At 44.7% G+C, this 144,179-nt stretch overlaps 1 protein-coding gene and 1 long non-coding RNA gene across 2 annotated transcripts in view; both read left to right on the top strand.

The window, feature by feature from the left end:
- The window catches only part of LOC127008914 (homeobox protein Hox-A3-like), an 81,547-nt gene extending 46,505 nt beyond the window's left edge, over positions 1 to 35,042 (top strand). The window contains exons 2-3 of the mRNA XM_050881391.1: positions 24,376 to 25,075; positions 33,319 to 35,042. Of these exons, the coding sequence (XP_050737348.1) occupies positions 24,448 to 25,075; positions 33,319 to 34,364 (1,674 nt within the window). The 5' untranslated portion in view covers positions 24,376 to 24,447 and the 3' untranslated portion in view covers positions 34,365 to 35,042. The remainder of the gene's footprint in view (positions 1 to 24,375; positions 25,076 to 33,318) is intronic.
- Positions 35,043 to 40,071: 5,029 nt separating this feature from the next.
- On the top strand, positions 40,072 to 107,668 carry LOC127008913 (uncharacterized). The gene is made up of 3 exons (XR_007761452.1): positions 40,072 to 40,247; positions 41,176 to 41,334; positions 107,614 to 107,668. It is a non-coding gene; the product is annotated as an uncharacterized LOC127008913 (long non-coding RNA).
- The last annotated feature ends 36,511 nt before the right edge of the window (positions 107,669 to 144,179 follow it).

Here is a 144,179-nt window from a genome sequence, read left to right as displayed (position 1 = left end):
TGGTTTCATAACATATATCCACAATTATCAGTCCTATCAACATCTCCGGTCCGCCCATATGCTATTCAACTCTTTAAAATTCATTCTACTCTTCCTGGTGTGAAAAAAAAGACGTTAAAAAAACAAGAAAAATAATCACCTAAGACGAATACAAACCACACACACACACACACCTAAAAAAAATAATAAAAGAATGTTAATGACGAAAAATCTAATGAAAACCAATTAATACATCTTTTCTTGAGGACGGACAAAGACACACCACTCAAGACGAACAAAAGACGGGAAAAAAAGATGCTGAGAAGAAACTGAGCAAGGGTGATGATGGTGATAGAGGAAGAAGGAGAAAAAGGAGGAGGAGGAGAAGGAGCAGGAGAAAAAAAAAGAGGAAAGGAAAAGAAGGGACGGGAGGAGAGGGACAGGGGGTAGGGATAAGAGGGGATAGATGGGAAGGGAGGTAGCAGAGAGGGAGAGAGGGAGAAGGGGAGGGGGGTAAGGATGAGGGGAGATAGTATAAGGGAGATAACAGATGGGTCTTTACTTTTATTCTACGCCTTTGCATAAGTTTCTGAGACGAGGTGAACGAGGCGAGGGCAGGAGGGAGGGAGGGAGAGGAGAGGGAGGGAGGGATGCTGGAGGGAGGCTGCCGAAATCTAAAAATAATTATGTAGATTTGTTGCTTATACATGCATAGTCTTGCCTGGGTATGCTGCGTTATGCTTGCTTGGGTTATTCTGCGAGGTATGCTTTTTTTTTTTTTTTTTGCGTCGTGTCTTCCTTTTCTTTTCTTTTGTTTGTTTTATAATGTTTATTTTTGTCTTTTTGGTCTATGTTTCTGTCTGCATGTCTGATTTTGTTTTTGTTTTTGTTTTTTGTTTGTCTGCCAGTCTGTCTATTTGGTTTCCTGTACTCTAAGTTTCTCTTGGTATGTTTTTTTGTCTGTTGTTCTCTCTCTCTCTCTCTCTCTCTCTCTCTCTCTCTCTCTCTCTCTCTCTCACTACCTCCTGCACCCATACATTCCTCCCCCCTTTCCCCTTTACACCCCCTCCTCCCTCCCTTCCCTACCCTCTCACCCGGCCATCAAAACCTCTCATTCTCTCATCTGCCGGTGTAGCAAATGGAGGGAAGGGAAGGGAAGGGGAAGGAAAAAAGTTCACGAGGCAAATTAATAGTTCTATTAAGATATTGTCCCAGAGCGCGGCGCCCCTGGGAGAGAAGCGGGGGAAGGAGGGGAGGGGGGTTCTGGTGCTCCTCCTCCTCCTCGACTCAATCCTTTCAGAGCGCCCCATAATGAAGGATTATAGGGAAAAATGCAACTCTTGGCGGAGGGGGAGAGAAAAATAGGAAAAAAAGGAATTCCCCGCTTTGTATTTTAATTTTCTTAAAACCTTTCCCGTCGACGACTCTCACTCATTCACTGGTGAGGAAAGAGAGGGTCAGGGAGGCTCCGGGGGGATTTCTGCCTCCTCCTCCTCCTCTTCTTCTTTTTCCTCCTCCTCCTCCTCTTCTCTCCGCTCTCCTCTCTCCCGTGTCTATTTTCCTCCCTTCTTTCTCCTTTACTTGCACTATTCCCTCTTCTTCCTTTCTCCTCTCTCCTCTCTTCCTCTCTTATCCTTTCCTTCCTTCTTCCCCTCTTTCTCCTTTTCTTGTTCCTTCTCTCTTTCCTCCCTTCTCCTCACTCATCTCTCCTCCCTCCATTGTCTCTCCTCCTTTCCTTACTCCTCTCTTCTTTTCTTTCTCCTTCTGTCCTCCCTCCTCTCTCCGTCCTGCAAACACACACACACACACACACACACACACACACACACACACACACACACACACACACACACACACACACACACACACACACACACACACACACACACACACACATTAACAGATCGAGGGGCAAGGAGGCAAATGTCTCGGGTCAGCGGATGTATTGGAAGCACGACCCACTGGAGCGTCTTGCCATTAACAGCGCAAATGCACCTCCGTCCGTTCCCGTCCGTCCGTTCAGCCGTTCCTTCTTTCAGCCGTTCGCTCTTTCAGCTTCTCCTTCTCCTCCTCCTCTCCCATACATGCTCTTCACCGTGCGAGTGTGTCTGTGTCTTTTTTCTTTCTATAATTTAAAGATCACTACGCAGAAGCCCCCCAAAAAACAGAAGAATAAAAAATAACAAGTTTAGTTTTGGGTTTGAAAAAAAGCCATGGAAGTGAAGAAAGTAGATGAGGAAAGGATACTCAAAGCTGAAGTGCAAGGGAGGACGTGCCTAAATTGACCCCTCTTTCTTCCACCTCTTTGGATTCTTTTTAGGAGCAGCGAGTAGCGGGCTTTTTTTTTTATTATTGTTTCCTTTTTTTGTGCCCCTGAGCTGTCTCCTTTGTTGTAAAAAAAAAAAAAAAAAAAAGTGGAGGAATGAACGTAGAAGAGATGAATCGAGGAAGTAGAACAGGGAGGTGAAGAAGAGGAGGGGAAGAGACAAAGAGGAGAAAAAGTGTACCAATGTGTAGGTGAAGATATGAATTGAGGAAGGAAAGAAAAAGATAAAGTGAGTAGAATAGAGGAGAGTAAAGGAGTCAGGAAATGGAGATGAAGAAGAGGAGGGAAAGAAACAAAGAGGAGAAAAAGTGTACCAATGTGTAGGTGAAGATATGAATTGAGGAAGGAAAGAAAAAGATAAAGTGAGTAGAAGAGAGGTGAGTAAAGGAGTCAGGAAATGGGGATGAGGAAAGGAGTTGAAGTGAATGAAGTGCAAGAAAAGTGGTTATGAAAGTGTACACCCTCACCCCCTCACCTCACCCAGACTCCCATAACACACACACACACGCACACACGCAAATGGGGGGAGGGAGGGGGGGGGGTCGTCGCGCCACAAACACGGTACAAACGCAGTCACTCTATAGGCGGCGACGACAACGTAAAGGCGACGTAAAGACGACATTACGACACCTTCACCCTTGCCTTGGCGACACATAAACTCTGCATAAACACACACCCAACAATGACACCTCCACTTCTTCTTGCTCCTCGCCTCCTCTTACTTCTCCTCTTCGTCGTGTTCTTCCTCCTCCTCTTCTTTACTCCTCTTCCTTCTTCTCTTTCTCTTCTTCACTTCTCTTTTTCTTCATTTTTACGTTTTTTTTTATCTATCTTACTCGTCTTCATTTTTTTTTTTTTTACTTCGTCATTATCATCGTCTCCCTGGCTTCTATTTTTTTTTTCTCCTTTTTTTTTGTTCTTCCTTCTCTATCCTCTCTTCTTTCTCCTCTCCCTCATAATCCTTTTCCTCCTCGATCCTCCTTCCTTCTCCTCTTCTTCTGTTCTCTTTCTCTACATTTCCTATAATTTCCACAGCTACCCTCTTCTTCTCTTTTTCTTCTTCCTCCGTATCCTATTCCCCTTTCACTTTCCTCTAAGACCATTATATCTCCATTTCCTCCATCTCTTTTTGCTCTAACTTCTCCTACAACCCAGACGTCTCTATAGTCTCCCTGTCTTTGTCTTTCTCTCTGTCTGTTTGTCTGCCTATATCTTCCCATTTATCTTTATCTACTTTGTTCCGTGTCACACAAACCATCTCTATATACTTTCACATCATTATGAACTTCTTATATTTCTTTTCCTCAACACTGAACTTGGTCGAGATCTTTTTTTTTTTTTTTTACAAGGGCACAAAAAAAAGGAAACAATAATAAAAAAATGCCCGCTACTCGCTGCTCCTAAAAAGAAGATATAAGAAGTAACCTCAACATGCATCAATAAAAAAGTCACAGCAAAAATCTCTCCCACCTCAGCGAAGAAGTACTGCCAAAGTCAATAAAGAGAAGCACATCGGCCTCCAACCTAAGCTGTGAGAAAATAAGCCTTGTTTGCTATTTCGTGATGTCTAGAGCGAGTAGTATAAGTTTTTTTTTTTTTTAGAAAGAGAGAGAGAAAGGGAGGAGATTGGGAGCTTTTCTTCGTCTGTCTCCTCTCTGTTTACGTCTCTGTATAAAGCATCTCTTTCCATTTTATTTTGCAATCATTTTGTTAATTATTTTACTTCATGATTATTTCTTTCTTTGAAGTACACATAATCTTAACCTCTCTTTATTAATTTACTTTTGTCTGTTCACTTTTTTTTCTCCTTTTCCATTCGCTTTACTCTCCAATTCCTCTCTGTATAATAATCTATCTTTCTTTACGTGAAGCTTTATCATGTCAATTAAGGTTCACAACGCTATTTACGTCATTACATATCTCAACAGCTTATATGATTCTCCTTCCACGTGGGCCCAAGAGAAACAAGGCAACAAGGAAACGGAAAAACAATCACAACAAACGTTCAGAGAGGGAAAAAAACGTCCCGAGAAAGAAAACTGATCCCAACTCATCCAGCGCCGGGGGAAAAAAAAGGGAGAGAAAAAAGAAAACAATATGGCAGTCAGAACGTCACTATTTCTTTATTCTCTCTCTCTCTCTCTCTCTCTCTCTCTCTCTCTCTCTCTCTCTCTCTCTCTCTCTCTCTCTCTCTCTCTCTCTCTCTCTCTCTCTGTCTTCCCTTCACTTTTTTCTCTCCTCCTCCGCCTTTCTCTTATCCATTTTCCTTCTATCTCTCTCCTCCATCCATTCCTCCATCAATTCTAAAACCCGACCTCCTCCTCCCTCACTTTTTTTCTCTTCTTCCTCCTTTTCCTCTTCCATTTCCCCCCTTATAACCCCTAATTTTCTTTTCTCTTTTCTTCCTCCCCTATACTTATTTGTCCTTTCTCTTCCTTCCCACTTCTACTTCACCTCCTATACACTTTTTTTAAACACATATGTATCATCACTACGACCACCTTCACCACTACAACCGCTATTTCCACAAAGCAGCGGGGATGGAAGGGAGGAGTTGGGGGTAGAGTGGAGGGTTGAAAGGCATAGGAGTTGGGGGAATGTGGAGGGCAAAGGAGTGCAGGGGAGGTGTGTAGGGGGAGGACAGAGGAGTTGGGGGAGAGGTGGGGGTGAGGGGAGAGGGGGAGGGCAGACAATGAGCGAAACATTTAGTGTGTTATCTTGTTTGTTGTGACGGGTGGTAATGGATGGCGCCGTGAGCAAGATGGTGTGTCGCTGTGGTTGTGGTGATGGTGGTGGTGGTGACAGGCGTGTGTGTGTGTGTGTGTGTGTGTGTGTGTGTGTGTTAACTGTATATAACTGATAATGAACGATAGACTAACGGGGAAGAATATATTAAAAAAAGTAGGAAATATACGTGAAAAAACAGTTATGCTAAAGAACGCAATAGAAAACGGACTGAGAGAGAAAGGAAGGTGGAACGCGCTGACAAAGAGGAAAGAAGATAATAGGAAAAACAAAAACAAATGAAAACAAAAACATGTGAAGGGAAGAAGTAAATAAGGACAAGCAAAAGGAGGAAGAAAAAAAGACTATAAACAAGAATAGGATGGAGAGGATGAGGAACAGACCGAAAAATGGGAATAAAGAGAGATTTTTTTTTTTTTTGTAATATATAGAAGAATGAGAGGAATGAAAAGCGGGGAAAGAGAAAGCAAACACGAAGAAAGGAAGGGAAGATGGAGGATTGTGGGATAACCAGGGAGGGGAAATGGGTCGACGATAGGAAAGAGAGAGAGAGAGGAACAGGAAAGAGGAAAAAAAAGGAGAAAGAGGATTACTGATGAAAGAAGGAGGGAGGAGAAGAAAAGACGAGGGAGGAACAACGACTGAGCAGCAAAAAAAGGAGGAATGGAAAGAGAGAAAAGGAGGTGACGAGGAAGAAGTAGAGATGAAAAGAGAGAATGAGGAGGTGAATGAAGAGGACGAGGAGGACTAGAAGCTAAAAGAAAGGAAGAACGAGAAGAGGGTGAAGAAGGCAAAGAGGAAGAAGTGAAGATGAAAAAAGAGAAGAAGGAAGAGGAAGAAGTAGAGATAGAAAGAGAGAAGGAGGAGGTGGTGGATGAAGAGGAGGAGGAGGACTAGAAGCTAAAATCAAGAAAGGAAGAACGAAAAGAGGGTGAAGAAGAAGGCAAAGAGGAAGAAATAAAGATGGAAAAAAAGAAGAAGGAAGAGGAGGAAGAGACGGACGAGAAGCAGGAGAGGAGGAAAGGAAAGAGGAAGAAGAAAACGGAGTAAAACTGAAGATGAAAAAAAAGAGAAAAAAAGAGATGGAAAAAAAGGTGAAGGCGGAGAAGGAGGAGATAGAAGAAGGACGAGAGGCTGCAGCAGGAGAGGACGGGACGGAAAGGGAAACAGACAGACGCTACCGAATCCACTTACGATCCATTTAGGCAGAACTGGGTTTGTCAACGGCAATGAGACTAATCTAATGAACACCAGCCGGGAAGATGAACGAGGCGGGAGGGAGAGTGGGTGAGCGGCGGAGCGGGAGGAGGAGGAGGAGGAGGAGGAGGAGGAGGGATGAATGAGTGAGTGAGTGAGAGAGGAGAGAGGAGAGAGAGAGAGAGAGAGAGAGAGAGAGAGAGAGAGAGAGAGAGAGAGAGAGAGAGAGAGAGAGAGAGAGAGAGAGAGAGAGAGAGAGAGAGAGAGAGAGAGAGAGACCTACATTCATAACCACGTAGTGAATTCGGCATATAAAGAACGTGATTATCTATGAATATCTACATCAAATTTCGTTATCAATATTATTATGATATATATCTTAATCATTATCATCATTATATCTCTATCGAAGACTAAGGAAGGAGATAATACAAAAGAGATAGTGAGATAGAGATTGTAGGGATGTGAGGGATTGATTAAGGGGAAGGGGGGGAAGAGAGGACTGGAACAGAAGGGGATTATAAGAGAACAAGAAACCACGTAATGAAGGAGAAAAAAAATACAGAGCAACATGAGAAAGATGAGAGAAATAATAAAGTACTAAAAATAACATACATTGACGATAAAAATAGAGGAAAACAAATGAGTAAGCGTGAGAGAAAATGGAAGAATGGAAGAAGTAATCAAGTCAGAGGAAGAGGGGACGAGGAAGGAGGGGAAGAGGAGGAGGGGAGGAGGAAGAGGGAATGAAGGGGAGACTAAAGCCCAGGAAACAGGGTGAGTGAGCAGGGAGGAGAGGAGAGAGGGGAGAGAAGAGGGGGTGAGGGGAGGGGTGAGGGGAGAGATGAGGAGGGAGGAAACTTAGGAGGAAGGGAGGAGGGAGAGAGGAAAGAGGAATAAAGAAAAAAAACAAGAGTGGAAGAGAGATGGGGAGGAAGGTGGGGGTCTCGTAACACACACACACACACACACACACACACACACACACACACACACACACAATAACTAACAACATCAATTATAAACATTCGCTATTATCATTATGTTATCTCTCTCTCTCTCTCTCTCTCTCTCTCTCTCTCTCTCTCTCTCTCTCTCTCTCTCTCTCTCTCACCCCCCTCCCACCCCCCACTTGGTAACAATCAGCAACCAATCTTTACATGGAAGCCTTTTGCCAAAAATAGCGACTGACTAAAAGGGTTGAACGGCTCAATGTAGTGTGAAGAGTGAGGGGAAGAGGGAGGAAGAGGAGATGGGAGAGGAGGAAGAGAGGGAAGGAGTAGACAGGACTGGGAGACAAGAGATGAGGGGGAAGAGAATGATGAGGAGGAAGTAGAGAAGGAGGAAGAGGAGGAGGAAAGGGGAAGGGGATATGCAGGATGGGAAACAGGAGGAGAAGAGCTAAGGAGAGAGAGAGGAGAGAGAGAGGAGAGAGAGTGAGAGAGAGAGAGAGAGAGAGAGAGAGAGAGAGAGAGAGAGAGAGAGAGAGAGAGAGAGAGAGAGAGAGAGAGAGAGAGAGAGAGAGAGAGAGAGAGAGAGAGAGAGAGAGAGAGAGAGAGAGAGAGAGAGAGAGAGAGAGAGAGAGAAACACATTAAAATACTTATACTCTTTTTTTCTGTTACATGCAGAATCACACTTTTCTAAACAGTCTCCTATAGTGATTAATATTCTATCATGTATAAAAAAAAGTCATTTATTTTTATACTCATTTTTTTCTCATTATATTTTTTCGTCACATTAACACCATCGCTTCTTTTTTTTCAATATTTTTCATTTATTTATTTTACGTTTATTTTCTCTTTATAATTCTTCCCTTTATCCATATAGCACGAACAATTTTCCATTAACACACATCAAATGCAATATAGCACCTGTGTAATTCTCATTCCTAACTTCTTGAAATAACCTTGACCATAACTTACAATTCTTCACTTCATCCGCCTATAAAACGCAAACAGATCTTCCCAAAGTAACCAAGCACACAATATTGCACCTTCAAATAATAATTCAATCATGGCTTCCCTTTCATCCCTTCTACTCTATTACATACGTACTGCCGCTGTCCCTTCCCTTCTCTTCCCTCATTCTATTATCACGCAGGGACGGTTGGACGCGGCCGATCCGTCACCTCCCCTCCCGCGTGAGCCAGTCGGTGGTTGATCGTCTTCCCCTCAGCGCCTCACGTGACCGCCAATCAATAAGCCGAGATGTATGAGAGGGCCGAAATAACCATGTGGCCGAGCTGGTTATTCTATCCCTGGGGCGCTGGGAATGGCAGTGGGAATGGGAGTCAAAATGATGATAGTATAGGCGTGGTGGTGATGGTGCTGTGGTAGGAATTTTGGTAATGGTGCAGGTGGATAAATTATAATCTTGCTGGAATTATTTATAATTTTTTGCTATTATTATTATTATTTTCATCATTATTATCAATATTATTTACTTGTGTGAAAGGACTATGAAGCGGCGCAGATATCCAAGTGGTATAAGGAATTTTTCATGATTTGCATAAGCGGTTTGATTATGATGAATTTCCAACCAAATTTTGATTCTGCGAAAGGCTTTCCATCTAAATTCCCTGTGCCCTTGAAATCTTGAAGTCTAATGAGAGAACAATTTATAATATTTGTCGTTTGCCATACTGTATGTCACACGTTGCAACCTCTTTTACAAACTTCAAAAACAAGACGCAAGACCAAACTCAAATAAGATTTTTTTCTTTTTTTTTTTACAACAAAGGAGACGGCTCAAGGGCAACAAAAAGAGTGTGGAAAAAAAAGCCCGCTACTCACCGCTCCCAAGCCATCTTCCTGCACAACTACACTAACTATATGAGCGTCAGTAGATAACATAGGCAACTTATCATCAGTAACAAATACAATGAAAACAACTAAAACGAAGTAATAGGAATCTCTCAAATCAGCTTTATGTGGCAATCAATAGGCGATAGGGAGGTGAGGATAGAACGAGGATGAGGAAGACGAGGAGGAGGATAACGACGACGATGAGAATGAGGAATAAGTAAAGTATAGAAAAAGGATGTCAGGCTTTCCATCCGGTCCAGATTCTTCAAGACCAACCACTCACTGCCTCCCTCGGTGCACGCGATGGCCCCGGCCCCCTACACCACCCCCATACACACACACGTCAACCTTCAGTGGCCGTCACCATGCAAAGCCGCGCCGCCCCACTCACGTTCCTCTCCTCATCCTCATCCTCACTCCCTCATAACACGTCACAGTACTCGTTTCCAATTCCATTCACTTCAGTCTAAAGAAGTGCACGATATTTTTGTTGATATTCAATTCAACTTACCACCGAAGGCTTGGCATCGAATCGCTAAAACAAGGAAGGAAATCAAAGTGTTCAGTCCCCTCAGTACACCTGGGCCGCCCCTCGCTGACAGGTCCCGCCACAGCACAGGTAAGTCGCGATACTGACGCCCACCTGCCTGCCACGGCCGCCTCCATGCTCGCCCATGCAGCTTCTGGCCTTCCCGCGGCTCTCTATTGTGTTTGCTAATGAGTTTCTAATGATAAACATGATGTCTGGAAGATGGCTAATGACTCCCCTTTATGACGGAGTGCCGCCTGGCCGTTACGCGGCCCGGGGCTGTGGGTGAAGGGCGTGAGGCCGTGTGGGGCAGGTGAGGGGGTGAAAGCGTAGGAGATGTGACGCGGATGAGTCAAGGGATCAGTGAGGAACGCTCACGAGGGCTCAAGATATATATTTTTTGGAAGATTTGATTTAAAATTTCATTGGAACAAGAAGAAAACGATCTATGATATATAGATTGTTGTCATTACCCACTCTAGAGTCTCTACATTTCATTCATGGCAACAACACTCTTACCCCATTTGTAAACGTGAAGCAAGTAATAGTGCTTATCGAGACTTGGGCTAATTCGACCTACTCGGAATATACATTTACGCATTTTGAGTATAGTGCAAGTCTCTGATTGTGAAACATAATGTATACACATCCTAATTTCGTAAAACGTAAAACTACGTTACTTTGCAAGTTATTACCTCTGCGTCTGAGGTAAGAGGAGCTGCCGACGCGCGCCAAAAACCGGGAAGGAAAAGGAAGGAGGAAGAGGAGAAAAACACCGGTGCGTATCGAGGCAGACAAAGCGGCCGCGGCGGCGCCGGCAGGTGCAGTAAAGCGTCCCGCTACAGGTGTGCCTCACGCTATTACTATTTTTCTCCCGCCGCTGGCCACGAGATGATTAATAATAATTAGGGCGCTGCTGAGGTAATTGTGCAAAAAAAGAATTTCTGAGCTGCGTCTCATTTGTCTTAATGACCATTAACTCTTCATTCCGCAGCGGCAGCCTCTTTCCCGCCCGTGACTTCCGGCGGGAGTGACGGAGGGGATGAGCGTGGAGGAGGGAGGGAGGGCGATTCTGGAAAAAAAATGAGTCATGGGGTTGGGGTAAAGAGGGAGAGAAATGGGGGTTGTGGGGTGAGTAGGGATGCTATGTTGGGAGGATGGAGGTTGGGGCATGGATGGTTGGGGGAAAAAGGGAAGGAGGGTTGCGAGAAAAAAAAAAGTACGGTCCACGAGAAAAAAAAATGATATAGCCTATTAGGAAAACTTTCATCCTTCTGGGATTTGGTTTCTTTGCTCCTTTGTCCTTCCGTTCACATTCCTTCAGCATCACACATTCATTTCACTATCCTCCACCTGTCCATTCAATTTCTTCAATATCCACCCGACATCCTCTTCCATCCTCTCTCTTCCTTCCTCCCTCAATCCCACTCTTCTGCCCCTCACCTCCTATAATCCTCCCTCCTACCACTCATCCACTCGCCCACTCACTCACTCACTCACTCACCTACTCTCTCTTTAATCTATCTATCTATCTATTAATCAATCTATCTTTCCATATAAACGTATACATTAATCCTAGTCTCTATCTCGGTGTCCCTTCCTTCTGCCTCTCCTTCCCGTCACTCTCTCCCTATCCCTCCCTCTCTACCTGTCCTCACCTGTCTTTACCCTCTTTTCCTATCAATCCCTTTTATAATCCTATCTCCTTGATCCTCCCCGTATTTCCCTCCTTTCTGTCCCTCCCTTCCTCCTTCCCGTTCCTCCTCCTCCTTTCCGGCGCATTCCTCCTCCGCCAAAGCCTCCACGCATACACATGACTCGCCTCCCCACGTGGATGTTTGCCAATGATTAAGAACACCGCACCACACACAGCTGCGGCCCGGCCTACCTGAGGGACGCTGTTGGGTGACCTCTGAGGCCAATTCACAACTAGGTGCTAATGAGCCTCCCTCTGAACCTTTGACCCACGCCGCTCCTGAGGGGATGACCTGACTGGACCCACCTGTGCCCGCGTGTCCATCCGGCTTGGTCCATTGTTTATATATAGGATTAGTGGCTGTGGGAGGGAGGTTAGTGAGGGCTGATGGGCTGGTTACTGGGATCACACCTCTGTTTGGCGGGCACGTGCGTTTGGCCTGGACGTGAAGATGGAATGACGATGTGAAGGCGTGAAGATGATTGTCACCAAGTCGTTTGAAATGATAGCGTGTTATTAGGAGGGTTGTGTGGAAATGAATGAAAGCTTACGGTAAAAAAAGGTATGCCATAAAAAAAGAGCGTGATGGTCAGGTCACACAGGCTGAATGGAGATGTCAAGATGTAGAGATATAAAGATGTCTATGTCTATTATACGGTAATGTTTTAAAGCAGGATGTAATTAAAGGCGATGGGTGATGATGAGATGAAAGGATACTGGTTGATAAAGGTATACAAAATAAAAAGCATATCGGAAACTGTAGGAAAAAATCATTCAAGGAGTGAAAAGCAAGAATAGTTTAAAATGAATGTGATTTGTGGAAAAAGATTACCATATGTATATACATACAAAAAATACTAGTAGCATCAACTTCAGATAATGAGCTTTTAACCCCAAGTTGCTATATATTATCTACGCTAGAACCTAAACGGAACCACACAGAAGCATCATTATCTGAAACTTCATCGACACACACAATAAAATAAAGCAAATGAAGAGTAATAAAGAAGAAAAAAAACAGCTACACTAATAATTCCTTTCCACATCACGACCTTGATGTGTGTGTGTGTGTGTGTGTGTGTGTGTGTGTGTGTGTGTGTGTGTGTGTGTGTGTGTGTGTGTGTGTGTGTGTGTGTGTGTGTGTGTGTGTGTGTGTGTGTGTCTTTGAGTATTGAACATCGGCGAAGATAACATCAGCTCATATTTAAATCCGGCGAGGAGCTGAGCGGAACACGGGGTGAAGGTTGTATATTCAAATCTTATGCAAATGGATGTTTGTTAGACTTGCCCTCCGCCGTCCAGCCAGCCACGCGGGTCCCAAACAGGTGTGCAGGGGAGACTTTAACCCATATTATCAGCACGCTTTAAAATCTTAGTATTTCTATTCAAAAAGCCTCTCGCAAAAATTGTATATAGGTGTTTTCGTGGGTCTAGATAAGGGGAGGGGGGTTAATAGCTGAACAGGTAGAGAAGCTTCGGTATAAATTCATAAAGGTATAAAGGCGTGCACAGACAGAAAGGTGAGGTGTATTTGCGTGAACAAGTAGTGAAAGGTGATCTATAGATGCATTTACAAGTATAAAAAGGCGAGGTAAATATACAAGCACAGGTAAATACAGGTGAGGTATATATGAGTCCACAAGCAAAAAGGTGAGGTATACATCCGTGCACAAGTAAAAAAAAAAGGTGAGGTATAGATCCGTGCACAGGTAAATACAGGTGAGGTATATATGGGTCCACAAGTAAAAAGGTGAGGTATAGATCCGTGCACAGGTAAACAAAGGGGAGGTATATAGGCGTGCACACATATAAATGGGTGAGGTGCACATTTTTAGCAAGGCACATATGTAAGTAATCCTAGGACAAACATTTTCCTGAACATAAAGCGGAACTGCATAGATAGTGTCAAATACTGAATGGGTATCTCTCATTACAAGGGTAAAATCCAGTGATGAAAAAAAAAAAAAGATTCCGTTAGACACCAAAACATGAGGTAAGAAACAAACAAAACAAAAAAAAAAAAAAAAAAAAACGCAAGTTGAAGTGAGGTAGTGGGGAAGGGGGAAAAAAAAAAAAGACTCCGTTAGACACCAAAACATGAGGTAAGAAACAAACACACACACAAAAAAAAAAACCGCAAGTTGAAGTGAGGTAGTGGGGAAGGGGAAAAGGAGATCAAGAAAGCAAATAAAGGTCAAGTCCGCATAAAATCAGACTGTGTTCGTGGCAAGACATGGGTGTGGCGGGGTGGAGGGGCGTGGTGGAGGGGCGTGGTGTGTAAGCAAGGGAGGGCGAGGTAAAGGAAGATTAGGCCGGAATGGGAGGCAGATGCATGGATGGGGCAGGTGCAGGAGGTGGGGGTGAGGGGGGGGGATGGGAGTGGCTGGCTGACCGACTGGCTGTTTGGCGTCAGTTTGAAGTAGATGTGACGGTGTTTGCCTAAGGAATGCGTGACGTGGAGGGTTGATACGCATTCCTTACCAATTCTTTATTTATATATACGCCAGCGGGCTTTTTTTTTATATTATTGTTTCCTTTTTTTGTGTGCCCTTGTGCTGTCTCCTTTGCTGTAAAAAAGAAAAAAAAATGCATCAATTGTTTACTGTCTGTGTGTTTCTTGTTGGCTTATGGATGCTTGTTCTTATCTTCATCATCCTCTTGTGTTGTCCTTTGGTCCGGGTGAGCCTCTTTGACTGATGCTGTGTTGAGGTTATTTGATAATTTCCTCATTTTCTCCCTCATTTCTCCATTCATTTTATCTTTATCGAGTAGAAATTTAGTTATCTCAGGTGTCCCTTCTCACTCTTCTTCCCATTCTCCCAGCACAGGAGGGCACTTTGGCTCCTCCCACCCCGTCAACACCAGTAATTAAGTCAAACCCGCAGAAATAACCCCCTGTCATCTCTCCACGCGCCCTTCCTCCCCACGCCGGGTCGCTAAAACCCCTTAACTTCTCTCCCTATCGCCAGCATCTTCATCGCCGCCACAACTCACCTTCCCCCATCACCATCACCATCAACAGGCGCAGTTTTCCCCTTCCACTGTTGTCTCCCTTCATCTTCTCGCCCCCATCGCTGCCTCCAACCCTTCTCCGCGCCCCCCAATTTCCCGGACGATTTGCCCCTCATACCTCAATTCTAATTGCTCGTGATGGACCATAAAAATCGGGCCAACCACCAGACCAGGTCACTGAGCCACCGGGAGAGAGGTGAACTGTGACCCCAGGTATTGTGTGGTCTCTTTCTTTGCCTCAGTCTCTGTCTGTCTCTATCTATCTCTGTCTATCCATCTACCCCTTTCTCAGCATCCCATCCATCCATCCCCTACCATCCTTTTCTCTTTCCCTTCTTCTTTATCTATCTCTATCTGTCTATCTATCCCTTCCTCTACATCCCTATATCATCCTTTCCGTTCCTTCCTTCCTTCCTCTCCCTTCCTCCTCGGCTCTCCATCCCCCTCCCTCCCTGACCCACCATGACCTTCCCTCCTCTCTCCCTACTCTCCCTCCTTCCCTCCCTCCCTCGTCGGTCCTACACTTGGGAGGTCAAAAGATCATTTATTATCGAGGCGTGAGAGGTCTTTTCTAATACAGGCGACGGGAAGAGGGGGGGGGGAGGAGGAGGGGGAGGAGGACAGGAAAGGGGAAGAAAAGGGTAAAGTAAAAGAAATATTTCCTTTCCTTTGCTTTTCTTTCGTTTCTTTCCTTTCCTGTCTTTTCATTGGTCTAAAAATACGTGGCTGTTTCTTTTTTTCTTTTTTTTGCTTATGTTCTTGTTCTTGTTTTTTGTTGTAATTGTTGATGTTATTGTTGTTATTTCATTTCTTATATATCACTAATGCCTCCTCCTCCTCCTCCTCCTCCTCCTCCTTTTCCTCTTAGTATTTCTTTTCTTCCCTCCTCCTCTTCCTTCTTCATCTCCTCCCCAACTCATATTTTTCTCCTCCTTCTCTCCTCCTCCTCCTCCTCCTCCTGCTATCTATACTATGCTAACTCCTCTTTTTCTTCTCCTCCTCCTCTCCTCCTCCTCCTCCTCCTCTTACTATTAAACTGTTCTACTCCTCTTTTTCTTCTCCTCCTCTCTCCTCCTCCTCCTATTTATACCATTCCACTCCTCCTCCTCTTTTTTTCTTCCCCTCCTCCTCTTCCCCTTCTTTCTTCTTCCTCTTCATCACCTTCCTTCCATGTCCTATCACGATGATGCTACTTCACTTTTTTTTTTTTTCGTCAAATCTGCGGCTTTTCCATCCTCTTCATCCATTAATCACAGCAAGAACTAACTCTCTTAAGCGCTGGAAGGAGGAGGAGGAGGAGGAGGAGGAGGAATAAGAAGTATATGATAAACGAAGGAAAGGAAGACAAATGAGAAAGGAGATAAATAGATAGATAGATAGATAGATAGATAGATAATTAGACAGACAGATGAAGAAAAAGAGAGATGGGAAGTCAGCCAGAGAGAAAGAGAAGGGAGAAAAGGAAGATACGTCTACGAGGGAGGTCTGAGAAGGAGGGAGAAAGAGGAGAGAGGAGGGCAGGGCAGGGAGGGAAAGGGGGGGGTTCAGGGGGCGGAGGCAGGATATATTAAGAGGTCTCTGGGGTGCAACAAAACCTAAAAGCCACTGAAGGACCGCATCACCCTGTTGTAATTGGTCATTTTTGAGTGTGTCTGTCGGTGGCGAGGAGGCAGAGGGAAGGAAGAATAGAGGGAGAAAGCGAAAGAAAAGAAAGGAGGTGGGAGTGGAGAGGAGAGAAAGAAAGAATGGAAAGAAGGGAGTTGGGAATGGGGAGGGTGCGGATATGAAAGAAGGAAGGAAAGAAGAGAGTACTGAAAGAAAAGGGAGATGGGAGGGGAGGGGAGAGCTAGAAGATGAAAGGATAGGAAGGAATTTGATAAAGGAAGGAGTGGAGGAAAAAAGGACTAAATGGAGAGAGAGAAACGAATGAAAGAAAGAAAGGAAGGAGTGGAGGAAAAAAAAAAGACCAAATGGAGAGAGAAAGAAACGAATAAAAGGAAGGAAGGAAGAAAGGAAGGAAGGAAGGGAGGAAAGAAGAAAGAAAGAAGAAAGGTAAGAAGGTAAGGAAGGAAGGAAAAGCAGGTAAGTAAAAACGTAAGGAGTTAAACAGGTGAGAAAGAGAGAAGAATAAATGAAAAAAATATACAGGTAGAAAATTATGATAAAATAATGATTAAAACAATGTAAAAAAACGACAAAAAATAAAATAACTACACCAACATATATTTTTCAACAGTAAGCAATCAACAACAAAAAACAACAACAAAATCCATCTCGTATAAAACTACAGCAAAAAAATAAGGAACAAAAAAAACATAGTCAAGGCGCGCTATTTCCCGCCTAACACACTTATATACTTGATGCCCTTACGTCAGCTCAGAGGGTTTTAATGGAATTATAAAAGCTATTAGGTAACTTTTCTCATTCATGCCTCCTAAAAGTGCCAAGTGGAACTCCCTCCGTCGCCTCCCCTTCCCCTTCTTTTACTACTTTTCTCCTCATCATCCCCTCTTCCTCTTCCTCCTCTTCCCCTCTTCTTCCTCCTCCTCTTACTTCTGCTTCTTTTTTTCCCTTTACTTAGCCTCCTTTATTTTATTTTCCTTCTGTTTTTTTTCTCAATCTCCACTTTTTTTCTCATTCTCTTCCTTCCTCTTCTGTTTCCTGTTTTTATTATATTTTTTCTGTTCTTTTGTTCTAGTTCTTGTTCTTCTCTTCTTCTTCCTCGTAGTCTTAGTTCCTTCCTTTTTAGTCTCTCCTCCTTCTCCATTTTCTCCTTCTTTGACTCTTCTTTCTCATCATCCTCTTCTTTCCACTCTTGTTAATTTTACTCTTCCGTATTAGTATCTTCCTCCCTCTTCACTCCTTCTGGTAAACACGTTCTTTCCTTTATCCTTATCCTTTCCTTACCCTCGTCCTCCTCTTCCCACCTGTATTTCTCTTCCCTTCTAGACTCTTCCTCATTCACCTTCACCTCCTCCTGGAAAACATTCTTCCTACCCCTTTCTTTTACTCCTTCCTTCCTTCTTCTGCTTCCTCTTTCCGCTCCCAACTCCTGCTAACCTCCTGTCCTCAATCCCGGCCCCATCATTGTCTCTGCCCCCCGCCTCGACTCCCGAAGGTGTGCTCAGACAGTCCCCCAACAAGGTCCAGTGTTGTCCTGCCTGTAGCCACCCTCGACAGGCTCATAATTTATGCTTCGCCACCCGCTACTAATGCCCGTCGGGGTGAGGTCCAAGAGGGGTGCCCCGGGTGGTTGTCTTGGGTCCCACACTGTTTAATTTCAGGCTAATTCGTATCACTTGCACGCGCTGTTACTTTGATCTGTGGTGCTTAGAGGGTTGTGCTCTTGCTTAAAGGAGTTGTTTGAGAGGACGCGGAGACATGGAGGGTTTGGGCTTGAGTCAGTAAAGGAAGGAAAGAGGAGAGGGAAGGAGAGTGGGAAAGGAAGGAGAGGGTAAGGAAGGAGGGGTTATAGAAGGCAGGAGGGTAAGGAAGGAGAGAGAAGAACGGACGATGGAGAGGGTGGGTAAGGAAGAAGAGGGAAGGAGAGAGAAGTAGAGTGGGTAAGGAAGGAGATGGGGTATGTTAGTAGGGTGCATGGGGAAGGGAGTGTATGGGAAGTAGGAAGGAAGGTAGGTAAGGAGGGTGAAGGAGACGGAGCTGGGTATGGAAGGAAAGGGGTAAGGAAGAAGGTGGGTAGGGTAGGGCACGAGGAGGCAGGGGAGAGGGAAGGGTACAGAGGACAGGGGGCAGCTTGTCAGGGCGTCACGGTGAATCAGTTCCGATCTGACACGAAGGTTCCTGACAGTTTTATGGTGACGTATGGGCCGCGTCGCACCTGGGAGATTATCAACTAACCACCGCATTGTTTTAGCTCGATATTGTCGGACACTTCCACCCAAAAGTCGAAAAGTAGATCAGTCGGGTTCTAATGAGTGTTTCTTTTAGGTTCACGGTACAGAAAAAGGGTCAAGCTACCAGAAGGGCCATAAAACTACTCCTGGAAATGCCCCAAATTCAGACACTTCTAATCCCTCACATCAACTATTTAATTTCAAAGGCAAAAAAGAGGGTCAGTCGTGTTCTAATGAGTGTTTTATTAGGTTCATGATATAGAAGAAGGGTCAAACTTCCACCAGGATCATTACACTACCCCTGCAAATGCCCCAAAACTCTTACAAAAGCCTAGTTAAATTTGTATGCTTGGGGTTCTAATAAGTGTTATTTTAGGTTCATGATACAGAAGGGTCACACTACCAGAAGGGTCATAACACTACTCCTGGAAATGCCCAAGACTCCTACGAAAGCCAAGTCAAATATGTGTACTACTTGGGCGCCGAAATTTCTAAGAATGTGCCTCAAGTCCCTCGTCCCTACCTTCTCCCCCCCAACTCCTTATCGGGCTGTCCATCTGTGTGCCCTGTGCTGATGTGTATATAAATGTTTCCTGGTCTGGCTATAATTGGGTTGTCCTCGCGGAATCCATTAGTACACGATGGTTACCTGAAACACCTGATCCGTCATATACCTTTCCGATGGACGTCAGGTGTATAGTGTTTTAAAGGTAATTAGTTAAGGGTAAGGGGAGGATAATAACCAAAAATATAATAATAATAAGTAAGAACAGATGACGATGGGAACGTTTTGGAAGTACTTAGTTTTTTGTACTGGTTAAATAGATGTGAGGGAAAAAAGGAAGCAGGCGGGGAAAGAGGAGAAATAAGAGGAAGAGCAGCAAAAAAAAATGTTACCTAATAATGAGAAATATAAACGGAAGGGGACCATGAGAGCGTGTTTATGAGTACTTATTTTTTTATATTGAGACTGTAAAGGAAAAAGTGGAAAAAAAGGATGAGCAAGAGGAAGAACTGTGTGTGTGTGTGTGTGTGTGTGTGTGTGTGTGTGTGTGTGTGTGGCGGGGGGGTTAAGAGGAAGAGGGGGCGGGGGGCGGGGGTAAAAGGGGGGGTAAGGGGGGCGCTGTATACATCCGTCGATTAGTATTGGAGGACTGTGGAAACGTAGACAAAGTTCCCACGTGTCATGTTTCTCCTTAACGACTAGCAATTACGAAAATGGAGACAGAATTTGCATATGAGCCAGGGAACAAGGCCCCTCCCCCTGCCGCCCCCTTCCCTGGTCCCCTTCCACCTTACCGCCCCTACACCGCCCCCTTTCCTTATACCCTTCCCACCCCTTGAAGTAAACCGGATGCAGAAATCGACAGAATGCACGGCAGGTGGTGTCCAGGAGGTTCAGGGGCAGTGGCTAAGAGGGTGTTTGAGGAAAGGAAGATATGTGGGAGAGATGAGTATACTGAGGAGGAGATGAGTGATGCTGCGGTGAGGGAAGTAAAGATGGCTGGGGAACAGATGAGAACTGGGGAGGTAGGAGATGGTTGTTGAAGAGTGGAGGGCTGAATGGAAAAGAAGAGATGGAAATGTTGCTATAGTGATAACTCAAGAAAGGGGAGATGAGAGCTGAAGAGGTAAAGGAGGGCTGTTGGAGAGAGGAGAGTTAGAGAATAATAACTGAGAGCCGAATGAGTACCGAGATAGATGGGAGTGTTGATGATGTGAGAAAAGAAAGGAACGGCTGGGAAAGGGAAGAGAACTGAAGGTATAAAATTAAAGAGTGAGGAAGAGAGAAAGAGAAAGAAGAATTGAAGGAGTATGAAGATATATGAGGAGAAAAGAATCTATGTGTTAAAACTATACGAGTAAATACTAGAGAAGCCATATGGGAACACATGTCGCTGGGGAAACTAGAGAGAGGAGCTGAGAACTTGAGGGGAAGGAGAGAAAGAGAGAGCAGAAAAGAGTAAAGTTGGTGTGACGAAAAGATAAAAAAATAAAGAATACGAGGTGAAAGAGTTAAGGTGAAGGGATATTTAAGTATACCTTTGTTTGTCTCTTTGTTTGTCTTTGTCTTTTTTTTGTCTGTGTGTTTCCTGCCACCTGTTTCCTGTCCGTCTGTCTGTCTTACCCTCTGACATCTGTTGTTTATATTTTCTCTTTGTCTGTTTACCTTAGAGAGAGAAGGGAGGTATAAGAATGAAGTGTATTTGTCTACCTGGGGAGAAAGAAGAATGATATATATGACGTATTGTATAAGTGCATAATACAATACCATGTAAGAACACAAGAGAAACTAAAGGTCTGTGTTAGGTAGATATTAAAGAAGAGCCAAAATTAATTAAACATTCAACTTTTACATAAGAACACTATCGTAAACATCTCCTAGAAAGTAAACATGATTATACCCTCGAATCCTCTACGTTATATCGTCTGTGTGTGTGTGTGTGTGTGTGTGTGTGTGTGTGTGTGTGTGTGTGTGTGTGTGTGTGTGTGTGTCCGTCCTTGAAATAGAGGAAAACAAAACATTCTCTACATTTTTTTTTCTATTTGAAGAGGGAGGAGAAGGGAGAGCATAAGAAGAGGAGGAGGAGGAGGAGGAGGAGGAGGAGGAGGAGGAGGAGGAGGAGGAGGAGGAGGAGACAGAAAAGAAGGAGGGGCAGGAGACAGAAAAGAAGTAGGAGGAGGAGGAGACAGAAAACAAAAGGGAGGAGGAGTCAGAAAAGAAGAAGGAGAACGAGGAGGAGGTAAATAACTAAGATATGAAGAAAGAGAAAGAAGGGCAGGAGAGAGAAGAGATACGTAGAAGAGAGAAGAAAGAGAAGGCAGGGAGGAAGGAGGAGGAGGAGGAACTGACGTCATCATTAGCTTAGGAAGAAGGAGGAGGGAGAGAGAGGAAGTGGGCAAGAAGAACACTTAGAGAATGCTAATGACTCTTGGATTCTGGCGAAGGGTGACGTAGGGGATCCAATGCTCTCCAGGCCCAACCCTCTGATTTTCTTTCCCTTATTTTCTGGGAGGGGAATTCACACCCTTAACCTAAAAAATGGGGCTTCTCGTCAGGGTGGGTGAGGTGGGGGGGGGGGGGGGGGGGCGGAGCAGGAGAACCGATACAAGCTTTAGATGCTTCTCTGCCATGGGATAATTTGCATAATCCAGCGGCGTGTATGTTTAATGGCGCTAAAGGGAAGGGGGGCTTATAAAAAGGTTTGTTTGTGTTGTCTTTTTTGTGTGTGGTTTTGGTGGTGGTGGTGTGATTTGGGGGGTACTGAGGGGGGGGTAATTTATGGGAGTGTGAAGATTGGTGAGGAGTAAGGAATAGTATGTCATGGATTAGATTTTGTGAATTCATTTTTTATTTTTTTAATAACAAAGGAGACAGCTCAAGGGCACACGAAAAGGGAAACAATAATAAAAAAAGCCCGCTACTTGCTGCTCCTAAAAAGAATCCAAAGAGGTGGCCGAAAGAGGGGTCAAAATTACTGCTCATTTACGGTATATAAGGTAATCAAGAAAGTGGAATAAATAGCCAGACTGGGAATGTTCTGATATTCTAACTTTATAAAAAAAATACATGAGGACATTAGTTTATTTGAGTAACTAAACAAGGGAGGATGACAAAAATCAGTTACTATATAGACATGTGGACTTATAACCTGGAAACGGGCATTGTTGGTTCATCTGCAATATAACGTAGTAAATCAGCAAGCTACAAGAGTCCCATGTCTTTTCTAACTTACTTATTGATGATTCATAAGTACGATGATAATATGACTCTTTATTGCCATTCAGTTTCCAGTTATATATTAAAAGGGTTGTTGCATTGAGAGAAGCTTTGGCTAGACGGTATGAAGTGGATCTTTCCTTGTCGCTACTTATTCTACAGGTGAAGAAAAAGAAAACCTAATGTTGATGTATTATTACACAGAAGGTATCAAACTGACCCCTCCTAATAGCTATGTGTTCAACAGGTGACATGACGAGACACACACAATTACAACTTTATCATTTAGAGCACATAGGCTATAAAGGGGCTATTACACTGGGCAAATTTTCCGTGGATCTTCAGTCAAACCACGATTTCCGCTAGCGTGGTTCTCATTTGTTTCTTGTTATTGCTGCTGATGATGATAATGGTGAGTAATACCGTCGTCCTTCAGTGAAATCTATCGTAGCTTTGGAAGATCGTGGACACGTCAGAAAACCACGGGAATATGAGAACCACGCTAGTGGAAATCGTGGTTTGACGGAAATCCACGGAAATTTTGCCCAGTATGATAGCCCCTTAACAAAGAAAAAGAAGCTCACCCACGCACCATCTCGGGCTAACTTTAATGGCTCCTCCTTCCCCTGAGAGCCCACCACTAACTGTCTCTCCTCAATCACACACGAAGACAACTCAACCAGCCCGGCAATAGAGATGTTGTTAAGCCTTATAATGAGCCCGGAGTGAGGTGGCCTTTGTGAGCGATCTTCAGGTGATGATTCCTTTACCTGTGCTACTGATGGCTCGACCCTTATGAGGTGATGTGATGATGATGGAGGCGAGGCTCAGGTGATCAGGTGATGGCTGGGAAAGGGTTGGGGATTGTGACCTGGAGATGGTGCCCTTGTGACCTCGTGATGGCAGGTGATAGGGGGAAAAAGTATCCAGGTAAAAAAAAATCTGACAAAATAAGGATATTAACGTGAAACAAAAGGGAAAGAGGATGTGAAAAAAGGGGGAGTGAATGAATGAATGATTGCGTGCGTGAGTGAGTGAGGAAGTTACGTAGGTTGGTAGGGAGGAAAGGAGGAAGGGAGGGGGGGAGGGAGGGAAGGCAGGAAACATGACGTAAGTAAGGAGAGGAGGGACAGAGAGAGGCAAAGGAGGGCGTGAGGAAGGAAAAGGACGAAGACAGGTAATGATAAAGTGAGAAAAGAAGAGAGGAAGAGGCAGGAATGAGGGAAATTGAGGATGAAGAGAGAGAAACAAAGGAAGAAGTGAGGAAGTAAAAGGACGAAGATAATTAATGATAAAGTGTGGGAAGGAGAGACGAAGAGAAGAGGCAACAGAAGAGAGTAAAATAGAGGGATGAAAGGAGAGGAAAAGAAGGGAATGAAAAAGGAAGTAAAGGAGGGGGAAAACATGGAGATAGCAAGGAAAGGAGAGACGGGGTGAAGCAAAATTGAGGAAATGAAAGAAGGATTGGAAAAAAGGAAAGATAGGGATAAATTAACCGAGTGGGAGAAGGAAAAAAACAGGATGAAGTAAAAAAGAGGGAGTGAAGAAAGGAAACAGAAGAGAGAAGGAAAGAGGAAGAGGGGATAGGAAGAAGTATAGAGGAAGAAGGGAGGGTGGGGGTGGTAGGGTAGCACGACACAGGACTATGATAACTACGCCCCCCAACCCCCCTTCCCTTATTCAGACCCCCCCCCCCCACCCTCAACCCCTCCTCCAGGTACATGTATATTCATTGGGCGCCGTGGCAGGTAATGAGCATCGCCTCGCCTCCTGTTATCATCTTCGCGCCCACCCAATACTTGCAAGACCACCTTCAGGATACCACAGGAGGGGTTGAGTGGGCTGAGAGGGCTTGGGAAGAGGTTATAGGCGAGTGAGTGAGGAGTTGTGAGAGTGTGTGTGAAGGTGTGAGTGGGATGGTGTGGGTGAGTGTGGGCGTGAGTGTGGGTGTGATTATTTGGAACAGTGGGTGAGTGAGGGACTGTGAGGAACGATTTGGAACATGTGTATATAGATTTATTTAACTCTTCGGAAATGTTTATAAAGTTACGTACGCTCTCTCTCTCTCTCTCTCTCTCTCAAGTAGCCCCACCCAGCCGCCCACACTCGTTAGTTTGGGCTGACGGATCGGGGTCTGGCGTGGGTCTGCGTTGGGGCTGCGGGTGTGTGTCGGTGTTTGTCTTGGCCGGGCAGTGTTGTCACTAGGCGGGTGGGTGGGCGGCGCCGCTCGCAGGTGTATCGTGCACCTTGCCGCCCACTCATTGCCCTCGCCTTGCATCACCGAACTCTCTACTCTTGATTATAATGACACAGTTTCTAAAATACTGGCATGCTGTGAGCGTAGAGAAAGAAACAAACAGATAGAGTTGAACTGTTGACGGAAGAGCCTTAAAATGACAGGTGTTTATTTACTAATCAATTAACTCCTTAAACAAACAGGCTTGGCTAAAGGAGTATCCGTCGCCAGGGGCAGGACAGCTAAGATATTAACTGTCTGGCTTTTGCTTACAGGTGAGCGAGCGTCTGGCTGACTGGCTACCGAGACGCGGGGAGGAGCCAACACGTGAGTGACCTGAGGTCGAGATGGGCGAGCCGGGCCCGGGGCAAGGGTCAGTCCACCTGGTGAGTTGTGAGGGTCAGGACGCGAGCACCGCCGCGCCAGCGCACCTCGCCGCCATGCAGAAGACGTGCTACGAGACCTACCCGGCCCAGCCTCCCGCCTTCAGCTCCTACTACGACAACGCCTTCAACAACGGCTACGCGTACGACCCCGCGGCGTGTGGACAGTACTACGACGAGTACGTAGATTATCGTGCGGCGTGTGGCCTGGCCTCCAACATGATGCCCCAGCAGCTGATGATGAGCCAGGGCACCCAGCAGGACTACAACTCGTTCGTGGCCTCGCAGCAGATGGGCTACTACGAGTACGATTCCTCCTTCGCCAGGGAGTACCCGGCCTGGGCGCGGGAGCAGCAGCAGCCCCGCACCAACGGCAAGAAGAGCCCTGACTCGCTGCTCACCACGGCCTGCTCAGCCCAGGTCACGGCGCTGCCCACCTCCCAGCAATCGGTACAGTCCCCATCACTCTCGTCGACACAGCCTTCCGTCAAGCCCGCCAGCCTCCAGCAGCCCCAGCCGCCTCAGGGTCAGCCGCCCACCGTGATCACGCCGCCCAACCAGCTCACGCCCATCAGCCTTCCCTCCGGTGCAGGTGAGTCCAGTGCAGGTGAACGTGACCCCGTGACAGGTGACGCAGTGATGATAAAGGAAACACGATATGGTATTGCAGTGAAGCATTTATCGTGCCATTAGTCAAGACGTGATGAATTAATGTTCGACGTTGTTATTTGTGAAGAAACTACTGACGATCAATCTATTGCGGCTATTATTAATTTTATGTAACTTTTGCGATGTGATAGAAACATTGCGAGGATGAGGAAGAAGAGGGGGGGGGGGGGGATTCGATCTGGAAGACTAATGGATGAGAGTGGGGTGGTAGGGGGGAGAGGGGGGGGGGGCAGTGCCAGGAGGAATATACGTTCATCCTTCTTGCTTATCTTCTATGTTGCCTTGGTTCTACTTTTACCATAACACCAAAACAACATCAACTACTACTACTACTACTACTACTACTACTACTACTACTACTACTATACAATTCCGCTTCTACCCCGTTCTTCTCTTCCACGTCAATGCATAAAACAACTTACGGTATACCTCACCGCGTCTCCTACAGATTCCCCATTTTCTTTAACCCATCACCGTCCTCCCCTCCGTCAGTATCCTTCAGGCCTCGGGGTGGGGAGGGAAGGGGGAGATCCTGCCCCTTCCCTCCTCCAGCCAGCTATCCTTTAGAGGTTCTCAGGGAAGTTTCCGATCCATTTTCCGGGGCGCGTCGTTTGCCCGTCTGAATTAAACTTCTTACCGTCTGGGTTTAATGCGATTTGCTCGGCTCTTGTCTCTCGAGTTGCTTTTGGCGTTGTTTCGGTGTTTGGTTTTCCTTGTCGGGCTTTTCTTTGTCTTTTAGTTCACCTTTTTTTTCTTGTTTTTTCTTGTTTTGGTTTTGCTTTCCTTTATTTTCATGTATTTTGGGTTAATTTTTCTTTTTTCTCGTCGAATTTATATATTTTGGTTTATAGTTTTCCTCTTTTTTTCTTGTATTTCGGCTCAGCTTTCCTTTTTTTCATGTATTTTGGGTTAATTTTCCTTTTTTCTTGTCGAATTTATATATTTTGATTTAGTTTTCCTCTTTTTTTCTTGTATTTTGGTTGTTTCTTTCATCAATCTATATTTCTTGTTTTGTTTTATTAGTGTGAATACTTATGATTTGGTGCACCTGTGTTCTGCTTGTCTATCTGTCTGTCTGTTTATGTCTGTGTATTGTTTCCTGTCTACTTATATGAGTCTTGCTGTTAGTTTTAAATAGATGGTGAATACGCTTCCTTTTCCCCCTCTTTTCTGCGTCTGTGTCATTAGTTCTCCTCATGCCCCCCCCCCCCATCCCCCCACCCACCCACCCATCCCTCCACCTTAAAACTCATCCCTTTTATTACTTCTGCTCCTCCTTTTGTTGGTTTTCTTCCTCGTGTTTATTCCTCAAATCTGCCTCTCCCTTCGTCAATATCTTTCCTCATTCCTCTTGCTCCTTCTCCTCTTCCTTTTCCTCCTGATGCTCCTTTATTTTTCCTCCTTATACTCTTTCATCATTTCGTCCTCCTCTTTTTCTTATCTTTTACTCGTTATTTTGTTCCTCTTTCTCCTGCTTACGTAAGACTGCTCCTCTTACTCCACCTCTTCGTCCTCGATCTCTTCAAATCTGCCGCTCTATCTTCCTCCTTTCTCCTTCCTATTTCCTCTTCTGCAGATCCTTTCTCCGCCTCCCGCTCCTGCTTTCCACCACGTTTCTTGACCTTGCTACTTCCTCCTCCTGCTGTTCTTCCTTCCCTTCTGCTTTCCTTCAACAGTTACTATTCTTCTACCTCCTGCAACTACTACTTCCTCCTCCTACTACTCCTTCTCCTCCTCCTCCTCCTCCTCCTGGCTCCCCCAACACCTGTTCTCGGGGGCGGCGGGTGATCCAGGGGCGGCGAAGGATCATCACTCACCCCCACCGCCGTGCCATTCTTCGGGACACCAAACCCGACTCCTGGCACTCCATCACCCGCTCAGTCATCATCCGACACTCCCGCTACCAGTGCCATATTTTACGCTAGCTTGGAGGGGCGGAGGAAGGGAAGGGGGGTGATGTGAGGAGGAAGGAAGGAGGGATGAGCTAGAGAGGGGACTGAAGGGAAGGGAACGGAAAGGAAAGGGGATGGAAAGGGACACCGTTTGAGGATCTCCCTATAGCATCGATTTTTCTTCTTATGGTAACTGTGACACCTCGAGGAAGCGATTTGATTACGTGGGAGGTTTTATCGGTGGCGTCTTTATGGGTTGGGGTGTGCTGGGGTGGAGTTCCTATGGGTGGGGTTTGATGGTGGTTGCGATGGAGGTTGATTTGATTTATTTTTTATTGATTTTCGTCTATTAACTTTTTTTTATTAGTTTTGTTATATTCTGCGAGTGTTTGTGTCCTAGTGTTGGATAGGCAAAAGGGAAGGATGGGATGGTTGAGAAGGAGATTGTTTCTTTCTTTTTTTTACAGCAGAGGAGACAGTTCAAGGGCGTAAAAAAAATAATAATGAAAAAAAAAAGCCCGCTACTTACTGCTCCTGAATAGAAAAATAATAGAATAGGGAGTAAATGAAAAATTGAGCAAAGAGAAGGGAAAGATTGTGGGTTAAGTGAAAGGAATGAGTGTGAAAGGAGTCAAATATTAGTAGAAAAAAAGATGTGATGTAGATGAGTGATTGAGCGAATGAGAAAGACCAAAGACACAACTGAATTAAAGAAATCTATGAGCAAATAATTTCATCTCAACTAAATTTAACACAGTGAGTGAAATTAAATCCACTTTTTTCCTTGCATTCTATAAAAAAAAGTTTACCTCACCGAATATTCTAAACAACCATCCATTAATCACCATCTACTCAGCATCAGCAACTAAAAACACAATGACAAAACAAGACCAAATATCAAACACCTTACAAACAATCATTTAACTCTAAAGAGACACTAACAAACCCTTTTATCCTCCCTCCATCCTTCTCTCCTTTCATCCCTCTTTCTCTCTCCCTCCCACTTCCTCTACTTTCCCTCCCTTTGACCCGCCCTCCTTCACCACAGAGCAAAACAATAAACAAACCACCCATCCTTGAATCTGGAGATGAAAAGGGAAACAGAGGAGAGGGGAGACAGGGGAAGGGGGCAGTGCTGGGGGGCTGGGGGACTGGGGGACTGGACATCTGACCCCTCACCCCCCCTTGCCCCCTCTCCACCCCCCTCCCCCTTCACAAAGCCGCAGGGGACACGGACAAAATTAATTCCTGCTTCGATTTTGTCAATGGGCTGTGATGGATCGGCTGGGCTCTCTCTCTCTCCCTCTCTCCGTCCACTCCCTTCACTTCCCCCTTCCCCTTTCCTCCCCTTCCTTCCTCTTCTTCCCTCCACCACCCACAGACAGACGGACCGATATATTTCTCTTGCCTCGCCAGTTCTTGTTTACACCGTTGTTGTCCCTCGCTGCTTTTCCTCCTTTTTTTCTCATTCCTTCCCTTTCATCTCTTCTCTTTGATGCCATTTTGGGTTCGTTTTATTGTGATTTTCGTTGTCTTGTCTGTGCTTTTATTTGACTGTATATGTTTTCGTTTGTAGGTTTCTTTAAAATTACTTTGTTTGAGGTTTGGGGATTAATGTTACGTTCCCTTGATTAATAGAAACACTAGGAACATGATGAGGATAAAATCATGCTAAGAAACAATATTACAAGATGTTTTAGATATAAGCTGACTTTTGAAGACGAAAGAACAGATACTTATTTCGTGTCAAGAAGAGGATAAAATAAGAGGAAAGGGACTGAACTAAGAGGGATGAGGGAAAAATGAACTAGGAAAGAGGAAAGATGTTGAACTAAAAGGAAAAAGATTAACTAAGATAAGAGATGATGTGAAAAAAGGGGAGAGAATGAGATAAGAGAAAATAGGGAAGAGAATGAACTGAAAGAAAAGAGGGAAGAGGGTGAACTAAGAGGAAAGAGGAATGTCTGCTGAGGCATAAACTGGAGCAGAGACGCGAGTGAAACATGATTCATTGACAACAGCTGTCTTGCTCCCTCCCTCCCTCCCTCCCTCCCTCCTTCCCCCTCTCCCTCTTACCTTCCCTCCTTCCCTCTCTCTCTTCCTTCCTCTTACCTTCCCTCCTTCCCTTTCTTCTACCTTCCTTCTCTCTCTTTACCTTTATCTTTACCTTCTAAAAACTCGAATTACAACAATTTTCCTATTTTCTTTTTTATATTACAGCTATTTATTGATTTTTCTATGTTAATTAATACAGTTTTAATCTATTCTTCCTCTTCTTCCTCCTCCTCTTCCTTCCCCTCCTCCTCCTCCTTCTCCTCCTCCTCTTCCTTTTGTTATTCAAGATTCTGCGTCTCTCCACTACTTGCTTTCTTCTTTTTATTCCTTTTTATCTTCGTCATTATCCACCTCTGTTGTTTGCTCTTCTCCTCTCACTCTCCACACATTCCCGGTCAATATTTGCTCTCTCTCTCTCTCTCTCTCTCTCTCTCTCTCTCTCTCTCTCTCTCTCTCTCTCTCTCTCTCATGGACACATAATTCTTACAAACTATAAAGTAACTAAAAATACCTTTATCGCTTCCTTTTAATACTAATAAAATTTAATTATCTATGGCTTACACACAAAAAATAGTACGTCAAAGTTAATCTTAATATCAAACTTTAAAACGATACTGCAAAACACTTTTCTTTCCCTTTTGCTAATGTTAATAATTATGTTACAGAAGAAGAGCAAGTGCGTGTGTGTCTTAAATTATCATGAAAATTATATATTGTTTCATAGTTCAGCATAATTATGTCACTGATTTGTTGAGTGACTTTTCCTCTATCACAAAGGTCAGTATCGCGACTATATAGAATCAAACCAAAAAAGAAAAAAAAAACAGGAGAGAAGAAAAGACCTGTGAAAGATTTCCATGTTAATCTAAACCGCGTACTAAAAGCTTCCCCGATCGTTTCCTATCACATAAATCAAAATCGATATCGCAGCTAGAAAAAAGATAATCAGGAGTGAAAAAAAGACCCATAAAAGATTTCCCTGTTAATCCAAACCACGTAAAATCATTCCCTGCGTCGCCTTGTTTTCACGTCCGTCCGTCCTTCCCCGCGTCCCTCCCCTCCCCTCCCTCGCCGCCGCCGGGCCGCAAACACCGATGAGGAGGCACAATGGCGCCGTGTTGACCGCCAGCGCCAGGCCGGCCAGCGGGCGCCCCTACAACTCCCTTAATAAGTAAACCTTCAAAAAACGCTCCTCCATCCCCTGTGTCAATACGGCCCGTGACAAACCCTCGACGCGGCCTATGATGAATGTGCGCCGCCGATGCAGCCGTGAAAACGAGGCAAAAAATATATGGAGCTAAAAAAAAAAAGGACATAGAAAAAATATAAACTAGAGCGGGAAAGCGTAAAAAAGAGGAAGGAAATGCCATGCCGTGTTGCGTACGTGTTTTGGCAGGCCTTTTAGGGGTGGTGGAGGTTGTCAGAGAAGAGAAACTAGTACGGGAATATATATAAAAGAGAAAAGGCGATGCTCCGTATACGTTTTAACAGGTATTTCGGTGATGGGAGACTAGAACAGAAAAAACAAAAAACTATATAAAAGAAAATATTATACTGTACGTTTTAACAAGTATTTCAGTGATGGGAGACTAGAACGAAAAAAAAAAACACTATATAAAAAGAAAATATTATCCTCTACAGCAATCTTCAACAACAAAAAAATTAACACTCAAAGGAAAAAATATAAAGCAAAGTCTGCCCAAATATCAGGCGTTATCATTACTTCACTATTACTGCCTTGAACAATAACGCAGCGCAGGAACAAACTCAGGAAAAAGTGTCATTACGAAGGTGTGTGTGTAGGCGGCGGATGAACAGGTAGAGACGCCGTAACATAAACAAGCATGGAGGAGGAAAGACTAAAAGAAAAAGACATAAGGAAGATGAGAAGGTAGTGGCATATAAAAGAAAAGGGAGAAAAAGGGAAAAAAAAATGTAGAGGGATGTTAAAAGGAGTAGCAGGAAGGAGGGTAGGATGTAGATATAGGTAAGCAGGTAGGCGGAAGGAGGGATTAAGGTAAGTATAGGTCGATAAGTAGAAAAGTAAGGATACATGTAGGTAGGTAGACAGATAGGTAGATTGAGACAGTGAGAGAGGGGAAGATAGGCAGGGAGGTGTAGATAAGCAAGAAGGAAGGTAAGGAAAGAGGGATGCAGATAGGTAGACAAAGATAGATATAAATATTGAGACAGTGAGATTTAGAGAAGGATGTAGGGAGGTATAGGAAAGCAGGATGTAGATAGATAGATAGATAGATAGAACATGGAAGAGAGGAAGGCAGGCAGGTAGGGAAGGGAGGCAGGAAGGGAGGCAGGTAGACAAGGAGGGAGGGAGGGAGGGAGGGAGTGTTGGCCGCCACCAGGTGACGTCGTTTGGTCAGGTTGAGTCAACATCGTGTGTTTAAAGTGGACCGACACACTGCTCACTAGCACAGCCTCCTCATACCCACTGTTTAACGCTAGAATCACGGACGGGGGAGCAAAACATCACCCATTCACCATTCATGCACCTCCAAGGATGGGTGAATGGGTGACACAGCATCCCCACGACACACGACACCCAGCAAACGAAGCTTCTGAGTGTGTTTCGCGTCTCTACTCGCGGGAAACGAAGCCGGAGATGAGGGAATCGAACTGTTCTTTTCAGGTTTTTTTTGCTTATCTTAGTGCCATTATTTACTCCTAATCCACCAGCACGACTTCAAAGGCTTCCCGCTAAGTAAAGACAAAGAAAAAATCCCGGAGCTGTCATGCAACCTTCCACTATTTTGTGTGATGGGCGGATTTTGTACTGAGGAGTGACAGTGTGGCGGCGGTGCGGAGGAGGAGGAGGAGGAGGAGGAGGGGGATAGAGAAGGAGGAGAAGCAGGAGGAGGAGGAGGAGATGAAGGGAGGAAAGGGAAGGAGGGTAGATCAGTAGGGTGGGAGAATGGGAAGAGGATGGAAAGAAAGGTTGAGAAAAAGGAAGGGAAGAAGGTGAATAGATGTGGTAGAGAAAAGGGAAAAAGAAGACGGAAGGAAGGGAAGGAAGGACGGAAGATCAGCATGGGTTGGGAGGAAGAGATGAAGAGAGTGGGAAGAACGGTAGAAGAAGAGAAAGATGAATATAGGAAGCTGACTGCAGGGGGAGGGGATGGAGGAAGAGGCAGATGAGGAAAACTTGCGCTATTTTTAAACGTCACATTAATTGATTCAAAACACACTTTCTGTCAGCTAAATTAGTACTTGGTCTATTAAAGTGTTCCTATTTTCTGCCATTCCTTTTCTTACGTGATATAATTCAGATTTAATTATTATAACTCAAATTCAGGTTCCAGATTTCACGCTAATATTAATGACTATGTTCTCTATATATGTATTTTCCTTCATTTCGTATACCCACAAACAGCATATCAACAACAGCTTCCTTATTGCATTTACATTTTTCACATATAAATAAATGGCATGGAGCAAAACACACACGAAATATCAATGCACAGTCAATGAATACAAAAAAAAAAAAATGATAATGATAAAATTTCTTCATGCACTTTCGCAAAAAAAAAAAATAATAATAATAAATAATAAATAAACACTAGATATTTAATCATTGTACTTACCCAACGTTCAGTCTCAGTGGGTCTTTTTCACACAAATTTACGGAACGGTATAGAATTCGTGGTGGTGGTGGTGGTGGTAGTGGTGGTGGTTGCATTCACAGGATTTGTAGTACGTGTCTAATTCCTGTGGCGGAGTGTTGGTAGCCGCACACGCCTCAGCCCTGCAAACAAACAGTAAATAGTAAACAAACAGGAGCATGGCGTTTGTTGTGGGGTGTGTGATCAGCCCTCGACTCTCTCTCTCTCTCTCTCTCTCTCTCTCTTGACTAAGGAAGAAGAGGAAAGGGGATGTATGTAAAGGAAAAAGGGTGAAAGAATTATCGTATAAGAAAAAAGATGCAAAAAAGTTCTTGATAAAGGAAATATATACTATCGCAGAATTTGGCTCTTGTTCTGCGGTTATTACTATTATTATTATTATCATTCCTATTATTATTTTTATTCCTACTATTCCTCTTATTATTATCATCATTCTATTGACTCACCAGCACGCAGATTTTACGTATAATTATAGAAATATAAACCATATTGTAAAATCGTACTGTTGAAGGCATTACTGTGTTAGTGGCGATCTCTCCGACCAATCGGATAACGAACTAATGAAAATACTGTGTCCTCAGATTACGGTGAGAGTGGCGAGGGGAGCGGCACCGGAGGGGTGGGGGGCCAGGGCCCCGGGGCGCCCGCCAAGCGTGCCCGCACCGCCTACACCTCGGCGCAGCTGGTGGAGCTCGAGAAGGAGTTCCACTACAACCGCTACCTCTGCCGGCCCCGGAGGATCGAGATGGCCGCGCACCTCAACCTCTCGGAGCGCCAGATCAAGATTTGGTTTCAGAACCGCCGCATGAAGTACAAGAAGGAGCAGAAGGCCAAGGGCAGCATGGACAAAGGTCCCAACTCACCCTGCGCCTCTCCCGTGACCTCCGTGCCCCCCATGTCTCCCTCGAGTGACATGGCCTCCATGCCACCAACATCCCAGTGCCATGCAGGCGCCTGTCATGGCCCGGGACTTTCCGGAGGGCAACACGGCCAGTTGCCACACCGCCTCCAGACGCCAAACCTGCAGGAGGCCCGCTTCTACCACCTGGCAAACTCCTATGCGGGGCGTAAACAGCATCTGGGGAACGCCATGGCCGCGATGCCGGGCCACCATGGCCAAATGTCACAGTTCATGGGACCCCAAGGCTACTCACACTCTGCAGGCATGTCTGAAGGGATGTCCCTCGAGCTGTCCAGCCCACCAGGCCACCAGCAGCTGCAGCAGCACCACCAGGAACAACACCAACATCACCATCAGCAGCAGCAACAACAACAACAGCACCAGCAGCAACAACCCCAACAACAACAGCAGCAGCAGCAGCAGCAGCAACACCAAAGGCAACAGCAGCAGTCCGCAGCACCCCAGCAGCAGGACCGTCCCCACGACGTGCATGCAAACCGTCCGTGCCCCCCGCCGCTCCAGGACTACTCTTCGTGTGTCCTCGCGCCGCTGCAGCCCCAAACCTCCCAGACTCGCTCTCCTCACATGGCTCAGGATGTCAAAAAGACGATGGGGTGGGCCTCGCTGCCGCTCTTCACCCCCAGCACCACCGCCGCCATCACCTGCCTGGCCAGCAGCTTTCCGTCGCCGCCCCACGACAACGAAGACAAGCTGGTGTCCCTCTGAGGCTCGGACACACACACACACACACACACACACACACACACACACAACCCTCGCTACACTCAGGTGACAAATGTTCAGGACTTCTGCGTCTTCCAGCGTCTCAGCCGAATCAATGTTGTGAAGGACCTGCAATCCTTATTTAGCGAGTAGAGTAAGCAGTATGAGGCATGAGGTTCTAACATGTGTGTATATAACGTTTGCTGACTTCCTCATTTCATTCTCTTATCAATAAAACATGAAGTTGGTGAACCATAAAGCCTTTCGTTTTACCACCTCCTCTGAGCAACAGCAACAGCAGCAGCGTGAGTAGGAGCAGAGGGAGCAGGGCTGGGAAAACAGAGGTGAACGCAGCAGCTGTCAGGAGAGAAGGGAAGCGTGGAGGCAGACAGGGCCGCCCCGAGGGTCCGTCAGCCAGCTCAGGGCCGCGACACTCCCTCAGTCCCCGATAAATACATCAGTTACCCCCGAGGCCGGTGACGAGTCGCCGGGCCACAGATGACAGCCAGTTGTATTCAAAGGTTTACCGAGAGCTCGGCGTAATGTGCGTAATGCTCGCCCATTCACAGAGCTTTCCCACAGTGCATCGCCGAAGTTCAGATAGTTTAGTAAAGATGACATGTTTGAACGCCCACTCAGCATCCGAGACGAAGGTTTTCCGCGAACACGAACGGATGAGGCGGCGTGTTGAGAGGCGAGCCTTGGAGGGGTGGCTGCGTCGCCTTTACGTGGAGCTGAATCATTATAAATAGTGATGTAGGTGCCGGAGTGAAGGCAGCAGGGTGTGTGGCGATGTCAACGTGTGATTGGCTGTGTCAGGGGGTGTGTCCTCATCCGTCATTGGTCGGCGATCCATCAACGGATAGAGACACTGGCTGACAGGAAGCCGTTCGGTTCGCTTCGTCTGGCCCCGACCTGGACTATTATCAGTTAAATACAGCGATGTGTTTTATTGTAATTTTCCACGCCGGCCTTTGAAGACTTTTTTTGTATATGTCTCTACAATCGTCTCCTCCCCGAGGTGAATGCGAGCCGGACAATTTTCTCACAATTTCCCGTATGGATGATGATTGAGTCGATATTCAGCGTAATCGTCGGAACACAGATCGAAGCCCTTGATACAATCCAAAGCTCAGAGTTATTAAAACTTTCAGCTCTGAATGGAATTTGATTTTCCAATGTTTGAACTGGGCGCGAGATAAGATGGAAAACTCCACCGGCCTCCGATCAGCTGGTTTCATTATCAAGCTCACAATTAAACTTTAAAACGAAGTCACTGTTCCCGAGGAGAGAGAAAAAAAAAAGATGGAGAGAAAAAAAAGAAATGGAAGGGGTAAAAAAATCCTTATAGGCCGAAGCGAAGAGGGGGAAGGGAGAAGGGAGGGAGGATGACGGGGAGAAAAAAAAAGAAGAGAAAGGATGGTAAAACACACACACACACACACACACACACACACACACACACACACACACACACACACACAGTTTTAATCTATTCACTTCGAGCTAAACAGACGCAGCGAATAGAATCATTTTCCCTATACAAAACACCACGCTTCCCCCCCCCAGCCCTCTCTCTCTCTCTCTCTCTCTCTCTCTCTCTCTCTCTCTCTGTCCATCAGGAAAGCAAATGAACTCGCTCAACAGACGACGAACAAAAGCTTGGTGGAACGCTGCATCTCCATCGGATGAAAAGTAGCCATTGTTTAACACGGCCGAATGCCTTCTCAAAATCCACGTTTACGATTCATCATCCTCGCTGATTCCTCCTTCCCCGGGCCGCCCCATAGAGCCAGGAGCCTTAACTTAGCTTGCTGGGGAGGGAAGGTTTCGGGTACAAGGGTGGGGGAAGGGGGAAAGGGAAAGGGGTAAGGGTGGGAAGACTCACCCGCTATCAACCTCATAGACTCAGCCCACGGTTCGAAGAGAAGGAAAGATGGAGGAAAAAAAAAAAAGAAATGACAATAAAATCTCCTTCCCGTGCCGACATAAAGCAAAATCTCATAGGTTGAAAGGGGAACGAGGCGATAAAAGTGGAAAGACGAGAGAGAGAGAAAAAAAAAGAGCAGAAAACAGAAGGTAAAGAAGAGCAAAAGAGACAGGGACGAGTAAGCAAGTAGAGAGAACGGAGAGATAAAAATAGCAGGAGCGGCAGAGTCAGAGAGAGAGTCAGGAGAGAAGAGGAGAGGAGGAGAAAACTCGAAAAGACAACAACGACGTAAACGATGCCTTTTCTTGGAGCTCTTTAATCTGGACGTGAAGTGTGTTGCCAAGGAGCCGAATAGGCCAATAAGTTGCTCTGATTCCGACAAATATCTGGAGAGTGCCCATCCCAAATCAGTTTTTATGCAAATCCGCCGCATAAATACTGGCGGGCGCGCTCGTACCAAGACCACGCTAAGTCGGCGGCTCGTTCCCCCCCCGACAGTGCATGGGAATGACTAAAAATCACAACGTATTGGACTACTGTGCTCCGGGGGGATATAGACGACGATAGTCAATACACACTTGCAGGGGACATCTTGGAAGGGAGGCAAGAGGAGGAATAGTCAAAAAAGGATGGTGACTTTTGTGTGTTTGAGGAGGACGACGACGACGGGGACAAGGAGGAGGAGGAGGAGGAGGAGGCAAAGGTGCTGCGTGAGAGGAGAGGCTGGGAAGAGGATGAGTTGGGTCCGTCCTTCATCCTCCGAGTCTGGTCTTAATTTATGGAAAGTTGAGGAGAGAAATGATTATGATTATGGCTGCCTCCAGGACCCTCGCCTCGCCCCAGCTGCCTGTTCTTGACTCCGCGGGACAGAGAAGAATTGTCCTGCTACTCGATGAAGGGACTGGTGATTCAGGGCGAGGAGGCAAGACTTGAGGCAGAGAGTCAGGGCTAAAGAGTGTGACTGCTAGATGGCGTCGTAATATGATGGTGAGAGTTGCTAATATATGAAGTCACTAACACTGCAGAAAAATGTCATATGTTGTCAGGGTCAGAGCGTGTGATTGCTATTAGGAGGTCATGATGAAATATTAAAATGAAATTGTGAAAGTAGCGATTTCACGCGATTATGAAAAAAAAAGTGGCACTGTTTTAAGTTACACATAACACGTGACGTTAGGGATTTCGCATATAGACCAATAGTAAAAAGAAACATTAAATTTTACTACGATAATTGCTTTTACCACATAAATATAAACACTCATATTTAAATCCTCTATTTACTTCACGATGTTCTTTTAAGAAGCTAAAAAAAATGGAAGATACTGTTTTTTTTTCTTGCTTCAGTTATATTATTTAGGATTATCAAACGAATCTAAACCAGTTAAAACTAAGTAAAAAAAAAAATTGAAATAATCTCATCACTTGGATTTCCTTTTCAAGCTCCGGAAACAGTATAATATTTCCTTCTCTTGTCTTTCCTTTTTCCACATCACCTTAAAACCTTCATCCCGGGGCAGGCAGTGCGGGACGGGGCAGGGTGGGCGGGGCTGACAGGGGAAGAGGAAAGAACCGGGGCAGGGGTGAGGCAAGGGGAGAGGCAAAGGCCCATCACCATCTCTTCCTTTATAATCATTAGACACGAGCCTCACCCCGCCTATCTCCCGGAAAAATAGGAGCCCTGTAGCCTTCGCCGCGGACTATCTATCTCCACTTTACAAACGCGGGAGCAGGATATCTTTCTCCCGCATACACGCTCCGGGGTTAAGCGATACGACTTTCCCTTATTTATTGAGTATCGGACTGAATTTGTCAATACCGTCCGTGTGGGGTGGGGCGCCGACCCCCATTATATTGTTTTTGAATGGGGGTGCCGCTGACGTGTAATGGTCGTCCTGAAGGTAGTAGTGGTGGGGGGAGGTCAAGGAAGAGGAGGAGGAGGAGGAAGAGGAAGAACAAGGAAGGTAGAAAAAGGGGGAAAATAATAATAAAAAGCGGTGGGGGAGAAGCATATTTTTAGGGTTATGAGTAGACTATGTATGTGGCCGTCACTATGCTGGGATGTGTGACACGGTGTGGTTTAAAATAGTGTTATCAAGGTGTGGTGTGGTTGTGGTACAGAGGGGGTGAGGTCACTGGTGTGTGCCTTTGGTGTTCTCTCGTCTGTGGCTGTGGTAGTATAACTGGTATTAGAGACCATTCATAACAGCCATCTATACATTCATGATAATAAAACACTTGAGAGGGAAAGAAAACTCCCCTTGGTGGATAATATCAATGTCAAACGAATATCATTATAGGAGGTGCGTTTACGACATTACCTATTTCTTATTTTCTTCTGTATATGTGAAAACTACTATATGTCATGGATAAATATTCTTGTTTGCATAAAATAAAAGAAAATTGCAATGCTTTCGCTATATTTTTGCTGGTAACAAACGACAGCGAAATCACTATCATAATAATTTTAATGGGACAAAAACAACAAACAAAACAATCATCCTCATCAACAATTAATCAACATTTAGCAAGATAATCAACGTTACAATCCTAGGCTATAATAATAAACTTGGCAAGAGGATGGTTCAGACAGGGTAAGAAGAATTTGAGTAGGCTAATTCTGGTGACTTGCTAGATTAAATAATTTGTAGAACGTTGACTCCCATGATTCCTAACTCAAAAAAAACATGTATTTGGACGCAAAATTTTCATCCCACTCAACGCCCATAACTGAAAGGCAATACTAAACAGCTACTAAGAAAAAATTAAAAGCTATTGTCTTGAAGAAAAAAAAATATAGGTTAACTTTGGAGAATTAGTGAAGAAAAAAAGATGACAATGCGTAGTTTGACTGATGGAAAGGAATTAATAAAAAAGAAAAAAACATTAATTGACAGGAAATAGTTAATGCAAGGTTATAATATTATCCTCTCTAGGGTCAGCCTGTCCGCCCCTTATCATCCCCTGTGGCTTGTCATATGACCTAACTCACACCCAGGAACTGACTGAAGGACAAAGGACACATAATAAACTTACAACGAAATAATAACACAAACCTAACGTCGTCCAGAGCGAAGAAAACAGCGAGAAATACGAACACTCCATCACATAACACTAGCAACGTAAGCTGGTCAGGAATACCAACATGACCGAGGCACCTCAGGCTGATTTTGTAAACATTATAAGATTAACCATTTCCATTGCCTTACCTGCTTATGTGTTTGCTCCATAAAATCAAGAATCGTAAATAGAAGAAGCTATTAGACCAGATGTTTTCAAATCGATGCAAATTTGGTTGTATTTGAAGTGTGTGAATAGGTTGGCAGTAGTGATGTAGGGTGCGCAAGGAAGGCAGCCTGAGACCCCGTTTAGTTATTGGCAATAGAATCAAAAATAACAAATATAAGAATAAAATAAAGCGTCATATATACCGAAGTTAGCGCATAGACTATATTTGGTTATTCCTGCAGTTCATGAATAGGTTGGCAGATGAGATACAGGGCAGGGAAACGGAGGAACCTTGTTTAATTATTTCCTACAAAAACTAAAATCTAACATAACAAAAGGCATAAAGGCAAGCTATTCCCAAGTTAACACATATTTAGCTCTTCCTCGGGTGCATGGAGAGATTGGAGAGCGACAACAGGACAGGGGCACAGAGACAGCACACAGACAGAGTTCGACGTTGCGCATTTTTTTTTTTACAGTGATTAAATGCAGGAGCTTGTTGTCACCGTCCACCCTCCCCTCCCCAGCATGGGCCCAAGCTAACTCTCAGTATATCTTATTACGTGTTTGGCGAGGCGGTGGACAGTGTAAGGCGTTGAAAAGACCTAAGAAGAGGACGATACTGTGATATGACGTGTGTGGTGCCCGCTGATACACGTATACGAGGGCTAAGCATGGATCAGCTGGTTGTGGTTCCCTCCTGCCTGGGTCTCACTGCTACACACGGCTGGGTAAGGTTATATTGTCTTGTGTAGTTAGTTGTCCTGAATTACTAATTTCCTTGTAAGAGCAGAATGGATATAGGGCATTTAAAAGCATATTTGGCTATTTTGTCAGATGAGGTACTTCATACTTGCCTTACCCTTGAACGGAATAATTTGTAGAACCGTGAATTCCTTGATTGCTAACTGATATGTAATAATATAATGTAAAGTTTTCATATCTTTCAACGTCCATAGCTCTAGCAGCCATAATATCGAAATGAAACAAAATATTATCTAACGGATAATATTGCCCCATTAGCCTACTAACATATTCGTGATGTCAGCTTGTCTTATGCCTTCCAAAGAATAATTAATATCATATACCTATTGTGAAATACGGAATCAGGAAGGACAAATTAATAAAATCAGCTTAAAAAAATAATTGGTCGTAATAATTTTCCTCCACTGGTTGTCAGCCTGTCCGCCCACGCATAGTTGAAAAAAAAAAATTTCTGTAGTTCGACTAAGTATTATATTTACATGTATGGGTTGACTAGCGGTAAAAAGACACATGCTGAACTCCTATAACAACGACACTTTTTTATCATGACCCAATGCGAAGAAAACACCAATAGACTCCAAAATACACTTGACACACAACACAACTTAAGCCAGGCATACCAACATTACCAATATAGTGCGCAGCGACTAAATATACACGTTACAACATGTCCATCAATGTTCCTGCATGGCTACTTGATAGATATACTCATTAATGATAAATAGAGGAAAGTAAAAGTGCCAGCTATTAGCAACATGATTATAAGTTATCACAAGTACACATAAGTTGGCAGCCATGACGAGGGGGAGAGGAGGGAGAGAGGGGCTAGACATGTTTTTGTTTGCTGACTTTAAATTAGCGAATAAGCTCATTACGTCCTCCCTGTCTTTCCAGAGCAGTGTGTGGTGTGGCGGTGGACAGTGTGAGGCAAGGAAAAGGCCTAAAGACAAGACATGGTGGCGGTGATGTTCTGTGTGTGTGACATTTGGCCCGGGCATGAATCAGCTGGGCCTCATATGCTGGGCCTCGGCACACCTACGACGCGACGGAAAGGTAATGTGCTGTTTGTCTTGTTTGTTGTACAGGTGTGTTATTGAGTTGTTAGGGAGTAAGTGGTGTTGCCTGATATTTCGTGAGCTTGTAATGATGCGTGTAACGTTGTGACTCCTGTCTTTTATTTATATATCTTCGTATTTGTTTGTATGATGTTTTTTGTGGTATTTAAATGTTGTGCTACCGTTTAAAAATGCGGAACTGTGGTGTGCTATCGTACTGAGGGCATAAATGACACTTGCGATTGAGTGATGGACGGTCATAACTTGCCCTTTATAATTATTTTTGCCCGAAACGATGCGGATACAGGCGAAACGCGTGATTAGCTTGTAGGTATGAATTAAATATCCTTTGAGCGTACCCCCGGTGGAATTTTTAGTTAATGCGTATTTTTTTCTCTATTGTGTAGTGAACTTGTTTTATACTACGTACGTTACAAGGACACGCGTAACGAAATGCATGTTGAGTTAGCTGTAAACTTTTATTTTATTCGAACGGTTCTTTTTCTTTCACTTTCGTCGTATTCTAACGCACCAACACACACACATAAAGGGAAAAGAGAGAGTAAAAACTGCATTTGAATCTGTCCCTTTTTTTTTTTTTTCGTCAACGTCATCTCTCCTTGTCTTACTGTTCCTCCTCCTCCTCCTCCTGTGTTCCCTCATCCTCGGCTTGATCCATCACTGCTGACACCTGCTTGGCGGCCTCCCTTGCCCTGGCATCACCAACACCCTACATTAGCCAGCATCACTCCTATCCCCTCATCCCCCTATCTCACCCCTCTACTATCTTTCCACTACTTCTGTCTGTTCATTCCGCAGCCCTATCTTTTTCACCTATCAGCTTGTCTCCTCTCCTGTTCTTCCTCTTTTATTCCCCCAAACCCCCATCCTATTCCTTATCCACTTACTGTATCCTACTGCCTCTCTGTATACCTCCCTTCCTGTCCCAACCCTCCATCTTTCCATCCCATCCCCCCCTTAACTAGTCCTCGTTGTCCTGCCTTACCATTCCTCCTCTATCCTTCAGTTTCTCACCACTCCTATACCCTACGTCCTCCCTCACAATCTCTCCACCATTTGTCTTTCCATTCTTCCTTTCCTTTCCCTTCCCTTACCAATCATCTTTTTTTTTCATTCTGTTCCTCTACCAATCATGTTTTTCTGTGTGTGGTGGTGGTGAAGCTTCCCTTTCTGCCTGCCTATCTTTTTCTCCTCCTTATCCTCTTTCACCTCCTCCTCTTCCTCTTCCTCCTCTTCCTCTTCCTCTTCTTCCTCTTCATCTTCCTTTTTCTCCTCTTCCTCCTCTTCTTCCTCGCCCTCCTCCATCAGAAGCGAACATTAAAGGCCCCGCGAAGCTTTACAAAACCACACTGACAATATTTAGACATCCATATCATGTATCGCGGGGTGTTCCCTGTCCCCGCGCGGCCCCGCTACACGGAACGCCGCCCTCCGCCGCCTCCCAGCCACTCGCCCTCCGCTTCTCCAACAAGTCCGGGGCATCGGGAGAGCCAATTAGAATGCAAACACGAGCAAAAGGACAAGAGCGAGAGTACACACGCTGGGGGCAAGAGGTTGGAGAGTAGGACGTAGGATGGAGGCAAGGACTGGGCCACCGAAAACCGATTGGGAGGAAGGAGATCGGAGGAGGAGGAGGAGGAGGAGGGGGAAGAGGTCACTGGAGGGCCCTAGAACGTCCCCCGTGGTGTGTTTGGGCAGCTCTCGAGTACGTTGACTCTAAGGGCGCGGTGATTATTTAGCCAAGTTTTATATTGTCATCAAACACTCGTGGGCAGTCAAGGGTACTCCAAGGCTATCGCTCCGCCCTGCCATGCCCTGTCCTGCCCGGCCCCGCAGCACCCTCGAGGGCCCTTCACCAGCGGCAGCCGTGTAAACCCTCCCGCCGTGGTAATAGCGAGGATAGGCTACTGAGAAGGTTAACTTAAGTGGATGTCTGTTAGCGCTCATGCCTTAAATAATCGGGTACAGGTGAAACTAGGGATAATTAGATGCACCTGTGATTTATATACGCCCATGGAGGTGTGTTTGTGTATGCAGATAAATATACACTTGAGTTTGCATCAGGGTTTTCTTAGTTGGGTACAGTTGATGTTTATTTCTGAAGGGTTCTATACTAGGGCGTGGGTGACTGGGCGGGTGTGTGGGTAAGGGTGGGTGGGCAGGATGTGTGTGTGAACATGTGTGTGTGTGCAGGGTGTGTGGGGTTAATGGAAGTTGTCGTGACGTAATATTGATCGCCTCGGTAGTGTTTTAACCCTGAGAGCTGAAGATGAATTGGCACTACGCGAGGCTGTTTAGCGAAGCGTCCGGCCATAAGGGGCTCTTTATATCCACTCTGGAGCGAGGCGGAGGAGGGAGGGAGGAGGAGGAAGGGTGAGGGAGAGAGAGTGGCCGTTTACCTGTGTGGGTTGGGCAGGTGAGCAAAGAGGCGAGATTGGAAACGCGTGCTAATCAGTGTTTGACTCGCGGACGTAAATGAGGTAATAAATGAATCGGGTGGCTTAATAATATGCACCCAGACGCCTGTTCCTGTTCTTTGTGGCAGAGATTTAGTTGCATTTGCGATGCTTTACGTGAGGGTGGATTGTGGCGCAGGTGAGATTAAGGTGATTAAATTATGATGAGTGTTTGATTGATTTATATTGGAATTCTTCATTATTGTTGTTGTTTTTTAATAATTTCCTGGTGATTAATTTAGTTCTGTTTTTTTTCGTATAATTTTCGATGATGTGTAATATTGATTTTTCACTGATATCTTTGACGAAATATTACGACCATACGATATTTCATTATTATTTTTATTTATATATTTATTTGCGAATTGAGTAATTTAATCGTATATCTCACTTTTATTATTCTTTTAGTATTCTTCTTCCTCTGTGTGTGTGTGTGTGTGTGTGTGTGTGTGTGTGTGTGTGTGTGTGTGTGTTTATTTGTTTTCCTCTACGTTGTGTATAAAGGTGAGTCAATCCTTATCATCACGAGTGGACGAAGTTTCCTTAAGAGAGAGAGAGAGAGAGAGAGAGAGGGTGTTTGGATCCTTCCCCGTATGTGTGACTTTCCATTGACGCGTATGTGCTTCTCTCTCCACTCGTGTATGCCTTCCTCTTGACGCGTGTTTTGTTCTCCGGCGAGTGTGTGTGTTGTTCTCTCTCGGCCTGTGTGTCCCTTCTAGTCGAGTGAGGTTCCCCGTTAAACATGTATTTGGTTTTGCGTCGCCGTGTGTCTCCTGGCGAGTGTTTTCTTTGTGTGTGAGGCTCGCGGTTATCGTTGGGGCAGAAAGTGAAAGGGAAGCAAACAGCGGCGGGTGTTTGTCGCGAGGACGGGGCGAGGCGCACGAGAGGAAGGATGCCCGGGGCTGCTGAGGAAATAGGGGATCAGGGAGGGAGATGGATGAGAGAGAGAGAGAGAGAGAGAGAGAGAGAGAGAGAGAGAGAGAGAGAGAGAGAGAGAGAGAGAGAGAGAATTACGACTTAATATATAGAATGGTGGTCAGGCAGACAGAATGACAAAGATGGACAGATACAGACATAGAAATATAAGAAAACAGTCAGATAAAATGACAGAGACAGACAGACAAATGTACAGAAAGACAAACGAAGAAGGGCAAATAAAACAACACAGACAGACAAACAACAAAAAAGGAAAAAAGTGACAGTAACATGAACCTTAGCTTCAAAGACAGACAGACATTAAGGCAGGCAAACACACACCTTACTGCGAAACAATGATAGTTAAAAAAATATAAAAAATAAATAAGAAAACGTAGGATATTCTGCATTGTACTAAACGGGTAAGAAAAAAAAAAGATCAGTACCACCTTTCCTATCAGCATCCATATACCTTTTTTTCGAGGCCCAAGTCACGCGGAATTAGTAGAAAACAAAACAAAAATCACTGCAGGAGGAAGAACGGCTCTGAACAAACACGAGTGCCTTGCTATTTGTGACCTGGGGCGTGAGGGGGGTGAGGGTGGAGGGTCGGGGAAAGGAGGAGAACGAGGTGGAGGAAGAATGAGGGCCAGCGGAGTGCCAGCAGGCCCTCGTTACCGTGGCGTGTGGCTCTGTGCGGGGTGTATCTCAGCAGGCACCCCTCCGCCCCACCCTCAACTGTCAACACCCCGCCCCTGGCACTGAATATGCAAGTTCAGATCCAGGTTGTTGAGGGCGCCGGGGGGAGCGACATGCAGGGGAATATATCAGAGGGGAGGAAACAGGAGAAGAGGGGAAGAAAAAATAGGGCTCACGGTAGGAGGAGGCGGAGAAAAAAGTGTATATAGATGGGAAAAATGCATGGAAGGTGTATGGATATCAGAGAGAAAGTGAATGCCCGAGGGGGAGGGGTCGAGGACAAACAGGTGTGTGTGTGTGTGTGTGTGTGTGTGTGTAGGTTAGTAAGTAAAACCTGCGGGTACTACACACACACACACACACACACACACACACACACACACACACACACAATGCACACACGCACGCACACAATGGACACACGCACGCACACTTACTGTATATTATATGGAAACTGTCACTTAATTTGTTACATGTTTATTGCACCAGCCGTCGTGGTAATTGTTGCTTTTCATTTCAGTTCCTTATTCCTGCTAAAGTTTGGGGGATAGATCTTTTTTTTGTAATTTTTATAAATATTTCATGAAAATAGTCACTATTCTTTTTTTTCTGTATTCATTATTATTATTATTATTATTATTATTATTATTATTATTATTATTATTATTATTATTATTATTATTATTATTATTATTATTATTATTATAAGTAGTAGCAGTAGTAGTAGTAGTGATAGTAGTTTTATGATTATTACTCTTATTACCAGATAACATTTCCTTCACGCGTCACCTTCATCCAACATCACCTTCACTTCCTCTCACAAGCGTCCATCATCACGTCCAAACATCACATTCTTTCTTGAACCAAAACTTTCTCCTGCAGTCTCCCCCTCAACCCATCCCTTACCCTGCCACCACCACCACCTTCACCTCCACCGGCCAGCCTTTCCTTTCCTCCTTTCCTTCACTCCCTCCCCACCCACACCACCCACCTCCACCAACACCAGACCGCCCGCCGCTACACCACAGGGGATCTAGGCGGTGGTGGTGGTGGTGGTGGTGATGCACAGCCCGTCTGCAGTAATATACGAGTCGCATCCTATGTTTGGTGGACAAATACGGTGTTGTGATATGCTATTGATCAATGGACCGCCGCCACCACCGCCGCCGTATTAAGCCCCCCTGCAGCAATAGCACCATTTATAAACATTTATTCGCTCTCGCGTTCTCTCAATATTAGCGTGAAGCATCATACGGCGAGGGGAGAGGCAAAAATGGCGGCGGGGGTCATTTGGCGAGTACTTTACCCTCACTCAGGTGATAAATTCGGCGAGGTGTTGGCCTGCGCCCCGCCTGTCGCCCCCCTCCTGTCCCCTCCTGCTGGGCCCCCTTTCCTCTAGCCCGCCTCCTCCTACCACCCCCCTTCTTTCCCCTTCTCCTTTCCCCCTCCTACTGCCACCCTCTCCTCCACCCCTCCCCCTTCCCTAACCCATCGGCCTACTGTTACCACCTCCCTTCCTCCTGCTTCCTCCTTCCCTCTCCTTCCCCCTCCTCCCTCCTTCCCCCTACTCCTTCCCTCACCCAACCACTCACCTTCCACCACCTCCCTCCTTCCCCCCTCCTACACCATCCCTTCACTTCCTTCCCCTCTCCTGCCTCCCCTCACCCCATACCTGCCTCCTCCTTCCTCCCTTCCACCTACTCCCTCCTTCCCCTCTCCTACACCATCCAGTCCCTTCCTTCCCCTCTCATGCCTCCCCTCACCACCTGCCTCCTTCCTCCACCTGACATCCCCCCCATCTGCCTCCTCCTGCCTCTTCCTTCCCCTTCCCTTTCACCCCCTCCTTCCTTCCCCTTCCTACTCCACCCTACCACTTACTCTCCTCCCCCATCCTCCTATCTTCCCTTACCTGCCTCCTTCCCTCCCCTGCTCCCCCTTCACCCCCTCCTGCCTTCTTTCATCCTTCCTCCCCCTCCCTCCTCCTCCCCCCCGCTTTCAACTTTCCCCCCTCCCCCCTCACCATCTCCCATCCTCTCCTCCCCTCCTCTAGTCTTCCTCCCTTCTAGCCACGTCTGCAGTCCTCTCACCCCCCCTCCTCTTCCCTCTCCTCCTCCTCCTCCTCGCTCAAGGGAAAGTGGGGTATGTGTGCTTCTCAAATTCCTGGGTTTTCGTGTATTTGTTGTTTGCTATTGGGTTTAATTCTTGCCATTTTTCGCTTTCTGTTTTATGGGTTTACGATTTCATGTTTTTTTTTATTACTTTGTTGGTGAGATTTTATTCTTTTTTTCTTTTCGAGTGTTTCGTTTTACCGTCACGTGGTTTTGCTGCTTTGGTGAGGTGGATAATAGTATGCAGCGGAATTATGTATATGGGAATTATGAAGGGTATGATGTGTAGCGATGATTTTAAACGCCATCTATTGTTTTTTTTTCTTTTGCGATCAAGGAGGCAGATGAAAAGCGAAACATTTCCCTTACGAGAAAAAAAAATGTTCACAATATTGTTGCTCCTGTGATGAGACCAGATGCCTAAACGAGATAAACAAATTCAGTACTAAGCAAACTAACCCAATACTTATAAATCATGATGTAGTACTGTATTTTACTTATGATTAACTTGAGATATATATACGAACGTGCATCCATGTAATATTGTAGGCCAACTGATTTATATGATTTAAGAAGAAAAATGTTAAAATGGCTCAAGAGAACGCGACTATCAATTAATTATCTTCTCACCGGTTAGAAAAGTTCCTTAAAGACGGTCATTTTAGTAATTTAGAGAGGCATCAATCTTAATATCTAAAAGAATATTATCCTGAAGCAAAGACTGTCTAATTCCCTGACGCTTCACGGGTGACCGGGCGATCCTTAATGACCCCTGCGTGTAGCTAATGACAGGTGGCGATTAGGCGAATTAATTAGGTTGTTACGTTAATGATATGTGACAGTGACTTGAGGCGGTAGGCTGAGAGGCGGCGAAGAGTGAGGATGAGCTGAGGAAGAGGAGGAGGAGGAAAATGATGATGAGGAGGAGGGAAAGAGAAGGAGGATGAGAAAGAAAACGACAACGAAAAATATAAAAATTGAGGAGAATGAAGAAATAGTGGTGGAGGAAAACTATAAGAAAGATGAGGAAAAGGAGAAAGAAGATAAAAAGAAGATTGAGGCTGAACTAAGGAGAAGGAGGAGAAGGGAAAGAGAAGAGGGTCAGAAAGAGGACGACAACAAAAAATCAGAGTTGAAGAGAAAAAAAAAAAAACAGGGGTAAAGGAAAACTTGAAGAAACAGAAGGAAGAAGAGATAAATGGAGGTTATGGTAGCAGTGTAAGTGGTGGTCGTGGTGGTGGTGGTAGTGGAGAAGAAAGAAAAGATAAACAAAATAAAAAAGAATGAAAGAGGGATGGATGCAAGATAAAATAAGATTAAGGAAAGGGATGAGACCACAATGAGAAGATCCAGGCGAGGGAAAAAGCGAGAGAGGGGAGCGTGACGAGGGAGAGGAGGAAGGAGAGAGGGAGGGAGGTATAGGGAAGAAAGAGGGGAGAGAAGGATGGAGGAAGGGAGGGAAAGCTGTCACCTCCACCTCTCTCCACCACCACCACCACCACTGTCCCTCCTCCTCCTCCTCCTCCTCCTCCTCCTCCTCTTCTTCCTCTCGTCCAATCAGAAACGTCCGCTGGAAAACAAAAACGTATCAGAGAAAAACAAATAAAAAACTGAATAAAAAGAAAGAAAACGAAATAAAAGCAAAAAGAAAACAAGTCCAGCAGATGGAAACCAAACCCTTCATATGAATTTCAGATGACAAAGAAAACCGAGAAAAAAACGAGTGACACGGAAATACGCAATTCGGAAACACGTGTAAAAATAAAACAAAGGAAATAAAAAAAACAGGAAAAAAACACGTATCTCCTTGAACTGTATAGAGAAGAAATATATGTAGAAAAAAGTTTATTAAGAGTACAAGATTATGTATACCAATATATACATAAATACGCAATTCAAAAAACACATGTGAAATAAAACAGCGAACAAAAGGAGAGAGAGAGAGAGAGAGAGAGAGAGAGAGAGAGAGAGAGAGAGAGAGAGAGAGAGAGAGAGAGAGAGAGAGAGAGAGAGAGAGAGAGAGAGAGAGAACATCCACTTGAGTTGTACAGAAAAAAAAATACATATGAAGATTGAAGGTGTTTATCAAGACACCAAGATTATGTATGCCAATCTATACATACATACATCCCTGGCTATTCACACACACACACACACACACACACACACACACACACACACACACACTCAGACTCACACAGAAGAGATGAGGGCGGCAGATTAACAAGGGCGAGGGGATTGGTATAGAGGAGGAAGGGTTCGGATTAGTGTCACCCTTGTCAATCAGAACTCTCGCGCGGGCCAATCAGAAACTCGTGCATCCAAACCGTCCAATCGCTGAGAGGAGATTAAGGTATTAGAAGACGCTCCGCTGGGCGACGGAATAATGTACACAGCCAATGATCAGAGAGTGAGCGAGGGAGCGAGGGAGGGAGGGAAGAGGAGGAGGGTTCGTGAGTGGGAGGGAGGCTGCTTGGGAGGAACGGAAAAGAGGGTTGGAGGGAGGCTGAGAGGAGCGGGGGAGAGGAAAAGAAAGAATGAAGACGAGGGAGTATTCACAGTAAATGAGGATAGATTAGAAAAAAGAAAATAGATTGTTTAGAGGGAATTAAAGATCAAAGAAAGTATAAATATAGCCTGTGTGAGCCAATAAGAAGGTATATGAGATAGGATACTTCAACGACAGAAGAAAAAGGAAAGAAAAATACAGAGGAAAACTCATGACTAAGTAGACTTCATGAGAAAAGGAGGATAAGGACATGAGTTAACCACATTCACGCTATCAGGAAGGCAAGACGAACTTAAAAATAATGAAAGTACGTAGTAAGAAGAGAAATATTAGGCAGTACGCCAGACTAAGAAACTAAGTATAAGGGAAAAGGGAAGCACTTGAAGAAGGGAACCCGCATGTACACCAATACCAAGGAGAAACGAAAGAGAGGAAAGAGAAGGTTGAGATGGTTGAGATAAGAGAGAAAGCACATCGCTCATTAAACTAATCAAGGAAAAGAGAAGCAAGTAAAGAAGGAGCATGGGAAGAAGGCAACCCCCATGAACGCTCTTTAATAAACTAACCAAGGAAAAAAGAAGCAAAACAAAGGAGCACAGGAAGAAGGTAACCCGCATGAACGCTCTTTAATAAACTAACCAAGGAAGAAAGAAGCAAAACAAAGGAGCACAGGAAGAAGGCAACCCGCATGAACGCTCTTTAATAAACTAACCAAGGAAGAAAGAAGCAAAACAAAGGAGCACAGGAAGAAGGCAACCCCCATGAACGCTTAACTCCATGGCGAGGGATCTGAATGAAACCGTGAATCGTGGAACTGGAGTCTTGGTGAGTCGCATTAATTGGTGGTCGCGGTGAGCGGTGGCGCCGTAACGGAGGTGATGGAGGAGGCCGTGATGAGGCGAGGCATAATGACGGCGCCGGTGACGGAGGTTGATGCGATAATGTCCCGATAAATATTTATTGTATTCATGATTATAGTAATGTTTCTTCCGGACTGACTCGCTCGCTCGCTTGCTGGATCTCCCGCTCGCTCACACCCGCTCTCTCAAATGCAGATCTCTCTCTCTCTCTCTCTCTCTCTCTCTCTCTCTCTCTCTCTCTCTCTCTCTCATGCACTCAGCCACTCTAAATACCTGCGCACCTTAACTTCTGCCGAGAACGCAGATTGGGATTTTGTTAGGTTAGGTTATGTTTAGGGTGTCTTCAAACATGTAACACCCAACAGCTTATGGTAGAAATCAACAAAGAATGACCTCACTTTGTTGTATAGAAAGTTTCATTAGTAAGGAAGCTTCTATGAATTTTCTGAGTCAAGGCCTATAGTAACTGTTTGGGGTTTTGCTAGGCTAGGTTAGTTAAGTTTAAGGTATCTTCAAACACATGATAGCCAGCAACTTATGGTCTAAATAAACAAAGACCGACCTCACTTTGTTGTATAGAAATTTTCATTAGTAAGGAAGCATATTTGAATTTTCTGAGTCAGGACCTATAGTAACTGTTTGGGGTTTTGTTAGCTTATGTTAAGTTTCGGGTATTTTAGTTCACACACACACACACACACACACACACACACGCACACACACCTCTACCTTATTAATTAGTCATTTCCCTCAAACTAATTATGTTCCCGGTTTTTAGGGATATAGAAAAGGGTGGCACCAAGACAGTATTGCTATTGTTTTTATATTATGAAATGCGTAAGATAATTAAATAAGAACACAAGAATAAATAAATCATTACCAATGCTTGTTCAAAAGGCGTTCTAACTGTGTAGATTTTGTTCATAGGACATTTTCATTATTTGACTTTCTTCTATATATTTCAGATATGGCAAAAGTTCCATATATTTAGCACCCCATAACTTATCACACACAAGACGCACCAGATAGCTATCCACACACACACACACACACACCAGCTGCAGTGTGTGTGTAGGCTGGCTGGGTAGGCGGCGGGAGGCACGGGCAGAGGACGGGGTGAGGCTGCGAGACGGAGGGAGGGCGGGCGGCAGAGCGGGGCGGGAAGGGGTGAAAAAAAGAAGAGGCTCCGTTTCACCCTTGTCAATCAGGACCCTTGAGTGGACCAATGAGCGGGCGGCAGGGTGGAGGCGGCCAATCAGGGGCGGCTGGCAGGTGCAGTGTGCGGGATCAGCTGTCAGAGAGCGGCGGGCGGCCCTCCCTGCCTCTCCCTCCCCCTGGCTCACCCTCTCCCTCACCCTGCCTCTCCCTCTTCCACCCAACCAACCACCCGCCCAGCCAGCCACTCACCGCCTCCTCAGGGTATTGTGTGTGTGTGTGTGTGTGTGTGTGTGTGTCGCAGCAGCCCCCTTCCTATCCTTTCCTTCATTTCATTTCATTTCCTTTGCCTGTGCGCCTTATCGCCTCCATGCAGGTGTTGATATGAGCCCGTTTGATACGCATAAGGCTGATGGAGGGGCTATTGTGAAGGCGTATAGGGATAGTGCTAATATAGGCTACTTATGATAAGGATGGGGACGAACTGGGATGGAGTTTCAGGAATAGGATACGTTTTTTTGAGGGATAGAAAGAATTAGGTGCATTTTATGAAGTTTTAATGTGTGGGAAAATGTATACCTGTTGCTCGTTCAGTCTAATATATATGTTAATAAACTAATGAAAACGGTGATTGCGTGACAGGATTTGCAGAGAGTAGTATAAAGGACTTTTGTACGAATATAACACTTTGTATTCACTTTTCCTTTGGTTTATAATGAAATATCACATTAATAAGATCTGATACGACGAATTAATGATTGAAACTTTTAACTATAGACAGAATAAAATAACCGTTGATTGTAGTATATTAAGGAGAGATGGAGGAGGAGGAAGACAAAGAGAAGGAGGAGGAAGAGAAATAGGAGGATGAAGATGAATGTGTAGAGGTGGAAGGAGATGGAGAAGAGGAAGCGCGGGAGGAGGAGGAAGAGAAGCAGGAGGAGGAGGACGAGGACGAGGACAAAGTTTTAACCTAATCTAGAAAACGTATTCAGCATTATGATTGTAAGCTTTGACTAGCATCACCACCACGCATCACCATCACAACATCACCATCACCAACATCATCACCATCACCAACACTCCTTTCCCTTACATCACCACCACCAAACATCACCACCACTACACCACCATATTTCCCACACCACCATCACCAACAACTTCCCCTTCCATGCACACCAGCACATCGTCACCACCATATCATCACCACACCACCTCCACGCCAGCATCCCCAGTACGCAGTAACCACGCCGTGACGTCACCAAGGCTATTGTTCGGTGATTGACACGTCCCTCCCTCGTGACGCGGACCTTCTTCCCATTGGTCCTGCTGGTGGTGGTGGTGGTGGTGGTGCCCTGCTGCCAACGGGGTACAAGGATGTGGTATATAACGGTTCACTGACACACGGACATACTTGCTTGCTACGTAGTTTTATTCTCTTTTCTTTGCTCCCTTCCTACTTTCCTTCCTCCCTTCTCTGTTCGGTTCACTGACACAAGGTCACTCTTACTTGCTTGCTTGATATGTTGTTTTCCGCCACCTTCCCTGCTTACACCCTACTTTCCTTCCTCCCTTCTCTGCTCTTTTTTCCTGCTTTCCTTCCCCCTCATTCTTGCGGTTTTCTTCTTCTCTCCTTGTTCTTCTCTTTTCCTATCTCCCTTCTCTGATCTTTTTTCCTGCTTTACTTCCTCATTAATCCTGGCTTCCTTTCTTTCTTCTTTCTCTCTTCTCGTTCTTATTCTCTCCGTCCTTTGCTTTATTCTTATTCTCGACTTTCCTTCCTCCTTAATCCTTGCTTCCTTTCTTGCTTCCATTTTTTTTCTCGTCCTTGCCCTTATCCTTTCCTTCCTTCCTTCTTTTCCCTTTATAGTCTTTGCTTGTCTCCTTTCTTTCTTCCTTGTTCTCATATTTCTTCTCCGTCTAGCATTCACGAGAGCTTTCCATAGATCACGTGACAAATAATACCTAAAGATTGTGATATTTAGGAATCATGGTTTAGTGATTATAGAGGGTTAGGACTGGTGGTGAGTTTGGTGGTAGTTGTAGATTTGCAGTGGTGGTGGTGATGATGATTTGGTGGTGATGATGATGATGTGTTGAGTTAATGGTGTGGTGTGGGGTAGTGGTGATGAACTGACGGTGATAGTGTGAGGATGTGTTAGTGTGTTATGAGTAGTGATGATAGTAACGGAAGTAATAGTAGTAGGTTTGGTAATATAACCGAAATATGAGAAGTTCTACAGAAAATTTAATAAAACGTAGAAAATGAAAAATCAACAGAAAAAAAGCGGGAGAAATGGTAAAAAAATTGAGTAGTGATGATAGTAGCAGAAGTAATAGTAGTAGTTTTGGTAATATAACCGAAATATAAGAACTTCTGCAGAAAATTTAATAAAAAGCAGAAAAAGGAAAATCTACAGAAAAAAGGCGGGAGAAATGGTAAAAAAAAAATCCCCCCCACCGAAAAGTTACCATTCCTAAGCGTTATCTTGCGTCCCCTTCACGCCCTCCCCTCGCCGCCCGTCCGTCCGTGTGTTCGTATGTCGTGTGTCGTCCGTTCCTATATCAGTCCGTCCGTCCGTCTTTTTTTTTTTTTTTTTCGAAGCTTCCAAACCCTGCTCTTCCCTTCCCTTTTTCCTTCCATGCCTCCCTCCCTCTTCCCCTGCCCGTCACTCTACCTCTCTGCCTCTCCCTCCCTCCCTCTCTCTCTCTCCCTCCATCAGCAGTTCTGTCAGCGAGGTCCTTCCAGCTGTTTCCTACACGAGTTCGTTCTCTCTCTCTCTCTCTCTCTCTCTCTCTCTCTCTCTCTCTCTCTCTCTCTCTCTCTCTCTCTCTCTCTCTCTCTCTCTCTCTCTCAGTTGATTTTTTTTTCCATTTTCCTTCATATATTTTAATTTCTTTTCTATTTTAATTTAGTTTCTCATCAAATATTATGTTGTATCTTTCTTAAATCGTTCTTTCTGATATTATTTTCGTCTTTATGACACGCCTATAGAACACACACACACACACACACACACACACACACACACACATACACACCCTCTCCCCCTCCCCCCCACATACAAACCCTCTCCCCCACATACATACCCTCCCCCACCTACACACATAACCCCACACACATATCCCTTCCCCCTCCTCCCCCCACACACACATCCCTACCCCCTTACTCCCCCACACACATCCCTCCCCTACCCCCCACCCCCCCACCCCCCCCACACACACTCAAACCGCTACCCGCCGAAGAATATTATAAACCTCTCCGCCACCAGTGGCAAAATATTCAACAAAAATGGAAGTTTATTTTTAGTCTGGCAAACTTTAGAGTGTCCTCGCCACGGGACTCTTCTTAATATTCCAAAATCTTCCATGAGGGGCGATGGAGGGGAGGGAAGAAGGGGTAAAAAATTATAGGAAGGAAGAACAGAAGGGACGGTATGACGAGGAGGAGGAGGAGGAGGAGGAATGGGGAAGAGAAGGGGAGAAGGGAGAGGAAGGGGAAAGGGATATGGAGGGAAAGAAATTGAATAGGAAAACAAGGTGATTGAAATTAAGAAGTGGAGGGAGAGCGAAAAATGAAAGAGGAGAGAAATAGAGGAGGAGAAGGGACGGTAGATAGAGAAGGAGGAGGAATGGGGAAGAGAAGGGGAGGAGGGAGAGGAAGGGGAAAGGGATATAGAGGGAAAGAAATTGAATAGGAAAACACGGTGATTGAAATTAAGAAGTGGAGGGAGAGCGAGAAATGAAAGAGGAGAGAAATATAAGAGTTTTTAGAAGAAATATATATCAGTGCACCTTATAAATAGTAGTAGTAATAGTAGTAGTAGTAGTAGTAGTAGTAGTAGTAGTAGTAGCAATAGTAATAATTAAAATAGTAATAAAAGCATTAACGTTATTATTATTTATTAACTATCATTATTATTAGCATTATTAACATTATTATCATCATTACTTCTACTGTTCTCCTGCCTCGTAAGTGACTCTAATTACCTTTCTCTTAGATCATAATAATTTTTTGCTTGTTTTCCTCTCTGCTTCCCTCACGTGGTCGACGTGTCGGTCGGTCGGTCGGTTCTCGCCTCGCCGCGCCATCTGTCTTCCCTCCCTGACTCAGCTGATCTGGCCTGTCTTCCCTCACCTCCCTGTGTCTTCTCTTGTCTCTCTCTCCATGTATCTCTCCGTCAGCGCGTCCGAATATTTCCATCCTCATCCCTCTCTCTCCATCTCTGTCTGTTACTGTTAGTCTTTGCCTGCTTGTCTGTGGCTGCTTGCTTGCCTGTCTGTCTGTCTGTCTGTTTCCCTTATTCTTTGTATCTACCCATTTTAGTCTGTCTCTTTTTATCTGTCCATCTGTGTCTGTGGCTGTTTGTCTGTCTGTTTGTCTCCCTGTCTTCTTGTCTGTGTCTCTCTTTCTGTCTGTATATGTATGTCTCTCTCCCTCTCTCTCCCTTTCTCTTTCTCTCTCTCAAGAAGTCCCTTATCTCGCAGCGCACGACACCTGAGGATTAGCCAACTGCCTTATCGGGAAGAGGAGGAGGAGGAGGAGCAGGAGAGGAAGAGGAAGGGGGTAAAGGAGGAAAGAGAAATGTAGTTAATGGTCGAGGTTATGTTAATTTACTTCATATTTATCGTTCTCTCTCTCTCTCTCTCTCTCTCTCTCTCTCTCTCTCTCTCTCTCTCTCTCTCATTCCACGCAACTGTTCCTCCGTCATATTTTATCCAAATTCAAATGTGTTCATCGACTTTCCCTCAGAGTTTCGATCAAGACGAGAGAGAGAGAGAGAGAGAGAGAGAGAGAGAGAGAGAGAGAGAGAGAGAGAGAGAGAGAGAGAGAGACTATACATACATCATGACACTTTAAATCCTATAAAATCAATATGAAACTACTCTGGAAAACTTCACGTATGGCGCTTGTGACTTTATATAGCGAGAGAGACCGAGAAGGAGGAGGACAAAAAGTGTATGAGACGAGAGAGTGGAAGAAGAAGAAAAAAAAGAGCAAAGAATAAAAAAGAGGAAAGGGACATCATAGGGGAGAGAGACAAAGTAGAAATTTATATAGAAAACCGAAAGAGGAAAAAGGGGAGGGAAAAAGGAAGGAAGGAAGGAAGGGAGAGATGGTATAGTGTTTACGGGGACTGATATTTAGGGAGGAAAAGAAGAGAAGAAAAGTAAAAAGGCGAAACGTAAAGAATAGATGAATAAAATGAAGAATGAAGAAATAAAGGGAGGATAATCATAGTATTTATAGAAGGGGAGGGGGAATGATAGAGAATAAAGAAGGGAGGTACAGAAAAGGGAGAAGAGAAGCGATAACGGAAAGAGGGAAGAAAAGAGAAAGGGAGAAAGGAAGGGAGTGTATAGTCAAAGTATTCAAAGGGAGAGTGATAGGGAAAGAGGGAGGGAGGGAGGGTATGGAAAAAAAGAGAAGGGAAGCAAAAAAATGGAAAAAGGGGACGAATGTAGAAATTAAGCGAGGAAAGAAGAAGGAAGGAGGGGAGGATATATATGAAGGGGGAATGATCGGGAAAGATTGAGGGAGGGAAACAGAGAGAATGGAAGTGAAAGGGGAAAAAAGGGAGAGGAAAAGAAAAGAAAAAAAGGACGAATGGAGAAATAAAGGGAGGACAGGGGAGGGGGATGGTATATAGGGTTTTAAGGGGGGAAATGATAGGGAGGGAGAGAGGAACAGAAAAGGGAGAAGGGAAGCGAAAAGGGAGATAAAAAAGAGGAATAGAGAAGGGGGAAGTGACTCGTGCGCATCAATATGAAACCGGATCCCAGGAGGAGTGAAAAATGGACAGCCCTCAGCCAAACAATCGGTAGCCGCGTCTTGCAGGCCAGGAGTAAATGTTTTTGTGTGTGTGCTTTTGTGTTTGTGTGGGTGGGTGACGACCAAACATGCACTGTCCCTTGGTTGAGGTTGTGCATAGAAGATTTTGTCGAAGGTGAGAAGATTTGTTGTTGTTGTTGTTGTTGTTGTTGTTTGCTATTGTGGTTTTCTTGTTGTTTACGGATCAGTAGATTAATCCAACTCATTTAAATTTCCTCTGTTAGTAAAAATTTTGCGCAGATAGGCAGACAAAAAATAAGTTGAAGTGAAGTACGTGTAATTTAAATATGAAGTACAGTCTAGAAGCTGTCCCTGGTTTTTGAGACGGCAACGAGCGACATTTCTTTACAAGAGAGAGCATGGAATGAAGTCCTAACAAGGAGATATAGATGAGAATGGGTGATCTAGAAAAATAAATAAAGTACAAAGAGGGTTTTAATAACGTATTTTAAGAGGTAAAGGAAAAGAGGAAGAAAAAGGAGAGATGTCAGAAGGATTTATTCAAGACTGCGTTGAAGAATGAAGGGATGAATACTGAGGGTGGAACAGCGGAGCATTGTGGAATAGTGTCAAGCGCTGAGAAGATTCACCATCACCACCCCAACCCCAACAAGCATCATCCACATCATTGCCATCCTCACATCACAGCTCATGGTTGCTTAAGAAAATAACTTGGAAGCTTATATACTCAAGATAACAACAAATACAACGTTTTCAGGATAAATAAGACAAGTCCTTCACAGCTGTTCATAAAAGTCACCCTGGAAGGCATCACACGTCTTCGGGTTAAGCGGTCGGAGCCTCTAATCATCGCAGGAGTGGCCTTGTTGACGCAGCGCGAGGCGGGGCGGCACGCGAGCTAGGTCAGGGCTTCGTCAAGATGTATGATCGCGCCCCAGCCCGAAATCCCATCCATTCAGGAGCGACAGCCAATGATATATCATTAAAACAGTACAGCTTCCAAACACCGTGTTCTTCTGTGGGCGCCGATCTCCCTCAGCCGCGGGATGACAGTGACAAACAACACGCCGACGACTGGCGGAGAATCCCTTGAAGCCTGGAGGAGGAGTTCGCTTCAGCGTCTTGAGGCCGCGTCCGTACCTTCCCCGGAGCCGCCACGCCGCCCCTGTTCGCCTCGCACCTCACGAAAAACTACAAAGATCCCCTCCGGAGGTTTATGATGCGCGGCCCACACGCAAGGTGGAAAATCCCTATGATCTTCACGTGTCTTTGGGTCCTAGCGCCGGGCGAATGGGCGGGGGGAAGAGAGTGCGGCGCGGCGGAGTTATTAAGACCTTTATTCATACAGATTTAGTGTGGGGGAGTCGATCGTGTGTACGTGGCAGCCGGTGTGGCAGACTTAACCCCGCGGGCTGCCTTAACTCTTGTCTGATCGCGGGTTTATGGGACTCGCCACAACCTCTCAATTAGAAGGACCATTTGTAGTGATTAATTGCCGCTTCCTCTTTATTTCCGCGATGCTTCTTTCCTTCCTCTGCGTCGCCAACCCCCTCCCTGCTGCTCCTCATTTCCTTCCCCTCCCCCCCCTTCCTCCTCCTCCTCCTCCTCTCCTCTCCGCGGCGTGAGGAGCAGATGAACGTCCCTTTGATTTATGGCAGCCTACTGGAGGCGGCGAGGAAATTTAAGTGTGGGAACAGGATCAAGTGTTTTGAAGATAATTTACAAGTTGTATATTCTGTGATTACCCCCGCGGAGGAACTGGAGGAGGAGGGAGGGAGGGTGGGAGGGAAGGAGAGAAGGGGGAGCTACTCAAGGTGTCGTCATGAGGAAAGAAGGGTACAGGGACGAGGAGGAGGAGGAGGACGAGAGAAAAGAAGGAAAAAAAATATAAATACACACACTTTCTTCTTCAGACGCAGCGTGGAAGAATTTTTGTACGTGCTGTCTTTATTTCAGGTGATAATTTACGGGAATATTACCTTCATCTCAGTTTTCCTTTACGCTCGTGCAAAAATAAAACGACGGTCGTATTTCTTTTAAGGGGGGAGGAGGGGGGCGAGGGGGAGAGGGGGGGGGGTAGTAAGGGGGGGGGGGGGGCGGTGTGTGTGTCTCATTCCGCCGCCGGATTATTTGTCTCCCGATGGTATTTGTAACAAGTTTTTAAGAGATTATGCTTAGCGGGGAAGAAAAGTTTTGCTGCGAGGGGAAAAAGAAATGAAAAAGAAAAGAAAACAGTGTAGTTAGCGTAATTTTCCCTTGTATGATTCTTGTAGTATATATGTTTAACCTTATGCAAACTACTGCCACTTTTACGATTCCTACTACTACTACTACTACTACTACTACTACTTGTACTGATGGTGATGATGATGATTCTGTTCCAATTTTCAGTATTACGAAAATTTGCAATGGTAGTTAGTAGTAGTAGTAGTAGTGGTAGTAGTAGTAGTAGTAGTAATAGTAGTAGTAGTAATAGGACTTAATTCTCTGCCCGTTTGCCATTTCTTAATCATTTATCAGCCTCCGTTTACATAAAGGAAGAGGGAAAAAATAATAAGGAGGATAATAACTAATAATGTATCAATGGAAATAACAATAACATCAACAAAAAAGCCCAACATAATCGAGCAAGGAGAAAAGAGAAAAAGGACACCAAAAAAATAGAATAAAATAGAACCACCAGCAACAACAACCCCCAACCAAACAACAACAAATCCCTCAGTTCAAAGAGTAAAAATTCATCTACAAATTAAAATAACGCTCCACGCTTTCATTAGAAAAGATTTGTTTTTCTTTTAACTTTACCCCTGCCGGAGAAAAACTCATTTGCATATTTTAGCCCGGAGAATAGCAGTGTCCTCTCGTAAAGTGCGGAGGGGAGCTGGCGAGGCAGTAGAGTTGTCATGATACAAGGCCCGTAACTCTGGCGGGGTATCATGAGAGGTGATACTGGAGAGAGATGGCGGCGCGCGCTCGCTCTCGGGGAAAACGGGAGGTGGGTGCCGCCGGGTGTGAGGGTAGGGGTGGCTAAGCTAAAAAAAAGGAAAACTGAAAGAAATTGTTGGGTGGGACGGGGCAGAGAAAAGAATAATAAAAGAAAGAGAGTTTGTTTGGGGGGTTAAAAGAAGGGAATAGGAAGGTTGGAAGGGAATGGTAGGGATTTTGATCGTTCTCCTTGCTCGCTTGCTTGGTGGGTGTGGGGCAAGGGGGGGCTTAGGTAAAAAATGTATAAAAAGGAGAACTGAAAGAAATTGTTTGGGTTTAGGTTGGTGGGTCAGGGTGGGGAAAATAATAATAAAAAGAGAGCTTGTTGGAGTTGTAAGAAAAGAGCTTGCTTGGTGGGTGAGGAGCGAAGGGAGATTAAGGTAAAAAAAAAAAAGTAAAAGGGAAAGTGAAAGGAATTGTTTAGGTTTAGGTTGGGTGGATCGGGGTGAGGGAAATAAAAGGAAAGGAAAATGTAATAAAAAAGAAAGAGCTTGTCGTCGGTTATAAGAAGGGAAGGAGGGCTGAAAAGGGGTGGAGGGGTGTTTGTTTTGCTTGTTTTCTTGCTTGCCTGCTTTGGTCGACGTCCTCCAACATTTCTCAATATTGCGTTTTTTTCCTCACTTCAGGTGTGTCCGCATACCTGTACATGTTTTCAATGCCTATTTATTGTCTTTTTTTAATTACTCTTTACGTTTTTGTACCCAATATGGATTAGAATCTGAAATAATCGAGAAAAGTAATAGTCTTCAAGCAAAACTGCAGAGTTGTGTGGTATATTTTCATTAAGCAAACCCGTGAATATATTATGAATGAAACAAAGAACAGTACAGCAAAGAGCAATCCGCCGTCATCAGTCAAATCTTTCCTGTTATGTGGGAGGCAAATGAAGCCAGTCAAGGAAACAATTCAACAGTTAACCGGCCGACACAACATCTTAATGAGACAATAGCCGAGCCTCGGAGGACATAATGAGACCACTGAAGGGCCGCTGTATAAATGAGAGGAGTTATGGCCGCACGGATTAACGAGTGGCCAGATTGGGGTAAGCAGGAGGAGAGGGGCCAAGGGGGAGGCAGGGGGAGGGGGCGGCTCGTTCATTAAGACATCATACGCCAAGGAGTGGTCCGCCTGAGTTAGGAGTGTGGCTGCAGTGGTCCATTAGGTTACGGCGGCGTCTTCATCAAGGTGCAGCCCGCCAGGCCCTTCCTTCATTAAGCCTGTACGCTCGCGGCCCATCGTCCGTGCACCTCCTCGCCTCGCCTCCACAGCTCTCCGTCCGTCCGAGGAATTAGATGACTGTCGCTCACTGCTTCCTCCTACTCCTCGTCCTTGTCTTTGCTCCTCATTCCTCTCCTGTTTCCTCGTCTCTCCTTTTTCCTTTTCTTTGGTCACCTCCTCCTCTGCTTCCTTGTCAGTGTCCTCCTCCTCCTCTTAGCTTGTCTTCCTTGTCTTGTTCATTTGCCTTTTTCTTTGTCCTTCTGCCTGTGTTTCCTTCTCCACTTCCTCATCTTCTCTTCCTATGTCTCCTCCTGCTCCTCCACTTCTTCCTCCTCATCATCACTTTCATTCCTCACTCCATCACATCGCAGTCCCCTATACAGACACGAAACCCTTTGATGCATCCCACACCATGTCTCCTCCTTTTGCCATGCAGTCTGCTACGTAAAGAACCTGTTTTGTGTATGGCTGTGTATTATGTTTACTCTCCTCGCTTTCCACCCTCCTCCTCCTCCTCCTCCTACCATCTCTTTGCCTGTGTTTATCTCCGCTATCATTTGTTACGTCTCCTTATCTGTATGTCACGGATGAGTGGCCACACCATCTTTAAATTTACGCATTGTTTGTTGTACGTAGGAGCAAGGCGTGTGTGTGTGGAGGGTAGGATGGGGTGGGTGGAGGTGGTAGGAGCGTATGTAAACAGTCATGCATGGCGTAAAGTTTATTATTCAGTTGTATTTCGAGTGTACGGTTATGTATGAACGCTGCCCATTGACTCTTTGGAAAGGCTTGAGAAAGGATGATGGACAGGACGCCGTCTCTCTCTTTTCTCTTTATCTTTTTGTATCTTTCTTTTCTTGCTCTTCCCTTTCCTACGTTATGTCCTTATGTTTTCCTAATTTCCTTCGCTTTGTTTTCTATCTCTTGAAATACTGACCATTCTGTTTTTCGTAGTTTCTTCATTTGTTATAGAAAATGTTCTTCGGCTTTGCCTTCATCGATTCTTCGTTATCATTCCCATATTTTTTGTTGGTCCAATTTGAGGCTTTTCATTGAATCATAGAGTTTCGTATTGCATGATTTTTATATTGTCTTACCTCTTAATATTCAGTTATATCAACTTATATTAACAATTTAGATTCCCATTTCTTATTCACTGTATTTTTTCCTAGATTCTCGATATATAAAAGGAAAAAAAAAACGTATTTGAATTATATAAATAGGCAAAATTCTTTAAAACATGAGAAAAAACAGTAAATATGAATCGGTACTAACTGCAAATACAACAAACTCGTGACTAATTGTAACGATGTTTATTTGTAATCTTATTTTTAGTATTTTTATTCGGATTTCAAAGGACAAAAGTTTTCCTCTGCGTGGCTCCGCGTCGCTCTCCAATGACGTCATAAGTTTACCATCGAATAATATACATTTACTATTATTTTTTCCTCCTCCCTCTTTCCCCTTTTCCTGCTGTGACATATCGCTTGGCCTCTGTTGTTCTGGCCTCCCTGTGTCCTCTTCCTCTTCAGCTATTTTTCTTCATGTTCCTCTTGCTTTCCTCTTCCTTTTCTTTTCCCGCTTTCCTCTTCCTTTTCTTTTCCCTCAACAATTTCTTCCTATTTATTTGTTTTTGTCATAATTCTGCTGCTTTTTCTTTTTCTTTTTTTTCTATTCGGCTTTTTTCTCGCCCCCCCTTTTCCTCTTCCTCTTCCTCCTCTTCCCCATTTTCCTCTTCCTCGTCGTATTCCCTCTTCTGATTATTTTTTACACGACACACACACACACACACACACACACACACACACACACACACACACACACACACACACACACACACACACACACACACACACACAGTCATATATTCCTATACCCTCCTTTCCCAGATTTCCTGCCTTCAGAATGTGAGCATCTGGAAGAGGGAGAGGAGGAGAGGAGGAGGAGGAGGAGGAAGAGGAGGAGGCAGTGTTTTGTGGAGGCGGGACACATGTCTTCGGGTTCCCTTGGTCCTCCTCGCTCTGCCGTAAGCTTTATAACTTCCGGAGATGCGATACGATGTTATGCGATGGTCGGTTTTATGTATGGCTTGGTTATGTGATGTTATGCAATGTTTCGGTAGACGCTGCGACATGTTTATTTTGTTTTGTATGTTGTAGTTTTGGTGATGTGTTGTAGATTTTTATTTTTTTATAGAAAAGGAGACAGTTCAAGGGCGTGAAAAAAAAACAAAGAAAAAAAAAGCCCACTACTTACTGTTCCTGATTATGTTTTTGTTTGTTTTGGATTTGGTTTCCTGGTTCCAGTTATCTGTTTCCATATTTTTTTTGTGTGTGTGTTTTTCTTCATCTCATTCTTTGACCTTCATATTTTTGTTCTTCGTGTTGTTATCTTGGTACCTTCATTTGGGTGTGCGTGCAGTCATCTTTGTTTATTTTTCTCCCTCATCGTTATGGTTACTTCTTTATTTTTTCCTTGTCATTACCTGCCTCCCCGCGTATAATTAGTATCGCCGTATACTTTCTGCCCAACTTTCAAAATTGGTGCTGCTAAGTTGTATATGCCGTGCACCTGCCTGCCTGCCTACCTGCTTATCTGCTTGAGTGCCTACCAGCCTCTCTACCTGTGTCTACTTGCTTGCTTACCTCTGCCTTCTTACTTTCCTATACTTGTTATCAGCTTGTACCTATCTTATTACCTGTCTAAATAGCGACCCTTATACTCTCTTGTTTACCTCTGTCTTCTTACGTTCCCACTTGTTATCAGCTTATACCTATCCTACTACCTGTCTAAATAGCGACCCTTATACTCTCTTGTTTACCTCTGTCTTCTTACTTTCCTATACTTGTTATCAGCTTATACCTATCCTATTACCTGTCTAAATAGCTACCCTCTTACGCTCTTGTTTACATATATCTACATCAACTTTTACCTGCCTGCCTTCTTCACTTATATATTTACCTGCAACAGTTTTTATATTTTTTTTTACAGCAAAGGAGACAGCTCATGGGCAAAAAAAATAAAATAAAGGAAACAATAGTGGAAAAAAAGCCCGCTACTCACTGCTCCTTGGCTCTTGGCTTGATACTAGTAATTCATTGATAAACACGACTACTAGACTACACTTTTAATTGCTTTCATTCCAGGTTTAAGGCAAAGAAGCGTGTGTGGAAAGGAGGGGGTAGGAACACACACACACACACACACACACACACACACACACACACACACACACACTTTGTAACGGCGATGTTTCTTCTATTGTTATTACCGTCGCCGCCTTCTCCGCCGCCGCCGCCGCCTCAGATATTTAAAGCATCGGTCTGTTATCCCGAAAAGTTTCATGCAAGTTACCGCCGTCACAAATTTACTGCTTGTTCGTTCGTTTGCTCGCTCGTTCGGGTGATCAACACACACACACACACACACAGGAAGAAGGAGCCAGTCTTTGTTTTAGCCACAGCAGGATTAAACCTCTAGATTTATGATATAATGAAGGTATAATTTATAGTGGCGAAGGTTGACGACGCTGGGGAAGGAGGAGGAAGGAAGGAAGGAAGGACGGAAGGAAGGGAGGAGGAGGGGGGGTGAGGAGGGCTAGGAAAGACAGGCAGATATAGGAGTTGTAACGGTATAGGAGTAAGGAATAGGGAAGGCAGGAGAGAGGTAAAGCTTCCATACCTACTCCCTCTTCTCCTCCTCTTCCTGCTCCGCCTGTCAAGAGAGCGGGACAGTTTTATGTATATGGGTAACTGTTCTGCCTCGGCTACAATCACGTACCGTCTCTTCCCCGCCGCGAAAAGGATGATGGGCGCGAGAGAGACAACTGAAGAGGGATGGGCGCGAGAAAGAACAGAAGGGTGATGGGAAAGAGAACACAGCCTATCCTGACTCATCTGCATAGTACTGGGTTAAATTTGCCTCCCTATATAGTATCTACGTATATCCATCTCCTTTTATCTTCTGTATCCTCGTGTATAAGAAATATAGCAATACTGACTTTTCACGCGCCTCAGAATGTCATGATTATTGCTAATTACCATGAACCACCTAATTACGGAAGCAACATTACTTCACGCGACACGTAGTTAGGTCCTGATGTTGTCTAGAGTCGTCTGGTTCAATCTGGGTTGGGTTTTTACCTACGCAGGTGGTGCTAGAGGTAAGCCGTGCCGATTCACCTGTACATTAAGCCTTCCACTTAATTAAAAGAGATTATTATTGCTATGGTTAACGCCACTTAGCTTGCATGCGTAAATGATGCCACGTCAACACACCTGTCCGCATCTGACCTCTCTTTCGGCCACCTCTTTGGATTCTTTTTAGGAGCAGCGAGTAGCGGGCTTTTTTTTTTATTATTGTTTCCTTTTTTGTGTGTGCCCTTGAACTGTCTCCTTTGTTGTAAATAAAATAATAATTCTATCTTGGGCAGGTAATTTGTACGAATGAAGGAACTTAGATTACCTGTGTTCTGAAATATCTCTAAAATATCACTATACAGATTTTAAGGTTCAGGATCTTAATACGTTGTTTCTTGCCCTTAATTTTATCTCTTCATATCAGAGTATACAAAATAAGCCTTTCCACGTTATTTCTTCGTTTTGCTTTAAATAACTTAGAGCGTTGTTTCTTGCCCATATTTTTATCTCTTTATATCTGAGTAAAAACTAAAAAAGCCTCTCAACGTGATTTCTTCGTTAGGCCTTAAATAACTTGTACTCATAGTATTGGAAGCTTTATATTTCCGTAGTGACCTTTGGATAATTTGTGCTTTAGTTAATTACTCGATTACATCTCTATTATTCATACTTTTTTCTTCTGGCAGTGAGGTGGTATTGGAATATCTCTGATTTTTCCCTATCGGCTCCTGGTTAATCTCCTTTCCTCTATCTGTGGCCTAGAAATAATCGAGGGGGCGCCTTGTTTGTCATCCCTGTCAGCCTCAGCAGCCACGTAAACAGTGATATTTTATACGACTGTTGTAGGTTATTCCTGGTCACGATTCCTCAAGCCTCCTCCTCCTCCTGGTCGTCCTCCTCCTCCTGGTCCTCCTCCTCCTGGTTCTCCTCCTACTCCTGCTGGTCCTCCTCCTCCTCCTCCTCCTCCTCCTCCTCCTCCTCCTCCTCCTCTTCCTATCAAAGCCACATCCATCACCCAAGTCTCGAAGCTGGAAATACGAGAAGGTGGGTTCACACACACACACACACACACACACACACACACACACACACACACACACACACACACACACACACACACACATAGACACACACACACACGGGATATATGATGGTTGAATTTATATATAGATAAACAGAAGATATATAGATAGATTGGTTGACTGATAGAGAGAGAGAGAGAGAGAGAGAGAGAGAGAGAGAGAGAGAGAGAGAGAGAGAGAGAGAGAGAGAGAGAGAGAGAGAGAGAGAGAGAGAGAGAGAGAGAGAGAGAGAGAGAGAGAGAGAGAGAGAGAGAGAGAGAGAGAGAGAGAGAGAGAGAGAGAGAGAGAGAGAGAGAGAGAGAGAGAGAGAGAGAGACCCCCCAACCCCCAACACCACACCTCACTCACTCTAGTTTACCCCGGAAGACAGTGCTTAGATAAATTCTGGACCTCAGCGGACAGACAAAACATCTTCTATGACATATTGGAAACTTTTTTTTACCCCCTTTACGATTCGTGGCCGGATACCGCCCTTCAGAGAGCCTTGGCCCGCCGCGGCAGACTCGAGGGGCGCCGGTCATTACCCAGATAGCCTGAAGGACGCCAAAAAGGACCCCTGCGCCGGCAATCCACAGAGGTGATTAGGGGCTTCGAGGGGCGGGAGGGTCTTGTGTCCGTGTGGCCCCAGCGCCGGCGACGTCTCCCTCCTGACTGTAAGAAAACTGAGAGGGAGAATAAAACAATAAAGAAGATATTTTCCTTCATACTGTTGGCTTCCCAGAGACAGGAAACAAACGCTCGGAACATAAACTGAGGGAGGAGGAGGAGGAGGAGGAGTTGGGGGGACATAGGGACGGGTAAGGAGGACCACGAAGAGGAAGAGAACGAGGAGAAAGAAGAGGAAGTAGGACGAAGAGGAGAAGATAGGAGAAGGAATAGGAGGGAGATGAGAAGGATATGTTAAGAGGAAGAGGAGAAAGGGGCACAAGGGAAACCAGGAAGAGAAAAAGAAGGAAGAGAACGAGGAGAAAGAAGAAGAAGAAAAAAGAAGTATTGGAAGGAGGACAAAGAGGAGAAGATAGAATGAATAGGAGGAAGATGGGAAGGATAGAGGAGGAGGAGGAGGAGGAGGAGAGCAATGCCGCGATGAGGAACTAACGTCTCCTTGGCTCGTGAATAAAGGAAGGCAAGGGCTGACAGGCGAACGAGAGAGAGAGAGAGAGAGAGAGAGAGAGAGAGAGAGAGAGAGAGAGAGAGAGAGAGAGAGAGAGAGAGAGAGAGAGAGAGAGAGAGAGAGAGAGAGAGAGAGAGAGAGAGAGAGAGAGACACACACACACACACACACACACACACACACACGCACACACCTTCCATCACACATATTATAAGGAGTTGTACACTTGATATAGAAAATACCTCACCCTCGGAAGGTTCTTGTAATAGGGAAAAGATGAGAGAGGGGAGAAGAGGGGAGAGGATGGAGGAGAGAGGAGAGGAGAGAGGGGACCTGAAGTTAAGAAGGAAGAGAAGGGGAGCGAGAGAAAGGAAGAGAGGAGATTGGAAGGAAGAAGGAATATCGCAGTAATGGAGGGAGAGAGAAGAAAGATTTTACGAGAGAGAGAGAGAGAGAGAGAGAGAGAGAGAGAGAGAGAGAGAGAGAGAGAGAGAGAGAGAGAGAGAGAGAGAGAGAGAGAGAGAGAACCAGATAAAAAAAACTAAGATATTACTGATGAAAACCAAAACTAAATATAACACTCAATAAGTACAACAATAAAATCAATAGTCAAAAACGTATATATGAGAAACAGGTAACATATAAACATTAATAAAAAGAACACGTATATAAGAAATAGTTGATAAATCAGTAAATAAGTCAAAATCAAGTATATATAAAAAAAATTAAGAAAATTACACACTCGTATTTACCTTTGCCAGCATCACTTTCACTAACAACATAACCAGAGGAGGGAAATATGGACAGCCAGGCAGGAGGAGCAGGCAGCAGTATATAAATCCACCCATATTTTGATACGGAATATATTACAAAATTCGATTGAACACGTGAACACATCTCATTTGCATACCTGGAATTTATGAGTAAAGGCATTTGTCTCACCTGGAAAGTTTGGAACACCTTGAGGAGGAGGAGGAAGAGGAGGAGGAGGAGGAGAGGAAGAAGAACATGGAAGCGATGGGACAGAGGAAGGAATAAGAGGATACGATAAAGGCAGACGGGAAAGGACATGGAGAAAGGAGGAAATAGAGGAAGGAAAGGAAAGGAAACGGAAGGGAAGGAAACGGAAGGTAAGGGAAGAGAAGGGAAAAGAAAGAAAGGGAAACTAGAATGACAGAGGAATGGAGATGAATGAAGGAGGAACAAAAGTAAAAGGAGGATCAAAATAAAGGGAATAAAGGCGAGGCAAGGAAAGGGAATGAAAACTGAAAGGAGGGATAGAAAAAGATGCACGAGGAAGAGCGAGAGAGAGAGAGAAAAATGGAAACAAGAAGAGGGAGAAAAGGGATATATGAAGAGAGGAAGAGAGGAGAGATTGGAAACAGAGGAATGGAGGGAGATGCGAGTCGTAGTAGGTAGGCAAAGAAGGAAAGGAGAAGAGTTATGAATGTGGAAGGAAAGGGATGTAGAAATAACAGGAATAATAGGTTAAATAGGAATAAGCGACACAAAACAATAAACAAACTAAAACGAAAAGGAGTAAGTCTTGAAGGACACAATAACACTCAACCAAGATCCAGGAGAGAGAGAGAGAAGGAAGGAGGAAGGAAGGGTCAGGAAGTAAGATGGAAGAGAAGGAGGAGGAGGAGGAGGAGTGAAGTGGGCTCAAGTTCTCAGTGGTTTAATGTTCTTTAGCCTCAAGAAGGAAGGGTGGAAGGAAGGAGAGTCAGAGGGACACTTATGTAGAAGGAATGCAGTTTGAAGCGTCTCAGTGCGGACCAAACATAGCAAAGACGAGTGTTATGTTGTGTATCTTTATCTGTCAGAGGAAGAAACGTTAAAGGGGAGAAAGGATGGGGATGGAGGAAGAAAGGGTGAAGATGGAGAAATAAAGGATAGGGATGGAAGGAGATGAAAAGGAAGGAGGAAGAGGTAGACTAAAGAGGGATGTGAGGTTAGAAAAGGATGCAGAAAAGAGAAGAGGGACAAAGAAAAGGGATTCACCATCATCATCATCATCACCATCATCATCATCTTCGTCACCAGCATCCATCTCCTACCAGGTAAATCTCCACCTGGCCGCCCTGAGCACCAAATCACACCTGCTAATCACCATTCCTATTCACGTAACATCTGCAGGCCGCCGCTTCATTATCCTCGGAGGTGGAGAAGCGCGTCAGGTGTGTGTGTGTGTGTGTGTGAGGCAGGTGTGTGTGTGAGTGAGGTATTAGATGACGATGGGACTGCTTGGTTTTGTTCCTCTTCATCTTTCTTCTTTCTGTCTTTATTTCCTTCATTACCTTTTCATTTTTTAAGTTTTCATCACTTTTCCTACCTTTTCTTCCCTATTTTTCGTTGTCTCCTTCTTTCATTTCTTCCTTCTTTTTCATTCTCTTCATTTTCCTTCATTCGCTTTTGTTTTATCCTTTCCATTTCTATCTTCCTACTTTTCGTTCTTTTACCTTCCCTTTCTTCTTCTTTTAAGGTTATGTTTCCCTCTTCTTTCCTTCTTTTCCATTTTTCGTCTTTTTTTCCAGATTTTCCTCCCCTTTGTTCTTGATTTTTCTTACGCTTCCGTCTTTTTACTTCCCTTTCCATCTACTTATCTTCTCTCCTTTCCCTTTCCTTCCTTCCCACAACCTCTTGCTTTCATTTCCTTGCTAGCCTTTTCTTTCCTTTTCCCGTCCTCCGCATTCTATCGCAAACCCTTATATTCCTTCCCATCTCACCCTCTTACCTCCCCACCACAACCACACATACACACCCCATCCCACCCCATCACATCCAACCTAACCTTTCCCCCCTTTCTTCCCTTCACCTCTCTTCCCCATCACCGCAGTCTTCAAGAACTCAAGAGGCAGATGAAAACTTAAATGAAACCTCGGAGACTGCGGTTGCTGGCGGCTTTGCATATTTCACGGCTGGCAATGGTAGTGACGACTATGATTTGCCGTGCGCTGTGTATGGTAATGGTGCCATATCTCGGGAGTGTTGGTGTGTCAATACTAGACTGAAGGAGGGGGTGGAGGGGGAGTGAGTGGGGAGAGGAGAAGGCGGGAGGGAGAGAGATTGGGGACACGGAAAGAGGGGACGAGGTTATAGGGAGAGTATGGAGAGGAGAAGACAGGAAAATGAGAGAGACTTGGGAGACGGAGGAAGAAAGGGAGGAGGGGGAAATGTGGAGGAAAGGGATATATGAAGAGAGAAAGAGAGAGGGAGAGACTGGAGACAGAGGAATGGAGGGAGATGAGGGTCGCAGTAGAAGGAAAGGGGAAGAGTTTGGAATGTGGAAGGAAAGGGATGTAGGAAGGAGAGGGCGGGAGAGGGAGAGATTGGGGACAGAGAAATGAAGGAATATAGGGGGTCGTTGCAGATATAGGTAGAAGGAGACGGAGGAAGAGGTGGAATGTGGAAGAGAAAGGGAAGGAGTAGCTGTTAAGGAGAGGGGGGAACGAAGGTGGGTCATGCCTCATCTAGGTAAAAAAGAAACGGCATCTTCAAGTGTTCTTCATCTCCTTAGCGTGAAAAATAAATCTATAAAGTAATACATCTCTTAAGGTTAGTCTTTTTTTCGTCTGGAACTTCTCCCATAAACTTTATATTTACTTGCCCTTCAAACTTCTCCCTTTAAAAAGATTCTCAGTCGTCCTCCCTCCCTAAAATGATCCTCAGTCGCCCTCCCTTCCCTCCCTATACAGTCACTCTCCCCTTTTCTCTTTCCCTCCCTTTTTTCCTCCATTTTTAACCTTTCTCCCTTCTTTCGTCGTACACTTACTCCCCTTTTCCCTCTCCTTTCCCTTCTTCTTTCCTCATTTTTAACCTCTTCCTTCTTTCGTCGTACATTCACTCTCCCCTTTTCTCTCTTCCTTCCCTTCTTTCTTCCCCTTTTTTAACCTCTTCCTTCTTTCGTCGTACATTCACTCTCCCCTTTTCTCTCTTCCTTCGCTTCTTTCTTCCCCAATTTTCAACCCCTCGCTCTTTCTACTTTTTCTCCCCTTTCTTGAGTCGCCCTTTTTCGACTACGACCTTCCCCTTCTCTTTTACCCACTTCTAATTCCTCCGTTTCTTCTCTTTCTGTTTCTTTCTCCTCACCTATTACCTTTTTTTTTCTCTTCCCCTCCTTTTTAATGTGACCTCTTTCCTCCTCCTTTTTCATCTCCCCTTTCTCCTTGCTCTCCCCCCTCACGCCTCTCTCGCCTCCTACCTCCTTTCTTGTCCTCCTCTATTTTAATGTTTCCGCCCTCCTCTTCCTCCTCGTTCTCTTCCTTCTTTTCCTCTTCCTGGTTTCCCTTGTCCCCCTTTCTCCTCTTCCTCTTGACCTATCCTCATCTCTCTCTTATCTTCTCCTCCTCTTCGTCTGACTTCCTTAACTTCTATTTCTTCCTCCTCTTTCTCCTCGTTCTCTTCCTTACCTCTCTCCTCCCATACCCTTCATTCACCTCTCGTGTATAGCTTTCGTTATGTTCTCCCTATCATTTTCTCTCCCTTTCCCTTCTTCCTCAGTGCCCTTCCTTCTTATAAAAACTTCCTTCTTCCTCTCCTTTCCTTCCTCTTCCCCTCCTGTTTTTGCCCTCCCTCTCAACTTTCCTTCCTCTTCCTTTCTCAATTCGCTTCCTTTTACCGCTTCCTCCTTCCCCTCCACTCCATACCTTCATCCTTGACTCTTCTTTCCTTTCCCTCCTCCTCCTCCTCCTCCTCCTCGTTGACAGCACCGCGCCGTATACCTCCGCCTCAACCTCCACCCGACGCCCTCCTCGTCTCCATATTTTTCCCCTTTTTTTATCCCTTTAAGAATCTGAGTTTCGTGTGATTTTTTTTTTACTTATACGCTCTTTTTTTTTGCTGTATTTTCTTGTTTATTTGTGTTGCTGTTGATTTTCTTTATCTTTTTTTCTTCTTTCTTACAGCACGTTTTTACATTTTTTTCTTCATGTCGTTAACCTTTCTTTTAGGTTGCACGGTTCTTATTTTGCCTAGTGTTGTAAATAGCTGGAGATATAATGCTCAGATTGTTGGTTTATGTTTATTTTTTTCTTTTAATCATACTCATTCTTTGATCTTAACATTCTTCTTTCTTTCTTTCTTTCTCTTTGTTTGTTTGTTTCATTCTTTCTTTGCTTTCTTTTTTTTATATCCTTCTTTCTTTCGTTTTTTTCATTATGCCTTTCTTTCTTTTTCTTTCTTTCTTTGCTTTCTTTTTTATATCTTTCCTTCTTTCTTTGGTTTTTTTCATTATGCCTTTCTTTCCCTTTCTTTTTTCTTTTTTTTCTTTTTACTCTTTTATATACTAACTTACCTATTCCAACCTCTAGTGCTTCAAACTCCTTCAACTGTTACCCATATACGCCGCTACCACCACTCGACTCACCACCACCACCACCACCACCGCCGCCGCCACCGTCTCCTCGCTAACTCCGGCCCGCCTGTCTCCTAAGTAGTTGTGTACAGTGCCTCCTGTCAAAAGTTTGGAATCAGTGACTATAAAGTGTGGCGTCGTGTAGAGGGGGGAGAGGGGGACTTGGGGGGCGGGGGGGGGATACTTGGGTTGCGTATGCGTTTTTTTTTTGTGTGTGTGTGTGTTTGTGTGTATCTCTGTAAGCCTGTTTGTTTCCTGTATGTCTGCTATTTTGTCTGCCTGTCTCTATCTGAATAACTATCTATCTGTATATCTATTTTTTCTTTTTTGGCAAGCAGTCCCTCCTTCCTCAATTCCCTTTTCCTTCTCTTTTTTTTTTGTCTATCTATGTATGCCTGTTTGTTTCCCTGTCTGTTTGTCTGGTATTTGGTCTGCCTGTCTGTGTGAACAACTATGTATCTGTCTATCTATATATATTTTTTTTTTTTGGCAAGCAGTCCCTCCTTCCTCAATTCCCTTTCCCTTTTTTTGTGTGTGTCTATCTCTGTATGTCTGTCTGTTTCCTTGTCTGTATGTCTCTGTCTGAATAACTATCTATCTGTCTATCTAGCTCTCTTTTTTAGCAAGCAGTCCCTCCTTCCTCAATTCCCTTTCCCTTCTTTTAAACTCTTCTTCCTTCCCTTCCACTGTATGCATCCTTTTCTCTCTCTGTGCCCTCCTTCTTTGCCTCCCTCCCTCCTCCCTTCCTTCCATGCTAATGTCTATCCCACTTTCAATTTACATATACATCCCTGGTTGCCTTTAAATCACTTATACCTGTTTTGTATCACCTTTGTAACTCCATGCAGGTGAAATAGGGGCTGGAAATAGTTAACAAGGGGAAAAATAACTGACCCCATCGACATACAAAATCAAAGCCATATATAAAAATTGACAAAAATGTATAAATAAGTAAATGGATAAAGAAATAGATGATAAAAAGGTTAAATAAATACACAGATAAAAACAGTTAAATAAAGAAAACACGCACGATAAGAAACAAAAGAGAGAAAGATATAAACTTAAAAGCCTTCACATCGACATATAAGATTAAAGACAGGCAAAATAAATCAATGAATAGATAAATAAATAAATAATAGATCAATGAATAAATAGATAAAATAAATATATACTCAAATAAAAAAGAATTAGATAAAGAAAACACGCACGATAAGAAACAAAAGAGAGAAAGATATAAACTAAAAGCCTTCACATCGATGCCACATAAAAAAAACACAAGTGACGAAACCATTCTTTAAATCTAAACACTCGACGTCTAGCAGCTCCCCGCGCCCCCATAAACCCGGCGTGGCTGAAGCTCTGTCAGGACGAGTCTCGGAGGAGGAGGAGGACAAGGAGGGGAGGCAGTATGTATGTGGGGAAGCGGTGTGTCGGCGGCCGCGCTTCCATTACCATAGGCGAGGCGGTGCTTGGCGGGGCCGGGGACATGTGATGCGTCAATTCAGTGTTACCTGCGTCGGATTACCTGTGCCGTGGAGGGTATAGGAGGGAATAGAGGGGGTGTAGGTGTTAGGAACGATATGTATTTATAGGAAGTAAGGGAAATATAGAAGCTAGTATAGTATAGAGAGTACATTGTAGAGTGATATATTGATAATGTTACCTGCGTCATAATTTTTTTATTACCTGTGCCGCGGAGGGTAAAGGAGGGAATAGAGGGGGTGTAGGTGTTAGGAACGATATGTATCTATAGGAAGTAAGGGAAATATAGAAGCTAGTTTAGTATAGAGAGTACATTGTAAAGTGATATATTGATAATGTTACCTGCGTCATATTACCTGTGCTGCGGAGGGTAGGTAAGGGAGGAGGGAATAGAAGGCGTGTAGGTGTTAGGAATGGAGTGTAAGAAGAAGTATGGGAATTATAGGATAGAAGAGTAGAAGGAGTAGATATTAGTGTAGTGTAGAGTGATAGACTACTTACGATGCCTGATATATATTACCTATGCTGCTAAAGGTAAAACAAGGGAATAAAGGGCGTATAGATAATAGAAATGGTGTGATAGAAGAGGCAAAGGAAGTATTAGGTGTTAAGAAGAATAGGTTAAAATAGGAGTCTTTTTAATACCTTTTTTTTTTCCTGTAGCTCCATTTTTACCAACTTTCCTTCTATTATTCGCAGTTTCCTTTCTCTTTCCTTTTAATTCCACCTTTTCATCTCATTTTCATACGTAATGGCTTCGTTTTTCTTCACTTTTTGAGCCTAAACTTTCCTGTCTTTTTTTGTATGTGCATCCTGTTTATTTGTCCCTCGCTCTCTCACTCTCTCTCTCTCCCTCTGTCTCTCTGTCCCACTCTCTGTATGTCTGTGTCTGTTTGTCTCTTCCCTCCTTGTGCCTTCCTTCCCTCCCCTTCTCTATTATATACCTCGCTTATTCTTCCCTCTCCCTTGCATGCATCTAGTTAGTCTTATCTCCATTATTCCTCATTCACCCTTCTCATTTCCCTTTCCATTCCTCGTTATTCTCCCTCTCTCCTCCTCCTCCTCCTCCTCCTCCTCCTTCTCCTCCTCCTCGTCTCTCTCTCTCTCTCTCTCTCTCTCTCTCTCTCTCTCTCTCTCAAAATAGTTAATATACTTATAAAGGACAAAAAAACGTTAAAAAGTGAAGGAATACAGTGTGTGTTTACATATTTTTGCTCTGAACAGTTTATATCTAGAGACACAATATGGAGAATGAACGAAGGGTATAAAAGGAAAGAGTAATTAAGGGAGAGAAAATGCAGATGGGGAAAGAAATGACAGAAGTAAAAGAAAACAGATGAAAGGAGATGGAAGTTGAACGAGGAAAGAACAGAGGAGGTAGAAGACGGAGGAAAAAAAAATAACGAAGAGAAGGGGGAGGAAAATAAAGAGAGAGAGAGAGAGAGAGAGAGAGAGAGAGAGAGAGAGAGAGAGAGAGAGAGAGAGAGAGAGAGAGAGAGAGAGAGAGAGAGAGAGAGACCAAAACCGAGACCGAGACCGAGAGTGAAACAGAGATAGAGACCGAGAGAAAACCAACCAGCAGGAGGAGGGGGGGGGGGGGGGAGCAAGGAGAGAGACGTTGACAGGAGGTGGCTTCCAAAATTCACTCCCTTCTCCTTCCTTCCCCCCTCACCCCCACCCCCACCCTTACCCTCCACCCCCTTCCCCTCCCCCACAAGCCCAACCCAGCCCAGGCGACCGATATGTAAATGCTTATCGATAAGTGTTTAGCATTTAAACGAGGGGTGAGCTAGGGCGAGAGGTGACACCCTGTTTACCATATGACGCATGACTCCCACCCCGAGCCCGCCGCGAGTAAGGGAATTTTTGACGATTTTCCAAGACCACGCGGCGACCCTTAAGGGAGACTCCGACCCCCTTCTGTAGGCTATACGGTGTTGGATCCTCTTTCGCCACTGCCTCGTGATCCTCTTCCTCCTCTTTGGCTCCTTGGTTCCTCCTGTCGACGCCAAGAACTCAGGGACGGGGATCGATCTCCACACCACACACACACATACGCACACACACGACTGCTAAACGGTGTCCCCAATGCGATTTTTCTCTCCTCTTTTTTTTTTTTATAAGAGGGGATATGGAAGAGGGAGAGTGTGAGGGTGAGGGGAGGTAAGGGGAGGGAAGGAAGGAGAGCAGTTGGCGGGGGTAGCAGGAGGAGGAAGGAAGGGGAAGAGGGGGAAGGGAAAGAGGGGAAGACAGTATGGGAAGGATAGTATTGGGAATGTGAGGGAAAGAGGTGATGGGATAGAGTGGGGGGAGGGAACCGCATGGAAGGAGAAGGGTAGAGGAAGGGGAGGAATGGATGGGGAGGGAAGGAACAGAATTGAAAGGGAGAGGAGACGGGCAGGGGAGGGAAGGAAGGAAAGGAAGGGGAGAGAAGGGGAGGAGGGGAGAAGGAGTTTATTTACCTCCCCAAGCTGTAACTTATGATCGGACTCTTGAGATTATTCTGTGGTGGAGACTTTAACTTAGTTCCTTCTTGCTTGTTTCGAGTGTGTGAGGTTGTGTGTTTTGTGTGTGTTTAAGTTACGGGGTATGGTATTATGCATGTGTGTTTGTGTGTATGTGTGTGCTCTGTCTTTATCTTTATCTATCTGTCTATGTGTGTATGCCATTTTGTGTCCGCCTATCTGTCTGTCTGTTTTTTGCTCCTTCTCTTTAATATTATTTTTGTGGTTCCTTTCGTTACACTCTCCTAAAGTTTATTGTATTTTCTTCCTCTCCCTTTCGTCTCCTCCTCTTCTATTTGTCCTTCCTCCTCTTACTTTTCTTCTTCTTCTTCTTCATATATTTCCTCTTCCTCTTCTTTTTTTCACCATGACCAACGGCCCCACCTCCTCCTCCCCCTCCTCCTCCCCTTCCCATCTTTTCCTTCCTTCCTTCCTTCCTTCCTCTCTCTCTCTCTCTCTCTCTCTCTCTCTCTCTCTCTCTCTCTCTCTCTCTCTCTCTCTCTCTCTCTCTCTCTCTCTCAATATGCTACGGGACTGTAAGGACGTTTTGTCGCTCGTAAAGTAAAGAGAAACGTCAGTAAGGGAGAGTTTCTATGGTTTCGTCTTGCCTCGTAACTTTCCTCTTTCTTCTCTCTCGTTCTCTTTTCCTTCTTCTCCTCCTCTTCGCTTTTCTTTTTCTTTCTCTGAGTTTTTTTGTTTTTGTTTTGATGACACTCCGCGCTCTCTGGCTGTTTTTTTTTTTTCTTGTATTTTTATTTATTTATGAATGCGTATTGTTTTTTTTTCTTTCGTATGTGTGTGTGAATATTTATTTCTTCTCCACAACTTGTATTTTTGTTTTGTTTCTTTTTGTCTATTTTTTGGTAAGCTCACGATTATTTCCGTCTATTGTTGTGTGTGTGTGTGTTTCCTCTGTTGGGTTGAGAGAGAGAGAGAGAGAGAGAGAGAGAGAGAGAGAGAGAGAGAGAGAGAGAGAGAGAGAGAGAGAGAGAAAAAATAGGAGCGAGAATAAGAGCGAGAGAATAAGAGCGAGAAAGCGAGAATAAGAGCGAGAGAGCGAGAAAAAGAGCGAGAGAGCGAGAGCGCGAGAGCGAGAACGAGACAGCGATAATAAAGATATAGGCAGTTGTCGGACGGTCCATCATGGGTGACGTCTGGCCACTGTCCTCCTAAAGTTATTTACGACTTCAATAGAAAAGGGGAGCCAGAGGGAGCCAGGGGAGTGGAGCCATAGGGGAACCATAGGGAGCCATAGGGGAGCCAAGAGGGAGCCAGAGGAGGGAAGCCATAGGGGAGCCATAGGGAGCCATAGGGGAGCCAAGAGGGAGCCAGGGGTAGTGTAGACTCCTAGCGGGAAGAAGATAGCAGGGAAAGAGCAGTGAGTAGCAGGGAGCCAGATAACGATAGGGGAGGCTTGCAAAAAGGATAAAAAAGAAAGCCATGATGGTCTTAAAAAGGAGCCACGGGTAGTAGGAAGCCTTGGATAGCAGGGAGCCAAAGAGGAACCACAAGGGAGCCACAAAGGGGCCTTAGATGGGGTAGAAGGGAGCCATGAGTAAGTGGGACCATAGGGAACCCAGTGAGAGAGCCACCAGTACAGGGAAGTCTTAAGGGGCTGGTTAGTAGGGAGCCATTAAAGGGAGACAGGGACAACGAATCGCTAAAATGAGCCACAGGGAAGTCATCAGTAATTCAATCATAAAGAGCCAGAATACTCAATAGCAGAGTTTCACGGCCACCAGTAATCTCATGGCTACTAACCCCAAGAGCCACCACAGTCTTGCAATATCCTAGCCACCAGTACAAAGCCCTAAAGTCATATAATTTCACGGCCACCAGTAACAAAACCCAGTAGTAGAGAGTTTCACGGCCACCAGTAATGCCATGGCTACTAACCCCAAGAGCCACCACAGTCTCGCAATATCCTAGCCACCAGTACAAAGCCCTAAAGTCATATAATTTCACGGCCACCAGTAACAAAACCCAGTAGTAGAGAGTTTCACGGCCACCAGTAATGTCATGGCTACTAACCCTAAGAGCCATCACAGTCTCGCAATATCCTAGCCACCAGTACTCAGCCCTAAAAGCCATATAATTTCACGGCCACCAGTAACCCCAGAGCCACCAGTAACAAAACCCACCACTAATAAGACCCAGTTTCACGGTCACCAGTAATCCCATGACTACCAACCCCTGGAGCCACCACAAGCACGCAATATCCCAGCCACCAGTAGCCAGCAGTAGCGGGGAGCAGCTTGGGCGCCTGAGTTAGGGCCTCGCGGACGGAAGGGAGAGGGAAAACGCCAACATTTGTCTTGGGGCGACATTTGTGTTGTGATTCACGATGATCCTGCTGAAGTGGGGAGCAAAGGAGGGGAGAAACAGGAGCAGGCGAGGGGAGAGGAGAGAGGAGAGGAATGGCAGAAGAGGAAGGGTTAGGGGGAATGCCAGAGTAAAGGGAAGAAGAAAAGGAGATAGGAATGGGAGAGAGAGTGAGGAGAGGAGAGGGAGAAGAATAGGACTGAAGGGAAAAGAGAGAAGGAAGAAGGAAATAGAAACGTCCGATTATAAGGGTTTGGAAGGAATGGAGAGCGTAGGAAAAGAGATGAAATAAAAATAGACTAAATGAGAGGATAGAATATAAGAAAAGAGTAAGGAAGGATTGAGGAAAAGAAAAAAAGATGTAGTGAAGAGGCTTGCTGAGACGAGAGAGAGATAGATAGATAGATAATTAATAGATAGACAGAGAGAAAGAGAGAGACTGGATATGTAAGTTATGTGAAAGATGGGGAAGAGAGAATGGGAAGGCACCAGTGGACGGAAAAATGGTAACATAATAATTTGAGAAAGAAAATAATACGAAAATACTGAAAGAAAAACAAACGGTAGACAAAATAAAACAAATAAAATCAATAAAAGAGAAAAATAAATACGTAATAAAAAGCGAATTCAAGCTTACAGGAAAAAAAATAATAACGAGGAAAAATAAAGAGAAAGAACCGAGGATAGAGTTTTGAAAGCTTGGAATAATGATGACGACAGGGAAATAAAATGTGGAATAAAGGCAAGAGGAAAGAAAGAAGGAGCCGAGGTAAGAGAAAGGAGATGAGGGAAGCGAGGCGGAAGTGGAAGATGAAAGGAGGAAACAGCGTGAAGAGAAATGGAATTGAATTAAGAGTGTCGATAAAGAGGGAGGAAGGGAAGGGAGAGGAAAGAGGGAGAGATAGAGAAAATGATGAAGAGCGAGGGAACGTAATTATATGTAAGTTGAGCAATGCGATGGGGGAAAAAATATAAGTTACAAGACAAGACGCGATTACGAGAATGTTAAAAGTTAGGGAAGTGAGAATCTATGTATGAGAAGATGAAAGAATAAAAATAAGTAATACAGAAATACACGGATAAAAGACAGATACAGACAGACAGAGATAGACAGATAAACAGAGTGACGGAGGAACACACAAACGCATATACAAACAACGCAGAAAAACTGGCGGAGATAAAAAAAAGACAAAGAGAAGACGAAAAAGAAAGCACAACCGATAATATTAACCACGGACAAAAAAAAAAAAATCGGATCCTCAAAAGTTGATAAAGGAAAAAAATAGGAAACGGAAAGTGAAGGAAGCGAGAAGAAGAAAAGAAGAATATTATTAGATTAGAAAGAGAGCGATAGATAGATAGATAGATAGACTGTGTGTGTACCTCAACGCTTCACCCTCTCTCATCTTCCTTCACCTCAATGAGAACGTTGGCGCCAGATAGGAGAGGAAAAGAGCAGACGAGAAAGTACTCACCGTCAGCTGCCTGAAAGTGACAAAACCACCGATACTCCTCCCTTGACACGACGACAGAGAGGAGACAGAGACAAAGAGACAGACGGAGACACAGGAAAATGTAACCGAACCTCCTATAGCCCTCTGAAACTGTGATAAAGATGATGTAGAGACGAACAGACAGACGGAGACAAGAGAAAATGTAACCTAACCAACTATAGACCTCTGACATTGCGATAAACAAGAGGTAGAGAGGATAGAAAGAGACTCAGAAAAAACACATAAAAATAAGGAGAAAAATATATGAAAAACTGTAAGGCGATGTAATGTACGAGACTTAAAAGATGCGACAGAAGGGAGATACAGACTTAGAGACGAACGAAGACACGGAAATAATAATAATGATAATAATAATAATAATAATAATAATAATAATAATAATAATAATAATAATAATAATAACACGAAATTGAAATCTGTGAAGTAATATGATAGAAGGAACCTAACTTAACACCACAATGACAAAAGTATCGCAATTATTTCTTTTGTTTATGGATCATCAACGTAAGATTTTTCACCCATCCATAATTAAGAAAAAAAAAAAAGAAAGGTAAAAAAATTGATGTGTATGCATGAAGGAGCGTATCTGTCAGGCCCCCTTTTCTACCCATCTTCCTCCTCCTCCTCCTCCTCCTCTTCCTCCCCTGAAGAGGCTCCCGTCAAAGGCTGTGGAGATCGTTGAGAAAATGTGGCGGCGGCGGAGGCGATGTCGAGGCTCCGGAGGGGAATAGAAGCTGTTTGCATTTTTTGGTAAGCGTCTGGGTGAGGGGGGAGGGGGGCGAGGGTGATGGGAGATGATGGGGCGACTTTGAGATTTGGTTCATCCTATCTTTGTTTCCCTCTTTATTTTTCTCTCTTCCTCCTCCTTTCTTTCCAGGTTTTCTCTATCTTTATTTATTTGATGTCTTTCTATCTTATGTACGTTTTTACTGTCCATTATTTTTTTCTTTACTGTCACTCCTTGCCTTCATTAGTCTTCTCTGTGTCTGTCCTCTCAATATGTCTGTCATTGTTTTTTTTTGTTTTTTTACACCCTTGCACTGTCTCCTCTGCTGTAAAAAAAAAAAAAAAAAATTGTCCATCTCTTTCAGTCTCTTTTCTTTTCTTGCTGTACCTGTTTTAAGTCTTCAGGTAATCGCTAAATGGTTCTTTGGTGCACCTAAATTTAAAGGTTACAATTAATGATGGTGGTGGTTGTGGTGGTAGTGATGATGGTTATGGTGATTATGGTGAATGGTGCATGATGTCTAACGTACACCAACCTTGTAATGAAGTACGTAACGAAAACGGAGGCTATAACGAAAACTTCTTTAATAATAGATCACTTCTTATTAACTCTATACTTAGGTAAGCTAAAAAAAATAGGGTCGTGATTGGGAATGGTGACTTTTACTTCATTAAAAAACAAAGAAGAACAGGAATGGTTGGATAAAATTAGGATGTCGTGAGAAAGATGATGAAGAAAAGCTTGAGACGGAAGAGAAAGAGGAGGAGCAGGAAAAGGAGGAGGAGGAGGAACTGGAGACAAAAGGAATAGAGGAGGAGGAGGAGGAGGAGGAAAGAGATAAGGCAGCAAGTGGAGGGAAAGCAATGGGAACTCGAATAATATAATACGAAGGAGTGCATATCTTCACGGTGATGTAATGCGGAGATAACATTTTTCTCGCATGTCTATTCCTCCTTCTTTAGTTTACCCTCCTCTACCTCACCCAGACGTAGGCCCTTTTTCCTCTCCTTTCCTCTTCCTCTCCTCCTTCACCTCACCTACACAAATATTCTTCCCTGATCGTCTGTTCTTCTCCCTTCCTTACTTTTTTTTTTACAACAGAAGAGACAGCTCAAGGGCACACAAAAAAGGAAACAATAATAAAAAAAAGCCCGCTACTCGCTGCTCAATTGTTCTTGTCTTACTCTTTGTTTGTCGTCTTCAAAGTTTCTCTCTCTTCCTCATCTCACTTAAATATCCTCCCCAAGCTATACTTATCAAACTCATCCACTCCCCTTCACCCTGACATGTTCCTTACCTCCCCAACCTTGCCCCTATACCCCTACGTTCATGATACTCCTCCCCTTTACCTTATTGCAATGTACTCCCCACCTTACCTATACTCCCCAAATCCTCACACTGGTCATTTCTTCAACAATATCATCTTAACTCCTCCCCACACTCACGCTAGTTATCTCCCCTCTCCCTCTTACCTTAGACCTACTCCCCAGCTTCTTCCCACGGTCCTCCCATCTCCCCCCTGTCTCCCCCCAGTCTTTCTTACCCATGGGGGTGTTCACTGCCTTCATGAAGCAATCTGAGGCGAAAAGGTGGAGTCGGGATGAAGACAAACAAGGCCACACTCGGGTTTCTGTGGACAATTCGAGGCTCCTGAAGGTGGAAGGAAGGGGTTGGGGTGGAGGTGGAAGGGGGGAGGAGGGGGAGGAGGGAGGAGGGAAGAGGGGGGGGGGGCTGGTATCTCTTTCTCTCTCTCCTCCACCTATACCATCTCCACCTCCTTCTCCTCCTCCTCCTGCTCCTCCCACCTCAAGTTACCTACCCTCTCTCTCTTTCTCCCAGTGCCTCCTCCATCTCTCCTATACCTTCCCCCTCCCCCTCCTCCTCCTCCTCCTCCTCCTCTCCCAGCACTTGAGGAGGCCAGACAGGAAAAGGGAGTGGAGAAGAGCGTCATTGCTTCCCCCTTGTCTCTGGTCTCGTAAATTGTTCCGAATTTAAATGGCTTTTTAGTCTTTTTTTATTTGTGTGTTTTGGGAGCGAGAGGCGAAGGAGGCGAGCCGTTTGGAGGGGGGAGGGGGTGGGGGGAGGGGGGAGGTGGGTGGGGGGAGGTGGGTGGTTGGGGATGGTTGGAGTGGGGTGGTTTCTGAGGTCAATTTCATGAGGTTTATTGTAGGGTTATAGAGAGGTTAGATTAAAGATTATATTGTTCTCTCTCTTCTCTCTCTCTCTCTCTCTCTCTCTCGCTCTCGCTCTCTCTTTCTCTCTCTCTCATAACACTAAAGTTTTCTCCTTCTTGCCTCTTCCATGTTTCTTCCTCCTCCTTTTCTTCGTCTCCTCGTCCTTGCCCTCCTCCTCCTCCTCCTCCTCCTCCTCCTCTTCCTCCCTCCATCATTCCGGACCGCCATCTCTTCTTCCCCTCCATTATTATTTTCTCCAGCATTCAATATTTCCCTTCTTCAGTCATTCTATTTTATCGCTTCCTCTTCATCTTTTTCCCCGAGTCATTCCATCTGTCTCCTCTCCCTGTGTTTCCGGACGCCTTTCCCTTCCATATTCTTCGTTTATTCTTTTTTCCTTCTTATTTTGCATTTTTTTGGTAAGTGTTTTTTTTCTTTTTCCCCGCTGTAAATCTCTCTCCTGCGAAACACATGCATCTTATAAATCAGTGTTGTTCTTTTGTGTTACTTGTTTCGGATCTTCTCTTCTCTTTTCTTCTCTTTTCTCTTTGTTTTCTTTCGTTCATCCCATCCATCTGTGTCTTCCTTCCTTCCTTCCTTCCTTCCTGCATCTCCTTTTCGTTTTCGTCCATACATTATTTTCCTCCCCTCTTTCTTTCTCTCTTCCTCTCTCCTCCTTCTCCTATTCATATAATTCGTAAAAAGAAGAAGTGAGGGAGGAATATTTATGTAACGAGTCCTTCGATACTTCTTACTACTCTATTTTTTCCTTTTTTTCTTTTTTTGTCGGATTATTGTCTTCTCAGAATGTTATATTGTTTTTTGTTACATACCATTTGCCAAAATTATTATTCACAGATGCAATCCTTTCATATTTTATCACCTATCGACCTTGTACCTCTTTGTTTCTTCGTATTTTTTCTCTTTATTTGTAGTTTTAACCATAATGTAGATTCCTTTATTCATTTTTTAACTCTTGCATTTTCATTTTCTTTTATCGTACTCTCAACCTCCCGCTTTTACTTCTCTTCTAATGTCATGTGTTCTTGTGCTATCTCTTCGTCAGTAGCGGATCACTCAGCCTCCTCAATCCTCCTTTCTCTTATTCCTTTCCCCATTGTTATAATCCATTGGGTCTTCCTTTTCTTTCCTGACCCATGCGTGCCTCCGTCCGTCGCCCATCTCCCTTCACCTTCGCCTGGTTAACGGGACTACTCGATGAGGGGAAAGTCGCTGCTGGATACGTGGCGGGAGTCATCCTTTTCGCCTCGGTCTGTCTTACCTCGGAATGTTATGAAGTTGAATCCGGAGTCGTGTATTTGGTATCCCGTCACGATTTTAATTAACTGAAAAAATCGAAAACCGAGCGATATTCTCTAAGCTTCCTGAAACTTACTCTGTGTCTCTGCCATAGATTTTCATAGCCACCTCTTTTGATTCTTTTTAGGAGCAGCGAGTAGCGGGCTTTTTTATTATTGTTTCCTTTTTTTTGTGCCCTTGAGCTGTCTCCTTTGTTGTAAAAAAAAGACAAAAACACAAAGCAGTACAGAATAATAAGGAAATCACTGCTAATCCAAAAGAAAAAGAATGTTATAAGAAGCAAGTTTCGTCATATATTTATCGTTAAAAGATCAAAATATCAGATTAGTCGTGAACCATAACGTATTAATTTTTGTGGGTGGCTTTCCTGCTTTGAACACTAGATAATCGTTGGGGTATCAGTAACCTTTGGGCTGTTAGTACCTTCTAGGGTTAGCAATGCAGATGTTGCTGAATACTTACATTAGTCTCACACAAGGCACCCAGAAATCAGGCGTCAGGAGGGAGAAAAGCCACATTCAGGGAGGGAAAAGTATAGGATGATCCCCGCGCCGCCGCCATGCACACACACACACACACACACACACACACACACACACACAGCACAGGTCAGCGTACAGATAATGCGGTGAGATTTATACTACACGCCTGAGTCCCCCGCAGAACAAGCAGGTGTCACCGCTGTTTTCCCTCCGTCCAAGACGTATATACTTGTGCGAGAGGAAAAATGAGGTGTATATGTTCCCTGGGACATTTTTGGGGTCTCCCTTTTTACCGCGATTGTTTGTCTTGGTTTTGGGACGTGACAGAATTTACACGAGGCTTCCCCCCCCCGTCCACTCTCGTCCTTTCCTCCTCCTCCTATTCTTCCTTTTTCTCCAATTCCTGCTTCGCCTTAACCACTTCATGCTCTTCACCTTTCTTCCTAACCATTTGTCTCCCTTCCTTCTTCTTCCCGCCTCTCTCCTTCTTCTCCTCCTTTTCCTTCTCCAATTCCTACTTTGCTTTATCCAGATCATGCTCTCCACTTTCCTTCCTAACCATCTGTCTCCCTTCTCTTCCCTTCCCGCCTATCTCTCTTCTTCCCCTATTCCTCCTTCTCCTCCTCCTCCTCCTCCTCCTCCTCCTCGCTCATGACTCGTATATCAAAGTTTTCGCGTCCCTTCACAGGCACACTTTATGTTAATTACGAGAACAGCTTTCTTGGGGATAATTAATGCTGACGTCATGCCCTTGGCGAGAGAGAGAGAGAGAGAGAGAGAGAGAGAGAGAGAGAGAGAGAGAGAGAGAGAGAGAGAGAGAGAGAGAGAGAGAGAGAGAGAGAGAGAGAGAGAGAGAGAGAGAGAGAGAGAGAGAGAGAGAGAGAGAGAGAATGAGAGTTAGCCAAGATAGTCCTACAAGAAAGAAGGCATATGTAAAATTGAAAAATCTTACAAATCATCAACTCACGTCATCTTGTTTGATTTTCTCTCTAGGGCAGCATTTCTAAACATCTTCATTGCTTTCTCTCTACCTTATACCTTGTCTCCTCCTCCTTAACCTTCAATAAAACAAAACAGACGATGGAAAGGACTAGTTTTTAAGACATGAGGCGATTGAGAGAAAAAATCCTGCAGAAGAGATTGACTCACGTGTTTAAGGGGAAAGTTGATTGGCTTAGGAAGGGAAGGGAGACTGGACTGCCGCTGGTCGGTCGGTCTATCGGTCTGGAAGGGGGACTGACTGGCTGGCTGTTTGGCTGGGTTGGCACGGTGAGTAGTCAGCGGTGGTCAGTACCCAAAGTCCGGCACAGCATAGGAGCCGAGATTCCTTGCAGTTTATGGCCGTATAAACAATCATTACGACTTTTATGACGACAAGTAACTTTTCTTCTTCTTGATAATATCGACCCACCGCGCGAGGACGAGGGACGGGACGAAGAGGGATGGCCGGAGGGAACGGAACGGATGGTGAGAGAGAGAGAGAGAGAGAGAGAGAGAGAGAGAGAGAGAGAGAGAGAGAGAGAGAGAGAGAGAGAGAGAGAGAGAGAGAGAGAGAGAGAGAGAGAGAGAGAGAGAGAGAGAGAGAGAGAGAGAGAGAGAGAGAGAGAAGGGGAGAAATGAAATGATAGCCAGTCAGTAAAATATACATACAAACAGATAGACAGACAGGCAGACAGATAGATCACTGCATATCTTGTACAGAACTAAATATAACAAAAGAAAAGCTATATCAAACACTTATATATGTATTTAGCTATACCTCTGTGTGTGTGTGTGTGTGTGTGTGTGTGTGTGTGTGTGTGATCAGGATTGGTACACGCCGTTAACTTGTCTGGTCGTGCTGGGCCAAGAGGGGATAGAGGGAGAGAGATAAAGTTAGGGGGAGAGGGCACAGGTAAGGAGGAACGGTGTGTACAGGTGAGGGCCGGCGTGAGGGGTTCAGTGTGCCTCGTTTGGGGGAGAGGGAGTTGAAAGCTGATCCTGTCGCTGATAATCTCCCATAGACTAATTATTTATTGTAGGGTCCCTCTCTTAATACATATGTTTAGCTTAGTTTCAATGGTATTTATTGTGGTGATAAATGAATCTAAAAATGAAGTAATTACCTTTATATGGAGACTGTTTTGAGTGGTGACATTATGCTTGAACTGATATCTATACTTTCAACACTATCGGTAACTATTTTTTTTTATATGTGCATTATTTTCGATAGCCGTCAAGAACAACCTCCGTTTACCTTGGCGCGTTGTGGTCACTTAGATATTTTAATGGCAAAAGGGATCGATTGTGTTGCGAAGTTATTTTTTTTGTGAATAGGGTGAGTTTATTTCCCTTCCACGGCGCTTCTAGACTATCAGTGGCTATTTTTGACCTCCCGAAATTGACCTCTCTTTTTGGTCACTCCTATGTACTCTACTCGGGAGCAGTAAGTAGCGGGCTTTTCTTTCATTATTGCTTTTTTTCACGCCCTTGAACTGTGTCCTTTTCTGTAAAAAAAAAAAAAAAAAAAATCATACCTTCCAAGTCTTGTTCCTTGACCCTCTCCCGCCCTAAGGTAACCTATATTGCTCACTTCCTTCCTTCCTCTACTTTCCTCCTTCAAGTCGTGGCCCCTCTTCTTCGCCGCACTTCCTGTCAACCTACTTTCTTTCTCACTCTTCTACCTCTTGCTCTTGTTCTTCGACCCTTCTTCTTTACCTTCTTTTTCTTTTTTTCTTCATACACTTCATTCGCTTTCCTTAGTGTATGGTTTCGTTATGTTCTCGTCTACTTTTCATGCATAGTGCTCATTTTTCTCATCTTTTTTTCTCCTCCTCCTCCTCCTCTTCCACATGTTTCATCACTCCCCTTTCTCAAACTGTACACCTCCACCTCCCCTTTTCACTCCTCTTTTTTCTATTCCACAAAACCTTTCATACCTTTTAGCACTCCTTTTCTTCCTCCATCTCCTACTCCTCCTACAGCTTCTCCTCTTCCTCCTGCACGCTCACCTTCCCTCCTCTTCCTCCTGCACCTACTCCTGCACTCCTACACTTACACCATCCTGCATCCACTCCTTTTCCTCCTGCGCCCTTACGCCCTCACTCCTCTTCCCGCCCCCTCACACCTGCACCCTCACCACACGGCTTATTTCCTGTGCGGGTGTCGTAAATACGCGAGAGGCGGGCGACTGCTTATCCCGCACGCTGGGCCCTCCCTCCCTCCCAGCAACCCTGATTTACCGTCATGTTAAGCCGCCAACAAATTATTCAAGGTGAGGCCGGGCAGGTGGGGAGGAGGGAGGGGAGGAGGGGGCAGCGTGCAGGAGTGGCGGGCCCCTAGAGTGTTTTATGCCAGGCTGAAGGGAAGGGAAAGAAGGAGATGGAAGGGCGTGTGTTGGGTGGTGTGTCGTGGTGAGAGAGAGAGAGAGAGAGAGAGAGAGAGAGAGAGAGAGAGGGAGAGGGAGAGAGAGAGGGGGAGAGGTGCTACAACAATAAGCAAATGAGAAATATAGACAAAAATAAGAAAAAAAGTGAAAAAAGGAGTGATTTAGTAAAGGAGAAAGGGTGGGCGTGGTCAGGTGAAGGAGGGAGAGTGGGCGTGGCTATAGGGAAGGGAGGGGTGGGCGTGGCCAGGTAAAGGAAAGGAGAGTGGGCGTGGCTTTGTGAGGGAGGCAAAGTAGGCGTGGCAACTTATGAGAGAAGTGGACGTTTCCTATTTTTCCTTCCTTCCTTCTTTCCTATTTCCTCTTCTTTCCTTCCATCCATCCTTTTTACCTACTTTCTTTTCTTCCTTCCTTCCTTCCTTCCTTCCTTCCTTTCTTCCTTCCTTCTTTCCTATTTCCTATTCTTTCCTTCCATCCATCCTTTTTACCTACTTTCTTTTCTTCCTTCCTTCCTCCCTTCCTTCCTTCCTTCCTTCCTTCAATCTTTTCTCCCTCTCTTTCCTTCCATTCATCCTTCTTACCTATGTTCTTTCCTTCCATCTTTCTCTCCTTCCTTCCTTCCTTCCTTCCTTCCTTTCTTCCTTCCTTCCTTCCTTTCTTCCTTCCTTCCTTCCCACCTCCTTTCATTTCTCCTTCGTATTTCCCGTTTTTCCTTTCTTCCTTCCTTTTATTCCTCTACCCTTCCTTCCTCTTCCACGTAGTACACCCAAATCCCTTACATATACAATCATCTTCTCCACCCGCACCATCACCCCCACCGTCACCCAGCCTCCTTTCTTTCTCCTTCCATTTCTTCCCCCGCTTATCTCTCGGGTGTTTTAATTCCCCTTTCCTCGCCCGCCTTCACCCGCCGTGTGTGTAGCGAGGTAGAAACTCTGCCTGCGTGTTATGGCGCATGCAAAGCAGTTGTGGGGCGATAAATGTCTAAGGGACGTGTAACAGGTGTTATTAAGATTGTAAATATCATTAAAAAACAGTTATGGATAAATGGATCAGCAGCATGGAAATTTGCCCCCCCTGGAATGTGTCCCAGAGGGGTGTTTTATGCAATGTGAAAATGTTTATTAATATAATTTGCGTTTCATTTGGGAGGTTTTCGTATTTCTTGAATATTTGACTGTGATTGCTGGGGAGCTACGCGCGTGTTGCCCGCCTTGATAAATGGGATAAGGATATTATTTATTCAGATGCCCGCCGCCGGTTTTCAGAGCCTGGTGGGCGGAGGCTGGGTGGGTGGGTGGGCGGTGGGTGTGTGAGTCGAGGGTGGTGTTTCCCAGGTAGATGGACGTTCACCTGGATATTCCTTGAGAGTGTTTTATCTATGGCTCTACTTTTCTTGCTGTGACGTTATTATTTTTTGAGGTATTACACTTGTTAGTTTTTTTTGTAGTGAATATATTTTTTTCATATTCAACATCTTCCTCTTCTCATAATCAGTCCCTCCAAAAGATGTTAGGCGTTGTTTGTATGTCCTGTTACTCTTCAGAAGTTATTATGATTCATTCGCGCTCATTTTCCATACATTATTTATTGACCATGTACCCATTTTTTTAAGCTACGATATAACAAGAAATATATACAAAAAAATGCATAGTAAAAAAAATCGTACAAGAAAAAACCCTAAAAACTAAAAAGGAGTAAAAAGGAGAGCGGAAAAAAATGAATATTGGCCTGAATTCAGAAAGAGTGGAGGAGGAGGAGGAGGAGGAGGAGGAGGAGGAGGAGGAGGAGGAAGCGTTAGAGTGATGGAGGGACGTGCTCATGAGAGGAGGTTTGATCATTACGTAGATAACAGACAAGGAAAACCACCCCTCCCCTTCCCCTCCCTCTCCCCTTCCTCCCCCTCCCCTCTCTCCCCCCCCTCCCCCTTCTCTCCTTGATACTACCCCTTAGGCCGCTTTGAGGAGGGAGAGAAGGAGTAAAGAAGGAAAAAAAGAGAGAAAAGGAGGGAAGGGATGGGATGGGAGGGAGAGGAAAGAGACTGAACTAGGAGAAATTGAAGAGAGAGGACAGAGGTAGGAAAGGAAGGGAGGGAGAGGAAAGAGATTGAAATATGGAGGAAGAAAAGGAGAGGAAAGACGGACAAAGAAACGAAGGCAAGGGAGGAGGAGGAAGAAAGATGAGGTAAGAGAAGAAAAGGTAAGGAAAGGGAGCAAGAATAGGGAAAAGAAGCTGATGAATGGAGAGAGGAGAGGAAAGAAAGAATACAGGAGAAGGAAGTTAAGGATTGAACGGATAAGAAAGAAGCTGAGGAAGAAAAAAAGGAGAATGAAGACAGAGAAAGGAATGTTTAGAAGGAAGAAATGACAACAGGAAAATGATGAAAAAGGAAGAAGAGGAGAAGTAGAGGAGAAAAGGAAGGAAAACAACGAAAAGGAGAGGCTGAAGAAATGAGGGTGGAGGAAAGAGAGTGAGGGAAGGGGTAGTAGATTGAGGAAGAAGGAGGGAGAGGAAGGTAAAGAGAATTCCGGAAAATAAAAAGAAAGAGAAAGAGAGATAAAGATGTTGACTCAGGTAATGGAGGCGAGTGAATAAGTTACGATAGAAGAATAGAAGAGAGAGAGAGAGAGAGAGAGAGAGAGAGAGAGAGAGAGAGAGAGAGAGAGAGAGAGAGAGAGAGTGTCACAAGAGGCAAATCACACAAGCAAACACAAACAGAAAATATGTATAGAACAGACAAACAGACAAAACAGAGACAAATACAGACAAACAGGTAGATAGAAAGGTACCAACAAAGACACAAAGACTAGTAAGTAAACAAATACTCATAAAAAAAAGAATAAAAATCACGCATGTATCAGTTAACACCTAAACAAACAAACATACAAAATAACACGAACACAAACAACCAAAAAATAAAGACCAAACACACAAACACACAAACAAACAAAAAACACACAGAGCAAACAAACATTCATATATATATCATTTAACTCCTTTGATTTTTTGGCGTCGGAGGAAGAATTGAAAGGTGGCGAAGGATAACTTAAGGAAATGGAGCGAAAAAAAAGGGGTGTAATGGGGGAGGTGATGGCTGCGTGAGGCTGTGATAAGGGAGGAAAGGGAAGGGAAAGGGAAGGGAAGGGAGGGAAAGGGAGGGAAGGGTTAGGGAAAGGAAGGGAATGGAAGGGAAGAAAAGGATAGGGTAAGTGTAGGGTATGGTGGTGAAGGAAGGGAAGGGAAAGGACGGGGAGAGAGAAGGGAAAGAATCGTAAGGGAAAGAATAGTAAGGAAGGGGAAGGGAAGGGAAGGGGTGATTCGGTCCATTTTCAAGGCCAAGGGAAGGGAAAGGACGGGGAGAGAGAGGAAGGGAAAGATTCGTAAGGGGAGGAGTGGTAAGGAAAGGGAAGATAAAGAAAGGAAAGGGAGGGGAAGGGAAGGGAAGGGGTGATTCGGTCCATTTTCAAGGCCAAGGGAAGGGAAAGGACGGGGAGAGAGAGGAAGGGAAAGATTCGTAAGGGGAGGAGTGGTAAGGAAAGGGAAGAGAAAGAAAGGAAAGGGAGGGGAAGGGAAGGGAAGAGAAGGAAACGAGTGATTCGGTCCATTTTCAAGGCCAAGAGTAACCGGGGGATGATAATAAGTGTTAGATGATATGTCCTTTTGCTACTGTTGCTCTCACTCTCCGATAGATGGCGTTTGAATGTATTTGTAAGTGTTTGTATTAGTGTGTGTGTGTGTGTGTGTGTGTGTGTGTGTGTGTGTATGGACGTGGGGGGAAGGGAGGCTGGGATCATATGTGTGTTTGTTTGTATGTTGGGTGGGGAGTTAAATTGTATGTGTGAGTTATTTTAGATTTTTTTTTGTGTGTGTGTGTGGTGACTGATAGCGGCAATGGTGATCAATTTTATATACATTTTCTTTTATTTTTCTATGGGCTTTGGTGTCAATATTAGCTTACAGTAGTAGTTGTAGTGGTAGAAGTAGTGGTAGTAGTAAAATAACAACAATTAACAACAATAGAACACCCAAAGCAGTGAACTATATACCATAACTCACACAAACAAACGATAGCGACGATTGGGAAACACACTCCTTTGACCCACACACAAACTCTCTCTCTCTCTCTCTCTCTCTCTCTCTCTCTCTCTCTCTCTCCCCCCCCCACACACACAGCGCGTCGCCACCATTAAAACAAACCCTCTTATAAATCTTGTGCGGCGGAGGGGAGAGAAAAATGGACTGGCGGCGGTCACGAGGAAGCGACGATCAACAGAGGATCAAATCTAGAAATGAATGGATGGGACCGAAGGGAGGCTGGGCACATTACTCACCGGGTCTTCCGTGTGTGTGTTTGTGTGTGTGTGTGTGTTTGCGGGTGTGGGAGGGTTTAGGTTAGGGAGGCAATAGGGAAGGAAGGAAGAAGAGTTGTGTGCGAGGTGGCGTGAGGAAGAGGAAGGGGAGTTCGAAGAGATAGTGATGGGATGAATAGAGAGAGAAGTAGTATAGGAGGAATAGGGAGGAGGAGAAAAAGATGCATACGGGAGGAGGAAAGAGAAGGAAAGGAGATGGAGATAAGTTGAAGAATGGAAAGAGAAAAAGATAGAAAAGGAAAGAAACGGAAGAAGTGCGGGAGAGATGAAGAAGAGGAAGAGATGCATATGGGAGGAGAGAAAAGAGGAAGAAATATGGAGATGAGGTTAAGGATGAGGGAAGGAAAAGATTGATAGGAAAGAAAAGGTGACTCTAGTTGTGTTTTGGTGATGAATGGGAAAGAAGAACCGGAAGGGAAGATAATGGTGATGATGGTGTATTGAAGAGGCGATGATTCGTGTGAGGTGAGGCATATAGATGAATAGGAACAAAGTGAATAGAATGAGTTAGTGTTATAAGTGTGAGAATAGGGAAAGAGGGATGCTGGTGAGATAAAAGCAAGATATAGAAGGATTTAATTGCAAGTTTTGGTGATGTAAATTAGTAATGTCGAAGGTGAAGTGCATAGGTCCTTGTGAAATTGATAGGTAGAAAAGAACGAAGGTGGCATGCAGTGTGTGATGATGTATAGGGAGAAAGAAGAACATGTAGAGGTTTGAGGGTGATGAAAGGGAGGTGAAAGAAAGGAATGATAAATTTGTGGTGACGTCAGGACGGGAAAAGGGAGATATCGGTTTGGTGACGCGAGAGAGAGAAACGAATGGTGAAAGAAGGGGGAGAGGAAGGAGAGATAAGGTAGGGGAGGTAAAGGAAAGGAAAAAGAAAAAAAGGTAGAGACGCGTTTTTTTATGCACTATTGGAAGAATAAAAGGAACAGAGAAAAACGAGAGAAAATACATATGTGTGAAATGGAAAAAAAATAGACTGAGGAAAGAAAAGACTTGGTAAAATATAAAAGTTCAATAGAGAAAAAGGTAGAGAGGCGTTTTTTTATGTAGCTACTAGAGGAAGAATAAAAGGAACAGAAAAAACGAGAGAAAATACATACGTGTGAAACGGAAAAAAATAGACTGGGGAAAGAAAAGACTGGCAAAAATATAGAACTTCAAAAGAGAAAAAAGGTAGAGAGGCGTTTTTTTTTTATGTAGCTACTATAGGAAAAATGAAAGAAATTGAAAGACGAGAGAAAATACATACGTGTGAAATGGAAAAAAAATAGACAGGAAAGAAAAGACTTGCAAAAATATAGAACATCAAAAGAGAAAAAAGGTAGAGAGGCGTTTTTTTTTATGTAGCTACTATAGGAAAAATAAAAGAATTTGAAAGACGAGAGAAAATACATACGTGTGAAATGGAAAAAAAAATAGACAGGAAAGAAAAGACTTGCAAAAATATAGAACTTCAAAAGAGAAAAAAAATAGAGGCGTTTTTTTTTTTGTAGCTACTATAGGAAAAATGAAAGAAATTGAAAGACGAGAGAAAATACATACGTGTGAAATGGAAAAAAATAGACTGGGGAAAGAAAAGACTTGCAAAAATATAGAACTTCAAAAGAGAAAAAAGGTAGAGAGGCGTTTTTTTTTATGTAGCTACTATAATAAGAATAAAAGAAATTGAAAAACGAGAGAAAATACATACGTGTGAAATGGAAAAAAAATAGACTGGGGAAAGAAAAGACTTGCAAAAATATAGAACTTCAAAAGAGAAAAAAGGCAGAGAGGCGTTTTTTTTTATGTAGCTACTATAGGAAGAATAAAAGAAATTGAAAGACGAGAGAAAATACATACGTGTGAAATGTAAAAAAATAGACTGGGGAAAGAAAAGACTTGCAAAAATATAGAACTTCAAAAGAGAAAAAAGGTAGAGGCGTTTTTATGTAGCTACTATAGGAAAAAGAAAAGGAACTGGAGGACAAGAAAAAAAAAAACGTGAAAGGAAAACTATATAAACTGAGGAAAGGAACGATTCACTAAAACATAAAACTTTGAACTTGCAGCGAAAATTTTCCTCACCAATCTAATAATACTAAACAAAATAATGAAAAAAAAAACACGATAAAAATATTCTGCATGTACAAAACAGTTCATGAAAAAAAAAATCTTGGAGGAGCAGGAGGCCTATTCAACACACGAACCACAAGAAGTAAAAATGATAACAAACTATAAATGAGGCAGAAAGAAGCGATAAGAGAATAACATGAATATCAAGTTCAGAGCAGGTGACGGAGGCGTGGGAAGAGGAGGAGGCGGGAGGTGGGGGGAGGGAGAGAGGAGGAAGGAAGCAAGGGAGGGTCTGGAGGGGCGGAAGGAGACGAGGAAAGGGCTGGAGGGGAAAAGGAGGGACTGAAGGGGGAGAGGGAGAGACTGGAATGGGTGAAGGAGTGGCTAGAGAGGGCGAGGAAGGGACTGGAGGGGCGGGAGAGGCTGGTAGATAGTGTGAGAAGCGAAGGAGGTGGAGGAAGGGGAGTGGGCGAGGAGGGGAGGGAGGAGCGGGTAGACAGTGTTGGGCCTGTGACACGCTTCCCGCAGGCCATGAAGACGCGGCGGAAGGCACAGCAGCGGTGACGATAAACGAAATAAGAACGGTACCTCGCGCGGGCATGATGGTCTGCCGAGCGCCACCTGCTTCCGCGATGGCCGGCGTGGCGCTGCAGAGGGCCGTGGCGGAGGCGTTGGTGGGCGTCCCTGCGGTGGTGAGGGCGCCGGGTGGAGGGCAGTGCCGCGGCGGGGAGTGGACTGTAATATGGAAAGTGGCAGTGGCCTGATAAACCCGGAACTTGCTGGAGAGTTTTGTGGCTTCAGGCGTTTTGCATCCTGTTTGTTTGGTGGTTAGCGTACCCCGACGATGCCCCTCCCTCCTCCCTTTCCTTCCTCTCCTCCTCCCTTCCCCAGACGGCCGGTGAAGGAGGCGAGGGTTGGGGCGGGGTGGGAAAGGAAGGGAGGGTCGTGGTGGGTGTGGGCTGGCATGAATGGGGACATTGCACGAGTCGGCGCGGGAATTATCGTCACTAATACTCTTGTTATGGTTTGGCTAACGGCGCCACTGTTTCGTCTCATTCTCTCCGCACCGACGTCCAATTGGCAGCGTGACTTCCCTCTTAATGAGACTCCTCGCGCCGGCAGCACTGATCTCCAGGTGGCGGCGAGGCGGCCACCTTCAGAACACCGCCAAACATTCCCGCGAGCTGTTAGCGCCAGAAGTTTTGGAAAAGTGTTATTGCTCGCGTACTGAGATGGAGAGCTTACTGGAGGCTTTCCTGGCACCTCTCTCCCTCATCTCCTCCCCCCTTGTCTGCTCCTCCTCCTCCTCCTCCTCCTCCTCCTCTTCCTGGTTCTCCTGCTGCTGGCTCTGTTTCTGCTTCATATGTGACGTGGAGTGCTTTATGTATATTGGCGGTCCTTAGGAGATGCCCTGAAGGATTCTTGAAGGCGAGGTGTTGGTGTGTTCTCTGTGCGTGTGTACCGAGGGGTCTGAGGAAGTGTGTCGTGTGGTGTTCTGTGTTGTTGAGGAGACGCTGAAGTGAAGGTTATTACATGGAAGTGTTTGATGCGAGTTGGTGAATAAAAAGGAATATCAATCAAACTGTTTCACTTAATATCACTCTTCTCCCATACACCATCCTTCTCCTACTCCTCCATCCTCTCCCCCTCTATTCCTTTCATCCCTATCCTAACTCCATTTTCCCTTCTTTTACTCTTCCACACCACACACTATTCTACTCCTGCACTTCTGCACTTCCATCATTAACCCATCTATTTTAATACAGTCAACCTCATATTTTTAAGCCTACACCATCTGCTAGCCATTTCTACCACTTCATATCCTCATCTTCCCGTCACAGTCGACTAATTATTCTTTTCAAGTCGGCAGAGGGTACTGGGGAGGCTTGGCTGGGAAGTGAGACACATCCGGAGCCATACAGTGAGAAGGACAAGACAGGTTCATGGCTCAGTATATCATGAGTGAGGGTTTTGTGGCCATGATCACATGAACCACCCCACCCCACCCCCACACACCTCCCCCATTACTCATTGCATAAATATTATTGTACTTTGTGTATTTTCAGCTTTATGGCGGCCAACAAATTTATAAACCATGTATTATTATTATTATTACTATCACATATATATCCAAGCAAACACTTAGACAAAACAAAAACAAACACCCTACCTGCCTTCTTTTCTACCCTTCTTCCTTCCTTCCTTATATGCATGGCCCAATAAATACACACATACATCAACACTTCAACAATAACACCAAAACAAACAATCGAACACCCAAACAAAACAAACAGCAAACACACTTCCTACACTCATTCATTCCTTTCTTCCCTTTACATACATGACTAACAAACAGGCATACATTCACAAATACACAACCAAACCAACAAAAAAGAACACCCTACCTTGCCTTCCTTCCTTCCCTCCTTCCTTCCTTCCCTCCCTGCATGCATGACCTAATAAACACATGCACGCCCGTAAACAAGCGCCCCAGAATCATCGAGAATACAAAGTGGAGGCGAAGGAAAAAAAAACGGGGGGGAATCGCTTTAAGGGAGTTTGAAATATTTGATGAAGGCTGCCTTGCCAATGGGACTTTTCAAGGTGAGATACGGGCGGGCCTTTTCCAATATCCTTCGTTATAAATCAGAACCGATCGCTCGCCCCACGACTGTGACCAACGTAAGAGGGGGACGAGGACTTAAATTGCTTTTAATGCATTGTTCACTCCCTTTTTTATGCTTCCTCTCGGTGGCTCTTCCTCTCTCTTTCCCTCTCTCTTTTCTCTCCCTTATTCACTCCGGGCCGGCCTCTCTTCTCTCTTCCCTCTCTCTCTCTCTCGCTCTTCTGCCGGCCGTCGCTTCATTTTCTTTGCTGGCTATCAACTGCGTATTCGTGTCTGTCTGTTGTCTGTTTTTATTTTTATTTTGTCGTTTGTGTTTATTTATGCATGTGTGACTGTAGTTATGTAAGTAGATGCTTGCTGAATGTGTGTTTGCCGTGGTTAATTCATCTCAAAATTATGGAAAATACCGATGATACTCTATTCCTAATATAGAAAATACGAATTGATTATCACCTTTCACTGGCATTAAAAGAAAGTCACACCATTGCCACCAACAGCTCCACTTTCTAACAACTTTAACAACTAGAACAACAAGATAGAAGATTATTATATCTGTCGGTTCATCCCTTTATCCTCCCTACAGAGCCTTTACTCGCCAAACAGTTCCAGAAAGAAACCTCTCCTCTGTTCCCTTTTCACCTCTCCTTTACCCTCTTTTTCCTCCGCCTCCTTTACCTCTTCAATTCTCTTTTATAACCCTCAGTCCACTCCTTCTTCCTTGCTCTTCCTCCATAGCCCTCTCCATCCTTAACTCCCTCACCATTATCCTTTTCGACTTACTCCTTTCCATCTCCAACACGCCCCCTCTGTCTCCCCTTGGCCATCCCTCTCTTTCCCTTACCTATACTTGAGTCCCCCTTTTTGGTCCTTATCTCCTGTTCCTTTAGTCCCCGAACCTGCCTCTCCTTACCATCCCTTCACTTTATCCTCTGCTCCTCTATCCTTCCTCTTCCTTCCCGCTGAGTTCCATCCCTTCACCCCTGTTCCTTTCCTTTTTCCCTTGTTCCTCTCCTTCTCTCTCTTCCTTCCCTTTAACTTTCATTTCTTTCTCTCAACATTTTATCCTCTGAATTCTCTCCTCCCCTCCCTTCCCTTTGACTCCCTTCTCTTCATCTCTCTCCCTTCCCTTTATCCCTTCTCTCTGCTTGCACCTTTTTCCTCTCTTTCTCTTCCCTTGGTATCCTATCCCTTCATCCCTGTCCCTTTCCTTTACCCCTTGCCCCTGTCTACACCCCTCCCTCTCTCTTGATTCTCACCCCTTTCCCTCTCTCCCCTTTATGCCTTGCCTTTTCTCCCTCTGTATCTCTCCCTTCTCTTTATACTCTACCCAGCCTCCCATCCCTATCGCTTCCCTCCCCTCCTCCCCCCCGCCTTATCCTGGTGCCAATCTGCTGGGTGAAGTAAGACATCCCCTCGGGCCGGCGCCTTCTTCCGGGGCCTGAGCTTGGGGGTGGGTGGCAGGCCTCAGGAATGGCCTTAGTTTATCGTCAGGAAACAATAACTTTCCCTTCCAATAGGAGCCATTCATCGTCGTCCCCGGCGGCGTCCATAGGCGAGCTGTAAAAGACGAATAATACAAATTTTATCGGGTGTTCTGGGAGCGCGGCGGCCGCCCTCGTCCGTCACACCGGGGCAATCTGAGGACCTCTTCCCGACCCCCCTCCCTCCCTCCCTCTCCCCGCCCCCTCTTCCTCCCTCCCCCTTTCCCTCACCCCCTTATCCCTTCCTCCACCCTTCTTACTCTTTGAAATCTGTGCTTTGAGGGGAAGGGGTTTTAGTGTTTATGTTTTTGTTGTTGTTGATGTTTTATGGTTGATGCTCTCTTCAGTTTTGATGTTCGTAATCCACCACGCACAATTTTTTTTCATCAAAAAGTTTTCCTAATCTTTAATTTTTTACCTCCCTTTTTGTCTGTGAATGAACGTTTACTTTAGTCTTCGTCTCGGAAAACTTCTAAACCGACAAAATTAATTATAAGAAGGCAAGACCGAGCATGGAGCCATACCTACAAGTCTCGCCCAAGCAGCCTCAGTTTAGATCACCCGCGATGCTTCCTTCCACGTGGACCCCTGGAGGCGGCGGCCCCTTCTTCCTCTCCTCCTTCAGACGGGGCGAACCGTAGCCCATCCCGCCCTCCCTGTCCCCTCCCTCCCGGCCAAACAGCGAGGGCGGGTTATATTTCCTGGGCATGAAAAGGTGCAGGAAGATAAAGCCAGCCCTCCAGCCGACAAGGCGAGGTCTGGAACAGAGTTTGGAAAGCCCAGATCACGGAGGAAAGGCAACATAACTCGGCCCCCAAAAAAACTCGCCACAGGATTCCCAGATACTTGCGTGTCTCCGGTTTATCGCGGTGACTTAAGAGGACTCAAAAATTCACCGTCGGAATAAAACTAGAAGGTAAATTTTGGGGGTGGAGCGTTTTTTTTCTTTCTTCTTTTTCTCCTCCTCTCCTCCTCCTCCTGCCGTGTTCGAGATAACGGGGGTCGCGTCTCGGGGGCTCGAATAGAAGCTGGAATATTTTATGGCGACAGCTTCTTTCATCCATGGCTGGCTTTACCAAGTTACCACGACTGTCCGCCACACCCGTTTCCGGAGACCCAGGCGGCAATGGAGCGAGGGCGGGGACGGGGGCGGGCGGGGGCGGGCGGGGGCGGGGGAGTCGAGAGTAGGGCCAAGGATGAGGCCGTGGAATTGCAGGGGCGGGGGCGTTGAGAGTAGAAGCAGGTGCGGGGGCGGGGTGTTTGCTGGGGTGAGGGTAAGGTAGGGTAAGGGTAAGGGGGCGGGGGTGGGGACGACAAACACACCCACTCCGTACTAAGGGAGGCGAGGTAAGGGCATAGTATAAGGGTGGTGATTGTTGCTGCTCGAGATAGGTGTACGAAGAAGGGAATGGAAAGGAAAAAGGATAAAGAGGAATTAAAGAGAAAGAGAAAGAAAGGAATAGAGAAGGCGGAAAAGGGGAAGTAAAGGGAGAGGAAAGGAAAGAAATAAGATAAGGGAAGGGGAATGAGGTAGAGGGGAAGGAAAAAGAGGAGAAAGGGAAGGGAAAGGAATAGGGAAGGAAGGAGGAGGGAGAGGAGGGGGAGGCAGGAAGGTGCGGTGCTCTGGTCGGCGGGGCGTGACGCGGGGCTCCAAAAAGGCGTCTCGTCGTGGAGAGGTCCTGGGAACCTGAGACATCTGGTGGGAAGTGAGCCCAGATTTTGATTCCATGGAGCGTGCGTACGTGTGTTACAGCCATGAGGACCGTCCATACGACCTTGTGCCACCTCTCCCTTGTATTTGCCCAAGAAGAAATGAAGCCAAGGAAATTTATGCCCAAGGAAAAATGAAGTCAAGGAAATTGGTGCCCAAGAAAAATGAAGTCAAGGAAATTTATGCCCAAGAAAAAATGAAGTCAAGGAAATTTATGCCGAAGAAAAAATGAATTCAAGGAAATTTATGCCCAAGAAAAAATGAAGTCAAGGAAATTTATGCCCAAGAAAAAATGAGGTCAAGGAAATTTATGCCCAAGAAAAAATGAGGTCAAGGAAATTTATGCCCAAGAAAAAATGAAGTCAAGGAAATTTATGCCCAAGAAAAAATGAGGTCAAGGAAATTTATGCCCAAGAAAAAATGAAGTCAAGGAAATTTATGCCCAAGATGAAATGAAGTCAAGGAAATTGGTGCCCAAGAAAAATGAAGTCAAGAAAATTTATGCCCAAGATGAAATGAAGTCAAGGAAATTTATGCCCAAGATGAAATGAAGTCAAGGAAATCTATGCCCAAGAAAAAATGAAGTCAAGGAAATTTATGCCCAAGAAAAAATGAGGTCAAGGAAATTTATGCCCAAGAAAAAATGAGGTCAAGGAAATTTATGCCCAAGAAAAAATGAAGTCAAGGAAATTTATGCCCAAGAAAAAATGAGGTCAAGGAAATTTATGCCCAAGAAAAAATGAAGTCAAGGAAATTTATGCCCAAGAAAAAATGAAGTCAAGGAAATTTATGCCCAAGAAAAAATGAGGTCAAGGATATTTATGGCCAAGAAAAAATGAAGTCAAGGAAATTTGTCACCATGTTTACAGCGTTGCGTTAAGACACTGATCTTATTGATATTTACCAAATACTTTTTCAATAATTCGCTTTGTTATAATATGTATACGTTTTCGGCAATGGTTTCTTTTTAAGCCGTGCTTATGTTTACCAGTTTCCAAATAACAATCATAAATATCCACCCAGTTTCATGATCCTTCGAACTTCGGCCAAGAAGAATACGAATCTCTCTCGTGGCTCTCTGACAGTAAGGCAAGTTGAGTACAAATCTATTTAACCAGTCCGCCTCGTGAGTCACCCACCAGCATGACTACAGTGACTCAGTTCTCAGCAGCGTGGGTGAACAACCTGCCCTGTCCAGGTAGGGGCCGAGGTGGTGATGAGCGCCGCTGTAAAAGGACTGGCTAACGTGAGTCTCCTCGGCCTCACCTCCGTGCCCTCCGCAGCACTAAGAAGGACGCGGCCGCAGCCTTAAACAGCAGCTCAGGTTTCCGCAAGGTCACCCTGGGAGGCTAAAGTCTCCCTTCTCTCCCTCCTGGCCGTGGGAGGGAGAATATTCACGGCCTCCCACCCACCATGCCCGGCCGTTTGTATGCTTATATGCCGTCCGTTCTGATATTTAGATACCCATAGTTTCATTTCCATACCTTCTTTTCGCCTCTGAATATCGCCACACGAGGAGCCGCGCAGAGCGGTGCAGGCATCGCAACTCTGCCTGCCTGGGCCGAGCCAGAGCCAGGGACATTTTTTTCTTCCTTTCCATCCCCATTCTTTCTTTCTTTCTTTCTTTCTTTTCTTTATTTAGGAAGCTTTTTCTTTCTTTTTCTTTTTCTCTCTGGATGGATCACGCCCGCTCGTCACCATTGGTACAGCGGCCGCGTCCCCGGCGGGTGTGCGGGGCCCCGCGGCCTTGCCCTCCTGGCGGCCGGGCTGGAGAGCGAGCGAGGAAAAGGTTTCCTTCGCAAGGCCGCTGTTTTAACATTTCCTGTTGCATATTCATGCGGGGGTGGACGCAGATGTCGCCCGGGGCCCCCGCTTCTCTTTCATTCCCTTTATTTTTTGCTCTTCCTCTCTCCCTTTCTCACTCTCTTTCCCATACAGTTCTCGCTGCTTCTCTGCTCTCACTAAAAGTCGAGGTGAAGGAGAGAAAAAGTCGGTGGAATACTAGCGACTTGATTTGGTACAAAAAGTGCATTTTTTCGTGAGGCGCGTGAGAGGCTGGAGGGGACGAGCGCTCCTCTGTCTGTCCTCGGCTCGGTATTGCTCAGGTGTACACGCTGAGGTGACGGAGGGAGGAACAGGAAACGCCATCCAGCCCGGCTAAAGAGAAAATGATTCAGGCTGACCCAAAAAGCTGCACCAGACAAACATCCTCTAACAATTTCTCGTCGCTGTTCCTTCCTGCCGTCCGTGTGAAGGCGAGAAGTACTGGACCTCCACAGCGTTGTAAACCCAACAGTATACTCCCAACAATTCCACAACTATTCACAAGGATTACGCAACAAAAGAACAGATGATAGTAAGAGTACAATTCCTCAACTTGACGGTATAATGTTAATTTTCCCCAACTTGAGGACTATATACATGAATTTCACAACACAAAGAAAACAACAAACTAACTTCAGATACACACCAGACGAGGAAAAGGAGGAAAAGGACAAGGAGAATAAGCACAGTTTTAGGACTATACAAATGTACTGCAACATCACTTTCCTTCTACTAATGGAAATGACTTAACTCCCTTAGTACCTCCAAACACAACCACATCAAACTCCCTCCACAAACACACCAGGAACGCAAAGTACACGTACACTCAACGCATTTACACCCGATTACATGAGTCCCACCTTGACTCTCTACTCTTGAACTGGGGAAAGAGGAGGGAAGAGGAGTCTGAGTTGCATGGGGGAAGGAATAGGGAGGAGGAGGTGTCTGGTAGGTTCGGTAGGAGGGTGGGTCCAAGGATTAGCATGGTGATAGGGAACGGCAGGGAGTGCTAAAAAAACAAGTAGAGACCGTAAGCTTGTAGAGTGTAGAGTAGATAGCAGGAGTAGATTACCTTTCATTGAGATTGGTAGAGGAGCAGGAGTGATTGAGGGAGTGGAGGTGAACTGGTATGGATCAGAGGTAGAGAATGAGTGTTTTGCGAGTAGGAGAGAAAGGAGAGAAAGGAAATAGGAGTGTAGAGGTGAAACTATGCACTGAATGGGTGACTGAAAGGAAGGAATGCCAGGCGAGCAGAAGAGAAAGGAGAGAAAGAAATAAGAGTGTGAGGTGGGAGTATGTACAGGGTGTCAAGGGAAAGGAGTGGCAGAGGGAGTAAAGTGAAAAGTGATGGCGAGAAGAGCAGCAGGATGGCGGGAAGTGGAAGAGGGAGAGAGAGATAGTGGTGAGTGGAGGGGAGAAGAGAAGAGCAAAGGTGAGGGAGGGAAAGAAGAAATGCGGGTGAAAAGTAAAGCATGACGAGATGAAGAGGAGAGAAAGGGAAGGAAGATGCGTTAGGAAGTAAAGGTAGAACAGTTACGAGGAGTTTAAATATTAGTTTCTTATATATTCCTTTGAGCACATAATTTTGCACTTCAATAACAACAACAAACAAAAGGTTAAAATTATCATCACACGCACCTATAAGATCGTCGGAAGCCTTGGCCCTTACAGAACCCAATTTTAAGAACATGCTAATGGGGAACCTTGTCTTGCATCGTACGGCAGCTGCAGAAACACGCGACAACTTAATAATATATACAGCGACGAACTTTCAGCGTCAGATACCTAAAATAAGGCGTATAGGAAGGAGGCTGCAAGAGGAAGACATAGTAATTACATGTTGAAAAGTATGTCACCCCAGATATCCAAGTGGTGAAGATTGCTCATGTTCTTTAAGGCTGAAAAATGGTTTATTGGAACGCCGAAGGAAGGCGGTGAGGGTGTAGGAGGTGAGGGCAGCCAAAGGAGCGTCCCCCACCCCCCCTCACCTCTCACACACCCCGTCCCCCGCCCCCCGCACCTTCGAAGTATCGGCAGGCGACCCGTCCGTCCCCAGCCATTTGTAAACATCGGAAACAGTTGCTATGGAATTTATGATTCGTACATTAATTTATGTCATTGTTTTTCACGTCACGCGGCCTGACGAATGGTCGCATAAATTTTATCACACTGGCAACAAGCCTTAAGAGTCATCGCCAGCCTCCTGCATATTGACACCCCGAGCCGCCTGGACCCGCCGTGCCCTCCCTCGCCGAGCTACAGCAGGAGGAGGAGGAGGAGGAGGAGGAGGGAGGGGGACGAAGAGGGACGAGGCCTGACTCCCGCCCGGCCTGGGAAAAGGGAAACTCTCGACACAGGATTGAAAGCTTGAGTCCGGGTCTTCAAAAAGTGTGCGGACACCCCCCTGGCCGGCCATCACGACTGTCACACTGCTCACACTCCCGCACTCCGCACCTTCGATATGGCCCACCGTTCGTTTGCCTGAAGACTGGCCCCCGAAATTTGTTCGGTCTATATCAATATATAGCGCTTTTTCCCCCACCTCCCCTTTATCGCTTTCTATGCCTGGTTTATAGACAGTCAAATATAATAACACTTACGCTAATGGATTCAGACCATTTCTTTAAAGGAACACTGGCGGGGTACTTATTGGAATTTGATTAAATGGGGAGTTTTCACGCGTTTCGTATCACCGAGGGAAAGGTGGATCTGGAATTCTGGTGAAGTGCGAGTGTTCGGACGTCGACGTAGTTGGGTGCCAACGGAGATTGTGCCGCCAGCATTTGAATATTCATGATCACTGCCAGAGCCGGAGGGAGGGCAGAGGGGGAGAGAGAGAGAGAGAGAGAGAGAGAGAGAGAGAGAGAGAGAGAGAGAGAGAGAGAGAGAGAAAGCGTACATGTATGTGTGTGTGTGTGTGTGTGTGTGTGTGTGTGTGTGTGTGTGTGTGTGTGTTCCGAGCACGCCATAAAACAATACTTTTGGATGAACCCCAAGAAGAGACCCTTTTCCTCCTGACTCCTGCTTACTTTCCACAAGGCAGAAGACAAAGACGAATTTAACTCACCGAAACATACACACACACACACACAAAAAAAAAGCTACATGTTCCTTAATCAAAAGAAGACGATTAACTAATAAATCATAAACACTATGCCTTAAATGTTCTACTTTAACCCATTCCGTTCAAAAGTGAAGAAATAATCAACGCTCCTGTAGAAAATGGATATATAGATAGAAAGCGAGGTAAAGATAAAAGGTTCGATGAGACATTTAAAACGACATTATTCACCGTTAGGAAAATAGTCTTTAGCTTGCCTTTTCTTCCTCTTAAGTGTGCTGCAGTCAGAAGGTGAGGGACAGAGGTGGTTTTCAGCACAGGAATTGAGACTGTGAGAGTTGTTTAGAAAACTCGTGAAGGTATATCTGCCAGTAGGAGTGGTGGTGGTGGTGGTTAAGTTAGGTGGTGGTGGTCAGTTTCTTGCAAGCCACACACCAAACATTATAATTTTCGAAATAATGTCTGTCTGTCTGTCTGTTTGTCTAGCTGCCTGCCTCTCTCTGTTTCTGGCTGTCTGTATTGTATTTTTTTTTTTGTGTGGTTAAGTTAGGTGGTGGTGGTCAGTTTCTTGCAACCCACACACCAAACATTATAATTCTCGAAAGAATGCCTCAGTGTGACCGTCTGTCTGTCTGTCTATCTGTTTGTCTTGCTGCCTGGCTCTCTCTGTTTATGGCTGTCTGTAGTGTATTTTGTTAACAGCCTTCCATTATATAACCCGATGTCATGACGTTTCCTTTTACATGCAACCTTACATTTCCTTTTTTCCTACTGTTATGATCCTTTTCTTCTAATTTTCTATCCATTCCTTCATCGAGTAACTCTATTTTTTCTTTCCTTCAGGTAGCTTGTGGCTTCTTCACCAACGTCAGCATCAGCCTCGAAGATGTCGGTGAGTACTAAGTTAATGTATTTCTGTTGACCGCGTTTACCTTTTATTTCTTTTTATTATTGACTCCTTACTTCTGTGGAGGAACTGGGTGGACTTTACCCCACAAAAGTGTTAACGGACATTTATGCGCTGGTGATCCGAAGTGAGAAACAGAAGAGGACGCGGTTGCAATGATCGGAAGATACATGGAAGAGTTAGCAGTTGACAGCAGCAGAAGCTCAACAGCCTCGCCACATCAATCTTCTCTGAGTGGACTGCACATGATATTATAGGTAAGAATTTTACAGTCAATCGATTCCTGTCACTTTAAACAGGTAAATGATAGTAAAAAAAACATTGATTTCTTTACATCGTATTTGTAAATTTTTCGTTACACTTAAAATCTTTGTTATTCCTCATATATATTGGTTACATATGCATGATTCATTTTTGGCTTAAGTGTCGTCTTCTGACGCCCAAAACATTAATGATTTCTTATCATTTCGTGTTCATAGACAATGGCAAATATTTATATTTCAATATTTATGGCGAAAATCGTTTTTTGACCGCAAAAATCTACTCTTTTCAGGCGTTGTTCCATTCAGTTTCTGTTGGTGTCAAGAAGCTGCAGCTCCCACGGCTGAAGCTCGTATGGCCTGTGTGTGTGTGTGTGTGTGTGTGTGTGTGTGTGTGTGTGTGCGTGTGCGTGTGTGTATGGCTCAACGCTGAACTCTTCAACTTCAGTCATATGTGAATCTTGATTTTTTTTTTTTTTGTATTTTCTTACTTGCCTCTAAAGTATTCAGCTTTTGTAACTATCAATTATAAAAGCAAAAAGATAGGCAAGTAAAGATATTATGTTTGCCACACATTTTTTTCAGATTCAATAAATTTTTGTTATAGCTATTTATATTTTTCCAAAAAGAATATATTTTACCTCATAAATGTTTACTTTATGAAGCCATTGCTCAAGTGTTCTAGTGTCACTATGAAGTGAGCTGACTTTGTATTGTTCTTTTCTTTCCATCTATTTTTTTGCCTTTTTTTTCAGCGCCAGACTTCTTCTTTTCGAAATGCCAGAAAATGGGACGGGTGTAACTTTCAACCGTTTGCGTTCTGCTTTGCACATGAAAAGGCTGTTTGGTGGGAATCCTGAAACAGTTACATTATTCCTTTGGTATGCTAATAAGCGTTTTCCCGCTCTATGATTTAGCTGTTCCACCGCGTTTCACTTGTTTGCTGCTGCTGGTTTTTTTTTTGGTTTTTTTCGGGATGGGAGTGGGGGATGGGTGGATAGGGAAGTGGCGTCCATGCGTTTACTAACTCGATATTTCTTTAACTTTTCTAAACTAATGAAATCGTCCAAAATTACAAACACTTAAACAGTCCTTTTTTATTCATTAGCTTATCTAAATCCTTCGTTCCCACCTGTGATAACCCGCCCTCACCCAACGAAGACAAATTACTTCTTTTTCCAAGGCTGAACCTATTTGTTGAAGTCATGTGAATTACTCTCCTTTCTGGCGCGGAAATGCCGGAATACCCGTGAGACGCAACACTCGTCGAGGCCACACAAAGCAGCGACCAGAGGCGTGAGGCGAGGAGCCATAAGTCAGCCTCTTTGTCAGGTTTTTCAGCACATGTTGGTGGTGACAAACACGGCTCCGCTACTAAATCTGTCTTATGAATGACCGCTAAATCTGCCTTATGAATGAGCGCCATCCTCAAGCCCACGCTCAAGGCTGACCCTCCCCGCCCACCGGCCAGGACTGCCACAGCGTCCGTCCGTCCGTCTGTCCGTTCGTTCGTCCGTCCCTCTGCCTGAATGTCTGTCCGTCTCTCTGTTCACCTCCTGTTTCCCCGTCCCCTTCCGCCCTGTGTCTGCTACTTCCATGGAGTGACTATTATTTGGCCGTGTGGGCCGAGCTACAGTTGTACAATGTTTCATCAAGTGTCAAAATAATGAACAATACAAGTTATTCATCACGGCCCGCGCAGGCAGGCCCGCCGCATCAATCTTGGCCGGTGTGAGTGGCGGCCCCGCACAATGCCGGCCACACGGGGACTCGGCGACTCTCGGGGAACACACAAACAAACACACACACTGGCCGACACGATGAGCGGCGGGACGATGACTGGATTCCACTTTTTGTAGTGTCAGATGCCACACAAGGTGTTGCGCACCCTTTATGCTCACCGTCTTTTGTTCGCTGGGCAGCGGCCGCGCCAACAGTTTTTCAGTGTCTTTCATGGTTTGCTTTTAGCTTTCGACTCTGCCCCGTCCCGCCAGAACCACATCGGTCCCTCGCCTTGTCCCGTGTAGCCCTTAATCGTGCATAGTCGCTCTTGTCTTCCTTCCCTCCGGGACGCGCCCTCTCAGTGTAGTGACCGTGGGAGGTGAGAGTGGAGGAGGAAGGCGTCGCGCCATAGCCTCCTGGTTGTGGCGTGCCGTCCTGACGGAGGCAGCGACAGGAGGGCGGCTTTGGGGGGCGAGAGCTTTCAATCCTGTGTGCGGCCATTTGTTGTTATTTGTGACCATTGTGAAATTGGCCGTGTTGTTTCATTAGGTGTCGGCTGAGTGACATTTTCATCTGTCACCTTCGGTATATTCATCATCCTGACTGTCTCGGGGCCGCGGCTGCTGACCGGATTACGCCTCGCTGCGCTGCTTCTAAACCAGCCCTGCCCAGCCTTGTCCCGCCCCGCCATGGCCCACCCTGTCCCGCCCCGGCCCGCCCCAGTCCTCCTCGGCCCACCCCGACCCGAGACAATCCGCCAAACACGCATATCTCAGGCGGCCGTGTGAGCGCTATCTCCTGCCGTATGTACAGGCATCATTTCATGTTCCTTCAGATTTTCCTGGAAATAATTTGATTATTTTATCATGTGGTTAGTCGCTATTCAATCCGCAAAATAAGGCATTAATAGAGGTTATCATTCGAGGCATCGCCTACGTTATCGGTGACTGAGATGCCAAAGAATAGATAATCAGACGTTATCAGTTCGAACTTACCTGGAACTGACCGAGCGTGACCAAGGCGCCCGAGGGCTCGCGTCAGCGGCGGCGGTGACGGCCTGGCAGGCACGGCCCCTCGCCCTGGGCGGCCCCTGTCGGCTTAGTTTCGCCATTTCCATCACAATGCAAAGACTCCTTTTGAGCCTCATGATGATTTTGATTCTGTTAAGTATTCATCCGCCTGTCTCGTGTTGACACTCCGCCTGACTTGCGTTTTTCCCCGTGGTGGCCGCGTCGGCGCTCGTCACTTGTAATGTTTTGTTGAGTTTTTCTCACACTCACGCCTCGAAAAGCATAGACGAGAAGAAACTTAGCATGTGAAAGAAAATGAAGAGTGGCAACCCTTTCAGTTTTTGTCCGACGATCAGAAGTGTTGAGCGATCGCAGGCAGCAGTCAGATCCTTGGAGTGAGAGCATCAATATTATGTATATTTTCATTATCTCCTCTCACGTTGTATCCACACCCGGAGTACAACTGTTTACCGGCGCTGCTCCCCACGCCTCGCCGCTCGCCAAGTGGAGGATCGCACGCTGTAATTAGACCAACTTTCTGAGCCATTATCGCGGAACTTGAGCGTCGTTACAGGAAATACACGGCTAAATAAAGCTGTAGAGTCAATAGGCAAGCTTCCCCTCAACACTCGAGTGCAGGTCCCACAATGGCCCCAGTCAAAACGAAAATGATTAATAACCTCCAATTGAAAAGCTCAAATCGCGAGGTGTAACCAACGCTATTATACTCACCTCCCCTTTACTTCCCCTCTCTCCCCTGCCTCCCCTGCATGCCTCCCCGCCGCGCTCTGTCCGGCCATACACGTAAGTCCCATAGCGTCCTTGTCCTGCCCATGAATCTCGCCTTAACTGACCAGAGACTTAAGGACGAAAAAATATCCCCAAACTTCAACGAGACGAGCCACACACGTTCCTACGCCCGGGGTAGACAAGGGCCACTATTTTATACTTAGTTTGTGGGGCGTGGATTGTGTCTGGCGTGCCCCGGGGTGCCTTAGGTAATAGGTGGGAGGAGGCTTGAAGCACAGTAGCCACGGGGGAGGTACAAGGGGCGCCCCGTGGCTCTCTGCGAAGACTCGATGCCTCGCCTTAATAGATTCTTGCGGTGGTGGCTCGTCGGTGCGGAGGGTTGCGGGGGGTTGATAATTTTGCTGTTGCCGCTCATGCACGAAGAGGCGGAGGTTAATAGTGGAGTGTTCGGCTGTCCAAGAGTAGAGACGGATTGTGTCATGTTTTTCCTTTGTGCTTTATAAGAGAATGTGCCTAAGTGTTGGGAAAATAAGATCCAAGAGTGAATTTGATACTCGTAGGGGGATGTGGATGCGTGAAAGAGGGGAACGAAATTTATGTAGCTTAGTGTTCAGTTGCTATGGAGTAAAAAACTGTCCAGGAGTAAAGACGGATTGTGTCATGCTTTTTCCTTTGTGCTTTATAAGAGAATGTGCCTAAACTAAGTGTTGGGAAAATAGGACACAAGAGTGAATCTGATACTCGAAGGAGGATGTGGATGCGTGAAAGAGTGGGACGAAATTCATGTAGCTAAGTGTTCAGCTGCTCTGGAGTAAAAACCTATTGATTGTTGGGCTTTATAAGAAAATAGAAACAAGACGAGACAGGAACAAGAGTTAGGAGTGAATTATCCGCAGTTCCGTGAAATAGAAAGACAGGTTAGACGGTAATGTTGAGCCGTCTGGAGGATAAGATGGCTTTTTCAAATAGGTACTCGATGTGTTCATACTACGATATCTCTTACGTGCCTTTTGCAGACTACTATGTTCTTATGTTCTTATGTGTTAGGAGTATACGACTTGAGAATGAAATACCCGCAGACTTGCTCTCCCTTTTCTTGGCTAATGTCAAAATTACGTCTTTCACTTCTTTCATGTTTTGCAAAAGAGATTGACGAGGCCTAAAAATAAGTTTGACAGGAATACCCGCCATCCACACACCGCTCACATCAAGATAGAAAAGGATGTTGAGCGTGACAAGGATGGAATTAGTTGACTTTTTTTTTATCGTGTCTCTTCCCTTTTATGTTATTTCTCTTCCCCATTGCATCGCGTCAGAAGTATCCAGTGTCAGCGCTCCACTTTTCCTTCACTTTGTTTCATGCCTCAATCATCACTCGTCGCCTCTGCATCCCGTCAGCAATCAATATTAACGCTATACTTTTCCTTCCCATTGTTTTACGCCTCATCAATTTCTAGTCGCCTCTGCATCGCCTCCAATGTCAACTCATCACATTTTTCTCCTTCATTCATTTCTAGTCATCTCTACATCGCGTCACAAGCATCCAGTATCAACGCTTCACTTTTCCTTCCTTTGTTCCACGCCTAAATCATTATTGCCTCCAACGTGCCAGGTCGCGTCGCCTCCACAGCCGCGCCGAGCCTATTCTAATTTTGCCATACTTTACGCATATCAATGAAGACCTTCCCTCCACGCCACTTCCTCGAGACATTCCTCCTCCTCCTCCTCCTCCTCCTCCTCCTCCTCCCTTCTCCTCCTCCTCCGTTTCCTCATCGTTCTCCTTCTCCTTTGTCTGTCATTCTCTCCCTTCACACACCCTCTTCCAGACATTCCTCCTCCTCCTCTCCCTCATTCCTCCTTTCCATCTCATTCCTCTCATTCTCCCACCTTCAGATATTTTCCCTTATCTTTCTTTTCTTCTTTTTCCTTTCTATTCTCGTCTTCCTTCATTTATTCCTCATTTCTTCTTTATTTTCTCTTTTGTTTTATTTTCCCTTCGTGTTTTTTTTTGTCCTCCTTACTTGCTTTTCTTTATTATTATTTGTGTTTTTGGGTCATATCTTTAAGGCTGCTTTTATCTCTATTGTCTGAGCTGTTTTAATTTTCTTGTTCTCTATATTTTTCTACATTACTTTTGGTGTTTATTATTTTTTTCAGCCATCTTTTTTTTTTCTTTTTTTTCTGAATCCTTGTCTTAATTTCATCCTCTTCATTTGCTTTAGTTTGCCCTACTTTATCTGCATCCCTGTTATATCTCTCTCTCTCTCTCTCTCTCTCTCTCTCTCTCTCTCTCTCTCTCTCTCTCTCTCTCTCTCTCTCTCTCTCTCTCTTACCCCCCCCTCCCCGTCTCCCTCTTTTCTCTCCCCTCTTCCATGTCTGAGTTTTGGGTTAATCTCCCTCTCTCCTCCTCTGTCCCTTCCCTTCTTCCTTCCCTCCCTCCCTCCTTCCCCAAGGACTCTCTCTCGACGCGGCGACATTGATTGGATTGAAATCTCGAGGTGGAAGAATCGCTAGTCACTCATTGGCCGGGCTTTTCCTTCTTGGTGGAATATTCGACCAATCCGAGGCATGATTAATGAGGGTCCGTAGGTATAGGTAGGCAGGCCCGGTGTAAGCCTTGTGTTGTCTCGCCCCTTGAAGGCTTAGCTGTTTTATTATCAGGGCGATGGTTTGTGTTTGTTTTGAGAGTGGGAGAGTGTTTTATACATAGAGAAGTGAAATATAAGATTGTAAAAAGTTATATAGGTCTGATGTAAGCCTTGTATTCTCTCTTCTCTTGAAGTCTAAGCTGTTTAATCTGAGCGAATGTGTTTGTGTTTGTGTCTGATAGTGAGAGTGTGAAAGTGTTTGTTTCATATGGTGGCGTGGAAGGGATGCGTGTTAACTCATATACGATCGTAGGGAGCCAGTGATGGTGAGTGTTTTTATATATAGAGGCGCTTAGAGAACCTGTGTCAACATCCTATTTGACTTTTTCTTTTTTCTTTTGATGGGAATTTGAGGGAAGTAAAGTAAAGTGTGTGTGTGTGTGCGTGTGCGTGTGTGTGTGCGCGTGTGTGTGTGCGCGTGTGTGTGTTCGTTGAGTGGTTTGTTAAAGGCCGCCAATTTAAAGTCCCGTGGAAAAATATATATTAGTATACCCTCCTCCCGGCTGACATTTTGGAGGGAGTGTTGAAGACAAGAGGAAAATTATAAGACAATATGGAATAGATAGCGTGCTAATTATGCGTTTAATTTAAATAATGCCCCCTCTCTTTCCTCTCTTTCCTCTCGTACTCTCTCCCTCTTCCTCTCTCTTTCTCTCGCCGCCCTAGAAAAATATGTATTGTGTAAACGGAGGTGTGAAGGTGTGTATGTATGTTGGTTTCTGTTTTAGTTTACTTTTCCCTTTACCATTTCCTTTTTCTCATTCTCTCCCTCCTCTTCCTCTCCTTTTTTTCCTTCTCTTTTTACTACCTTCTTCTGTTCTCTCACTTTTCATAGTCCTTTCCTCTCCCCTTTTCCCCTCTCCTGTCTTTTTCTCTCCTCCCTCAGCCCCCTACCCCTTTTTCTCCTTCCTTTTCCTCTTCTCATTTTCTCTTTCTTCCTTCCCGTATCCTCTTCCCCCTCCTTTCTTATCCCATCTTCGTTATCCCCCCTTTCTTTTTCTCTCCTTTCCTCCTCCTCCCTGACCTCATTTTTCCACCTTCCCTTTCTCTCCCTCTTCTCCTCTCCTGTCCTTTCCTTCCCATTCCTGAGCCCCCCCTTTTCTTTCTCTCTCCTCTCCTCCTACTTTTCTCCTTCCCTTTTCCTTCCCCTTCTTCCTTTCTCCTCTCCTCACACTTTTCTCTTTCCCTTTTCCTTTCCTCTTTTTCCTTTCTCCTCTTCTCTGTCCTTCTTCTCTCGTTGCCCCACGCCCCTTCATCCTCCCTTCTTCCGCTCCTCTCTTCGCCCCCCTTCCCCCTTCAGGAGCCCTCTGAAAGCTCCGTCAGATTACCGAGATGGGATGTCACTCAGCCATTAGAAACTTCGGAAAATTTTGACTCCCCATTCAGTGATGTTCATTAGGGCTCCTCCGATTAAGCCCAAGCCTCCCTTACGCTTCCCGGGACTAAGGGTTATTTTTGCAGCCCTCAGCCGCTCTCTTCTTTCCTTCGCCTCGTCCTTTCTTTCCTTCTCCCTCCCTCTCTCTCACTTCTCCTCCTCCCCCATCCCGTCCCTCCTCCCCCCCCTTAGTCTGTTCCGAATACTTTAGTGAGCCAATGATGGAAATGTTCAGCCTTTTTCTCTCTCTTCTCTTTTTGTCTCTTCGCTTCTCTTTTATCTCTCGTTTTTTTATTATTAAGAGGCTTTTGGTTTGCATTGGCTGTGATGGGTGATATGGTAGTGATATTTTGTTTTTGTTTTTTGTATTGTTGTTGTTGGTGGTGGTGATGGTGGGGGGGGAGTTAGCATTGGTTGTAGTGGTATTAGGTTGTAGTGGTAGAGCGAATATCATCATCATCAGCAGCAGCTAGTCGGCAGTAACAAGAATAACAACAAGAGCAATAATAAAAACGACTATAACAGCAAAAACAGTAATAATAAAGCACCATAAACAAACATAACAACAACAACAACAACAGCAGAAGCTTTAGGCAGGAGAAAACAGCCAGAGGAGAAGAAGAAGGAGGAGCAAAATGAGGTGGATAGTGATGATAATGGTGATGATTGAGGTGATGGAAAGGGAAATGGAAGAAAGCGATTGACGATAAGGAGAGAGAGATAGGATTTAGATACGTATACTATTAAATGCATACATCGGCAAAAAATAGAGGTAAATAGACTGAAAAATAATAAAAAAAGGATTATGAAGAGGAGGAGAAGGAAAGACAAGAGGATGAAGAGAGGGAGGAAAACTGAGGAAAAGATGGAGGAGAAGGAAGAGGAGGCGTAAAGCAAAAAAGTGTTACGTAGATTAGAAAAAAAATACTGATACTGATATACAATTAATAAGTGGAAATAACAAAATGAAAAGGAAGAGGAGGAGGAGGAGGCGGAGGAAGAGGAGTAGGAGGAGGAGGCGGAGGAAGAGGAGGAGGAGGAGGAGGAAGGGGAAGAGGAGGAGGCGGAGGAGGAGGAGGAGGAGGAGGAGGAAGGGGAAGAGGATGAGGATGAGGAGGAGGAGGAGGATGCATTTGTGGAAGTAGTGGAGTGAAGACAGAGGAAGCCAACAGAATCAGAGGAAGAGAAGGAAAAAGAGGAGGAGGAGGAGGAGGAGGAGGAGGAGGAGGAGAAAGACAGGAAGAAAAAGACGAAGGAAAAGAAGCAGAGGGATAAGGCTGTGTGAAGGTAAAGGTAAGAAAGAAAAAAAAGAGGCAGAAAGCGAGAGGAATAGGAGGAGGAAAAGAAGGAAGTAGAGAAGGAGGAGGAGAAAAACAGGATAAAAAAAACGATGGAGAAAAGGAAGGAGAGAATAGGGTTTTGGAGTAGGAGAAAAATAGAACCCGTAGGAGGAGGAGGAGTAAGGGGAGGGATTAAACTCCTCCTCGCTTGTTTCCATTTCCTGGCGAGATAGAATCGAGGCGAGCAGGTCTGTCTAGCGTGATGGCGGAAAGATGGCGCCTCAAGCCTCATACATCATGGGAAAAATTCTCATCGGGAGGAATGGAAATGTAGCCCCTCTTGTTTTTTCCCTCTCTTTCTCCCTCTTCTGTTCCTTTTGCCTCCCCTTCTCATCTCTTTTTCCGCTTTTGTTAATTCCTTTTTGTCTCGTAGTACTATTTTGTCTCTGTGCTGTTTTCCTTTATTTTTATTTTGTCTTCTCATTGTTGTTTTTGATTATTCGTCTTCTTTTCCTATTGTTATTTTTGTTATTTATTTATAGCTCCTTGTTTATTGTTGCTGTTATCTTGTTTCCTTATCAGTTCTGTTTTCTTGTCCTTGCTTTTCTTGTTACTATTTATTTTGTTCTTATATTTATTCTTATGGCTCCTGTTTTTGTTTATGTTCATTTTTTGTCATTTCCAGGGGTAGGATAACAAAAATATTGAATGGAGGATAAGGGTGGATAGTGTGGATGGGTAGGAAAGGGTGGAAGGCTGGGTGGAAGGAAGGATGAGAGGTGGGTGGAGGGTGGAGAGGGGGGTGGAAGTGGGTAAAATTTTGATGCTAAGAGAAAGGAAAGGTAAAAGGAGGGAGTATTAAGTGAAATGTTATGGGTAAGAAGTGAGAGAGAGAGAGAGAGAGAGAGAGAGAGAGAGAGAGAGAGAGAGAGAGAGAGAGAAGGTAATTAAGGAACTGGTTACAGGGAGAGAAGTAGGTGTAAGGGGGTGTGGGAGGGAGAGGGGGAGGAAAAAGAGAAGGAAGGGAGAGAGGAAGCGGAGGAAAGGAGAATAGGTTGATAATGTAGGGAGATAAAAAAAAAAGAGCATAAGACGAAGAAGTAAGAAGAAAGGAAGTAAGAAAGGAGGAAGGAGAGAAGAAAGAGACAAAGAGGAGGAAAAAAAGAGAGGAGAGAGAGAAGGAGAGAGAGAGAGAGAGAGAGAGAGAGAGAGAGAGAGAGAGAGAGAGAGAGAGAGAGAGAGAATCAAAACAGAAACGGGAAAAGGGGGGCGGAAACGGAGAGGATGTCGGCGGAAAGGACTAAAAAGGAAGGGGTGAGAGAGGGACGGAGGAGGAGGTATTGGGGTGACAGAGGGGAGGAGGGGTAGAGAGATAGGGGTGAGGGGGGTAGGTGTTAGGATGGCAGGGGAGAGAGAAAGAAGGGGAAGGGAGGTGAGGGGGTGACGGTTAGGATGAAAGAAAGGGGCTGTGAGGGGAGAGGGGTGACACGGTGGTAGCGGAAGGCAGGGGGGTGGCAGGGGGGAAGGGGGCCGGTAGGGGGGGGGCAGGGTGATTGACAACTCATCGGGGGGATCTTCAGAAACAGGAGATGGACCCCAGCCCGACCGAACGACCGTAAAGCCATCAGGAACGTAATCCCGAACGGTTCACACTCGCATACACACACACACACACACACACACACACACACACACACACACACACACACACACACACACACACACGCACACGCACACACACACGTTCACAAGGGGAGAGTACGTATCAACAGTCAGCATTTAGCATAGAAGTTCGGGATACTATCGTTTGTGAAAGTTAATAAATGGTGGTGTTGATTTTTTTTTCGGGAAAGGAAAAAAACTCGAAAAACTTGAAAAGAAAAGAACAAATCCAGACTTCAAAATACAATCCTCGTGTGACACTGCGAAATGGAACACGTGACGGACATTATCACACCTTCCTTTTCCTCCTCCTTTTCTTCTTTCTCCTCTCCTCTTCTCTCCTCTTGTTTCCTCACCTTTTTTTAGATTTCCACACCGTTCCACCTCCTACAACTTTTAACATATCTCTCTCATCAATCTATCCATCTCCAGCACTTTACTTATAATTAATCTTACCTTACCTTATCTTAATTACAATACCTTCCCTTTCCTTCCATTATCTAACTAAGCTCATTTTACCCCACATTACCTTACCCCACTTCAACACACCTGCCACACTAACCAAGATACCGTTACACACAACACCTTGATAACCACCTCTGCTTTGAGTTATTAAGTGCTAAAGAGGTGTGACGTTTGTGCTCCATGTGTGACGCGGTGATGGATGGGCTGACGGCGGTGGCGGTGGCGGTAATGGCGGTGATAGTGGTGATAGTGGGGGGTGAAAGAGGGGCGTAGAAAAGGTGATATTAAAGACCAACCGAGAATCTAAGGCGTAAAAGGGAAGACTACAGGTAAATGAAGGCAGAGCTGAAAAGGTTTTGGTAATGAGCCGGTGTAGTCGTTTCAAATTACTCCCTGTTTCAGAAGACTCCCCCAGTCAGATGAAACCAAGCTCAGTCGACTCCCCGTCACTTTAAACTGGTTTCAGACGACTCCCCACCCGTTTGAAATGACTCCGCAGTCGAGTGAACGTAGTTTGAAGTGTAATAATGTTGTAAAGGTTCATGATATCGATAGTTAATGTAGCTGTTACGATACTGATTAAATGGAATGAAGGGTTTTGTTTAGTTGGGTTGGTCGTTTATCTTGTGACTCGTGTGTGAAAATCTGGGTAGGATGGGACGAGTTGACATGGAATAGAATAGGATTAGAATGACTGGAATGGGATAGGACAGAATGGAGAGGACTGAATTAGGATGAGAAAGGATAAAATGACATGCAGTGGGATAAAATAGAAAAAAACTTGGATGGCATAATATGGAATGGGATAAAATGAGAATTGGGTTTGGTCGAGATGGAAGGGAGGTACTGGAACGGGACAGGATAGGATGAAATAGCCGCAGAAGATGAAGATAATTAGTATGAAAGTTAATTAAGTCCTATTGTAAATACCTGGAGATATTACGCTTCTCTCTCTCTCTCTCTCTCTCTCTCTCTCTCTCTCTCTCTCTCTCTCTCTCTCTCTCTCTCTCTCTCTCTCTCTCTCTCTCTCTCTCTCTCTCTCTCTCTCTCTCTCTCTCTCTCTCTCTCTCTCTCTCTCTCTCTCTCTCTCTCTCTCTCTCTCTCTCTCTCTCTCTCTCTCACCTGCATTAATTAGTACCGTAATGACCTCCACCTCGGGCTGATGACAGGTGAGCTCAGGTGACTGGAGTGGGACTTCCGGCGACCTGTAATTAGGAAGCCGTAAGGACAGGTGTGAGGCACTACTGGTAAGGGGAAGCGAGGAGGAGAAGGAGGAGGAGGAGGAGGAAGAGGAGAAGGAGGAGGAGGAGGAAGATGAGTAGGAAGAGGAGGTTGTTGTAATAGAAGAAAAAAAAGAGAAGAAATAATTGAAGTAAAAATGTGGGATTTCAGTAATACGGATGATACGATGAGGGGAAGAGAGAAAGCGGAGAGGAGGAGTAGGAGTAAACTAGGAAAGGAGGAGGAGGAGGAGGAGGAAGAGGAGGTATGGTGAAAGAAGAAGAAAGAAAAGAAAAATACTTCAGCAGTAGTAAATGCGAATACCATCAACTCCTATGAAAGTTGAATCGACTATTATTTCATTCCGTCAGGGGTAAATTGAATACCTAATTGCTTTCATCTGTTCTGCAGGCAAGAAATGGCTGTCGAGCAGATTAAATCACCAGAGCGGGCATCCTCGTAATGAGCCAAGAGGGTTCTGTTGCCTGGATTTCTATGTTATCATGTTTCCTTCTCTTTCTCCTCCTCCTTACCCAGTTGTTCCATACACTTGCTTCTCACACTCTTCCTTTTTTAATGTTTCCTTCTCTTTCCCCTCCTTACCCGGTTGTTCCATACACTTGCTTCTCAAACTATTCCCTTTTTCATGTTTCCTTCTCTTTCTCCTCCTCCTTACCCGGTTGTTCCATACACTTGCTTCTCTCACACTTCCTTTTTTTCCCCCTTTCTGCCTTCCTCTTAGCCCCTTCCCTCCACCTGGCCCTCCCTTCGCCAGGTGGCTCTCGTGCCCGCCTCTTGCCATCAGTCTTCACTTGTCAGGGACGAGTGGCCGCTTGTGGCACCCTCACCTCTGTTACTCCTCCTCCCCTCACCTTCTGTACCCTCCTCCTAATCCTCCTCCTCTTCCTCCTCCTCCTCGTCCTCGTCTTGTACCCCCCACCTCTGTACCTACAGGTTGTTCTTTTCCTCCTTACCCGCACCTCATCCGCTTTGTTTTGTTTTTCTTACTTATTTTCCTCTTTTTCCTCTTTTGCCTTAGTTTTTCTCTTCCTCTTGCTCCTCCTCCTCGTCCTCCTCCTCTATCTTTTTCCTTCCTGCCATTCTTACACTCGTCTTTTTCCATCTTCTGATCCTCCTCCTCCTCCTCCTCCTCCTCCTCCTCCTCCTTCTAGTCCTCCTCCTCCCCCGTTTAGCATCTGCTGTTATCATCATCTTCAGTATTGTATTGTTGTGTACATAACGTATACGGTCTCTCTCTCTCTCTCTCTCGCACACGCACACTCACACACACACTCACACACACACGCACACACACACGCACACACACACGCACACACACACACACACACACACACACACACACACACACACACACACACACACACACACACACCTGTATACCTCCCATACTGTTAGTCTGACCACCTGTCCATCTTTCTCTCTCTCTCTCTCTCTCTCTTTCTGGCACAATGTTCACAATGTTCAGCTCTTCATCCCACAACTCCACCGGCCTTGGTTCGAATCTGGCTTGAGGGGTCGTCACTCTGCCCATTCACCTGTTAATATGTCCTTGTAAGTGGGAAGTAAATATTTCTACCCGGGGATAATTCGAACAGGTAAACTTGGGGTAAATTGGATGTCACCGTATGTTTGGTCTTCTGCATTAGTGGTATTATCCCCAACTCAATAAGCTTACAATATTTTACTATAATCAGACTCAGCTTTGAAGTCCGATGGGGAGGGGGAGGGACCGGTCGGGGAGTCTCCTGGTCATATCACCGCCAAATCTAACCTTCCGTATACAGAATATTTAGTACATAACTTCAAATAGTAAATAGCTGACATATGAGAGAGTGATGTTTAGGGAGTGATCGGCAGCGTTGTGGGGAAGGTCATGCCCCACCTAAACGACTTCATATTTGTATTGGACTATAAAAGAGACTAAAACGAGGGCCGTGGCAAGGTGCTGCAGCGATCACGCCTCAAAATTTGCAGAGGCCACTAACATGCCCCATCATTTTCCCATCTTTTTCATCCTGTCCGACCACTCATTTTTTTTCTCCCTTTCTTTGCTTGTGCTTTTCTTCCTCCTCCTCTGTTCTTCCTTCTCTTCTTCCTCTCCCTCGTCATCGTACTCCTGTCTATACCTCCTCCCTCCCTTCCTTTTTCTCTTTTCCTCATCCCCCTCCTCCTCCTCCTCCTCCTCCTCTGGGCCTCATGTTCACCGCCGTAACGCGAGGAAAATATTTGTACTTACGAAAGGGAACGTACAGATGCGGAAGAGCGTCGTACGTACCGTAGTGAACGTGGCAGGAGGACCTTAACCCCTTGTGGTACTCCTCCTCCTCCTTCTCTTCTCCCCCTCCTCCTCCTCTCCCGCAGGTGCTGTTGAAGAGCGTAATAAGAGATCGTTGTATTAAGCTGCGCAAGAGGTCGGGTCTGTGTGTTCGCTGTATCCTCTTACGTCTTCTTTCTGTCCTCTTCGTTTGTCTTCGTGTTGCGTATTACCGAAGTGTTTGCTTGATTGGGTTATTCTTTCCGTACTGGACTTTCCTCTCGTCGACGTCATTCAGTCAAACATATTCAGATTTTTGCTTCTTCCTTATTCGTCGCGTGCATTAATTCGAGGCGGGATGTCGAGAGGTTAGTTTTGTCTTATGTGTAACTGTTTATGGGGCTGGCAAAGTTTATATAGGAGTTAGAATATATGTTAAAGGTATTACGTCAAGATTTTTTTTTTCGGGGGGATGTGGAAGTGTGTTTTGTGGGTCGTTATTTTGCTCTTTGTTCTGCCATCATGTCTGTCAATTACCTGTATGAATCAACTCACCTTTTTCCCTGCACCTGAGCCTTCATTACCTGCACTCTTATCCCTCACCTGTCATGAGTTTTTTTTGCGGGGGGAGACGTGGAATTGTGTGTTTTGAGGCTAATTGTTTTCCTCTTTGTTCTGCTGTCACGGCTGTCATTACCTGTACAGACCAGCGCACCTTTACCTGCACTCTTATCCCTCACCTGTCCCTCAAACTCACGCCTCGCCCTCCACCCCACACACCTGTCCCCCTTTCCTATACTCCCCTTCCCCATGCACCTACATCCCCCCCGCACGGTTTTTCTTCATTTGTACCCGTGTCTTCACCTCCCTTACACCCACACACACTCCCCCGTAACCCTCTATTTCTCCCTCCCTCCCTTCCACTCCCTCCCTCCTCTGCCTCCTTCCGCCCACCTGCCTGGCTCCCGCTCCCGCTCCTCCGCTTCGATGTTTGACGGACATGACAAGCCAAAGGGGCCGCCGCTGTGGTCTCAGTGTATCGTCCGTGACTGATGCTCTCGCTCGGGTCACTGCCGCCTGGGGGGGGAGAGGGACGACCTTGTGTCAATACGGAGACACCACCACTGCCGCTGCCACCACCACTACTACCCTCCTCTCCCTCCTCCTCCTCCTCCGCCTACATAGTCCTGTATACCCAACCGTTGCCCTTTTCATCTCCTCCATGCTGGTTTAGGTGCTATCATCACTACTGTAGCCCCTCTCTGTTCTCCGTCATCCCATTCGTGTCCATGCAACTAATGTCACCTATTGCTAACTCTGACACATGTTCACCTCTATTGCTTGCTTGCTGTCCCTTCTCCTATTATAGGCATATTCCATCTCTTCACTCTGTTCTGCTGTTGCTTCTTTGATATCCACTTTATCTCCTCCATCACATCTTCAAACCCTTTTTATGTGCCTACGAATGCTGCAATCTTTTTCTATAGCCTCTAAAGCTTCAGTCCAGGTATCCCGTCTTGTACTGTTCTCAATACCTGCCCTTCCCAATCACCATCACCGTGCCCCTTACCTGTTCCTCCCCCTCATCGCCCTACCTGTTTGCCCACACGACAATGCCCGCCCTTCTACCCCCTCATCTCCGTGCCCCTCCAGCTTCCACACACTCCACCACCTGATTCTTCTCGATGCATACCCTCCATACTCTCCCCCCCCCCCCCCCACTACCCATTCCCGACCACTACTACTACTTCTACTACTGCTGCTACTACTACTACTACTACTACTACTACTACTACTACTACTAAGTGATCAGAGCACTACCACCACCACCTTTACTGTTCATTCAAGCGGAACTACGGCCACCACACACACACACACACACACACACACACACACACACACACACGATCGTCACGGTTGAATCGATCACCACCACCACCACCACCACCACATACTCGGCCTCCTCCACCACCACCACCACCGCCATCTCAATCAGAAACAAATGAATAACGTCTCCCCAGCACGCAAAGGACGCCGAAATGATACGAGATACAAAGAAAACGTAATATATCGAGAATCATCAACAGCACCCTCCTCCTCCTCCTCCTCCTCCTCCTCCTCCTCCTTCTTTTCTTCCCATTTTTCCCTCCATCAAAAAGGAACGAAACTAAACCTGAACAAATGATGGAGTTTTTGCAGTTCCGTGTCGTAAAAATAGCAGACATTTATCGACATTATGCAATTATACCATACGTCAATATCGTTCTTAATCAAGGAAGATGGCTAGAAGGAGGAGGAGGAGGAGGAGGAGGAAAAGAGGAGAAGAAGGAAGAGGAAGAAAAGAAAGGAGTAGAAGAAAAGAAAAGAAGAGGAAGAAGAAGAAAATGCAGGAAAGCAGAAAACTGGTATAAAAAAGAAGAAAAAGAGGAAAAAGAAGAAAAGATAAAGGAGAAAACGAAGAAAAATGAAAAGAAAAAAGATTAAAAGAAAGAAGACAAACAAGACATAAAAAAATGAAAAAAAGAAGATAAAGACGAAGACGGACAAAAAATGAAATAAAAATGACAGAACAGGAAGAGGAAGAGAAGGACGAGGAGGAGGAGGAGGAAGAGGAACCCAAAAGCAAACTGAAGCAAAAAATTGAGCAAGCAACCAAACACACAAGAACAGAAGATGGAAAAAGAAACAAACTCCAAAAGATAAACATTAAGGCAAAAAAATGGAACAGTCAAAGGCAGTTGAAGGCGAGAAAAAGGAAGAAGGAGGAAAGGAAGGAAGGAAGACCCGGAGGAGGAGGAGGAGGAGGAGAAGAGGAAGAGAGGAAGTTTATCTAAGCAAAGAGTGGGAAAGAAAGTGTGAATGACAGAGGGAAAGAGGAAGTATTTGCGGTCCGCCTTTGAACAGAGAGAGAGAGAGAGAGAGAGAGAGAGAGAGAGAGAGAGAGAGAGAGAGAGAGAGAGAGAGAGAGAGCATGAATTTAGTCCATGAACCGCGTGGGGGATTAAGAAATGATGGACTGATGGAGCAATGACCGACAGAGAGAGGGAAAGAGGAAGGATGAATGAGAAGGAAAAGGAGAGGGAAAGAGAAGGAAGGAAGAGAGACGAACGGATGAAAGTAACGAAAGAAGGATAAGGAGGTAGAAGGAAGGTAGAAAGAAGAAAAGTCAGAAGAGGGAATGAGGGAAGGAAGGAAGGAAGGAAGGAAGAACGAAAGGAAAAGAAGATTGAAAGACGGAAGGTATAGGATGGACGTAAACAAAGAAAGCTGAAGTTAAACAAGTAAGAAAGTTAGGATGATCACAGTAAAAGGAAAAAAAGGAAGAAAGATAAAAAGAAACGATAGTCGGATACAGTGAATAGAAGATGGACGGAAGGAAGGAAAGGAGGGAGACAGACAGTATAGGTGTATAAAATTAATGATGGAGATGATGCAGAAGGAGGCAGATGAAGAGGCAAGCAGTAAGGTGTGTTATGCATGTGAGTGAGATGGAAATGCAGGTTGTGAAGGGGAGCAAAGGCATAGTGATTAGAGGAAGCAAATATATTACCTTCTAAAGTGAATCAAAAGAGTGTAGTTGTTAAAATGGATGTTGCGAGAAGATAAAAAAATAGACATAGTAATTCTTTGATGCATGTGAAAAGTAGAGGAAGCAAATATGTTACCTTGTACCTATAGTAAATCAAAAGAGTGTACTTGTTAAAATGTATGTTACGATAAGATAAAAAATATACTTGGTAGTAATTCTTTGATGCATGTGAAAATTAGAGGAAGCAAATATGTTACCTTGTACTTATAGTGAATCAAAAGAGTGTGGTTGATAAAATGGATGTTTGGATAAGATAAAAAATAGATGGGGCAGTAATTCTTTGATGCATATGAAAATTAGAGGAAGCAAATATGTTACCTTGTACCTATAGTGAATCAAAAGAGTGTACTTGATAAAATGGATGTTGCGATAAGATAAAAAAATAGACGTGGTAGTAATTCTCTGATGCATGTGAAAATTAGAGAAAGCAAATATGTTTTACCTATAGTGAATCAAAAGAGAGTGGTTGATAAAATAGATGTTTCGATTAGATATAAAAATAGACGTGGTAGTAATACTTTGATGCATGTGAAAATAGGAAACTTTAGGTGAAAAATCGCTCTTATTCGTTGAGGAGATAAATTGATGGCGATAATAGTGCAGCTTTAGTGACGATAACAAGAGAAAGGGGAAGGTGTAAGGAAGGGTTGGAGGAATAACGTGTTAGAACCTTTGAGAGTCTTAACCAACGAGACGAATTTTAATCAAGCAACAATGGGAAAAAGAACTTGATTGGAACACTGGAATAAAGTTAATCGAGAGAGATGTCACGAAAAAAATGCAAACTTGAGGAATAAGTAAAAAAATTAATGGAAGCGTTTTGAAAAGGACACTCAACAACAACAACAACAACAACAACAACAACAACAACAACAACAACAACAACAACAACACTAACAAAAAGGCATATTACCTACACATTAATTACACACATACCACCATCAAACGACAGGTCATAAACACAAGTATCAGACAAGTATTAAAAGAAAGAGACAGACATACGAACACACCATACAGAGAAAGCACCACCACCACCACCACCCACCTACCTGAGCTGCAATTTACGACAATAATTCGAAACTCACGTCGGAGAAGGAGCAGGAGTCGGAGGAGGAGGAGTAGGAGGAGAACCAGTCGGAGGAGAGGAGAGGGAGGAGGAGCAGTCGGAGGAGGAGGTGGAGGGAAAAAAAGGAAATAAAAAACACAGTGAAATGGTCGGCTCCGCGGCTTCCTTCTCACATTTTGTTGCCTCGCGCTCTCAGAAGATGCGAGAGAGAAGTTGGACGCCGCCGCAGCCGCTGGTCCGCCACAAAACTCCCGAAATTACAGCCTCTAAATATCTTACCTCCCTCCCTCCCTCCGTACCTCTCTCCCTGCGTACCTCCGCCCCTCCGTCCCTCCGTCCCTTTCTCTCTCCCTTGTACTGGCGTGGCGGAAAGGGTAGCAAGGGAAAAAAAGTGAAATCAGGCAAAATATTAATGTATGATTCCTTCTCTCTCTCTCTCTCTCTCTCTCTCTCTCTCTCTCTCTCTCTCTCTCTCTCTCTCTCTCTCTCTCTCTCTCTTTTCCCCCTCCTTCCCTTAAACGAGGTGTCTGTATAGGGGGGAGTTTTGAGTGGCGTTATGTTCCTTTTTTTGTGTGTGAATGTTTTTTTTCTTTTCTTTTTCCTCATCCGTTGGCCTTTTAGTGGAGTCGAGTTGGTGATGGAGGAGAAGGAAAGCACGGAGGAGAAAAGGGCTAAGTACCTCCTTCTCCGTCATTATCACATCAACTACTTCTACTGCCATATCCTTGAAGCTCTACTACTACTCCTACTACTACTGCTACCACTACTACTACTAATGCTTTTACTACTTCTACTTCTACTACTACTACTACTGCTACCACTACTACTACTATTGCTTTTACTACTACTACTTCTACTACTACTACTGATATGACTACTACTACTACTTCTTATGCCATTACCTCTGTTATTATTTTTGTCCCTCTCTAAAAAATGCATACTGGTATCCTCTTAACCACCACCACTATCATCATCAGCACTACCACCACCACCACCAACAACAACAACAACAATAACAACAACAGTAACAACAACAACGCCACCACCACCACAAAACGCAGCGTAGCCATGATTTAATTTCTGCTCCTGGTTAAGGGGCCGCGGTTCATCATTGTAGCTGAGAGGAATTTTCATTTTCCCCTGTGTCCGTCTTACTCCCTTCCCGATTTTTATGGTGAGGGAGGAGGAGAAGGAAGAGAAGTGGGAGGAAGGATAGGGATGGATGGAGGGAGGGACGGAGGATGGGAGGGGCTCTTTAAAAAAGTTTTCAATCCCCGCCCATCTCTCTCTGCTGAAAGATTTAATGCATAAGCTTCCAAAATGTTGTGAGGTGGTGCTACGGAATTTATGGGGACGGGGCAGCCGTTCACCTGGGTACAGAGAAGGCGCTACAGAAGGGGTCACCGTGCTGGAGGCGGGGGTAGTCATTCACCTGGGGTGCAGAGAAGCCGTTACTGGGGAGGGTCACAGGTGGGGGTTAGCGGGGGTAGTCATTCACCTGGGAATCAAGGAGGACGCTAGTGGGGAGGTCACCGTGACAAGGGACGGGGGGCAGCCTTTCATTTGGGGCGCTCACTAGACTCTGCTGACAGGGGCTAACATGAAGGGCGGGGCGAGGAAGAGGCGAGGCGGTAGACACACTGGCAAATATTTTAGAAGAACGTCACAGGACAGTTCACCATCAATTTACGGCATATTTCTACCACAGTATATTTGCGACAAAAGAAACCATATATTGCAAAACTAGAAATTTAATATAAATATATATATATATATATATATATATATATATATATATATATATATATATATATATATATATATATATATATATATATATATATATATATATAGGCAGTATGTTTTATGAATGGAGAAACTTTTGCTATAATTCATAGTTGATAAGATGTGTGGATTATGTTGATTTATGCAGCTCGTAAAGTAATTTGTGAGGAGAGCAGAGCAGCTCTACACTCACCTCTGTTGGGTGAAACGGATATACACTTGTCTGCTTCACTTTCTCTTCATGTTAGTTCGTGAATATTTAAAATAGCTTCCTAAAGCGTTCACTCAATTTATAGACATTTCACTCCAGCGTGTTTGTAAATCATTCGTAATGATTCGAGTTTTCGAATTTTGAAGGTTTTCAACATTAGTTTTAAACGCTTCATAAAATATCAGAAAACATTACATACCTTAGGAGCATTTCTCTCAGAATCTCCAGTTCACTGGACACTTCCATAAGTGACTAGAGTGATCATCCGATATTGGCGTCGCTTGTCTCGATTAATTGCAGTGTGGGGAAGACAACCTTAACACTGACGAAGTGGTCACCACCTGCCAGAGCGTGCCTGGTCCCGTACAACTGTGGGAAGGAAGCATTCCTGGTGAAGCTGCGGGCTAGAGGCATGCTAATTAATGGACATTTATCTATTTATCATTATCAACTAATCTATGTATCTACCTATCTAAATTTTTCTCTCAGTATCTATCAATCTATTTAAATCTATTCAGTTATCACTATGTGTCTACTTACGTGTCTTATCTTACACTCATTATTTCTTTATCTCTACGTCCATCTGCACCTGTATATGTATCGATATGGCCAGAGTATATATCACAAGGAGAACCGGAAGACGAGTTCATGGAGACGGGAGAGTGAAAAAAAAACAAAGAAAGGGGAAGATTTGGGGCGAACTGGTACTAATTTAAAGTTTTACCGAGGCGGAAGTTTGTGCATTGAGATGAGGGTTCGGGAGGCTGCGGGGGACCAGGTGGCCGGGCTCGTTATAGTGAAGGAGAGCGTCTTCGAAAACTTTACACGCGCTGGCAATGCTCTCGATATTACGGCAGCGGCGAGGCGAGGAGGAGGAGGAGGAGGAGGCTGAAGGAAGAAAAGAAGGAAGGGTTTATAGACAGGCTAGTATAGGTAGGAATCTGTTATACGTGGAACCTCTCTTCTGGATGCTGAAAAAAATACTAAGGGATGTTACACGTTGTTTCCTGACTTTATAATGAATGTGAATCGGTATTTCTGTCATTTATTACTTGACGACAACACACTTTATGCTTTATTGTCTTATGAGTCAAAATATGGATGATAGTTTTTTTTTTTTTTAAGTGAATTTGGTATTGTAGTTTTTTTTTTTTTTCCCCTCCAATATTCTTGTTCACCTTCGCCATCCTCAATATACGCTTTTTTTCCCTCTCTCCTTTCCACTTTATATCCTTAAACTACTACAAATACTTCATCTCGTCCCCCTCCTTAATCTCATTTCTCTCTCTCCTTTTCTTTAAGCATCCTCCTTCCCTCTTCCTCCTTTTATCTCCTTTCTATGCCCATCTTACGCCTCCTCCTCTTCCCCTCCTCCTCCTGCCTCATCTCCTCTCTCTCTGTCTCTGCTACGCCTCCTCCTCCCCCTCCTTCTCCAGCACCATCCCCTCCTTTATTGACATCCTCCCTCTCTACGATCGTTTGGGGCTAATATCTTGGCATGATTCTATTTATTTCGTCTCTCCTTATCTCTCCCCTTTTTGGCTTTTGTTGGTGTCGTTTTTTGAAGATTTGTTGTCTCACTTCACCCTTCGATTCTTGGGCTGTTTATGTGTTTGTCTGGTTGTTTATTTATTTGTTTACTTGTCTGTCTCTATTTATTTGTCTTTCTGTCTGTCTGTCTTCCTCCGCGTGTCTGTGGAGAAATAGGAGGAGGAGAAAGAGGAGGTATAAAAAAAGGAAGAGGAGGAGGAGGAATACAAGAAGAAAGGAAGAACATAAGATCTGTCTGTGTCTCCCTCCGTCTGTGTATTGAGGAGTAGGAGGAAGAGAAAGAGAAGGAATAAAAAGAGGAAGAGGAGGAAGAGGAATAGAAGAGGAAAGGAAGAACATAATGAGAAAGGGATATAAAGAGGAATAAAAGGAGAACGGAGGAATATAAAGAATCTGTCTGTTGAGGAGTAGGAGGAAGAGAAAGAGGAATAAAAATAGAAAGAGGAGGAGGAGGAATACAAGGAGAAAGAAAGAACATAAGGAGAAAGGGATATGAAGAGGAATTAAAGGAGAAAGGAGGAATATAAAGAGGAATTAGGGGAGAGGGTAGGAATATTAGGAGGAAGAGGAGGAGGAGAACAGGACACTCTTGGCTTTATGGTGCAGTTTTTCTTTCTCACCAGAACGTTTTCACTTTAGACAGAAGTGTTTAAGGGCGTTGGCGTAGAGTTTATACCGAATATTCACTTTTTTTTTATTTTGCTTTAACTTTTCTATTCATCCTACTGAATTTATTTCACGTTGATTTCACTATTTTTCAACTCTTCCTTAACACTCTTTTAATAATTTTTCATTCATTGTCACTCATTAATTTTGCTTCTCATGTTCACTTGATCATACTTTCACTTCACTTTCATGCAATTTTTTTCCCTTGCACTTATTTTCATTTTGTTTCGCTTTCAGGATTTTTCGTTGGTCTTTTCCCCTTTTTCACTTTCATTTTAATTTACTTTCACTTTCTTCAACTCTCATTTCCTCCTTTCTCTTTTTTCACTCCATTTTTTTCCTTTACATTCTTTCTTCCTTCTTAATGGTAGTCTTTTAAGAGATAGTTAGAGAGAGAGAGAGAGAGAGAGAGAGAGAGAGAGAGAGAGAGAGAGAGAGAGAGAGAGAGAGAGAGAGAGAGAGAGAGAGAGAGAGAGAGAGAGAGAGAGAGAGAGAGAGAGAGAGAGAGAGAGAGAGAGAGAGAGAGAGAGAGAGAGAGAGAGAGAGAGAGAGAGAATATATAGATCTCACTCCCCCTCTTCCAAATGCAATAAAACCCCACAATATTGCTGTTCTGAATTTGAAAGTTTAATGTGGCCGTTTAGGTCGGTATTTACATAAGATAAAGGAAGAGAACTACCGCTTGGTGAAGTCCTTGAGGCCTTACTCCCTAAAACTCCCTCTCCTCCTCCTCCTCCTCCTCCCTCTTCTCCTTTTCCTTTTCCTCTGAGTTATCTTACGGAACTGAAGGAAGGGAGAGAGGGAGGGAAGGAGAGGGGGAACACTTCTGCATTTTGATCTTCCGCAGCGGTGAGTTCTTTAGGGCATTCTCTTCTTTTTTTCACATCTCTATACCATGAACTCTTACAGCCCTCCTTTCTGAGTCCTCTTCAAGGGTATATGATGGGCTTGAAGGGTATGGTGGAGGACACTGCTATACTCTGATCATCTGAAAGGGATGGGTGACGTGTCCGAGGATATGGGTTCGGAGGGAGGAAGAAGGAAAGGAGTAAGCTGATGGTGCATCTGGGTGAGATATCGAATGAAGTTGCAGTGTGTCGGGCGAGAGGAAGGGAAGAAGTTTAAATGGAAAACGGGTGTATTAGCTAAGGAACTTTGAGGGAGGGAGAAGAAAGCGTGTAGGGCGTTACGAGTGAGGAGTGGAAGAAACTGAAGGTAGAGGTAGGTGAAGGTGAATCAGCTAAGGTGGGCTGAAGGTGTCGCGGAAGAAAGCATGAGGAAGGTGGAGGTGGAGTCTGCGGGCTAGTTGAGGAGGGTAGAAGGCGACAGAGGAAGGAAGGGAGGAGACTGAAGGTGGAGGTGGATGGGTTAGAAAGCTGGGGGTAGGAGGGTCCAGTGGGTAGGTTATCTAAGAAGGATAAAGAAAGGAGACTAGAAGGAGGAGGAGGGTGTCGCGAGAGAGAAAGGGAAGAAGGAAGGGAGGAGGGAGGCTGAAGACGGAGGAAGGTGGGTTAGTTTTATGTTCCTTCCCTCAACTGTGATTCCTGGCGGCGAGGGGAAGATGTTGTGATGTGTCTTTATGGTCCACAGACACGAACTTTTCTGGGTTACGGGATTTTGAAGAGAGCGTAAAGTTAACCGGCTTAAAATCTGAGGTGTCGGGGTGGAGATGAGGAGCCCCAGATGCTGAGGAGGGGGCGGAAGAGCGAGGGAGGGAAAGGAAGGGAGGGAGGGAACACCAACGGGAGATGAAGACGTAGAGGAATGAGACTTTGTACCTACTATCCTAGTGTGTTTGTGTCTGTGTATAAATAAACTTGTGTGTGATTGAGTAGTTTTGGGTGGGTGTGGGTTGGCGTGAGGGTGTTGTGTATGTGTTTGAGTATGTTTGTGTTGTGTATGTAAGTGAATATGCATGTTTAAGTATGTATGTGTAAGTATGTATATTTGTTGGAAGTTAAAAATCACTCATATATCCTGGTGTGGGGGTGTTGCGTATATGTGTAAGTATGTATGTGTTGTGTATGTATGTTTTAGTATGTATGTATAAGTATGTATGTCCTGTAGATCCCATCATTAGCAAGGCACACCATTCACACGCTCGTCACCCCTCACCCCACCAACCCACACCACCACCACCCCAAAAAAGAGGAACATGTCAAAAAGTAATACGCATAGACAGACACAAAATTAAAGAGAAATAAAAATTGTTCGTCGCCCCCACTGCCGCTTCCGCCGAGCATCATCCAAAAGCAACATTTTTATCAAGCATTTATGACGCGGCTCACGGCTGATTGATGTCCCGGATCCCTCATTGCGGCGCCCCTGAAGGCTCAAAATGCCCGGATCAGCCACGCAAGACAAGCGGGCGGCGGGGAGTGTGCGTGCGTGTGTGTGTGTATATATGTGTGTGCGTGTGTCGGATCACCTCTCAACACTTTTATCTTGTGAAGCCGCGTGATTATGTTGATGTTGTAGAGTTTGTGTGTGGAGTGAAAATGCTTCCTGTCCGAGTTTTCTTTCAGTGAGTGATGTTGATTAATTTACGGGGTTTGTGTATATAGTGAAGATTTAATACCGTGCTCTCATTACTTTCTGTAGTGGGTGATGCTAATTAATCTACAGGTGCGGTAATGGCTTTTTTTTAATCTTGATCCGATGAGTGTATAATAACTTTAATGCTGAGACTGTTTTTCACATTTTCTGCCACTCAAACTATCTTTTTTTCGCAGGAGTAACGCTGAACGGGCATTTTTTTTATTTTGTTTTTTGTTTTATGGTATTTCGCCCTTGTTAGTTTCGCTACTGTAAAAAAATCATTCCACAAAATTATTACAAGATGACATTTTGGTCCTATAAGAGTTCCATTTTGAAAGGTATAAATAATCAAGCATTTAAAATAGAAACAGGTGATATTTTTCCAGGTGGCTCTCATTAAAGAATCACCAACTTTAGGAGCAGCGAGTAGCGGGCTTTTTTTTTATTGTTTCCTTTTTTTGTGCCCTTGAGTTGTGTCCTTTGTTGTTAAAAAAATACATCATAAATAAGTTACCGTGTTAGGATGCCATTTTAAAGGGTATATTTTTTTCAGCATATGCATGAGATAAAAGTTCATATATTTTTCTCAGGTGTTCCTCATTAAAGCATCACCAATACAACATAAATAAGTTACCGTGTTAGGATGCCATTTTGAAGGGTATATTTTTTTCAGCATATGAGATAAAAGTTAATATATTTCTCTCAAGTGTTCCTCATTAAAGCATCACCAATGCATCATCAGTAACGTAACTCTCTCATGCTGCACTTAAGGAGACACAGCGAAGCACAACCAGATAAAATATAACCTTATGATAGACACTCAGGCGGGGCATCGTTTGTACATCAAGGGACCATATCTTTTCTTTCATCTTCTCTCTCTCACACTCTCACTCTCTCACACTCCATCCATTTCCGCCATGACCATAAGTAAGCCTTCCCTCACCGCCTGTCTTTAATGAATCGCTGATGAGACGAAGCCGTACATTAAAAAGCCACTGCCGTCCTCGTGAGTGTCCCGGCGGCGCTGAAGGAAGCCGCCGGAGGTATTATGCAAAGTGTCTTTTAATTCACGCCCTGCTCATCACCGCCCCGATATTTCTTTCCCAATTAATACGCTAATATCGACGTCAGCCTCACCTGCTCGGCCGCCATAAAGCAAACTACAATATTTTCCCCGTAACAGGAGAGGCGGGTCCGTTTAACAGTTCATAGTCATAACCGGATGGGCTAAACACCACCTAATTAGCCCCCCAGCCAGGTGTTCTGAGCCTTCCGTCGCCAGGTGCTAAGGGTGAAGAGCTCCCAGTCCGGCATAGCGCTTGGGCCCCTCTTCCCGCGTATCAATATCACCACCCTGTATTTTCACGATAAAAAATCAATGGGGCTTTTGCGTGCTGGCCGCCAATTGTGTGTCTCTCCCTCCCTGTGGCCGCGGCGCTTCGGGGGAAAAAATATCATTCCCCCGCTGCCTGTGTGTGGCTGGGGCGGGCGTGCGGAGGGGGCGTGTCCATCACCCACGCCCGCGCTGCCCCTCAGTTAAGATGCTCGGTAAATCTTGGCTCCTGCTGGATTAAAAGTGGTGGTGGGGGGGGAGGTGGGGGGGTATTGGTGGTGGTGAAGGGGGGGGGGGTGGATATTGGTGGTGGTGGTGGAGGTAGTGGTGGTGATGGTGGTGGTAGTCTCTTCGTCTTCTCCTACCCTTCCTCATCTCTTCTTCCTCTCCTTCTTCCTCTTCTTCGTTCTCCTTCTTTCAATGTTCGTTTCAAGCTCTTCATTCTCTTTACTCTCTTCCTCCTCTTCTTCTTCGTTCTGCACTTCCTCCTCCTCCTCCTCCTCCTCCCTGATGCCCTGTCTCTAACGACGGAGGAAGCGACGGAGTGTAGCTACTCCCCGATACATTCCATCTCCTCCTCCTCCTCCTCCTCCTCCTCCTCCTCTTCCTCCTGCCATTCAGCCTCGTGTTATACAGTTGATATATTTTTTTTTCTCTCCCTGAATTTCCTTTTGTGATATTTTCTCGCATAGATTCTTCGCTTTTTCTTTTTTCTTCTACTTCCCTCTTTCATCGAGATCGTGTATTCGTTTCCCTGGTTTGCTTCACTCCTCGTATTCCTTCACCTCCCCCTTTCATTTTTTCCGCCATTCGCTCTTTCATTCTTCCTCCATCTCCCTCTTTTTTTACCCCTCGCCTGTCTCCTCCTCCTCCTCCTCCTCCTCCTCCTCCAGCTCCTCCTCACTCTTGTATTTTCCCTTCTCGTTTCTCTCGCCGTCTCTCTCCTTTTTTTTCTCTCTCCGTTTTACTCTCCCTTCCAACCTCTCTCACTTTCTTTCTTTATCGCCGACTCTTCCATTCCCTTCTCCATCTGTCCACTTCACACCGTCATCGTCTTTTCTATTTCTCCCCTCTTCCTTTCTTTATTTTTCTTTATTCTCTCGTCTCTCCTCTCTCCTTTTCTTTGCGGATAACTTTCTCGCTCTCCTTTTTGAACTTCCAATATCTCAACTCACTTTTTTTTTTTGTAATTTCTTCTTTACTCTTTTCCTTTCATCACTTTTTTTATATATAGTAACTCTTTTTTTTTCCTTGCCTTTCTACTTATTTTCTTGTTTCCTTCATTCCCACATCCCTCAAACTCTTCATATTTTGCTTCTTCCTTTCCGTAAATCCTTCCTGTTTCTTTCTTTTCTTTTTCCTCATTTCCTTCTGACTCATTTCTGTCTCTTCCTTCATATGCTTTTTTTTTCTTTAACTCCTTTTCTTTATTTCAATTCCTCCAAAACATTTCCTTTCCTGATAACGCGCTATTTTCTCCCTCTTTCCTATTTCTCCCTTCTTTTATCTTTCTTGTCATCCATCTTCCTTTCATCTCCTCCTTATCTCTCCCTCTTCCCTTCTTTCTCTCCCCATCTTCACTTCCTTCCTTGTTGACCTATCTTCTCTTTCCCTCCACTCTTCTCACTAATCACTCACTCCTCTTCTATCTCTTCCTTCTACACATTTTCTCTCTCCTTTTTCCCTCCCTTTTCTCCCTCTCTCCCTTTCTCTCCATTCTCTCCCTCTCTTGTGTCGTAGGAGATTCGTTCACTCATCTACATAGGGAGCGAGGATGGAAGGGAGAGAGGAGGAGCAGGAGGAGGAGTAGGTGGAGGAGTAGGAGGGGGAGGAGGAGGAGGAGGAGGAGGGAAGAGGGAGAGAAGGCAGTGCTCTTCCTACTATCTTCATTATCGATCCAAAAATAGTTGTGTGTGTGTGTGTGTGTGTGTGTGTGTGTGTGTGTGTGTGTGTGTGTGTGTGTGTGTGTGTGTGTGTGTGTGTGTGTGTGTGTTTGTGTGTTCGTGTGTTGATTAGGGTCTGGGTTCATTACCACACCCGTTATTTTGTTTCCTGTGTCTTTTTTTTATCTCGTGTTTTCTTTGTTTTTTCTGGTTGTTTTACTTTTAGGTTGTTTTCTTTCTTCCTTTTTTCCCTTTTTATCTTTTCTCTCGACTACCGTTTTCTCTCCTTCTCTTCACTGACTTCCATATATTATGTTCTCATCTTCCTCCTCTGCTTTCTCTGCTACTGTTGCCTCCTCCTCCTCCTGCTCCTCCTCCTCCTCCCACACGTCACAAGACTCCTACAAATCCAAGACTGTCACCTAACTCATAAAGCACCACCACCACCGCCACCGACAACCACCACCGCAACCACTACCATCTCGAACGTGTGTGCGTGTATGTATTCCAAGGGCTATTCACTCTAGTTTGTATTACATAAACAGGTTAAAGAAGCTACTTACTCGCTTAACTAATGGAGGAAGTGTTAGCAAAGGGCCATATATAGAGAGCACCTGTACTTGACGATCAAAAGGCAGACTGTTTGCTACTCTAAGTTATCGTTAATACCTGTGACTAGGCTCTACATCCTTCTACCTGTGTGACTTAATGATACTCTACAGTCTACACCTGACTCATCTGTCCCCATATCATTTGTCCGACCCGTAAGGAGCAAACACCTTACTTACCTGTCAGCTGGGTTTGAATACCTATCCCACCTGTGATTAGGAAAGTTATGCGTCCTATCAATGCCTGTGTGTATGGTATTATGTGCATACACTCACGCCGTCATCACGCGGCGGTAAGCATTATGATAAATGTTATGGCATGGAAATGAATGGCTGTTCCCGCCGATACTACGTCACTAATACACTGATTTGTGGCTTGACTGCGTTTATTATTAATACATCACAGCGGCGCCATACACGAATAATGATAGATGTGCATGGTTCATTGTGACACTTAACAGCAGCTTGATCGTTTATTTTCGTTTTTTTTTTGTTGTTGTTTCTTTGTTTCGGTTATTTATTTGATTTCGTTTTTTGTTGTTTGAAACGACTTTTTTTTATTTAGTTTTCTGCCTAGAATCTGATATGTTGATGAAATGACTTATCTTTGTTATTATAAGGCGTTTGTCGATATTTTAACATTCACTTTGCTTATTTTCACAATTTACTTTCTCTCTCTCTCTCTCTCTCTCTCTCTCTCTCTCTCTCTCTCCTTTGCACTTCCATGTCTATTCACTCGCCAGCTCCTCTTATTTCTAATCCTTGTTTTTCTCCTCCGTCTGTCTCTCCTCTCTCCTCGTCCCCTCTCTTCCCTAAGCCTCGTCTTACCTCATTTCCCCTCTCGCTATCTCTCCTCTCCTGTCTTCCCCTTCGGCCCTTAATCCCTGCTCCCTCTCTCCTTTCCTCTTCACAAAACACCTCTACAAGGACCCTCGCACGCGCCTGTAAGCCCTTCCAAGCAGCGCCTCAAGAACTCAACACAAACAGGAGTTCCTTAAGGGAATTCACTGCTCCCCTCTTCATTTAGACTCTGAGCTATCCTGTAATAGAACTATACTATTCTTGTTAAAGCAATGGACTTCTTCTCTATCCCTTGTTTTCACTCTGAGGCCTTCCAACCAATAGAAGTTTCTTATGAGGATTATTTGTTACTCTCTTCATTTAGTTATATTTACCCGCATAAAGAGTGCTAATATATATGATTGTCTAAAGGAATGGACTGTATGTATCTCGCTTTTAGATTGCAGGACATTATTAGCATTTACGTTCCTTTTTTTGTTTTATGGAATATCTTTTAACGGGTGGGGACCATAAAACACCCCCCAGTCTAACCAATTGGTTGTCTCTATCGCATGGTTTCTATTTTGGTTCTTAGATTGTAATACATTTTTAGCACGGTCGTTCTTGGTCTGCCATGATATCACAAAACCATAAACCATTTTCTTTAATCGGTGAAGTATCTCTTTTGCGTCTTATCTGTCTTTCGTCTCTATATTGTCTGTTTTTATTCTTAATTTGCGATGCATAACAAATACTGACGTTCTACTTTTCGTTCTCCGTTCGTGACATCGCTAAATGGGACGGTATACACGAAGAACCATAAACCATTTTCGTAAGAGCGTCGCCTCAACACGCCCGAACCTTTGTCCCGCCTCAGTCCCCGCCGCCGAGCCAGGAGCCGCGAAATACCTCAATAAAAGATGAATATATTATTATTTTTCCCCGCCACAACTTGCCCGTTATAACTTTGTCATAAAACCGAGACATAAAACCACTGCCAATATTACCACCTTTCCGTCCATAGTGGGGAGGGAGGGAGGGGGAAGGGAGGGAGGGAGAGAAGGAGGAGAGAGTGAAGGGATAAACGGCGAAGGGATGGAGGAGGAAAAAGATGCGGGATGCTTAGAGAGAGTGGGACAGTTAGTGAGGAACAGAAAGGCAGTAAAGGGACAGAGAAGGAAGGGAGGGAAGGGATGCAAGGAGAAACATGGAAACGCAGGCAACAGAAAGCCTATTGGCTCATTACGAGGTTGCCCGCTTTGGTGATTTAATCTGCTCGACAGCCTGGGGCCTGGGGAGCAGATGAAAGCACCTCGACATTGAGGAGCAGATGAAAGCGCCTCGATATTGAGGAGCAGATGAAAGCAACTCAATATTCAGTTTACTCCCGACGCAGCGAAGTGACGGTCGATTCTATATTTGAAGGAGTTGATAGTATTCGCATTTACTACTTCTGAAGGAAGATTGTTCCAGTGACGGATGACTCGGTTTGAAAAGAAACTCCTTCCGATGTCTGTGTTACATCGACTAGACTGAATGGGTAAACCGTTATTTCTAGTTCTTAGGTTGGTTTGCAATTCAAAGAAATTGGAGTAATCGACGTTATTGAATTTTTTTAGATACTTGAAGACTTGAATCATATCTCCTCGTAGGCGTCTTTTCTCCAATGTAAAGAGATTGAGTCGCTTGAGTCGTTCCTCGTACGGTTGAGCCCTTAAGGTTGGTATCATTTTCGTGGCGCGTCGTTGAATCCTTTCCAGTAAATCAATGTCCTTTCTGTAATTAGGAGACCAGAACTGTACTGCATACTCGAGGTGCGGTCTTACCATGGAATTATACAAGGATAGCATCACGTCTGGCGTTTTACACTCGAAGTTCCTCGCTATGAACCCGAGCATAGTGTTGGCTTTGTTGTATGCTTTTTTACAGTGATTCGCGTGTTTCAGGTCACTGCTGATAGTGACTCAAGATCCTTTTCCTCCTGCATCGCTTGCAGAGGTCTCCCATTCATGATGTATGTGGTTACTATTTCTGGACCCAATGTGCATGACTTTGCATTTGTCAACATTAAAGGACATTTGCCATTTTTCCGACCATTCGATAATGTGATTGAGGTCTTTCTGAATGATTTCGCAGTCGGTCTTTGTGAGGGCCTTTCCCCCCACCTTAGTGTCATCAGCAAATTTCGATATTGTGGATTTCAGTCCTGATTCGAGGTCGTTGATATATATGATGAAGAGAATGGGTCCCAGCACTGACCCTTGAGGCACTCCACTAGTGACTGGAAGCCAATCGGAAGGCTGTCCGTTGAGTAGTACTCGTTGTTTTCTGTCGGTGAGCCAATCTCTTATCCACGCGATCAGATTGGCTCCAATGCCCGCCGAGTGCAGTTTCTTAAGGAGTCGCTCGTGCGGTACCTTGTCGAAGGCTTTCTGAAAGTCCAGGTATATAACATCACTGGGGATGTGGGCATCCCAGTTCTTATATATACCTTGGAAGAAGTCTAATAAAATCTAATAAAAGGAATGGAAGAGGAGGAAAATCATAAACGAAGTGCTTAGAAAAGTAAAGTAAGAGAGTATGCTAAGGACAAGAAGCCAAAAATTAAAAGGTAAAGGCAGAAGGAAGGAGAGAATGGAGAGGTAGAGGGAGGAGGTGAAGGGATGAACGGGTAAGAGATTGAGAAGGAAAAATACAAACTGGATGCTTAGAAAACTATAATAAGACAGTAAGCGAAGAAACTGGAAGCGAGAAAACAGGAAGAGAAAGGACAAGGAAGGAGAGAGAGGAAGAGGATAAGAGAGAGAGGGAAAGTGAAAGGATGAGAAGAATGAGATGGAGGAGGAAAAATATATACGAAAGAGAAAAGAGAGAGCAAGTGAGGGAGAGGAAGCAAGAAAACAGGAAGAAAAAGGACTAGGAAGGCGAGGTAAGACTGTCCGGTTCATTCAAAGTCCCCACAGAAACTACTATATATATAACCTCGACCATCCCCAGTATACCGTCCTCACCGCGCCGTAGCAAAAAAAGCACTAAATAAAAGACCGCGTTCGCCTATCTTGTGACTGGATCCTCAATATTTACACATCATTACGCAAATAAAACTACATACTCGAGTGTTTGGAGGATAAGCAGACCGTGTTTGTTCCAATGGTGAGGACGATGTATCTTTTATTGCGTATCCTTTTTAGCGGTTTTATATTTGTTGCGTCTCTGTTGGCGATTAACGAAGAGTAACGTATCGAGAGGAACGCGAACCCAGACCGAGACCGAGCGATGACAACACTCGGCGCGGCTTGGAAACACTTACGGCAAGACGGATCAGTTTATTCTTCTCACGAGGAGGAAGAGAAACAGCAACACACACACACACACACACACACACACACACACACACACACACACACACTCTTCCTGGATGCTTGTGATTTGTTAGTGTTGCTTTGGAGAGAGAGAGAGAGAGAGAGAGAGAGAGAGAGAGAGAGAGAGAGAGAGAGAGAGAGAGAATAAATTTGAATCTGTTTGTTTATATATTCAGCAAGTTTCCAGTAAGAGCTTATGAAAAGTCGCACGAATTCAGCACAGGTAAAGAAGGTAAATCAGCTCAGAAATACATGTAACTGTTGAGAATTTGAAGACGTTGTTTCTGAATCACAAATGACGTCGATCAGAAGAATTATGGGAGATGAAAATAGTAATCTTTCTAAAAACAATACGTCAATACCTCCCTTAGAGATGCATTGCCGGCTACCCAAGACAGGATATTTATTGAGGAAACGAATGACGAAAAAAAAGTAGATAAGTTAAAAGTAATAGAAGATATAACACAAAGAAATGTATTAATATAATCTTTGTATTCTTTGTAATTAGGAGATAGTCACTTGATCATTATTTTGGGAAGAATCGCAATACTTAACTACATATAGAAAAAAAATGATAAACTTTCCCTTTCTTTAGGTCACCAAGAACCCGAATTACCATTTTTTACCACATGGGTGAATAAAAAATAAAAAAGAAAACCATAATTAATAAAAGAGAAACTAAGTAAGACTAAAAAAGGAGCGGCTTCCTTCCCCGTGTTCTCCGGAAAGTCAAATGGCCTTTCTCGAGCACCTGAACCGCTTTTCGAACTTTTTCCCGCCGCAATTAAAAGCCGAGGCCGCTTATATTTACACGCCGGCAGGGAGGGAGGCGCGAAGGGGCGAAATACGACAACGACCTTCCTCTCTAGACCCTCATTTGGCGACGCTGGAGGAGGAGGAGGAGGAGAAGGAGGAAGAAAGAATGGAGAATGCAAGTTTAAGAATGAAGAGGTAGGAATAAGCAAGAAAAGGGAACAGGACAAGAAACGGGAGACTTTGAGGTCGGGTTTAGGCTGCAGAAGAGGAGAGGGAAGAGGGGGAGAGTGTGGGTTCAGATGAAGGAGAAAGATGACTGAAGGACACATAAAGGATACGCAAAAAGTACTAAAATATAAAAAGAAAGGAAGAAAGGAAAATGAGGGAGAGAGTGCCAATGAGTGTATGGATGCTTTGAGAGTTGGGAGAAGTGGAGAGAGCAGTGGTGAGAGAAGAAAAGGGATATTGAGGTGGTATCTGTTTGGTTCTAAGGTAAAAAAAAAAGAGTACGGGGTAAAGAGTTAAAAAAAAGGATGCAAAGAGAGGGAACTATGATGCTGGGAGAGAATGGGATGCAGGGAATGGGAAATGACGGACAGAGAGAGAGAGAGAGAGAGAGAGAGAGAGAGAGAGAGAGAGAGAGAGAGAGAGAGAGAGAGAGAGAGAGAGAGAGAGAGAGAGAGAGAGAGAGAGAGAGAGAGAGAGAGAGAGAGAGAGAGAGAGGGAGAGAGAGAGGGAGAGAGAGGGAACGAGAGAGAGAGGAAGGGATATCCAGGTGAGGGGTAGGGAGAGAGGGGAATGCAGGGTAGGGAGAGAGGGAGTTCGCGACCGCCGTTAAAAGTGCAATTGGTGGGAGAGCTTCAGGCTGGAGCGGCGGCGTTAATTGGCGATCATGATTAGCTCCATCAGGAACTTAATCATCCGGAGTGCTGGCCAGGCCCTCAGGTAGGTAGGCAGTCGGGTAGGCTTAGGTGGGTACGGGGGGGCATAGATAGAAGGGAGCTGAGAAATCGAGGGAGAAAAGGAGAATGAGAAGGCAAAAAGAAAGGGGAGAAAGGAAGGTAGGAAGGAAAGAGGAAAAGCAGGTGTTAGTGTGTAGATGAAATAATAGTAAAATAGTTTGTAAAAGCTGAAGGCAGGTAAAGGAGGGAAGAAAGGAAGAAAAGGAAGGAAGGAGGAAGAGAGACACAGAGGAAACAGGGTAGGAGTAAGTAATATAGAGGTAGAAAAAGAGTAAAACAGTGTGTGAAGAAGAGGGAAAATAAAGGAAAGAGGGAAAGAACAAAAAGATAAAGTGCATTCATTCCAAACTAGAAAGTGGAATGAGGAATGTGGAATGGGAATGACAGGTACGCAGGTTTGAATTTATGTATAGAGAAACGAATGAAAAAGTAGCTAATAAACGACCATGAAAAATTGTCGGGAAATAAAAGTAGAGAAAATGAAGGTAGAAAATGAGGCGGGCAACGGAAAATGAAGCGTAGAGAACCATGTTGACGAGGGAGGCTGAGAAAAAAAAAATTACCCCTCGTCTCCCTCTTCTCCCTACCCCCCTCTCCTCTCCCCCCTAGCGCCCCTCGTCCCTCACCGAAAAAAATGACGATAGGGTAAAAACTACGAACATTTTGTAAGCGAACACGACCAACCCGACGAACGATATTGAATTACGAACACGAGGTAAGGAAAGAGGGAAGGACAGAAGGGAG

Source organism: Eriocheir sinensis, chromosome 39, assembly GCF_024679095.1.
Source record: "Eriocheir sinensis breed Jianghai 21 chromosome 39, ASM2467909v1, whole genome shotgun sequence".
NCBI lineage: Eukaryota > Metazoa > Arthropoda > Malacostraca > Decapoda > Varunidae > Eriocheir > Eriocheir sinensis.
This window is presented reverse-complemented; position numbering and strand designations above follow the sequence as displayed.